A 144,179-nucleotide genomic window follows, 5' to 3' on the forward strand; every position below is an offset into this window, starting at 1 on the left:
ATAATAAAAATAATGAACAACAACCCCAAAACGCTATATACTGTATTATTGGTATTCATCTATAAAAATAGACATATCTTCATTTTTAACTTCTGGACTCAGGTTAACAGAATGTTGGGAAGCCCATTTTTATTTTGTGCAGCTATGAAAAGGTTTATTGTGTTGTCCAATTTGTTTTCTATTTAAGTTTGTCCAAAGGCCAATATTTTTCTTCTCTGCTTTACCATTTTCGTCTGTTGATCTTGGTTCCAGCACCACAAATGAACTTTTTACTGACCCAGTCATTATTTATGATTTGATGGTCACCTCTGAACAATATTATAAGTAGACCAAACTGTGGAAAGCTCTAATTGGGTTTAGATGAGCGCAAACTGGACACAGGTGTTCAGACTTTAGTAGAAGTGGGCAAGCAGAAAAATCAGTTAACGAACAAAACCTCTTGTTTTACAGTCTGGTTTTTTTGTGGGATTTTCCCCTTTATTCTGACTTATGTCAAAACAAAGCATTATCTGGAATTGATAGTACAAGGGGTTAACCGTCTGTTTTTCTGAAGAAGGATTACAGGCACTGAAGTAAAAACTCAGGGATGAAGATGAGCAGTGATGCATGAGTTGCAAACAGGCTTGTTTGCGTTCTCGGGTTGATGCTGTTTGGTATCTTATAGCAACAACTGGGATTCAATCGGGTTGTTAACAAAGGGGAAATTTACCTGAGCTGAACTTCTGAAGAAAACCCACAGCACAGGTTGTGCATCAGAAAGATTAACTTGACCTTGATACACCTTCGATACCCAACACTGTAAAACTAGAGCAACATAGATTTGATAAGTACATATCTCAGCTCTACTTGCATTTTAGTTGAGGTACTTTTAGGAATGAAACTTAATTGCTTTTAAGTAGAGTTACAGGCTAAATCCCAAGCTCAGTAAGCTCATCGTTTCTCAAGCACCACCACTTGTTTTTTGTTAAGCTTATTTCATTAAGTGCAGTGATAATACTAGCTGTGCTAGACAAGCAATAATTTTTCTCTTCCAAAGTATAGTGTGGCCGTTTTAAGAGACGTTAATAAGAAAGTAAACTGGAAACAGTAGAAATTAAGGAACAAACATCGGATTTTGAAAAGCACAAGAACTGAACGGATTTATAGAGCAATACTTTATTTCCATCCTCAATTTTTTTTTAAATTAGATCTTTTATAGACGTTTTACTTCCCTTTCCTTCCTTTCTTGTTTCCTTTAATTCTGCTACTCTCCCACCCCACACCCAACTCCTGACCCCCTTTCTTCTCCCTCTCCGTCTGTGTTATGTCTTCCTGGTTTGTCCTTTTATCCTTCAGAGGACAGAGAAGAGGAGGACGATGAAGTTCCCTTTTGAAGTTGGCGTCTGTCCCAAAAACAGTGGGCACACCTGGAGGCCAAATTGGTGGTGTTGTCCTCTGGTGGCAAAAGTGTACACACACGCGCACACACATGCACGCACACACACAAACACTAATGCACACGCAGTCCCCTACTCGTTTTCTCACAGACACTCTCTCTCACATTCACACACACATTTCCATCCTCACATCAAAGTCCCATGACTACAGGGCTTGGAAAGACTAAATACCGTTTACCTTCAGCTCCACTGACGGATCAGCTTCCTCTCCACTTACACACCACCGGAAACACATGTGTGCACACACATACACGCAGACTGTACACAGAAAACTTGATGACATTGTGTTTTTCAACTAAATAGCTCCTCCAAGCTATTAGAAATGAGTGCATCTTGTGTTTGTGTTTCAGTATGTGCGCGTGTCTGTTTATACTTGTCTCTGTGTCACCCTACACCTATATACGTTTCAGTGCCAGGTGTCCAGTTCTTGTGTCTGGTTGAGAGACCACTGTATGTGTGTCACCATTACCATTATAGCATGTCTACCCTGATAGTGCTCATCTTACATGTGTTTGCAGTGTCTGTGCTTTGGTGATCTTTCACTTGTAAGGTAGTTATTCAACCTGATTACAGAAACACACTTATGACTACAGTATTATATTAAATAATAAAAGTGAGATTTAATATTCTATGGATTTAAAATAACAATAAATGAATAAAATAAACTGTGTAAAATACGCCAAAGTTCTAATCAAAACTAAGAAAGGAAAACATAAAATCTTTTTTTAAACAATTGATTTCTAATTCACTAGACTCTAACAGGTTTACTATAAAAGGATTTAGACACACTGTAGTTAAAGCTGAATCCATATTCATATTTAAATATAAATGTAAATATTTTCTATAACTATTCTTAACATAATTTATTTAGGTAATGTCAAATAGGGACATAAAACATCCTGGCTTCTTCTGCCTGTGCTGACATGATGACAGACAATAGGGAAGCCAAAGAGATAGAGAGTGAGCACAGATTAAAAAGGAGAAGCTCAGCTTGAATAAAATATAGGCAAGAAAGTTACACTGACACATTACATAGTGTTTCATTACATAGTTTTCTAACTTAACTGGCTGGCTGTTGTACTTCATTCTAATGATACTTTTTAAAAAAATGTTCCTGCTAGAGTGAAAATGAGGAGGAGTCTGTTTAACAAAAAGCAGATTAGCCTACACTCTGGAAACACGGTACCTCAGGTAGTGTCTCAGACAGTGCGGTACTAACTGTGATTATTGCTTGAAAAAAAACCCCATCTTTAATTACCTTATAATCTTGTTTTTAAGGAAAATGTAATTTATTTCCAATCATTAAAGTGCTCCATTATTATGTTTTATTATATTTTAGGCATTATTATGTATAGATTGCTATATTATAAATCCATATTTTTTTTCCATGAAATTAAAATGTCTAGTTCCTTATATTTGTATCAGGACAGAAAACTCAGAAGACCCCTCAGATTAAAGAATCTTTGATACTAATTTAATACAGTGCGCTCTTTTGCACTGTTTTAAATAATGTGCTGTAAAGACAGATTCACCTGCCATAGAGGAATAAAGAGAAAGAGTTGATGACAACAGTCTGCTGTATTAAAGTCAAACTTGAATTGCAGAACCTTAAGCCCTCAGATTACTGATTTGCGCTCCAGTAATATGACTCATGTCATACTTGTAATAAATAGATTTCTAATATTTGCAATACACACTTATTAGTATTATATATCTTATTAAGAACATCTGATGAAAGGAGTTGTGCTTCTGTCACACAGGAACAGGATAGGCTGTCTGTAACTATTACGTATTTGTGTTTATGCCTTCTGTCATACAATAAACTCCTGTCAGATCCCAATGTGTAGGAGATATCCTGTCACAGCTCATCCTGCGTCTACTGTGTCAGTTCTCTTTTGTGTAACAGGCTTCAAATGTGTCAACATAAGGTCACGTGACAAGGATCCTCCTGACACGTGACAAGGATCCTCCTGAATATGAAGGCAAGACACTGTGATTCAAAAACTGTAAATAAATAAAGTACGGCAAATGAGTGAAAGGTGAAGCAGACTGGTCAAGTTAGTATCACAAACAGTAAAATGATCTCACGCTATCAATCCCACAGAGCAAATAAAACGAATGCAGCAGGTGCAAGCTCAAGTGACAGCAATCAACAGAAAGCCTCTCACAGGGTTTCACCACAGTATCATAAGCTCAAATCTAACTCATGACATATTTCACAAGTTATGCCTCACCCCATCTCTTTCTCTCCAATTTGAACAATGTGCATGCACCAATAATACACATACAACTAACAATGCATTACCTGATCATGTTCCTTTGTATATCTTTAGTTATTGAACACAAAATTAAGTCTTGACCTGATGCAATCACACTTGTTTTTTCTGCATTTCATAAGTCTCAAACATAATTGTCTCAGAAGTTACCTTTTTTCTGAACAAATAGAAACAAAAAAGTCTGAGATGAACTCAAATATTAAACAATATTAGCCATATCATGTTAATAATTATGTTATTGTTCAATAAATGAGTAATGAGTAATTTGGGCCCGACTGGTTTTCATCACTGGTCAGTAAACTAACAAAGAGCTATCAGATGATGCGGCTCATCGAGATTAGGGACTCAGTTCTACAGTGCTGGCCTGTTTCACTATATCCCATAATCTACTAAGGGATTTCTGTCTAAATTTGATTACAAAATCATATACATAGTTGTGAAATAATGATGAAATAAACATAGGCAGTCAAAGGGAGACAAAGATTTCTCACATGGGTAGGAGACACTGTTACCTAAGCTGAAAGGCAAGTATTAAGTACAAATTTTGCAAGTCACATGTTCAGATTTTAGTTCAAATGTCAGAGTGTGAATTTCCAATGGTGTCATGAGACAGTTGCTCCTGACATGAGATGTTTGTGTCTGCTGCGTGGTTTCACTCGCTCGCTCACACACACACACACACACACACACACACACACACACACACACACACATACACACACACACACACACACACACACACACACACACACAAATTGAAAGCAGACAAGCCTGTAGGAAATGACTGGATGAATGCCTTTTATTTTGTCAACATGCTAATGTTCCACCAACCAATCAGAGTGCAGGTCAATCAAGCACAAAGATAAGGCAAACTTAGACGTACATAATGTACTGATACACAAATGATACACACGCACCTTCATGACCCAGACATAAATGCTTCAAGGGTTTCATGCACACCCACACACCATCAAATCTCTCGCTTCTCTCTTGAAATTAGAAACACATTAAAAACAGTTAGCCACCGGTTGTTTCCAGAAATCACACCCAATCACAGAGCGATGACAGGTGAGGCCCTCGGGACACACAACACACATCTCCTATGAATGCACATAAGCAAAGGGAAAACTACTGGTTTCAGTGATACAGTATAATTCACTTTAAATACATATGCATGTGCCCATTTACTGTATGTGACTTTCTCAAGCTGCTGATTATCATGTTTAATCACGCTATTTTCCTTTTTTCCCCCGTTAAGCAACACTTTAATGTTCAACTCATCCAGAAACATTGAGGGCTAGGAGTGTTTCTAATAACTGCCGGTAACATAAATTCTTACTTCAACACTGGCAGAGATGTAATTAGATATTTAAAAAGAAAAATGAAATAACAAAACAAAGCTGTAGGTGTTCACAAAGCAGGTTATTTTTTTTTCTTGTCACAGGAAATGTTGCAAATATCAGTAATGACTCATGGCTTTGAGGATGGATGTGCCACACACCCACATTTTCCAGAAGTTCCAGATATTCTGTAGTCATCAGTTGTTGCAGTTATAGGTGCAGACAATGAAAGAGCCTGTTCTTTTCATAAAACCTTCAGAAACCCCAAGAAACCCTATTTTGACCCTTCTGTTTGAAAAAGCTTCCAGAGTCAAAACTAAGGGCACCTAAAGGGTGGCTGTTTCTCATGCTTTAAATAATTTACTTAATGATTTTCACTGTCTTCACAGTTTCAATGTTCTGAATTTTGTATTATTGTACTATCACTTTAGATGCCAGCTCACCATGATATAAGTTCAGCCATCGTTATTCACATTAGGAGAGTAATCAGACTTTGTAATGCATCAGAATAACATGTTTTTAACCATTATCAGGATATTTATTTACATCAAAGGCAAACCCACATGTGAAAAACTAAATCATTAATCAATTAATCATATAAAACACATTTCTATCGGCTCCAAAATATCACCAATTTTTTACCTGTTTCAAAGCAAATAATCAAAACCTGGAACAATTTTAAACACAGTAAGCAAAAAGGATTATTGTGTATGCATATGTGGTACATAACAAGATCATATTACTTACCATATTCATGCTATTTAAGTGAGACACATGCACATGCATTGTTTGTGACCATCTCCAGTCAAATAGGTAACTGTACAGAAATGTGTTTCCTCACACTGTAGGACGATAAATAAATAAATAAAACCTCTGACATCCACAATGACAATCAGAACAGGAACTCATATCCTCTGTGTGTGCACACGTGTGTGGGTGTTTGTATGTGTGTGTGTGTATTTGCTGATGAGAAGGGACTGTCCTATTGCACCTGGAAATTACATGGACTGCTATGCGTGCCTGTGATGACAAACAGTTCACTTGTGAGTCATATGACAACATAAAGTATCTATTTAGTGGTTTCACCGTGCTGATTGAAAAGTCATCATAGTCATCATAATCTGATTCCAGTCTGTTCTATTTTTAGATCCTCTTATGATAGCAGAATTTAGATTTCTCTTTTTTCTATTTTGGTTTTACTTAGTGAGGTACTTACATACTGAGGTACATCATCGGTACTGTATATATTTTGACTTTTTAAAAATCATTCCTTCAAAATAACCAAACAATTTTGAGGAGTACTCTAAACTAGGTGGTGGATAGAAATCACAGTCAGATGTTGTAGGTGGGCTGCTGTGCTCAGAGTACAGCTCTTTCTTTTGAACTTTTGGTCAGAGAATTATTTATAAATTGCTCTAAGGTTCATACAGTCCTGATGCTTTACCATAATGAATCAAGCTACATGTCTGTGATATCTAAAAACTTCATTTCTAAGTCTGCATTCTGTATTTATAGTGGTGATTTAACAAAAGTTGCAGACACTGATCGTGACATATGGAAAAAACAAACGGAGAATGTAACATTACTTGTGGAGTGAGATGATAAAATGAATATAACACAAAAAATGGGATTTATAATAAATCTTTAAAAGACATAGAGATATTAATAAATGCTGCATATGTGATGATATATGTAGAATGTTTCTTCAGACTGACCCACCTGTTAAGGAGGGTATGTATCTATCTATCTATCTATCTATCTATCTATCTATCTATCTATCTATCTATCTATCTATCTATCTATCTATCTATCTATCTATCTATCTATCTATCTATCTATCTATCTATCTATATCTATATCTATATATATCTATATATATATATATCTATATATATATATATATATATATATATATATATATATATATATATATGCACGATCTGATATCGTTGTGTTGGTGTTGTTCCCAGATCATCATACTAAATGTTGTTCCAGGATCAACATTGCAAGTGACCAATCATATATATATATATATAAACATACATGGTGAAAACCCCTTTAAAAAACAGAATTAACAGAGAGTGACTGTTGTCTCTTTAAAGGCCAACACAACACACTACATATGTGAAATTAATCCAAATATTTTGTGCATTAAAAATATTTACGTTAAACTTGTTTTGCAGGGCAAGTTTCCTTCATTATTTTTCAGATCAAGCTCAATTTTTCTCATGCAAATAAAGATCTCACCAATCAGACTACTGAATTTAGCAACAAGTGTGTTCATACCTCATAATGCTCCTTCTGCCAATAAAAACTCAGACCTCCCCTCTGACATCCTGAAGATGTACAGATGCGAAATCCTCCCTGCTTCTGCCTTACCTTAAGAATTGGCAGAAAAAAATCCCAGTTTTAGTCAGTTGGTTGGTAGTGCATTTTTTCACAAAATCAGAATGTTTTCAATGTTTATATACGTTACTCAAAAAAATTTACGTCTGAAAATAGTGTCACTTTTTCTCAACGCACTCAGTGTATGAAGGATTTACGTTGGCAGGTGTGTATGCTTTAACTGTGAGTGTGTTCATAATGTCACAGCAATGAATTACGCCTGCCTGTACTGTGTTGTATGTCAGTGTGTGTCCTTGAAGGTAGATGAGTTGTGAGAAAAAGGGGGGTTTTCAGCCCAAACCTGATCAGGGCTGGCAACCTTTAAATCACCCCACACTTTTGGCCCTGGGGTCACGGAAAAATCTGGGATGGCAGATTAGATGAAAACCCACTCTCTCTATCCATCTCTCTTTATCAGTGTCTGATTAGGCACTGACAGAACAGTGAAGGAGATGGATAAATGAGGAGAATAAAACCGTTGGGAGGTGGATGGAAAAATCAGGATAAAAAAGGACAAATCAGTGAGAGTAAGAAAAGATGGAAGGAGAAAATTAAAGGAGAGAGGGATGAGAAGAGAACACTGACATCCTAAGGCAAGAAGGCAGAAAGAAAAGGTGAAAGGAGGATTGAGAAAGAGAAAAGGGAGAAAAGAGTAAATAAAAAAGAGGGATTGTGTAACTATGACAGGAGCTCGGCAAATGAAAAGGATCAAGTTGTTGAGAAAAAAGTGGAAGACTGATTACACCCATAAAATAAATAATAGCTGCTCACTGGCACACACACACACACACACACACACACACACACACACACACACACACACGCACACGGTATGAAATATTGTTTTCAAAAGCCACAAAACCTTAATCATTTAACATGTGACAGGACATGTTATTTCATTCCTATGTGTCAGTATTTGCCAAAATGTATTGCTTTTATTTCTTTGTGCATGCAAATGGATCACACAACCTGATCAAGTGAAAGCAGTGCTGTTGTATCTGCAGCATTTTCCACTGGCTGAAATGTTCCATATTTCCTATGAAAAGGAGAACATTTATATTAAACTTAGATCAAACCACACCAAAAGTTGCATTTGGATCCAAGTTGTCAAGCTTCAATGCCTTGAACCAGATATTTTGTTGGGTACCTGTGTTCCAATCCTTTGGGTAAATTTAGATCAATGGCCAAGATGTGAAACCATTAGGGTATAATTTGTATTCCAGTAGGAATCTCATATTCTTGACTAAAGAAAACAATACCTGTACCATGTCCCTTAAATGGCTCTTTTGAATTAGCTTCCAAGCACAATGAATAAATATAAATGTATGTGTCACTGTTGCATGCGTATATATTCTGTTTATAAACAACTGACTGAGTACAGTGGTAAAATAAGGATATTCAAAATAACAAGGTAAATTAACCATACATGATTTTCTGTACAGTACAGAGATATCTGGACCAGAGTAGTGGACCAAGTAGCATTCAACATATTTATTTTTTTGTTTGCTAAACAAATACATATCAAATATCAAATAATTTCAGACTAACAGCTATGAAATAAAACTCAGTCCTGATTTTTAGCTAGTGGAACATCCAATAGATCTACATTTCCGATACAGAAAAAGATTTTCGGCTTTCTACTTTCTTGTTTTCTCGACTCTCAGTTCTCCTGTTGGTGGCCTGTTTATATCTTTACTCCATTAGTTTCCAGGTGTGGCTATCAGGGAAAGCCCTGTTCATGCCACTAACCTGTGGTTCTCGATATCAGCTGTCAGACTGACTGACTCACTCACTCGATGCATGTCTGGTTATTAATGACTCACATTCAGTATACACATAGCGGCACCCACGCACCGGGAAATTTGCTAACTGCGGTATGGTGAAGGACAGACAAACACACAAACAAACACTCTAATATGCATGAACACATGCACATGCACACTTTCGTGTACACACACACCTTACTAACTTATGCTAATTTCCTAAAGACCTACTTGACTCTCAGCCTTACTTGTCCAAATTTAACCTAGAATACACATTACCATAATGTGACTGTGTAAATGAATTTAGGTCTGCACAACCCAAGTAGTACCTGGACCACACATACACATACACACACACAAATTGAGGACATTCCCGTGTGTAGGTGACTCAGCGTCTGTGAGCGATAGACACAGACTGAGGAATGTAAACAGCAGTGATTGCTGGTTCAAATCCCTTCAGAAAGCAAGAGAACATGTTGTGGCTCTGGCTGCATGAACAAGACTGAAACCAGTTGCTGTTTACACTTTATTTACTCTTGGATGCTTTTGAGCATCATCGCACACTTTGACACCACCCTAATGCATTCTTTTGTAGCTGGGATCAGTGAGTAAGTTTCTAAAAGACAGTTGAGAAATTAAGTCTGGTTCACAAAAACAAGCAATCATGTCTTTGACAACTTCCTTAACAGCTTCCTAGGAAGTTTCATGGTCATAATAAGCACATTATATAGTTTCGGAGGCAGTACTCATATCATGATCCTGTACAAAAAAAAGAGAAAGAAATTATGTAATTTGCCTTAAACATGAAGTAAAATGTGTCAATTTCCCCAAAGGCTTCACTGAAATATATTAAAATTGGACTTGATATGATAATAATGATCCATCTCAATATTTTGGACAACATAAAACTACATATTTCTTACATTAAATGCTTGCGGTGCAGCAGCTGACTCCAACTGTACCAAATAAACACAAAAGTAGAGGTAAAAAGATGAAAGAGTAGTCAACTTACATTGTACATGTGGACTGGCCTTCACATTTCTGTGAATGTAAATCTGCAGCATGTAACTCCAATAAATGGCATTTATTACATTTACATCATTTTACAAACAGCATTTATAAGTGAGCCACAAGTTGGTAAAAAAAATACAATAAAACTAACACTAGCACACAGAAAGAAAGTATTATTGTATATACATATATATACATACTATTTTAAGTGAGGTGACATTAACATACATAACACAGTAGCTGATAGCCTCTCTAGTGAGCTGATAGCCTCTCTGGTGCTCATAACACTGGAAGTAATGGGACTTATCTTAAGTGTTAGAATAGGCTGTTCCTACTGTAGTTGTTGTCATGCATGTGGAGGTGACATTAAAGTTAATTGTTCTTTCCACTTCCTGTGTGTTCATGCACAAACAGTTGTATGGACATGTGTGTGCTCCCGTTCATTCATTCACTTGTTCATTCCCATCTGTACTGCTGCTGCTGCAGGTGCATTATTCAGGTCAGACCTTCATTCATAAAAACAGGCTGGGGGAGGAAGGATGTTGCACTTCAGCGCAGAAAAGAATGGACGCATTGTGTCGTCGCAATGCCACATCCACCACACATTTCTCACACTTTTCATTTTAATGTGGACTTGACGCTCAAGTTCACAATGTTGGGAAACAATGACTCTCTTTATTTCCACACTGCACATAGTTTTTTTTTTTTGGAAGGAGACAAATCCCAGGCCACAGCAGTTTTCACTCTCATTCACTAACCAATCTTTGTTGCAGTTTTGTTTTTAACTGTTAGTCAGCGGTTTTCCACCAGGTGTCCAGAAATACATTTAGGTAATAAACCTATCTATGGTGTGAAAAAGTATATTGTAAAAATAAACTACTAAAATATACTGACTTCACTGCAATTTCCAAAATTTTCAAAGCCATCCGAAAGCGAGATTGGATCCTTTGGTGTTTCAGTTATGGCCTACAGGTTGTATCCTTAACACCAGAGGGTTAAATCTAATTTTTTTTACTGTACTTGTGCCATTTTCTCATTCTAGAGCACAAAATATGTAAAGTACACATTCCCTCCCATCTCAATGGACCTAGTTCTGATAACATCCCCTATTGCTGGTCCTAAAACCCTCACAATGCTCTGTTCATCCACACCCCAACCTACTGAAGAAAGACATATTTATATTGTAGCAAGCCCTCTGAAAGGCTTACAGGTAAACAGCTGGACTTCAGCGCTGAAACATTTTGAAAATGACTCCACATTGAGCCACAGAGAGGCTGTGACTGACTCAGACAAACAAAATTGTAACAGTTACCTAATATCACCAAGTATATTCATTCTTGCCCTTCCTTTCTTTAGATATGACTCAAATATGTCCCAATCAGACTGTTTTCCTGATCCTAATAATTCCAACTCCCTTTCTCCACACCCTATGGACACTCATGACCACATCAGCCACCCTTTAACCCTAGCCTGAGTCACCTTGCCCAGTACCAACCAACGCTCTAGCCCCTGGCTCAGTGGCCTTGGCCTCTAGGATAACCAGTCCCGCAGCCACAGGCACTAGCTTAAGCTATTCTGAGTCAACAATACCCTTAAGGATTACTGTGTGATGAAACATTGGTTTGGAGAAGTATTAGTGTATTTGCCCCCTTTTCATTTTGATCCACAAGGATTGTTTTTTTTGAATAGTTTCAACTTGCTAATGTGAAGGCTGACTGATGTGCGGTCAGACTGCATTGAAAGCAATGCTCGGAATTAGCTAACTTGGGTTTTGTTGTTGCTAGGTTGAGAGCTATGGTGTTATTTCTTCTTAAGTGACTGATGAGCTGTGTCAAACACAAACACATTCACTGACTAACACAAACTCATACACACAAAAATGAAAGAACTCTTGGATAATTACAGGAGCAGTACTTTTGAATCACACATGAGTTGCCGCACTTAAAAATATTTACTGTTGTCTTTTTTTATTCAGAATTTCTAAATTTAGAAATTGTGGGATATTTATACTTAGAGCTTTTTGTATCTATTAGAGCAATTGTGGTATGTTTTGTAAAATATCAAAATTTGTAATTTTATTTTTTAATTTAGTTACTGTTTTTATTGTCTTGGAGCCACTGTGGACACATAATTTCCTCAGGGATTAATAAAATATTCTAATTCTGATGATTCTAAATGACACTGGGTGCTGGTTTAGCTCAGTCAGTGGAGTGAGTGACTGTATGCACAGGTTTGAGCCTGACCAATGGCCCTTTGCTGTGTGTCCCCCCCCCCTCAATCTCTCCACTCAACCTCAACCATGCAATAAAATGATTTAAAAAAGCCCCCAAATTTTTAAAAAAAGAGATAAATATTATATATTAAATACATTTATATAGATATATACTAGATTTATAGATATGCAATAGATTTCTTATTAAGCTTATGTTTTCATAGTAGTCAGGTAATAGTCGTGTTAAATGCTGCTAATGATAGAATGCAAATTTTTAGATTTTTCAAAAATCTAAAAGAATTTAGAAATCAGAGTCACAGTCAATACTTGTTTGCATAGGTATTTGCCTATATAGAGCAGCACACAGCTCTGTGTGGATAACACCAAGCAAATGCTGACCTTTTGGAAAGTGGGCTGAAACAGGGAAGGGAGTGGCAGTGGAGTTTGCTATGACCAGAAGGACAGCCAAAGGACCCAAAAGACATGAAAAAATACAGCGTGAGAATCACAAAGTGGACACTTTCCATTGTTTTTAACATTTAGCATCACTTCAGTTCTTTGTAAGTTATAATTTCACTCTTCATCAACAAGCAACAGTAGTCTACAGAGATGTTATTTGTGAGGCTGCCCTCTGGTTAACATGAACAGCTACAACATGTAGATCACAGTGTGCAAAGCAGTCAGTAGGCTGTGCGTAGGACCACCATATTACCATGTGCAGTGATCAATACTGTAGACCACAATAAGATTAGAGCTAAGATTAGAGCGTGTTGTAGTTGGGGCTTCTTCTTCACATGCTAAGGGTAATTATGGAGCTCCAAAGGGTTCTGTGCTCTATATATGGTTTTGTCCCTTAGGCACCTTAGAAACACGATGTCTAACCAGATACATACTCTGGATGGCATTACCTTGCGCCTTCAGTAACGATGTGAGGAATCTTGGAGTCAATTTTGACCAGGATATGTTCTTCAAAATGCATATTAAACAAATATATTGGACTGCTTTCTAACAATTTTGCAATATTTCTAAAATTAGAAACTTGCTGTCTCAGAGTAATGCTGCAAAACTAGTTCATGCATTTATCACTTCTAGGCTAGACTACTGTAATTAGCCATTATCAGGATTTCCTAAAAGCTCCCCGAAAAGCCTTCATTTTTTATTAAAAATGTTGTATTGAGAGAAATGACTGGGACTACAAAGACAGCAAATTTCGCCCATACTGGCTTCTCTTCATTGGCTGCCTGTTAAAATCGCTGAATCAAATTTAAAATCCTTCTCTTCAAATGCAAGCTCTTGAATAATCAGGCCTCATCTTATCTTTAATACCTTATAGTACCTTATCACCCCAATAGAGCTCTTTAATCTCTGACTGCTGCCTTACTTTGGGGGTCTTACGATATTTAAAACAAGAATGGGAGGCAGAGACTTCAGCCTCTTCATGCCCCTCTTCTGTGGAACCAGCTCCCAGTTGCAATTTGGGAAACAGCCACCCATTTTTTTTTTAAATTAAATTTGCACTTTCCTTTTTGATAAAGCATATATTTATAGCTAGATCGAATGATCCTGAACTCTCCCTTAGTTATGCTGCAGTAGGCGCGCTGGGGGCTTCCCATGATGAATGAATTGTTTCTTCTTTACCCACATCTTCTCACTTTCCTTGTGCTTATACACCACTTTGCATTCAGTCATTAGTTCCACTGGGTTGACACAGATGGCTGCCGCTTTCTGAGCTTGGTTCTGCCAGAGGTCTCTTCCTGTTAAAAGGGAGTTTTTCCTTCCCATTGTCACAGGGGGTCATTTGATTGTTGGGATCTTGAGGTGCTCGATATTGTTGTTTGATTTGACACTATATTAATAAAACTGAAAAGAATTTAACCAAAACGAATGAATGAATTCAATCAAAATAAGTTGATGATGATTAATGACTGAATATATGTGATGACTGTGTAACTTTTTTGGGATCACTCATTTTTTCAACGATTTGGAACAATTTATTTGAATGACAAAAGCATTACAATTGTAAGATTGCTTCTTAAATCGAAATGTAAAAACTTGCAGAAAGAATTAACTAAGAATAGATCAAACAAGAATACAAACCGATGCATTGAAGGATATAAACACACACATGCACACACACACAGCAGATCTGTGGTAATGATATAGCATTTGGTTGACGGTATCCGCTCTGTCCAGCCATCCTCCTCTATTGAGAGCTTTGACTCAGACTCACTGTGTGTGTGTGTGTGTGTGTGTGTGTGTGTGTGTGTGTGTGTGTGTGTGTGTGTGTGTGTGTGTGTGTGTGTGCGCCCTTGCACTGTCTTTCAGAGAACCCGTTAGAACTTCAGATCTTTTGAGTGATGACATTTTTAGAAAGTGATGACATTTCGTCCAGTCCTAACTTCTTCAAAGGGCTGTTTGAGGTTTGGTTGAGAAGACTTGGTTATAGGGTTACGGTTTAGATTTAGGTTTAAGGTTAAGGGCTATGATGTGTTTTGTCAATGAGAGTCTCCACAACTGCAGAGGTACAAATGCGCTGCCAAGTGTATGTGTGTGTGCGTCTGTGTGGGGGTGCAGGATGTCTGAATTTTCCTTTTTCCTTTTTGCTTTGAAGTTTCAGCAAAATCATCCCACTTCTCTGCTGCACCAACACACACAAACACAAACATGCAGATGTTGTGAACATAGTCATTCATCAGGACGATCAAAAGACACAAGCACACACGCTCACACATGTACATCCACACATGCACAAAATTCATCCATCACACTGTAGAAAGCACACACAGACACACAACAAAATCTGCGTGTGTGTCTCTAATACAAAGGCCTATAAATAACATGAGAAGATGAGACACACTACATTTCTGTTGTGGTTTCATGTTTTGTCGCTGGAGGATCCTGCAGACACACAAACATCCCCAAAAGTAATTACTGACTCCATGGACAATGTTGACTGATGAAACCCCCCCCCCCCCCCCCCCCCCCCCCCCCACACACACACACACTTGTGCAAATCGCAGGCCTAAGAGTGGATGAAAAAATTTCTAACGTTGCCTGCCGCAGGTGGGTCTACTATCTGTCAGAGTTTACGTGAATGTCAACTTAAAAAAAATCCTCGAAGTTAGTTAATACTTATAAAGTTAATTTTGGTATCCATCAGTTAAATTACACACAACGCATGCAAGTTTTTCTTGACATGTTATCTTAATCTAACTTTCCCAGGAGAACTGGACATGCTCAAGATGATTATACTTATCACTAATTCACAAAAATCTTTACTATCAATTTCAGAAACATTAATGTAAAAAAAGTAAATCTAACACAATAGCATATACTGTTATGGTGAGAACTTAAACTTCTTCAAGCTTCTTCAGCTTAAACAGTTTCATATTTTGATAATCTGAAGGAACAAGGCCAAAGCTGTGTTAGTCCGCAGAGGTATGAGGGACAGAAATTCATGCAGGTGTACACGTGCAACCTAAAATTTGAGACCACACAGGGAGCACATTAAACACACCAACTGCCGCTTTCACCAAATCATATCGGTCTGCTAACACATCATCACATCAGCCTGGAAGGGGATGACTGATCTTAACGTAGGAGAGAGTGTCGATGGGATACAATGACCTGAGAAAGAGGGGGTTCTTTGTTTATATAGGTAAACAGGAAACACACATGCACTCGCACACAATGAAAGAAAAAATGAATTCCTTTGATTGTTAAGGGCTTGTGAGAAAAGCTGGCTTTAGAGCTTCGAGCTTTACGTGTCTGTGCTGGTATTGTTGCAATTAAGCACCTGCTGCTGTAAGTTATTAAGATGTAGTTTATGTTTTGATAGTTTGATATTTGCGAACACAGACACACATGAGCTACAAAGAGGAATGTATTTATATGTAGGGATGTGCATTTAATGTGTGTGTGTGTGAGGGGGCGAGAGAGAGTGTGTGTGCTCTGAGAATAGCTCCAAGCAGGAAGTCTAAATCTAGCCTGGACCAGGAAGAAAAGTGTGTGAGAGGAACAAACAAATCTGGATACCCTACTCCCCACCCCCCATCTATGCTGCACACACACACACACACACACACACACACACACACACACACACACAGTTATTAGTTTATTACATAAAGTAATATCTAATAACCTAATAATGTAGAATGGAAAGGTTTTTGTGATGAACATTTGTACATGTACGACAACTGTCACCAGATTGGATCTCCACAAAACGGGTAATACCTGGACCATGAATGAAACATAGTGAAACATGAAAAAGTCCAAGACAAGTTCATGGAATTTAGTGCTTGAGATCTTTGTATTTCTCAAGGTCAGTTGGAGATTTTGGGGGACTTTCCCTTTGTCCAACATCTGTGTTTTTTAGAATGATCAAGACAAAGCATATTTGCATAACAAATCAAAAGAAAGTTGCAGTGGAATGGCATGTGAATTTAAACCCAAAATTTCAGGTTCATGTTTGTTCTGGCATTTAAAATAACTGGTGAGTTCTGACATCAGTTACTACAGTGAGTGTGTGTGTTATTAAGTGCGCCAGCCTGATTTAGCCTCGTAGTTGTTTAATATGTAAATAAATTTGGAAAAACACATATCTGTAAAATGGCCTGTATTTGTATAGGGCTTTACTAGTCCCTAAGGACCCCAAAGCACTTTACACATCCAGTCATCCACTCAGTCACACACTGGTGATGGTAAGCTACATGTAGCCACAGCCACCCTGGGGCGCACTGACAGAGGTGAGGCCGCCGGACACTGGCACCACCGGGCCAGTAGGCAACGGGTGAAGTGTCTTGCCCAAGGACACAACGACCGAGCCTGTCCAAGCCGGGGCTTGAACCGGCAACCTTCCAATTACAAGGCGAACTCCCAACTCTTGAGCCACGATCGCCCCATCTGTATCTGTAACACTAGCCTGATATTTTTAAAAATTGTGTATGCAACTAAGCTTAATCCAAACACACACACATTCACACACACACATGCACACACAGGAGGAAGTAGGATTCAATTTTTCCCTGAGGAAGCCTGCATGTGTGTATGAGACAGGTTCTCAGGCTGGCCGGTACTTCCTCCTTCTCCTCCTCCTCCACCTCTTCTTCTTCTTTTGTCGTTTGTTCCACCTCCAGCTGGACCCCAGACAGGAAACAGATGCTGTCCCCCTCTCTTCCTTCTTTCTCCCTTTTCTCTTCCTCCTCTTTTAATCTCTCTTCCTCACTTTTTCTATCGTCCGTTTTTGTTACTTTTTTCCTAGCCATTATTTATTCTCTCTCCATTTCAAAATCCCTACATATTTTTCCCCATTTTTATTATATGTTGTCTCACACTCCTTTCACTCCTTTCCTCCATTTCTTCTATACTGCGTCTTGTTTTTCCTCTTTTCCTCCTCTTTCCCTTCCTCTAACTCTTTCCTTTCCTCATCCATTTCTCCTTTTAGCACTTTTCCCCAATTTTTCTGATCTGTTTGGTCATTTACACTTTTCACGCTAAAAATTGAGATTTAATTCAGTGCTATAAATCTATAGCATTAAATAAATGTACTGAAAATGAACCAATAAAACAAATAAAGTAAATTTAAAATACTTTATGATTTTGTATATGAGTCTTTGTGTGTGTTTGAGTGAGTATTTGTGTATGTGTGAAGTAGGGAGACAATGAGAGGTTTTGTGTTTATAACTGTGTGTCACCACCTAGTGTTCATTCTGTGTCTGCTCTGTTCAAAATATGAATTTTCCCTTTCAGAAATTTTGGATTATTTATAACATACCATCAAAGCAGTATCTTTCCAACAAACCATGCTTGTGAGCCAATATCTGTCATATCAGGACTGTGCAATGATAAAAAAAGAAAGAGATTAATGAATGCAGTTGTTCTTGATGACTTTATTGCAGTGCAATAGTGTAACCAAAAGTGAACATAGTTTAAGAAGATTCTTTCCTGGCCCTCCTTTTCTCTATCTATGTGCTGATCTTGTCATCTAAATGAACACACTTTTATATTTATACACATTTCTGGCAAATCTCGTGATATCACTTGGTTGAGCATGCAAAAAGAATATGATATGAATAGCATGCTTACACAATTCAGTTTTAATTAGTGTAAAATAAGATATTACTTTTTTAAAATTTTAGAAACTACTAATATGCTTGAGTTAGTTTATTCATGCACGCAAATATGTAAAACATTAATCTCTTGTTTCTCTCTTTTAGAGAGTGGATACATACACATACAGTTTCTCTACTTTTGCCTTTAAGACAACATCATTAATAATAAAGATCCAGCTCAACCTTTTTTTCACATCTGTTCAAAAATTTGTTTATTTGAATAAACTCAACTTTCTTATTTTTATAGGCACACAGGTCAGGCTCTCTACTGAGCTACGCTGAGGTCATACAACCTTTGTTTACAGACACAAGTTGCCTGAAGTGAACATAGAACACAGTATTGTGAGATGTGGGGGGTGTCTTCTGGTTTTATGATGCCATGTTACCCTTCCAGTAAAACCAGTCCACTGTAACTGCTGTAACTTCAATCTGAATGAATCAGAGTTTCCAAGCATCCTGCTCAAATGAACCCCTCCCCTTCTCTCAAAAGCACACACAGTCATGCCCTCTTCTTAAGCACCACAGCAGTGAGAGGAAGTAGCCTGTGGCTCATGGCTGTGGTGAATTATCATCTAGTGGTGACCATACTCTGTGGGATATTCTGATGGGATGCTTCTCTGTTGGTACCTTCTTTAACTTTCCTCTACCTTAATTAATTTTCTTCCTGTTCTTCCTGCCTCCTTCCCTTCTTTTTCCAACTAGTTTTTTCCACTGCACAAACACAAAAATGCTGCATGCATCAAACAAACCCTAGTGAATGTTTGTCAGTGGATGTAGTGCAGTCAAATTAGAGTAGAATAGAATAGAATAGCCTTTATTGTCATTGTACAGAGTACAACGAAATTGGAGTGCCACTCCCTTGGTGCAAGTTTCAATAATAAATATAAATTAAAATGGACACTATTATTCCATCAATTGAATTTTTTCAGCTTGTTTTGTTCATTTAAATTTCAGTTTGCTTTCATATTGCCTGCATATATATAATACAATTTTAACTTAAGCGGGGTTATTTTCTTCGTGTATTTCACCTGATCTCATGGGTTAACTGCTGGTCAGGGGCTGATCACAGAACTCATACATCACGTCTTTATTTGGAGGAAGTCATTAGGTTTCTGTGTGGTGTCCCAGCCTTGACCCTGCTGAAGCTGCATTAAAATCCCAGACTTAGAGGTCAGGGCATGGGATCGTCAGACCATGCATCAGCCAATCGCATATGATCTGGAAAGACATCCAGTACTTTCCAAGTTTTTCTGTGCATGTCTATGTGACTTTGTGTCTATACATGTCTTCTAGTGCTGTTGAAGTTTGGCAGCCAAATCTTGCATTTCATCTGGCTTAGATATTCAAGTATTTGCAGTTACCAAAAATTACAGGACAGCCTGCTGAAGCACACTGAGTACATTCATTCAGTGACAGGAAAACCTTCCCAGGAAGCATTTATTCTTTCACTTTCACTGCCACAGTTCTGCTTGAATTGTGGGTAGTTCAATTCTAAGACTTTTAAAATGCTCTGCGTTCAGTTCATGATAACCTTTGATGGAAAGTTTGGCTGGGAACTGCTCAAGTCACATTTAAATCCTGTTCTTTACTAACAAGGAAAATGTCTGTTGAAAAACCTGCTGCACAAACACTGTACAAAAATACTGCAAATGTTTTAAACTGGCCTTTGCCTATTATTCCTTTAAAGGTTCAGATTTCTTTGAGAAAATATTGGCTAGATAAATAACTAAATAACTGTGTGCTGAATGTGCTGAACGGTTTGTGTGTTGACAAGTTGCAAAATATACTCCTGATGATATATTCTGTCTAGACAGTCAACTAAATGTTCAACTTCTAAACTAAGCTGGTATAAAAAGATGGATGTAGCCACCATGACTTCACTCATCGGTTTTGGACATGTTGAAGCTTCAGTGTTAGTGTTTTATCTATACATGACTTTATATGAATGATGCAATGCCCTTTTATCGTCTAACGCTGCCTGGCTACGTTAGCTGCATGGGGGAAACACACACACATGCAAATAGGCTAATTAGTGCTAAATAACTGACTATTAAAATAGCAAAACTGAAGCAAAAACTAATTGGATGGTCTATCACACACAGCAAGTCTTAATATTAGCCATGTAATGGTGAGGAAGTCCAGTTAAGTTTTGCTTGAAGTATTGGATGAAGCCTAGTTGCCTAAATGTTAGGACAACCTGTGAATTAGTGCAGCCACATCCCTAAATCAGTTACATAGGGAATAAGGTACAAACAAAATTGGTCCAATGCAGAGTTGTTATGAAGAAGGAAGCTATCCACATAGGACAAAAGTGCATTTTGTACCCATCTGTAAATATATCTCCACTTATTCTTAATGCTTAACTCGTCAGCTCAAGAAACTGCCCCTTGCTTTTAACATGAATGCATCTATGATCTAATCAAATTTACAATGTAAGAAATGCCTTTGTGGAAATGCTTTTTTTCCTTTTTATTTTATTTTACAATTAGTTTCTACGTGACCTGAAAAAAACATTTCGGGACAGTGACCTTTAAACTCCAGTGTATTTTTTTTAAAGCATCTTTTCTAAGGTTGGTGGTTCTCACTTTCAGTGGATGATCCCTCATGAGTGGGGCAGCAGTGGGTGTCTGTTTGACTGACAGGAGGTATAATGTGGCGCCTGGCGCCCCCTTAGCCTCCATCTCCCCTCTTCACCTCTCCCCTGAACTTCCTCTGTCCGGTTCCCCTTTCTGGTGGTCAAAGGCCATTCATTAGGATGCCCTCCATTTCTGATAATACACACACACACACACACACACACACACACACACACACAAAAAAAAAAAAAAAACACCCAGCACACCCCTGCGGGCGGTTTATCCTTCAAGCTCGGGTCCTCTACCAGAGGCCTGGGAGCTTGAGGGTCCTGCGCAGTATCTTAGCTGTTCCCAGGACTGCGCTCTTCTGGACAGAGATCTCCGATGTTATTCCCGGGATCTGCTGGAGCCACTCGCCTATCTTGGGAGTCACCGCACCTAGTGCTCCGATTACCACGGGGACCACCGTTACCTTCACCCTCCACATCCTCTCGAGCTCTTCTCTGAGCCCTTGGTATTTCTCCAGCTTCTCGTGTTCCTTCTTCCTGATATTGCTGTCATTCGGAACCGCTACATCGATCACTACGGCCGTCTTCTTCTGTTTGTCTACCACCACTATGTCCGGTTGGTTAGCCACCACCATTTTGTCCGTCTGTATCTGGAAGTCTGTCTGTCTGTATACTTTGTCTGTCTGTATACAGACACATATATATATATAAAAACACCCAGCACGCCCCTGCGGGCGGTTTATCCTTCAAGCTCGGGTCCTCTACCAGAGGCCTGGGAGCTTGAGGGTCCTGCGCAGTATCTTAGCTGTTCCCAGGACTGCGCTCTTCTGGACAGAGATCTCCGATGTTATTCCCGGGATCTGCTGGAGCCACTCGCCTAGCTTGGGAGTCACCGCACCTAGTGCTCCGATTACCACGGGGACCACCGTTACCTTCACCCTCCACATCCTCTCGAGCTCTTCTCTGAGCCCTTGGTATTTCTCCAGCTTCTCGTGTTCCTTCTTCCTGATATTGCTGTCATTCGGAACCGCTACATCGATCACTACGGCCGTCTTCTTCTGTTTGTCTACCACCACTATGTCCGGTTGGTTAGCCACCACCATTTTGTCCGTCTGTATCTGGAAGTCCCACAGGATCTTAGCTCGGTCATTCTCCACCACCCTTGGGGGCATCTCCCATTTTGACCTCGGGACTTCTAGGTTATACTCGGCACAGATGTTCCTGTACACTATGCCGGCCACTTGGTTATGGCGTTCCATGTATGCCTTGCCTGCTAGCATCTTGCACCCTGCTGTTATGTGCTGGATTGTCTCTGGGGCATCTTTACACAGCCTGCACCTGGGGTCTTGCCTGGTGTGATAGACCCCAGCCTCTATGGATCTTGTACTCAGAGCTTGTTCTTGTGCTGCCATGATTAGTGCCTCTGTGCTGTCTTTCAGTCCAGCTTTGTCCAGCCACTGGTAGGATTTCTGGATATCAGCCACCTCCTCTATCTGCCGGTGGTACATACCGTGCAGGGGCCTGTCCTTCCATGATGGTTCCTCGTCTCCCTCCTCTTTCTTGGGTTTCTGCTGCCTGAGGTATTCACTGAGCACTCGGTCAGTTGGGGCCATCTTCCCAATGTATTCTTGGATGTTCCTTGTCTCATCCTGGACTGTGGTGCTGACACTCATCAGTCCCCCCCCCCCCCCCCCCCCTGCTCAAGAAACTACCTGGTACCAGACCCACCTGGCCTTTTTGACGGCCACGTCTGGCCCATGTACCTGAAACATAAGAATCAATCACACTTTTCCATTACTGTAGTTGTTGATGCCAATCTTTTTTGTTTGTTTTTTTAAACAGATGGGACTGTAGGTATATATATATATATATATATATATATATATATATATATATATATATATATATATATATATATATTATATATAATAATAATAAAAAATATTCTTTTGTGGTATACATATATATATATGGAGAGAGAGAGAGGAGAGAGAGACAGACACAGCTTGTGTGATAGTTATAACCAGCAGTGGACTCTGCCAGGGGTGGTGAGGGTAGCAAGGGGTGACAGCCACCATCAGTCTTTAAACAACTCTGCAAAACCAACTCTTTAACACACACACACACACACACACACACACACACACACACACACACGGACTTCTCCCTGAGGGGTATTAGTGTCCTCACTTTGCCCTGACCAAGAGTTGTACTGACCGGTCACAACGATGACAGAAAACGTAATGGTCCTTTGGCTTGGTGCTGCTGCTTCAAACTGCAGAACAATTTTAAGCTTAACAGCTGTTTGGTAATGTTCTTCACCTTAAATACACACAATAAATTAAAATTGAGTCCTTTAGTTAACCAAAATTCACATTCAGTTAATTTGTTGCCACAGTTAGATTGGACTCACAGCATTTCAAATTAATAGCCAAAGGGTGACAGAAGCATACTTTGAAACAGGGTGGTGCTGCTGGAAACAAGTTCAGTGTTTGTCCACAGTGAGTCTTTGCTTATTAAACAAAAGTCAGGTATTGTATGTTTACAAAATCACTTTTTTCATTACATTAGAAAAGTTTTTACTGTTTGGTAATGTGTTGCTGTAGTTACTGATTTAGCACCCACTGGTGACTCTTGGTACTGGACAAACTGGAACTCAGTAAAGTCATGGCAATGTATTTATTTATCTGTAATTATTATCCACACAAAGGAGGACACTAAAGATTAGATTTGATATTTGTCAAACAAAAGCAACTTTTCATTTCTTCTCTTTTCTTCTTCTGGTCTCTGCCTTTTTGTTTGTTTGTTTGTTTGCTTGTTTGTTTTGTTTAAGAACTTTATTTTCCTTTGATTGGTTCCACTGATTTGTCCTATCTTTACAGTACTGTGGTGCATGTTCAGCATGTTTAACATTTTCTGTAAACTCTATAAATGAGCAATTTCCTATCACCTATACTTTCCAAACCAAAGGAAAATGACAAAAAAAATCTCCTGAACCCATAAAAAAGATCTTCCTTGTTTATAATCGAGTTTTCAGTTATTTGCAGATGTATTATAATCAACCATACCATACAGTACACAGTAGGTACTAATGTAAAGGAGCTAATAGTGTACATTCATAAGGGACTGCCAGTATTTGCACATGAAACTAACTAACTAACTAACTAACTAACTAACTAACTCCATACATAAATAAATACAAATAAATAATGAATGATGCCCTTCCAGTGACTGATGACTCTTGGATGGTCTGGGAAGGTCTGATAGTCAGGCTGGAAGAACACACTCACTATATAGCTGAAATTTTTCAGTCTTTCCAACTGGGGGAGTTTGAGAAAAGCAGGCTTTAGTGACATATCTCAAGAATATGTTTCTCGAGAAATGTCTCCAGCTGGGCTACATCCTAACACAGATTTGTAATGCAGAAGGCGAGTCTGGCTTAAATGAATCTTAAATAAGACTACACAAACCCTGGTTTGTCTCCATCATCTAGGGAATATTGCCTTTATTATGATGGATATATACAGTAAGTGTGATGTTTGCACATGAAAGTTAAATGATTTGTATTAAGGAAACATTAATTTGGTCCATTGGTTCTCACAATATAAAAGTGTAAACAGATTTATATCCAAACAAACTGATCAACTTCTGCATGTAAATTCATTCTGTTCTTTCTACACAAATGTGTTTGCAATTATGAAAACTGGCCCAGGTAGTGATTCAAGTTCTACAGAGCTTCCAGTTCTATGGAAATCCTACACACAACCTCTGTGGGTACAATTTCCATGAATTATCATGCATAATACTAGTGTAAAAGGTTTTATAAGGACTCAGTAGAGGAGGAACTGCTGCATTGTTAACCTAGAAATTTTTTTTGCATTTTCTTACCTGATTATTTAACAGTTTTACTAAAATCTTCTAACTAATTTGTCGTAAACTACTTCTTTACATGATGTGAGCCCCCAGCCAAGATACTAGTATATTGTTGCAGTCTGTTTATAAGCCGAATAAAGAAGAGAAAGTTCACACTGTTGACCTTAGCTGTTTTGAATACCATCAAATGACAACCTTCATGTCCTGCAGTCAGATATCAGGAGACAAAAAATATACATTCTGTAGTGCTAGTAGAGCTTAAATTACAAAGTATAAGTTAACCAGTCAAAACATTTCAGAGCAGCACATTACTGAGGACATTTCTAAAACGAAAATAGTTTAACATAATTGTAAATGCTAAAAGATATCTTGCTAACGCAAAGCCGGCCATGACCTAAAGGGTTGTGGCCAAGGAGGTGCGACAGTCATAAATGGCTGAAAGACTATTACAAGTACAGAAGCTATTCTTATTCAGGGTTTCATTTCAAAGCTGGAGGCAATTCTCAAAGAATTTACTTAAACTTAATAAACACCTACTAAAATAATAATGTATAAAGTTCACTAGTTGATCTAAGGGGTGGAAAATGTCACCTCGATGGACCTCCTCTACTTGATAGTCACTGTAAATACATTGGATTCAGGTGCACCATCGTTATTCAATTAGAGGAAATTAAAGTATTTATGTATGTAAACTTTCTGCAAACCCAAACGAGGCTAATATCTCTACTGCAAAGAGCTTCCTCTGTTTTTGTTTTGTGCAGTCTATACATTGACACATACAGTCTTACATGTTAATCACTGAGTGAGGGAAGCCTGTACATGCTTTCTCTTTGAGCAATTCTGAGTGACACACATCCGCCAATTTAAGTATAGTCTTCCTTTTGCTTCTGTGTTATCTTATTATTATTCTGGAGTTGGACAGTGCTGCGTGCATTGTCTTGGCTCAGCGTGACAGTTTGATGAGCCATTAGTCGACATAATTTATCTCTGTGTTCTCTCTAGCTGCAGACTCTCTGTCTGCTGTGGGATGGCATGCCTTTGTCCTGACTGCTGCATTGGCGAAGGCCAAGGTTTGTCACGCACACACACGGATCCATACACACAGAGTCACGACTGACGTAAAAAATATATTGCCATTTGGCGTGTCTGTCGACATGGTGACGTTGCAACCTATGAGTACTCAGTAGTCACAGGTATATGATTATCTGAGTACTCATAACTAAAGGGTTTTATGAAACACACCTTTAAACTTGGCCTTAATTTCGATCTTAGCAATGGATCTGTAGAGTTTTATGACTGTATCTCGCATAGTTGTGATACCGGTGTGGTGACAATATCTATCCATAGGGAAAATAAAGCCAGGTAGCCATAAAAAGATCTACTAAAGCTCTACCAAAGAATGGCTGCCTTTGTAGTTATTCCTGCAACCACAGAAGGATCACATTTTACCATCTCTCTCCCTCTCTCTCACACACACACACACACACACACACACACACACACACACACACACACACACACACACACACACACACACACAGTTAGAAAGAATGCCATCTATGCTATTGTTCATTGTAAGAACACAGAGCAAAGACTTTGCAAACACTAAAAGAAGCAAACACTAATAAATTACCAGTCATAGTTAATAGCTACTTTCAGCTCCTCCTTGTCATAGGGGGTCAAAATGGCAGGTCACTCCACATGGTTGATTGGGAAGTCTAATATTCATGTTCATATGGTTCATATGAACATCACAGAACATAGTTTACATTAGAGTAATACATGTTTCTGGCCACCTCATGACTGCAACACACTCATCACAGCATCCTGGCTATTACCCCCAGCAGCTAATAAAAAATATCTAACTCCAGTAATCCCAAATTTGGATCATTTTCTGAGCAGTGGCAAATATGAGTGGTAATAACTGGATGCTGGTGGGCTTTGAGATCAAGCAGTTATCCAATTACAATAAATCTAATCTAAAATAATTTATGAAGTCCTGTCATTTTAGAACAACCTGTTTTCTTTTAGCTGTTTTCTTTTCTTTTGGTTTTCTCAATATATGTATGGATTTCTCTTTTGTACTAAAAAAGATAAGAAGTAAATGTTATGGATTAAGGTTAAACTCCCAGAAAAAGGTTAATAGTTGACAACACAATGCGCAATCTTTCAAGTTCATAATACACATTCTTCCACTGTGCCCTTTAGTCTGTTTTCCACCTGCCGTAGTTAAACATAAAATCACTGATATCTCCTGTTTTTGTGGTTTTGGTTCTCATATGTCTCACTGTGTTAGTGTTCTAATCACACTGTTGCTCAATAGTTGGACATGCAACGAAGAGAAGAGAGGAAAGGCTGAGGGTAGAGTCAAGGAGCTTTAAGCCTGGGTGGAGTGCAAACTTCCAGCCTGATAAGAAAGGTGAGAGGTAAACATTGACCTGAGTCATATCACTGCTTGTCCAAGTCCATCTTTTACTAGAGAAACTATGCAAACAGCAAGGATGCACTGATAATTCTCTTTCACTCCAAATAGTAAACTTTAAGTATGGTCTGATTATGAGAACTAGACCCCCAGAACCTACCTTTTTGTGTGTTTTATTATTAGGCATTCAATCAAAAAAAGTTTTGTTCAGATAAAGTGTTTCTGCTGGTGCTCTTCATGTTTCCATTTATGAATGCACAGGTGAGTAAATGGCTTGGGCTGCCAAGATACCTGAGCAGAATACAAATGTATGGGAATGGATCCTCCTCCTTTTCAATATCAAGTCCTGTGGAGGCATTTAACTGTACATAAGCACTGGAGGTGACACTCAAAGGATCCATAGATCTCTTCAGAAGAGATTTTGCACCAGCCCTGGTAACCTGGAGGAAAAGGGTTTCAGCTTTAACAGTAGTGGAAGCAATGTTCCTTCAGACATCGCAAGTCCAACATGCCAGCAGAGGATTTTGGCAGGGAACAACAGTACCACCTAGCAAAGGGCCACACTAAGTGAACTAGACCATCTGGTGTGTTGATTGGACGAGGCATCAAGATGTGCCACAACAGTTTCTCAAGCCTGACATGGTTGCAGGGGCAAGTGAGAAGGAAAGGAGGCACTTTGATTATGAGTTCCTTTATCAGGGCTGTGTGTTATTTATGTGCAACTCCAAACCGTTTATGGTAGGTAGCAAAATGATTCTAACAGAAAAAAAATGGACCCTGGCTCACCTTGGAAATGGAGAAAGAGCATGCCAAACTCCATCTGAAAGAGGCCTACTGCAGTCAGCCAGAGATTGGGAAATGAGGGGTGATCTCAATAAAAACCTTACCTTTTCACCTGAAATCATAGTTACCAACCTCCACCCACATCTGGTGCTCTGGTTCATTTCCTGCTGGAGGAGGCATACGAAAGGATGAATACTGCAATTATAAGAGGTGAAGTAAGAAGACAGGCGAAAAAGACAGGCAAAGAAAAGTAAAAGTCTGTTCAGTGGAAATGGTCTGCAGGGGCTTTTTAGCCAGCTGTAAGGCTGCTGAAAGAGGTTGGTATCAGAGGGCATGTCCCACTGAAGGAAACAGGGTCAGCAGCTAATTTAACCCATCTAGAAGGCTTCCCCAATCCACTCAAGGCAAGTGCTGTGGTATACTGATAGGGATTGTAACATATAGATCGACTAATAAGCTGAAATAAAGTGAATGTTTCTCCTTAACTAAAAGGCACTAAAGTAAGTTGTGGTTGTTTGAATAATTTGAATAATAACCGCCCCTTTCCCTGACACAGGAAAATAATAGAGATATGGCTATGCTATATATTAAAGAGCTCATTACTGTTACTATAGCATCTATATATTATTATGACTGATTATTATGACTCATTAAAAAAGAGGGCTTCCAGTGTAATTATAAAGTCTTCCAGGTTAGAGCTGCTCCAGTGTGCAGTAAAAGGTAAGCAGCAAGCAGAGAGCACATGCAAACTAAAATGAGAGGTTGAGCAGTAAAACCAGGGGTTTACTTCAAACAAAAGAAGGAAGGTAATACAAGATGACCCAGTGTGTCTGTTAATAGGTAACTGGATCAGTACACACTCTGCCCTTCTTCATGAGCCCAATGCAAACTTGTAAGCAAATAAATGAATGTGCACATAAAAATACATTTGTACACAATTTTATCACCCAAAGAGTAAAACAGCCACAATGTAATTTTCCAATTACATGATTTACAACCAATATGTTAGGATGAATTTAGTGTTTCTCTGAAATCTCACCTTAGTTGATTTTTTTTCAGAGAATTGTGTTCAATCTAAATATTTCATTAGGTTCACTTTAGTAGTATTAGGTTGGACCACCTTTTGCATTCAGCACAGTCTTAAATCTTGTGGCATAGATTCAACAAGGTGCTAGAAACAATCCTCATAGAGTTTGGTCCATATTGACATGAAAGCTTCATGCAATTGCTGCATATTTGACATGGGTGCATATTCATGTTGTTCTATTCCAAGATATTCTAACAGTGCATACCTTGATTTTAATGAATGTTTATTTAAGTTATAAAACCCTTGTTTGCTCACATATACATAGAAATCCATTAGTTTTATGGAACTTTGTATTTATGTGTCTACACTGCTGCTGCACATATACAGCTCCTTAAATATGTTTTATTGCAACCTGATGTCAGAGAGCTAGCATTCATATATGCATGTGCAAACACTTTCTAACAACCATTGCTCCACATATGCAGTCAGGATATTGAATTTTCATTGACTCTTTCTGTTAATAACGCAGCACATTTCCTGTCTTTTTCAGTTGTAAACCTGCTAGTTGTGTATAATTTAATGGCACTTGAAACAAACTGGAAGTGAATAAAAATAGACGATTTACCTAAATGCTCTTACTGTGTGTTATTGTAATATCTCTTGGATTTTGTAAAATTAGAATGCGTCGGACCAATTACACAGCAAAACTGTATTCTGTGAACTTTCAATCAGTGACAATTTGGTAACAGCCCTGTGAGCAGAGCAGATCATCATGAAGTCTTTGTCTCCATCTGCTGGTCCATCTGCAGGCTTTTTGGTTTTCCCCACTCAGTTTAAAAAGTACCCACAAAACAAACAAATTGTATTAAAATATAAGTAAATTAAAGTAAATATAATAAAAACAATATTAATAATATTAATGAATTGTCCACCTATACATTTTCTGCTCATTCAACAACAATACACAACTATATACTGACAGGTACCAATGGTCCAGAGGTTAGATGGTTGATACAAGTGGGTGTTTCAAAGGACAACATAACACCCTCTAAAACTGGTTTTGGTTTAGCTAAAGCAGACTAATGAAAGGTTGGAATAGCCTTCCCAAAGCCCTGACCTCATCTCTACTGAAAATGTGCGTGCTACAGCTAAAGGCCAGGTACAAGTAACCACAAAACAGGAAACCGATTTAAATGAAAACTTCTAATTTTTGCCAAGAACAGTGGTTTAATATCCAGGCAGAATTTTGCCAAAAGTGTCTGGTCAATGTGCAACTTCCCAAGAGACATTTAACCAAATATTAGTGAGGATGTATGTATATATTTGCGCCTGCATCTTTCTGACCCTATGTGGATTTGAAAACATGGTAAATACATTAAACTTCTGCACCCAATGCTTGTTTCTTCTTCTTTCAGTCATTAAAGACTGTGCAGTCATTCATAGAAAAAAAAAGGTAAAAGCCCTAAATGACCATGACATTAATGCCCATGATAAGTATAAACTTCTGACCTAACCTTTGGTTTCATATCTTTGTGGGGACATCTAATTGACACAATGCTTTCCCTAGCTGCTTGCCTTAACCCTAACAATCAAAAATGAATGGCTAAGCCTAACCATAATTGTAACCCCGACACTAAAACCACATTTTGAGTTTCAAAAATGCCTTCAAATTCATGGACAGGCATTTTGTCCACATAAGGACTCTTCGTTCCCACAGGTGTAGTGAAATTCCAATTTTTGGTCCCCACAAAGATATGTAAACATGGCACACACACACACACACACACACGCAAACTTCAGTCCACCAGGCTACCCATATTCTGGGTACTATTACTGACCATAATCTTTGCTGCTGCTTAAAGGTCCCAGTTGGCCTTTATAAAAATGCAACAGTAATCAGACTACTTGCTACAAGTCGTGAGTAGACCTAATCAGAAAAAACTAAGCTATATGGTAACAGATGAACCAGAACTGCTGAACAGAACAATGCTATAAATGATTATGTCACATGTAAAAAATTTACTCCAACAGTCACTAGGTGGTGCTCATGACTATCTTGCAGGGACGTTTTTTGTTTGAAACATTACTAATATTATCAAATTATTTTTTAAAGACTTTTGTCAAATGAACCATTACATTTATTACATATACCAGTATCTTTGGGCCATAAAATGTTAGAGAACAGCTTTAGAAAGAGGATCGCTTTGAGACAATAACTTATTTCCCCTAGAAATAATGGCCCTACCTTTTAGTCAGCCTATTAGCCAGTTATAAGCAGGGCCATGCAGAGATAGTTGAAGGGGCAGGTGCTCAAAGTTAAGGGGCACTTAGAACCAGGCTGAATAACAACAACCCATATTCATCAAGAATCTAATATGTAATCGCATCATGCTATATCGTTGTTATAGGGTGAGGACAATGCAAAGCAAATGGAGCCTATGTTTTACTGATGGGGTGCAATGTTGCTGTTGAGGGGTTGCTGCTGCTCCTGCTGCTGTTAGTGCTGGAGGGCAGGGCTGTGTTGATCTGAGACTGTAGACATTAAAAAGTTCATAGGAGAGATAGTAGCTGATTAAGCAAGTATTATGAGATAATAATAAAATGCAAAGATTGGTAGCAGCGCTTGTAATCACAAGTCAAGCGATCAAATAAACTGACTCACTCTTTGCCTCTCTTCCTCCTTTCATCTCCTCATCTCATCTATTACTCTCCACTTGCTGTCCAACTGAGAACAAGGCACAATTTGCTATTGCATCAACCCCCTAGGACCTGGCGTCCATATATGTGGACATCACATTTTGGGTTATTTAGACCAAAATACTCAATTTTGCTCTACAAGGGCCTGATATCCACTTACGAGGACATTATACTGCTACTGTTCTATCAAAATTTTAAAATTCTGGCCTCACAGGCATGTCTGGCACACACATGCACATACAGTGACATTGTATACCTTCTCCAGAATACTGTATATACTGTGGTGCTGATCCAGAGTCCTTCCCTTATTACTTATTCCTCGTACTATAATAATAAAGTAATGAGAATGAGTAATCCTCTACCAGAGGTCTACTCAGGAACAACATCGGAGAGCTCCGATGTTGTTCCTGGGATCTGCTGGAACCACTCGCCTAGTTTGGGAGTCACCGCACCTAGTGCTCCGATTACCACTGGGACCACTGTTACCTTCACCCTCCACATTTTCTCGAGCTCTTCTCTGAGCCTTCGTGTGTGTGTGTGTGTGTGTGTATGTGTGTATATATATATATATATATATATATATAAAACACCCAGCACGCCCCTGCGGGCGGTTTATCCTTCAAGCTCGGGTCCTCTACCAGAGGCCTGGGAGCTTGAGGGTCCTGCGCAGTATCTTAGCTGTTCCCAGGACTGCGCTCTTCTGGACAGAGATCTCCGATGTTGTTCCTGGGATCTGCTGGAGCCACTCGCCTAGCTTGGGAGTCACGTAATCTTGGTAAGGCTAAGTACCCTCAGAAGGTCTGCTAGATGATGTTAATGCAGCACTACGGGCAATACCTACAACCACGATTACCGACACTAACAAGCTGATCTACAATACGGCAGCAGTGATCAGTGAGATGCTTGGCTACAAGTTGAACAGCGACAAGGGGCAGTACCCTCCATGGAGAAGGAGGCTAGAGGGCAAGATCAAAGTAGCACGGAGGGAGGTTAGCCAACTAACGGAGTTGCAGAAAGGTGCGACAAATAAGGTGCCTAAGAAATACAGCAAGCTGTCCATACCTGAGGCCTTGGAAACTGCCAAGCAAAGACTCACAGCCTTGGCCAGCCGCTTGAGGAGGTACACCAGAGAGATAGAAGGCAGGAGAATAAACCAGCTGTTCTCCACAGAACCAGCAAAGGTGTACTCTCAGTGGCAAGGGAACAATAAGAGAACAGCACCACCAAGGCTGGAGACGGAGCAATACTGGAAGAGCATATGGGAGAAGGATGCAACCCATAACGGCAATGCTCAGTGGCTAGAGGATCTGAGGGCTGACCACAGCGACCTCCCTGAACAGGGTCCAGTAACCATCACAGTGGCAGATATCCAAGAAAGGGTCTCCAGTATGAAGAGTTGGACAGCACCAGGGCCCGACATGGTTCACGCCTACTGGCTGAAGAAGCTGACTGCACTCCACGAGCGTCTGGCAGCACAAATGAACCAGCTGCTAGTTAACGAGAGACACCCGGAATGGCTAACTGAAGGCCGGACGGTCCTGATCCCCAAGGACCCCAAGAAGGGACCGGTCCCCTCCAACTACCGACCAATAACCTGCCTCAGTACTACATGGAAGCTCCTGTCAGGCATCATATCGGCTAAGATGAACAGGCACATGGGTCAATACATGAGCGGGACACAGAAAGGAATTGGCAAGAATACCAGAGGCGCAAAACACCAGCTACTGGTAGACAGAACAATCAGCCGAGACTGCAAGACCAGACTGACCAACCTGTGCACTGCCTGGATTGATTACGAGAAGGCCTATGACTCAATGCCCCACAGCTGGATACTGGAATGCCTAGAATTGTACAAGATCAATGGGACCCTAAGAGCCTTCATCAGGAACTCAATGGGGATGTGGCGTACAACACTAGAGGCCAACTCCAAGCCCATAGCACAAGTCACCATCAAGTGCGGGATCTACCAAGGAGATGCTCTGTCCCCACTGCTGTTCTGCATAGGCCTGAACCCCCTCAGTGAGATCATTAACAAGACTGGCTACGGATACCGACTACGGAACGGAGCAGTTGTCAGCCACCTCCTGTACATGGATGACATCAAGCTGTATGCCAAGAGTGAACGAGACATCGATTCACTGATCCACACTACCAGGCTATACAGCAATGACATTGGAATGTCGTTCGGACTGGAGAAGTGTAGTCGGATGGTATCAAAGAGAGGGAAGGTAGTCAGAACTGAGGGGATTGAACTACCAGAAGGCAACATTGCAGACATAGAGGACAGTTACAAGTACCTGGGGATCCCGCAGGCAAATGGGAACCATGAAGAGGCCGCTAGAAAGGCTGCAACCACCAAGTACCTGCAGAGGGTCAGGCAAGTCCTGAGGAGTCAGCTGAATGGTAAGAACAAGATCCGGGCCATCAACACGTACGCACTGCCCGTGATCAGGTACCCTGCTGGGGTAATAGGCTGGCCAAAGGAGGAGATAGAAGCCACTAACATAAAGACAAGAAAGCTCCTTACCATGCATGGAGGGTTTCACCCCAAGTCCAGCACCCTGAGGCTGTACGCTAAGCGGAAGGAAGGGGGCCGGGGACTGGTGAGTGTCAGCACCACAGTCCAGGATGAGACAAGGAACATCCAAGAATACATTGGATGGCCCCAACTGACCGAGTGCTCAGTGAATACCTCAGGCAGCAGAAACCCAAGAAAGAGGAGGGAAACGAGGAACCATCATGGAAGGACAGGCCCCTGCACGGTATGTACCACCGGCAGATAGAGGAGGTGGCTGATATCCAGAAATCCTACCAGTGGCTGGACAAAGCTGGACTGAAAGACAGCACAGAGGCACTAATCATGGCAGCACAAGAACAAGCTCTGAGCACAAGATCCATAGAGGCTGGGGTCTATCACACCAGGCAAGACCCCAGGTGCAGGCTGTGTAAAGATGCCCCAGAGACAATCCAGCACATAACAGCAGGGTGCAAGATGCTAGCAGGCAAGGCATACATGGAACGCCATAACCAAGTGGCCGGCATAGTGTACAGGAACATCTGTGCCGAGTATAACCTGGAAGTCCCGAGGTCAAAATGTGAGATGCCCCCAAGGGTGGTGGAGAATGACCGAGCTAAGATCCTGTGGGACTTCCAGATACAGACGGATAAAATGGTGGTGGCTAACCAACCGGACATAGTGGTGGTAGACAAACAGAAGAAGACGGCCGTAGTGATCGATGTAGCGGTTCCAAATGACAGCAATATCAGGAAGAAGGAACACGAGTAGCTGGAGAAATACCAAGGGCTCAGAGAAGAGCTCGAGAGGATGTGGAGGGTGAAGGTAATGGTGGTCCCCGTGGTAATCGGAGCACTAGGTGCGGTGACTCCCAAGCTAGGCGAGTGGCTCCAGCAGATCCCGGGAATAACATCGGAGATCTCTGTCCAGAAGAGCGCAGTCCTGGGAACAGCTAAGATACTGCGCAGGACCCTCAAGCTCCCAGGCCTCTGGTAGAGGACCCGAGCTTGAAGGATAAACCGCCCGCAGGGGTGTGCTGGGTGTTTTATATATATATATATATATATATATATATATATATATATATATATATATAGTTATTATTATTATTATTATTTTATTTATATAAAGCGGAAACTGAAATTACAGTTTGGGAATTCTGCTGCATTCACTGTTTCAGAACACTGTATAGAAAGGGTGGGTAGATTGTGTGAAATTATATCTTGACATTTTCCAAAAAATTTGTTTAGCTTCATCAGTTATGAAGCTGCATTTGTAGCTTAATCCACTGCCACCACGTGGCAGCAGGGTGGACCTTGACAGTATAGACAAACCTGCCTTGTCTGCTAGCAGCAGTGTCATGAAACTCGAGCTTGTGCTTCCGAGGAGAATGTCAGTTAACCAACCTGCTCTTACAATATAAATGAAGCTTTACAGCTTTATAAGGAGCTGTATTGAGTTTCTTTAGACTTCATTGTGTGCAGTTTCATTGTGTTTAACCTTAAATGGTTGTCTGACCTACTTGTGTCAGTGTGAACAAAGGAGGCAAAGCTAGCTTTGCTAGGATAGGCAGGGCAAAGCAAAGCTTCTTTTTTGAGGAAAATCAGATTTAATTGTTCAGATTTACCTAAAAACGTAGGTCTATTGATCTGTATACATTTTTGGCTACGTGTCAGGCTAAACAAATCACTCAATTTATTTAAATTGAATAACATAAAAATGAAGCAATCTTGAAAGCAATTTCTTGATTCATGCTTGAAAAGAAATTTCTAGTGGAACACTGCTGTGCTGAGCCAAAGTGAAGCAGTGATTGTTTTTCTATCAAAGGGTATTATGCTAATTCAAACTCTTTTTTCTGTGTGAATTTTTTTTCTACATGTTTAGTGCTTCAGCTGCAGAAGTGAGGACAAAGTCAAATTTTAGGAGTCAAACACCCATTAACCTTGCACCTGTTCAGGGACACACATGCATTCATGGATAGCACACCTTGACTTTTTGCCTAGATGAATGTTTATCAGTTTCACAATCTTCCTCATTTGAAAAGGCATGCAGCCATGTAATGAAAAGCCCCCTGGAATAATGCCATTTACTATCCCTGATCCGGATAATCCTTTCAGAACAAAAAGAGACCAGCGCTTGTAAGCCCATAGTTAAGGGCACTAAACACAAAACGGATTAAATAAACTAGAGTCAGTGTTGAGGCTAAAAACAGCAGTGTTGTTTTACGCTAAATTATCATTGGTAACTAGAGCCGCATTCCTATTGGTTTAAGTACAAGTAAGTCATGGCAGCTATCACGACCTGCCCCCCCATTTACTAAACTGCACAACCTCAACTCCCCATCTCGCGTGTTTGTTGCTCCTATGATGATGAAGCGAAGAAGAGACATGAGAGTATTAAAGTACGAACCAAGATAACCTGTCATTTAGAAGCTATAACAGTTCAGTATGACATGTAACACCACTTCATTCCAAGTAGTGTCTTTATAGTCCACTTTTGGCTCAGGTGTAACAATGCTCTTGGTGTGTTTTATAAGGCCACTTTACATTCACAACATGATACAGCATCTCTTTATTCACAGAAACCTGAGCTGAGGTTACGCACAAATTTCCCCGCTGGGGGATCTATGAAGTCCAAATCAAAGGGCAGAAGATTGATAATCTAACTGAAAGATGTGAATGAGAAGGACATGCTGTTAAGGAGCCCCCCTTCCCTCACAGTTCGTAGGTTTCTTTGTATTGAAGGTAGAAATACTTCTGTGCATCCTCGATAGTGCAGATTTATTTTAGGATGAGACGCACATGAAATGCTTACCCTACTGAGATGGATTCCAGATATCAGAGAGTGGAGGATAGACCCCGCCCAACACTCCAATTTAAAAGATGATAAAGCCCATTGTGGCACAGCCATTATAAGTTTTTAAACCCTGTCATAATTTCTTTCCAGGCTATTTTTTTATTTTTAAATATGGGAGAGATACAAAAGCCAACTTTAAAATTACTTTCTAGGACCAACGCTTTTCCTAGCCAAGATTTAGCCATTAGGTGGTGCTTGAAGTTGCTAGAAAGCTCATGAAGCCAATTAAACCTGTTGAAAGGTTTTATTATACTTAAATTATGTGGGTAAACTTATTGAGCCATTACAAATGCTTCCCAAGGACAACACACACATTTAATTACTTTTATTGGATGGAAGCATTTCCAAGGACAGAACAAAAACATTTATTAGCAGTAGTGGATCTTCTGCAACATTCTAGTGTCCAAAATGATTGAACCCTCCGAACCCCTGACCAACTCTGCCGTAAAAGTTATTTAGTAATAAGCATTTATTTCCCCCCTTTTTAAGAGGAATCACTTTTAAAGAATTCATTGCAGGCGACAGTCAGCGCAGCGACCAGACCAACAAACTCCTGGAAATCCACCACACCATCCTTATTGTCATCCAGTTCACGCATAATCTTCTCCACCACGCAAGCATCATTGGGGCCCTAAAAGGGGAGCAACAAGTTTAGTTTCCCCAAGTGCAAATCTTAATGATGGAGCTGGTCGTCTTTAATTTGCATAGTCTGGAAATAACTTCTACTTTAGACAGAGGCATGTTCTCCTCATTTGCCCAGGTATCAACTTGTTGGCCAACATTATAGAGTTAAAAAAAGCAAATAAAATACTTTTTCCTCAAAATATAGCTGAAACTGAGAAACCATCAGGTTCTTTTGGAAATTACCATGGTGATTTACCTTTGTTAAAACTTAAAATACATTAAAATTATACATTATTCAGGTCAGCTTCAGAAGGAGAAAAAAAAAAAAATTGATTAAGCAACAGATACTTACTTCCAGAAACTCTCCAAGTTCATTCTTCAACAAATTCTTCAGCTCCAATTTAGTGAGCGTGTACTTGTCACCTTCTTTTCCAGAATACTTGTGGAACACATCAATGAGGTCCACCATTGCTCCTTTCAGATTGGCACTCATTTTGCAATTCTAAAAATCAGAAAGGGAAGGATAAATTAACCACAAAAGAGATTTATTCCAAACATGGAATATACCATTTAGAGCAGGGTGACCAGCATCATTTGATATACAGATACAAAGAGGGACTAAAAGTCATTCAGTTTCTATAAAAGCTTAAGAGAAACCTTTCATTACAATTGTTTTAATACACTGGCACACAGATTGGGATGATTCTAGCAAAACCAAATTAGAAAAGGAATGAGGATGCAAAACTGTTTCACACACTTACCATGTAATCATAGAAAAACTCAGGTTACATGACAGTGTTTCACTTCCCTCCCTGCATTTTTATTTCTCAATGACAGAAAGATTGGCGCTGATGGTGGTATGGACAGTTTTTGGCAGAGCATGGCTTACGGTTATTTGTACAGTGGACTATAGCCAGAATCAGATTACATTTTGTAGATTAAAGGGCAAGTACTCACTTTTGCTCACTTTTCTCAAGACATTTAAATAATAATTAAAAACAAAACAAGGTAAAACACACACGATGAGGGACCACTTCTTGGTTAGGCGTGTTGATTCTATATAATATGGCACTGCCGGGGAAGCATGTTGTCTCATGAAACAAATAGATTTCAATTGCTGAAGCCTGCTAATAATGGTGCCAAACAGAATACATAGAGGAGAATGCAGCATGGTAACCAGACAGGTCTAGTGTCTAACCTTATACCAGCCTTTCACTATCAGACACCCGAGAAGCCTATACAAGAGAGCAGTTTCATTTCACACACCCCTCCTCACAAACCAGTAGAAGACAAAAGCCAGACCCCCTCCAGGACAGGTCGCACATACAGTAAGTATAGATTTTGCTCTTTGTTGCATTACATTATATAAATAGCCTTTAACCTCAGATAAATTTTAGAGTATGGTCTTATTTCCATCAAAGCTATTAGATGATAGTTTAGCCTATATGAAGAGCAACATGTATCTAATGATCTATAGTGTATGTGAGAGATTGTGTGAATATCTACAGTTTGCAAAATCACTTCTCCAAATGATGTGGCATCAGATTCCCCTAATTATTCTCAATGATTGCTGTTAATCATTTATTCCCAGCGTGATCAGGGAGCTAATTAAGTCTTTGAATGTCAAATGAGAAGCTGGTGTTAATTAACTGTGACTCCAACTACAGCACAAGTAGTTCTACAAAAAAAAAAAAAAAAAAAAAAAAAAATCCTTCACACTACCACTGCACATCAAAACAATGGAGGGAAAAAGAAAAGCAAAAGATCAGTAACTCACCTGGACAGTGACACCTAACCGGTTCTGTTGAAAGTAGATCAAATTGAGCTCTCACCACAGCTCTCACCTCATTACTTATAGCGACTCTCACCTGTGTGCAAATGAACCTTAATCAGATAGGCACCTCCCTCTGAACGGCATCATCAGCGCTTTCACCATTGAACTGGATTGCCATTAAAGGCAACAACCTCAGCTCTTAGAACTTTGCAGGACAAACACCACTCACTCTTTTTCCTAACCTTATATAGTTATGTTGCAACAGGGATTAGTTACAAATTAAGTAGATACTCAGATGGTTAGTGAGGGTACATGTGTTTATATGTAATTCAGGGTATGCTACATTATATATACCAGTTATGTATTAATGTTGCATTAGAAGCACAAATATTACTCGAGTGCAACTTGAAAAATCTATAGAAAAGGTTTTTCAATTTCCATTTTAAAGTGCCTACAAATATCCCTGATTTCAGCCTAAAAGCTGAAAATTTGTTAATCTGAAACAACCAAAATTAAAATCAGCAACATAAAGAATAAAGCAAATTGGCTGAAGTATTCCTCCTCTTTTCCTCTCCGAGGTCTTGTGTAAGCTTATCAAGCATGACTAATGCTTTTTTAAATATCATTTGCAAGTCAGATATTGATTGTATTTGAATGACAGCTCGACTTTTGCAGAAATACAAATTAAATGCGGGTCAGGTTGTTAAGAGTTGATTTGCATCAGTATCTCCTGGTAGCCTGTGTAATGCCAATGCTTTTTGCATGCTAGTTAAAAATTTACCAAACCGACTTGCATTTGGTATCTACAGCAACAGTTTTTAAAAAAAATGTCCTCTCTGGTCTGAGACAGCAGGTGAGACCAGACTGGCCTTTTATTTTTGGTGTGGGGAACATACTTGGAGATTAAACACTCTGTGTTTCGTGTGGGGGAATAAAACCATCCATTGTCGATTACTCATAAAAGCTGTTCTAAACAATGTGCCTATGGTGATCACTCTTTTGCCAAATGAAACTAAATATGTTTTTATTCATTCATTTCAACATCTGCACAGTATGAATTATGAATGACCAGCATTATACAAGACAATAAAATAAGGCACTGCATTATTTTAGAGAATGTATAATATGACTCTTCATGAAAAACAAACATGTCCTTCATTTGCGGTTTAATACAAAAACACTTGAAGTCTATAGACTGCATGTTAACATTACTTATACACATATGCAGAGGGAAGTAAAATATATGAGCTTACTCCCCTTACTACCAAAAACTGGTAAATGGGTGCACATCACACCTTAGCTGTGTGGTGTCACATTTCTGCCTAAGTTCAAGGGTGTCATCTACTGGCCATTTTCAAACTTTGTTATTGCCCACATATGTAAGTAAGCAAGGCTGCACACTTACCATTAATAGCAAAACCCATATCAGTTAAGTCATTTTTTAAATAAAAGTTAAATTAATTAAAAAAAACAGTTTTAAAAAAGTTAAATTTAAAATGGCCCAACATGAATCAAGTCAGAGCACAGCAAAAAGAAATAACGCTGCTTTTTTTTTTTTTATCAAAGTATTACATTACTGAATCCAAATGATTAAAAATAGTAGTAAGGTAGACATAATGACTCAATATTTAGAACAAAAACCTTCCATCACAAACAATATGTAACAAACGTACATTCACATTTATCAACTGGCAAAACCATTTTTCTTAATCATACAACAGCTTTTATTTTATTTAAAGCATGTGTAAAGACAACTAAATCTAACTTCATTCAGGCACTGGACATGTATCTGCTATCTGTCTGTATAACTCATTCTAATTCCCTTAGTTATATTATACCTGGTGACAATGATAACACTGAAAACTGAACAAATATTTGATAAACATTAACTATTATATGAAACAGTGATTCATAGAGGACCCAGTGAAAGTATGACATGTGTCAAGTGAGCAATCTCTGTGAGTGTGCTTTTGCAATGTATGCCAACAGCAAAGCTAATAGTAACTCATGAGGGATGGCTTTAGGAATAAACAAACAGCAAGCACACAAGTTCAGACTGACATTTGGCAGTAACTTAAATTGGTGACTACCTGTGTGCAGTATTCACTAAAATAGGAATAGTATTCAGCTTGAAACACATTGAATATTGCACCGAAAACTTCAAAATGATTAGTGCTGATACAAACACTGATTGATGGAGCATTACCATTCTCCAGTTTCTAAGCTTTTGCTCTACAACTTGATATCGCTTGTATTGTTACTATATGGTTTCATTTGACTCGGCTTGATCTGAGTTTGAACATTCATGATCTCATACCTCTGAGGGCCAAGAATGTAACAGTGCACAGTCCTTTCACAGTGTGGCACCTGTCACCATGGTTTGCTGGGACCTTGCTTGTTATCCAGAGTGCAACATGGGAGATCTCATGTGAGCCGGCCTTTCAGCGCCTGTCAGCAGGGCACCTGGCCTGAGACACTGAGGGAAAGTGAAGCAGAGGCCATCAGCTCAGCTGTCAGGGATGACATGACAGACTGCCTTGGGCAGACAGATTGTTGGGCAGGGGTTGTTTGTTTTTCTTTGTTATCACAATGAGATGCTGTATTTTGCTCCCTTGTTGGCATAGCCTAAACAAAAAGGTTACTTGAGGGGAGGTCTTTACTGAGAAAATACTGAGAAAGGCATTTGTTTAATAGTTCTTTTTAATTTAATGGCTAAAATGCCACCAGTGGTATCTGATTTAATGGCTCTTCATTTGCTTCGTTTGTGGGTTCTGCTTCTTTTTCCACAGTCATCTTATCTTCTTCTGGCACCCTTTCCTCAATAGGGGGACCAATCACAGATATTCTTCCCGCAGATAGGGTTCTTCTCTTAACACTGTTTGCCCGCTCTTGGGTTGTTGGCTTTCCCAGGACACTCCTCAGCTGTGCCCAGAAAAATGCCTGCTGGTTAACCTGCTGGGGCCACTCCAGGTATGTCTTTGTACTCAGCATCTTCTTGAGCTTGCAATACTTGCTGGGTAAGGAGTTTGGATCAATAGGCTCCTTAACCACTAAGATGACATCACTGAAGGTTTTTCCCATTGCTCTCTGCTGAGCAAAGTACAGCTCATAGTTGCACCACTCACTGTTAACGAAGTGCCGTGAGAGAATAAACATTACCTAGGAATAAAGAAAACAACAGAAAGGAAATTATTATAGGGTCTCTACCTTATGCTTTCCTACCAATTTCCAAACAACAACGATGAGATGCTGAATAACAGGGCAACTATATTCATCAACCATTTAGCATAACTCATATCACCATTACTTACTTTTTTAGACTTTTAAGACTCGGTATTCCAACAGTCAACAAATTGTCAGGCAAGTTTTGAGATGATGTTTTCATCATTTATAATTGCAATGTAGTTTAAAAAATGAGAAGTGCCAAGAAGAAGTGGCATCTACTGAACCAGGTGACTATAAGCTATTTTGTTTTGCCTTTGAATGAACAAAATTATGTGAAAATGACACACACTTCCACTGAGTGACGTTGCTATAGATCAACTGACTAAAACTGTAGCTCCTAAAAAAAAAATGTCCAAAATAATTAGGTTTTGCTGTGTGTTGTTTCTCATTTTGCAAGACTTTAATTTACTGTAACTTTTAATGTGCTGGTGTATAGTGGGGTGCTTTTACTACATAATACATTTTAGTACCTTACGACTGCTTTCAATATTCTCAATGATGTTATCAATGATCCACTTTCCAGGCATGAAGTCCCTCTCATGAATGCATAGACGATAGGGGTTCGTGTTGTTCTCCAAACAGGGTAAGAGCTGGTGCCTCACCCAGTCAGCATCTGAGTGACTGTAGGATATGAAGGCATGGTAGGTAAAAGTTTCCAGATCACCAGCTGCTTTCTCCTTGTGAGCTCTGTATTTAGCCCTGATGATCTGGTATGTTGCTTTAGTGTACCATGGGAGGTCAAAAATATAGCAAATCAGCATAAGTATTAAGATCACTGCTGTGGTGGTTGCAACACAGATAATGATAACCAGTCTGATGTCACATGCTACATGACCCGGAAAGTATTTGGCTATGACTGTGTTGAGCAAAGCCTCTGGGTGGTAACACTTGTAGTTCTCAGGCCAGTTTGTGAGGTTTACCTTTCCTTTTGAAATTGTGTCCTGGATGAAAGCATGAAGCTCACATGTGCAATGATAAGGATTGTTCCCTGCCTGAAGTTGAGACAACTGAGGCATATCTTCAAAGGATTTTTTGCTAATTAGGCCAAATGAATTCCCATCCAAAGCTAGCGATTGCAGTGATGCACTTTCCCATTTAGATGGGATGAATTTAATTTTATTCCCACTCAGTAGAAGGGTTTTGAGATTGGTGGTTTTCTCAAAGTAGTTCATGTCCAGCTGGTCCAGATCACAGTAGGACAGATCCAAGTACTGTACTGTGGTTGGTAGACAACTGAGAGCTTCACCTACAAAGTTATTATGGTGAGCAATAAACTTGGTGATATTTTGTTTCCAGACACAATTTTGGCTATCTTTAGCAGATCCTAATTTGTTGTAGCTGAAATCCAAAACCTTTAGCTCCTGGAATTCTTTTGTGAGGGATGATAAGTCTTTTAAGCTGGTCAACTCATTGTTGCTTGTGTTGAATGTATGAAGATTCGGCATGGTGTTCTTGTAATCGCATCGCTGGTTGAATACAAACTCATTTTTTAGTCGATTATTGGAGACATCTAGTAATTCCACACCGTTCATCTCAACCCATGAATCACAGGGTGCAGAGTTGAAATACACATGTTGAATAGACAGTTGCTTAACTTTCTTGAACCAGGTGAAACGCCAATCAAATCGTAGCACATCAGGATTGCTGATGTACCTACAAGAAACAGAGATATTTAGTTTGCGTATTTTTATATGACCTTAGTAGTGAGCTTCACATTCATGTAATTTCACTTTGTAACAAGGTATTGAATTATAACTATAACAAAATACTTGTCAAACCCACTATTTCATAGCATCATCTTCTTGTGCAGCTCTACCGTATTTAGTGCAGCTGCTGTTTTTGGATCATTAATTTAAAGCCCTGGTATGTTCCTTTATAGTCATGCCCTATGTTGCGCTGCACAACCTTGTGACTAAAATTGCTTGTTTAAGTATAACCATAATTTACAAGATGAAAATCACAAAATCACATTTTACGGTCCATTAGAATAGAATTCAACTTTATTGTCATTGCACATGTCACACGTACAAGGCAACGAAATGCAGTTTGCATTCATCCAGAAAGTGCTTAGTAATAAAATACATATATTACAAAAATGGGTCTATTATGGGTATGTTGCAATGTACACGGTATGAAGGTATGTTATGAATATGCTATAACTATAAGTATGTACAGGCTGTAGACTCAAACACAGCTGTTATCCAACTGCAATAACACATCTGAATACTACAAAAAAATGTCCATCACGCCACTCTTGTGTTAATCTATGCACGGTCTGAAGCATGTGTGTGGGAATGTATGTGAATGTTTTACTGTTATATCTTATTAGTATTTTAAGTATTCTATCTATTTTATTTATTGAATTTTATTGTTTTATTTATATTTTGATATTGCTAGGGATGATGCAATGATCGGGGACCATTCTTAATTTCGTTGTTCTCATGACAATGACAATAAAGTTTCTGATTCTGATTCTGATTAGTGAGTGTACAAGCTATGTACAGGCTACGAACAGGATATAAATATGAAACTATACAGAAATATGAACTATACAAGTTATAAACAGTTGTTAACAGTTGTAGAACTATAGTTATTATTGTACAGAATTATTCAGTAGTGCAGTTTAGATCAGTGAGATGTGTAAACTACTGTTAGAGCAATCTTGTAGGACACCAAAATACTCACCAAAGATCCAGTTTATCCAGTACAAGATCTGTGATGCTGGAACTTGCACCACTATCAACAAATGTTGGCGAACGGGCAAAGTCAATGTACTGAAGTCTTAATCGTTTGATGCTGGTTGCTTGTAAATTGATTAAAGCCATCCTTATAAGGTTCTCATTGAATTTTCCTCTGTGAAAGATGAGTTGCTTGGCTTTAATGTGTTTTAAACCCTGAAAAATGTCCTCCTGTCCCATGTAGTATGTGAATTCAAAGAGGTTACGAAATTGAATGACTGTGAATGTTTTGTTAGCTAGGTCCTGTAGCATATGAACAAGAGCATTTGGGTGTTGGTCTATAGCCATGTCAAAGCCCATCTGACTTGTCTGAATGACTTCTAAACTTCCAGGCTCATAGTAATGGAGGTGGGAGGAACATTTAATAGCAAATCCTTGGAGCTTAAGGTTCTTCAGGGGTTGGAAATCTTTTTTTTTTAGGCCCATCACCAAAGGGCCACCCATGGAGAGAACCTGGAGTCTGGAAAGTTTGGAGAAGCAGTCAGCCAAAGTTGCATTTATATAAAGGTTATTAGACATGTAGAGCTCTTTTAGATTAACGAGAGGTGTCAGAGCTCTGGCAGGAATTTCCTGCAGGGAGTTATTGAAGATGTCAAGATACTCCAAGAGTGTGTTGTTTCTGAAGGCATCATTGTCAATGTATGAAATGTTATTGTACTGAAGCTTGAGGATACGAAGCTTAGGGAGGTGGAAAAGGTCATCAGCATAAACAGCTTGAAGTTTATTATAGGAGAGGTCTATTTCTTCAAGTGTGGGTGGAAATTGTCTCCATGGGATACTGTCAAGCTGTCTTCCCAGACAATCTGCAGATCGGTCAGAGTTGTAGATCTGACAGGGTCTTTCCTCAGTGTTGGTAGTGGGGAGTGAAGATGGAGTTGGGAGTGTGAGAGCTCCAAGAAAGACACCACTGAAATGGATCAACTTCCAAATCATTGTTTTAGACCTGGAAATGAACAAGATCAGGCAAGATTATCAAAACATTTTATTGATTTTCGTAGACAGTAAATGCCAGATACACGTAATAGTTTGATTAACATTTCATTAAACATTAACATTAATGCTCATTCAGATTTTATTCTGTGTTTGAGTGCTCTTTTAGGCTCCCTGCTTTCCCTCAATCCCCTTTCCTGTATTTCTTAGACTTCTTCTGTACTTTAAAAAAAAATCTATTTCATGGCTTCAGATCTCTTTGCAATTTTCCTTGTGTTCACTTAACTGAATTGAGGGCATAAAAAATCCAAGTAAACTGAATCCAAAAATTTTAGATGTGATTGAGTAGTAAGCATAACAAAAATGCCGTCAAACTCGTGGGGACAACCGTTTCTCCCCATAAGTGACTGTTGGTCCCGACAAGTACAGTGGCATGCCAATTTTTCTGTCCTCACAAAGACGTCTAAACATTTACACACACACATGCAAGTATATAAATCAGAGAAAAATGTGTACTTTTGAAATTGCATTATCAATGTTGGGCAAAATTGTGACACGTAACAGTACACCACTTCTACAAAACAGTAAACAAAACCAATGTTTAATTCCTGTAAGATGCATGAATGCAACACTTTTTTCTGATATATTTAATTTCATAATTTCCTGTTGGGTTATAAGTGTGTCTGGTAGTCACTGATTTCTAGCTTCTTTTCAGGTTAAGTTGACCTAGAAACCGCACACATCACCGCATTTATTGAATGCACTCAGGCAGCAAACCTGCATTTAAAAAGACATTAGTTTCATCCATTTACAATATACATTTCCACTGGTCCCTCAGTAAACATCAACAACGGCAACTTTGTCATTACACAGCACTTACCCTGTGAAGTCTACCTTTCTGCTAAGGGCTGGTAATGCAGACACTTTCAAATTCTCCTCCCCTTTTATAGTAGTAGCTCAAGGTTACACATTGTTTGTGCCCTTACGTGAAAGCTTTATAACGCTCATAAAACAATGTTGTTTTATCTATTCCAGAATTGATGTGAGTCGAATAAACAATTCTGCATGGATATGGCTAGAGTAGAAAAACATTGTTGCCCTGTTTATTTTAGATAATTGTAGGTCATTATACTGTATTAGAGCACTGTCTGTTCATTTGTGACAGTCTGGATAGGAAAAAAATATATATATCATCATCCTGTCAAACATAATTTTTGTTTAATTCATTGACTCAGCTACATCTAACAGATTGATGGTACATGATAAACTGATGTGTTAATTTCTGAATTATAATTCAGAAACATAAATAAAAAATACATAAATAGATAAAAAATACAAATATATAATTTATCCACAAATATATTCATTGGGGAAATGTAATTTCTCATAACATTCCACTGACATTTGAGTCAGTTACTCATCATTTCTAATTATTCATGTGAATGAGTGAATTAACGTATTGTTCTAGGGGAAAAAGTGTCACATGACAGATGAGTTCTTTGAATCAATATCTGTGTTTGTTACTTTGGCAATCTTCTTCCTTATTTGTCAGTTAAACATTGTATGGGAAGTAACACAACAGTAATACTGTTTAGCTATATGACTTGGGCCTCAGTGGACAGCTGTTCCTGGAAATTGACAGTAGATTAGAAAAACATCAATAACATTTACTTAGTAAGACACGTCACATAAAGGCACTGTTGTAAAGTAATGTTTTCCATGTAAAGCAGCTGTGGTACTTTGCATTATCAATATTATACTAATATTATAACTAGAGATGGACCGATCCGATATTACGTATCGGTATCGGTCCGATACTGACCTAAATTACTGGATCGGATATCGGAGAAAAATAAAAAATGCAATCCGATCCATTAAATATCAGGAAAGCACCTCACAAAACTTGCAACACGCCTAACTCACCTCAGAACGTTAGCACGTTGGAGCAGTATGCATCACGTGATAGAGCGGCTGTGGCATGCGGGACCTGTCGGTGGTCTAGATAGCATGTGGAGTTTTGCTAGCAACCCGGCATTTCATCTCCGACAAAGTTATCCCGAGAGAAGTAAAGCAAGTGTGTAAGTCCATCTCTGAATGTTTGTAAAGCATTGCTGCGTTAAGCTTAACAAACGACTGCCTCTCGCTCTCCGGCTGCTACTTCAATCATGAAACTGCTTAACGATCAGCTGATCGGCTTTTCTGTCGTGAGTCCGTGTCTCTTGTTTGCTTTTGGCCCACTTTGCACCAGACAGAGGAAACCAGCGGCTGAACAACAGCAGCACGTTTAAGCTTGATCAGCTGTTGTTAGAATGTATTTAATATTACTTTCTACTGGAGGATCTTTTTCTATGTAGCTGACGCTGGTAACTGTGCAGGGGCGGATCTAGCAAAGTTTAGCCAGGGGGGCCGATAGGGCATTAACAGGGAAAAGGGGGCACAAAGACATACTTTTCTTTCTTATTCTCATTTAAAATGTCTAGCTTTTAATTATTTAATATTTATCCGAATCTTACACCCAAAGTTTTAATCTGATGTAAAATGTATAGAAGTCCATTATTGTATATAGTGACTATTAAGTCTAATATATATACCCTAGTAAGCTATAGTACTTTTTCCTTTGGGAAGGTACCATCTGTGCAGTCTGCAATTTTGTTGAAGAAAGATGTTGAATCTATTTAATATTTCTTGAAAAATAATTGATTTCTGTGCATTTATTTTTTCACACTGCATCAAATTAAGGTTGATTACGTCGATTAAGCATCATGAGGTGGAGTGTGAGGGGTGGTTCCCTATTTTTTATTTATTTATTTTTGTTGTTGCTGGGAGTTGGAACCCTATTAGTTAGGTTGCTTAATATTTATGCTAAGTACTCTTTAAAATACCAGAATAGGGAGGATGGTGTAGGTTTAAGTTTATTAGATTGATCAGTATTGCTGAACTATGAAATTTTTTTTGCATATAGGTATAACAGAATAGCTTTAGTGTAGTTGTTGTTTTAAACTTGAGTATGAACATATACAAAATGCAGCAAGATATTTAAAAAAAAACAGTTTTGTTGATTAAAAAACACTATATCGGATTCATATCGGTATCGGCAGATATCCAAATTTATGATATCGGTATCGGTATCGGACATAAAAAAGTGGTATCGTGCCATCTCTAATTATAACAATGCTAATTTTGTCTTAAATGATTTGAAATGCAATTATATTTCAAGCCACGAGACAATGTTTTCATTTTCCATTTATTTTGGTCATTTTAGTGCCAAGTTCAAGTTTAACCCCAAGTTGGCACCAAGTCTTTCAGATCATTTGCCAGATATCACTAAAAAATATTGATAGTGTTAACATTTTCATTTCAATTTTGATCTTAATAGTGTTAAATTGTGAAATACAATTTTTACTTTAAGTGGACATGGTTAATGAATACCCATTCATGGTATGTGAACATGAAAGACCTGCCTGTTGCAGGACTATTAATAGGTAACTGTTTAACCCTGCACGGCACCGCAGACCACGCCACACCACACGGACCATGCAAGATCTTTCTTTGATCCCATGTGTTGTCTTGTGATAACTCCATCAGGGTTCAGAAGCACCTATCTGCATTCCTCTTGCTTTTTCTCTTTACATTTATATTTTGGTTTGTAGGCCTGCCTCTGTGATACATAAGTGGTGAATAGTAATGCTAAAATGTGAAAACAATGCTAATCCAGACAAAACATAAACTCATGTCATTCACCAGCTGCTCTTGTATATAATGGAGCAAAAACAAATTTTGACTGTACATGCAATTTAGTTTAGTTTAGTTACACTGGCCATACTTTATATTGATTGCCTAGATGCAGATATAGAACACAGCAGCAGAAGTCATGAGTAGATCTGATGAATCATTTCTATTGCTTATTGTAAGTTGACCTTTCAAGTTGTGGGACTGATGTTTTGTTGGTGGCAAAAATTTCATTTACACATAGCAGCAATTTAAGTCTGATTGTTACCAAATATAATCTGGCTGGTGTGACTGTGTGCCAAGCATTAGGTTAAGAATTGCCCTTCCTCAGATTACTCATCCGGATACAGATCAGTGCACCAGTTGTAAAAGGGGATAAGTTTGCAAAAACATTAGAGTAGTCAGCAACTCCCACAGTGTAGTCTCAGATAGCTTTATCTTGTGGTTGTTAGGCATAAATCTAAACAACAACAGGTCATTTTGCAGTCAATAGGATGGTTTAATCAAGTTTTTTTTTTAATTAGAAAAACTTAAAGGTCAAGACTTTTTGATCTGTGTGACCTGTTGTACTGTGATCTTCACACATTGCTTTGCATCATTTTCTCCCTCACAAACCTGATAAATTCACTGCTTCTTTAAGCATTTTCTTTTGGTTTCTGTCACTTCCGTAGCTATTCTGCTGTCTCCTACAGAACACTTCTGCTTTGTAAAGTTTTATTTTTTTTCTACTGCTGTTGTGTTTTATTCAGCTTCCTTTGCTTTTTATTCAACATCTATTACATTTTGTGTGCCTTTGCAGCATTTTTCTTTTTGTTAGTGTTTCCTCAAGTTCCACTGCATTTGATCTCTCAGGGCCACCACAGAAAACTAAAACCTTTTACCTCAGGCAAATTCCTCATTAATGTTTCCAACAGAGGTAAGCCAAATTGCCACATTCCTGCAAACACTGAGAGCTTTTAAGTTATGTCTATCAGATTTTATATTAACCAGCAGGTTATGAGCTTCTGTGTTTAACTCCTCTTATGAACCGTACTTTTGTTCTCTGTGACCTCTTGCTGAATTTTTTGTGGTTCTCATGAATGTACAATTCCCACAAGAGAAATGTTTTCTGTTCTGCGGTGTACAGTCTTATCGGTTAAAGGAATCTGCACAAACATGTTGGCAAAGCTGCAGACTTCTCTGTTCAAATTTTTAGTATTATTTTCATTTGTTTAACAAAGTCATGTGGTGTGTCAAAATAGAGTTGTACGTAGTGCAGTCAAAACACCTACACATAATCTCTTTTGTGTACACAGTATACTATACAAAATCTTTTCAGAGTTAATTATTCTCCCCAGGCTGGCTCACTGCCAAATTCATATAAGACAAGCTGGAATCTCCCCAAGCATGTGAGAAAAAAAAAGAAAGATAATTTGTTATCACCGTTTGTGTCACGTTTAAATTTTACAACTATGACACTGTTTGCATTCTAACTATGACCAAGTGGAAGTGCTCAAATTATCATGGATAACCAAATAAGAAATAAGATGAGTGAATGCTTTTTTCTTTTTTTTTCTTTGCTTTTGCTCCATAATTGCTGATAGAGGACACCATGTAGCTGCACTGGCTCATCCGGTATCTAAAACAGGTAACAACAGATAAGAGCATAACAAGGACAAGGTTTCCATTTGTTGTTACAAGAAGAGCAAAATTTGAATGGTCTACTTTTTAAAAGATCTTTTGGAAATACTTTAAAGACTAGGATCCAATTGTGTACTGTTATGACCCAGTGATGTGTTTGGTGGTATTTTCCCTTTTCTTTTTTTTTTCCCTCTCCTAGAAGGTGGACACCTAGGCGTGGCTGCTAAGTATCCGGGTGGAGTCTTTACCTATCCTCGGATTGGATAATTGATGGACCACCTCCAGTACTTAACGTCCGGATGACAGACACCTGGCAGTGTTTTTTTTTGGGAACCCCGTTGACTCGATCACGGAGTTGTGTGTGTGATTATTGTAGTGCAGGCTGGAGTATTCACGTGTACCTCTAGCCTTGCCATGTAAATAATTGTAAATAAGTTAACCAGTGGCGGTCACTTTTTTTGTTCATTTGTTGTATAACTTTCACTGTCGCAGCCTAGTAGGCGTGAGAAGCCGTTTTCTTTTGTTGAACAAGTTTTCTCCTGTTTTTCGTTAGATAGATAGGTAAGTGACTTGTCTTTTGTTTTGGCTTTTTATTTTGGTGTAGGGAAGACTAGGGATTGTTTCATAGGGAGTTTTGTTTATTGTTTTGGCATTGCTCACTGCTGAGGAAAATAAATGGCTGCTTAAATACTTAAAAAAGGTGTCGTTGTTGGGGTTTTTGTGTGGGTGGGAAGTGAGTGGGGCAAACTATTTGTTACGTTTATTTACTTGCCGGGACCAGAACGTAACATATTGGGGGCTCGTCTCTTTTGTGTTCTTTTTTGGCTTGTTTTCTTGGTTGGCGGTTTTTTCTTGTGTGGGGGGGTGTGTGTGTGTTAGGATGGAGTTTAAGTTGGAGGACTTCACTCTGAGCCCGTCTGCGGAGAAGTTGGACAGGTGTAAGAAGGCTGACCTCTTGCTTGTTGCTGAATTCTTTGATGTGACTGTGCCGTTGACTGCGAAGAAGAAAGAGCTTAGGGAGCTCCTGTGTGTCCAGTTAACGGACAGGGGGTTGTTTGGTGAGCCGGGTCCTGCAGGGGGGGTTGAGCTGGGGGCTGTTGCTGGTGTTTCTGCCCCACTGAAAAATCTCCCTGTTCCGCCTAGCTCTTCTGTGGAGGAGCTGCAGTTAACGCTGCGCATTAAGGAGGTGGAGCTAAAGAAACAGCAGTTGGAGGTGGACGCTATGCACTTGAGGATCAGGGCTCTGGAGGTAGAGAGGGGAGCCTCTGTGTCTGCCAGCCCTCCTGTACCTCGGTTAGCCCCGCAGTCACCATCCCCGCAGGTACCCTCCCCGGAGTCATCATCCCCGCAGGTACCCTCCCCGGGGTCATCATCCCCGCAGTCGCCATCTCCGCAGCCACCGGCCCCGATGCCAGGTGGTGGCTTTGATGTGAGTAAACACATCAAAATGGTGCCGGCGTTTCGGGAAACTGAGGTGGATTCGTATTTCACAGTGTTTGAACGTATCGCAGGTGCGCTGCACTGGCCAAAGGATGTGTGGTCTCTTTTACTCCAATGTAGATTGGTGGGGAAAGCTCAAGAGGTATGCACCGCTCTTTCTCTGGAGGACAGTTTTGACTATGATACGGTGAAGGCTGCTGTCCTACGCGCGTACGAGCTTGTGCCAGAGGCTTACAGGCAGAGATTTAGGGATGGGAAAAAATCCGCCAACCAGACCTATGTGGAGTTTGCCAGAGAAAAGAAAACTTTGTTTGATAAGTGGTGTCATGCTACAGAAGTAAAAACCTTGGAAGACCTGCGTGAGTTGGTGACGTTAGAAGAGTTTAAAAATCAACTACCAGACACTGTGGTAACCTACTTAAACGAACAGAAGGTTACGACTCTCGCCGCTGCTGCTATACGGGCTGATGAGTTTGTGTTGACACATAAAGTGATGTTTTCGGCTCCTGCTCACAGTTTTTCGTCTTCCGGTGGCCCGCCCCGATGGTCTCCAAGGGGCACCCGCCGTGCCATCCCCTCATCCGTTGAGAACCGCGTGTGTTTTTTTTGCCATGAGCAGGGACACCTTATTGCGGTTTGCCCTGCTCTGAAAAGAAAAGAAATGACCAGGAAGGGTGCATCTCCTTCCCCAATAAACCTTCTACAGATAAACCCTCCTCCTTTGGGGGAGGTGATGGTACTCGAAAATGATAAGGTAGATGAGGAGTTTAAGCCATTTGTGTCACACGGTTTTGTTTCCTTGATAGGGGAAGATCGGCGGGCTCCTGTCAGTATTTTGCGAGACACTGGTGCGAAACAGTCGCTTATTCGTGAGGGGGTTTTACCGTTTTCAGCTCAATCCTATTGTGGGGCTGATGTGTTAGCCTGGGGAGTTAGGATGTGTGTAATACGGGTTCCTTTACATTTGGTGCAGCTTTCGTCTCAGTTTTTGTCTGGTGAGGTTAAGCTTGGGGTGCGACCCCAGTTACCGGTGGCAGGGATTGACATCATTTTGGGAAACGATCTAGCTGGCGGCACAGTTTTTCCGTCGCCAGAAGTAGTTGATATACCACTTACAGATAATAGTGGTTTCGCTTGTGCTACATCAAATGCTGTTCCTTTGTTTCCCGTGTGTGCTGTGACACGTGCGCAGGCACGCAAACAGGGTGACGTGGTGGGTCTTAGCGACTTTTTCTTAAGCGCTTCAGACACACTGAGCTTGCAACCCGCCTGTGAAGGTACCCCTGTCTCTGTATCACTTCAGCCGGATGAGGAGACTATGACTCTGTCAGTAGATAAAGACAAGCTTATAGAAATTCAAAAAAATGATGAGAGCTTGTCATCTTGTTGGGCGTATGTGACCGAGCCTAAGAGTGGGAGATCTGCGTCCTACCTTATTGAGGATGGGGTGCTGATGCGCTACTGGACTCCCAGTTCTGGCTGCACCCATGAGGGAGTGCAGCAGATTGTTGTTCCGCAGTCGCTTCGTCCCCAAGTCCTAAGCTTGGCACATGACCACATTATGTCCGGTCATTTGGGAATCACAAAAACATATAACCGTGTCCTCCGTTATTTCTTTTGGCCTGGTCTCAAATCTGATGTGGTAAGATTCTGCCGCTCGTGTCACACGTGTCAGCTTGCCGGCAAACCAAATCAGGCGATTCCCGCTGCTCCGCTACAACCCATCCCGGTTGTTGGGGAACCTTTTGAACATGTCATTGTTGACTGTGTGGGTCCTCTTCCTAAAACACAGTCCGGAAATCAATACCTACTTACCATGATGTGTATTACCACTCGTTATCCGGAGGCCATTCCACTACGCTCATTAAAAACCCGTGGGATTGTGAAAGCATTAGTTAAGTTTTTTTCCACCTTCGGGTTGCCTAAACGCATCCAAACTGATCAGGGCACAAACTTTATGTCTAAAATCTTTGCCCAGGTCATGACAGAGCTCGGAGTCACTCATCACACTTCAAGCGCATACCACCCGGAGAGTCAGGGTGCATTAGAAAGGTTCCATCAAACCCTAAAAAACATGCTTCGCAAATTTTGCACGGAGTCTGGCCGTGAGTGGGATGAGGGGGTGCCACTACTGTTGTTTGCCGTCAGGGAGACATGTCAGGAGTCTTTGGGGTTCAGTCCAGCTGATTTGGTTTTTGGCCACACGGTGCGCGGTCCGTTACGTCTCCTGAAAGAGAAATTTCTCTCAGATAGTCATCGGCCGAAAGAAAATATTCTGGACTATGTTAGTTTGTTTAAGGAGAGGCTACATAATGCCTGTGCTTTGGCTCGTGACATGCTGGCAAAGGCTCAGGTTAGAATGAAAACACATTTTGATAAGAAGTCTGTAGTACGGATGTTCCAGCCAGGTGACCGTGTGTTGGCTTTCTTGCCGGTTGTTGGTTCTTCCCTGCAAGCAAAGTTTTCCGGTCCGTATGTCATTGAGTGCAAACTAAGTGAGACGGACTATGTGGTGTTAACCCCTGATCGTAAGAGGAAAAGTCGCGTCTGTCACATCAACATGCTAAAGGAATACATTGATCGTGACCGCTCTAGTTTGGCACCTGTTGTGTCACCTATTGTGTCGGTATCCGTTTCTCCACCCTTGTATAGTCCCGGCGATGACGGGTTGGATGACAGGCACACCTCTGTTTCGGGTGCGCGTCTTGGGAACTCTGAAATCTTGGCTGACTTGGATGCCTATCTGGCGCCCCTGTCTGATCCCGCTAAGTCTGATGTCCGTGAGCTCATTACAAACTACTCTGCTCTTTTCGGTGACATCCCCACTCAAACGCATGTATTAAGTCATGATATTGATGTGGGTGACCATAAGCCCATAAAGCAGCATGCATACCGGGTAAATCCCACTAAGCGGGCCATTATGCAGCAAGAAGTCCAGTATCTTCTTGACCACGGTTTTGTTTTCCCCAGTAATAGCTCTTGGAGCTCACCATCACTTCTCGTTCCAAAATCCGATCAAACTCCCCGTTTCTGTAATGATTTCCGAAAAGTAAATGCTGTTACGAAACCCGATTCGTTTCCTCTCCCACGTATGGATGATCTGGTCGATCGTGTGGGTTCGGCAAACTTTGTAACCAAACTTGACCTCTTAAAAGGGTACTGGCAGGTCCCCTTAACTCAACGCGCATCAGAAATCAGTGCCTTTGTTACACCCGATCATTTTTTGCAATATACCGTCATGCCGTTCGGGTTGAGAAATGCCCCCGCCACATTTCAACGACTGATGAACACTGTGTTACAGGGAGTCGTAAATTGCGAAGTGTATCTGGATGATATAGTGGCCTATTCCTCCACCTGGACTGAACACCTCAAGATTCTCAGGGAAATATTTGACCGGTTGCATGATGCCTCTCTGACACTGAATCTGGCTAAGTGTGAATTTGGAAAGGCGGTTGTAACTTATCTAGGGAAACAAGTAGGACAAGGTAGAGTCCTCCCTGTTGCTGTGAAAGTGCAGGCAATAGTAGACTTTCCAGTTCCACAGACTCGCCGGGAGCTGCGGCGTTTTTTGGGCATGGTAGGTTATTACCGTGGGTTCTGCAAAAACTTCTCTGAGGTAGTAGCCCCGTTAACTAGTCTTGCCAGTCCAAAATCGCCATTTGTGTGGACAGAGAAATGTCAGTTCGCTTTCGAAGCTGCTAAAGCTCTCCTTTGTAGTGCTCCGGTGTTGGCCGCCCCTGATTTTACACATCCGTTCAAGCTTGAGGTGGACGCCAGTGTTTTGGGGGCAGGTGCAGTGCTCGTGCAGGAGGATGACAATGGCATTGACCACCCAGTCTGCTTCTTTTCTAGAAAATTTCTAAAACACCAACTGCATTACAGCACGATTGAAAAGGAAGCCTTAGCCTTGCTATTGGCCTTGCAGCACTTTGAAGTGTACCTGGGATCTAGTCCTGTTCCAACCATTGTGTTCTCTGACCATAACCCTCTCCAGTTTCTATCTCGGATGCAAAACAGTAACCAGCGCCTTATGCGTTGGTCCCTACTCCTTCAGGACTTCAACATTGAGATCCGATATAAAAAGGGCTTAGAGAACGTTATGGCTGATGCCCTCTCTAGGGCTTAAATCAAACATCTTTGTGTGGGGTTGGATGTTTGATTTTTTTTGGGTGGGGGAAACTGTTATGACCCAGTGATGTGTTTGGTGGTATTTTCCCTTTTCTTTTTTTTTTCCCTCTCCTAGAAGGTGGACACCTAGGCGTGGCTGCTAAGTATCCGGGTGGAGTCTTTACCTATCCTCGGATTGGATAATTGATGGACCACCTCCAGTACTTAACGTCCGGATGACAGACACCTGGCAGTGTTTTTTTTTGGGAACCCCGTTGACTCGATCACGGAGTTGTGTGTGTGATTATTGTAGTGCAGGCTGGAGTATTCACGTGTACCTCTAGCCTTGCCATGTAAATAATTGTAAATAAGTTAACCAGTGGCGGTCACTTTTTTTGTTCATTTGTTGTATAACTTTCACTGTCGCAGCCTAGTAGGCGTGAGAAGCCGTTTTCTTTTGTTGAACAAGTTTTCTCCTGTTTTTCGTTAGATAGATAGGTAAGTGACTTGTCTTTTGTTTTGGCTTTTTATTTTGGTGTAGGGAAGACTAGGGATTGTTTCATAGGGAGTTTTGTTTATTGTTTTGGCATTGCTCACTGCTGAGGAAAATAAATGGCTGCTTAAATACTTAAAAAAGGTGTCGTTGTTGGGGTTTTTGTGTGGGTGGGAAGTGAGTGGGGCAAACTATTTGTTACGTTTATTTACTTGCCGGGACCAGAACGTAACAGTACAGTAATTGAAAGGAGAAATGAGGTTAGTATAAAACTCCTGGAAGAATAAAACCAACAGAAAATACACAAAGATGTGCTCACAACACGCCAAACAACTCTATTTAGGACTTGATTGATGATATAGAGGGCCTCACATCAGATGGTTGCTTCAGTGGGGTAAATAAATTTCTGATTATTAAGGTTGAGAAGCAGATCAGATATATATATATATATATATATATATATATATATATATATATATATATATATATATATATATATATATATATATATATATTAGGGGTGCAACGATATTCGTATCGATATTGAACCGTTCGATACAGTGCTTTCGGTTCGGTACGCATATGTATCGAACAATACAACATTTGTAATTTATTTTATCAATTTTCCTTCTGACGATGCTGTCTGTGTTGAGCGCTCAGTGAATCTGTGTTCGACTACTCCGCCTAGGCTGCACTGTCGAGCGCAGATCCACTGAGCGCTCAACACAGACAGCATCGTCAGAAGGAAGAGCGCAGGGCAAGCTAGCGAGACAGAAGTTAAGCTCTCCTTGCAACAGGCAAATTGAACCTCATTCAGATCTGGCGTTTGGAATTATTTTGGTTTTCATGTGACGTATGACCCTGAAGGTAAGCGAGTCATGGACTAAAGTAAAACAGTATGTTGAATGTGCCATGCAATGCTCAATTACATTGGTGTGAACTAGTGTGTTAGCGCAGTTAGCTCGTTAACGTGTTGGCCGTCTAGCCCCATGCACGGAGCGATCGGCGGTAGCTCGTTAACGGAGATTTGCCGTGTTGTGGCGTTAAGGTCATTTCAACGAGATTAACCTGAAAGCACTAGTGGGAACACAACGAATATGACTGCACATTTACGCCGACATCATCCTAGTGCAAAGACAAGTGGAAGCAGACAAAAAAAAGCAAGCATGCTACTAACTTTAGCCGAGTCATTTAGACAGCTGTTAGCACATGATTCTCCTTATATGTTTAATATGCTGCTGAGAATATAGCCCAGAAGAAGCGGATAGTATAGCTTTTATTTTGGAAAGAGCCATTTCTCTGTAATAAACTCTCTTTTCCAAAGATGAGTGATTCCTCAATCAGATACAGGGCTCGCAATATCGCTAGCCCGACGTCCCGGAGCTAGCGATTTTTTCAGTCGGGCTACCAAAATCTCTCTTCCCTGCCCGTCGGGCTATTGTAGGAAAAATATATGTCAATGCTTTTGCATTCTTTCAGAAATGTAGCTGGGTAATTATGTCATTGGCATCGGTGAGCCACTGTCAATATGTGACATATTGAAGTCGCGTTTGAATTCGCGCTTGTTTTTTTGCTTTCACTTTGCAATCATGCGAACTGTGTATAGAGAGCGACAGCACTGATCTGTGAGTGATGATAATTTGCGCACCAATTCCTCTGACATCGTCTTATTAATCGTTAGCTTACTATGCAAACATGACAAGTGAAATCTCCCGCAGCAAGCTTAAACATGTGAGAGGTTGATCGCGCAGAGAATCGCTGAGCTTATGTGAGTGCATGTGTAAAAGCATTTCAGTTCTGCTGAGCCAAATAAGACAGGTCGGGGTGAAGAAGTGACAGCCAAAGAAAAGCTTACCACAAAACGGAGAAGTTATGACAAATCAACCATGGTGACATATTCTGGGCAGATAGCACCCACTCCACTGGTTACTCCACTATAAGGCAAAAAGAAAGTGCAGCTTTATCGTTTATATGGACAAAAGAATTTCTGTGGCTGCAATATGATGAGCTATATAACCAGGGCTGCACATAAGTGGTCCAGAGGTGCGCATTCGCTGTCAAAATAAAAAACACGCACAAGGGTTAGGGTTAAATTTAAAAACTGTACTTTTGAGTTAAAATATATATTTCTAATTTTAATAAATGACAAATTAAAAATGCATGAACATTTTTTTGTATCGAAAAAATATCGAACCGTGACACAAAAGTATCGAACCGAACCGAACTGTGAATTTTGTGTATCGTTGCACCCCTAATATATATGTATATGTATATATATGTATATATATATATACATATATATATACATATATATACATATACATATATATATATGTATGTATATGTATATATATATATGTATGTATATGTATATATATATATGTATATATATATATATATATATATATATATATATATATATATATATATATATACATATACATATATATACATATATATATACATATATATATATATATATACACATATACATATATATATATATATATATATGTATATATATGTATATGTATATATATATATATATATATATATATATATATATATATATATATATATGTATATGTATATATATGTATATATATATGAATATCAACAAGTCAGTCTTCTCCTGGTAATATATAATTTCTACAATACAATGTAAGTTTTTGACAAGGGTAGCTATGCACTAAATTAGTAACCAGGTTGTGAAAGACACAGCAAACAGTTCTATCATTCATTAAGTCGCGATATCTCTCTGATATGCATGGAAAGCGTCATCCAGTAAGTGTAAAGATCTATTACTGCATCTGATATTTACCCAGCAGTCAATAGTTGGTGGCAAACAGTTCTTTCATTGACATGTGTTGGCAGTGCTGGGCCCACTGCCCTGATATGACAAATGTATCTGGCAGCAGACTTTTTTCACTAATGAGTGTTCTTTACTCTGGTTTAATGAGGCTGTTTACATGCTATGCACAAACACAGCTGCACTTGGTTGATGATTCTGTTTAAGTTATCATGTTCATCCTCCGCAGGGACAGATGCTACACATGTTTATGCGCACAGGTTGTTTTTCTATCATATATCAAATGTTCTTTACCAGCACTGTTGCTGTATAGACAAAGAGCAGTAAGATAAATACAGTAAATGAAATTAAGTTGCTGTTATCTAAACTATCATCAAAAGCACTTGCTTATCGTCTTCTCGCTTTGACTCTGACAGTTACTTTTTTAAAGAAACCGCTTACTGTGAAAGTTGTTTTCAAGAATCACGACTTTCCTGTAAGAATTTCCAATAAAAGCCTTCTACCATAAGGGAGACAGATAGGAAAACTTGAACAAATACCAGCAAAAACAGCTTACTAACTAGACACTTCTAGAGGGAGAAATGCCAAAGAAGGGTGAGCTGAAGAACTAAATCACAAATTATACAAACAGTGAAAAACATCCAATCCATTAACAGATGACTGGGTATAAAAATGGCAGGAATGACTCTTTCTGAAGGGAAATGTCAAGTTAAATCACAAAGCCTTTGTATATTCCCATCAGCATCCCTCAAACTAGGAAAAGAAAAGTAATAACAACAATTATTCAAACTTAATACAGCTTTGTTACAACAGACATTTAGATTTAGAAGAACAGAAAAAGCATTCTAGTAAATGTTAAATATTTGATAGTCACAATTTGATAGAAGTAACACCTGTGCTTGATGAGACAAATTCTTTCTATTACCACACGACAAGTAAAGAAAAGAAAGAGTGTGATACTATATTGGGGCGTTAGAGCAAAACAGAACAAAAGTATTCTGGAGAGTCTTGAATAATTACTAAATCATTACAGTCTGCTCTGTTCAAATCAATACTCTGGTCAGGAAAGCATTAAAGAAAACAATACGAACTTTAAATTCTGCTTCCGTGTTTCACTGCTAGTGCTCTCCAGTTGCACATGCTCGCTCAATGTTGTGGTAAAATACTACATTCAAGTGGAACATAACAATTGCAGATGTTATTAGTCACACCCAACAAATCAAAGCATCCACCACGTAAAAGCTCTATTAAACAGGATAGTGTGGGTAGATTTGTGTTTTGTTTAAGTGCTTTGGTTTCAGGCATTTTAAGGAGGAGTTTACAAACAAAGAGCAAGAGGGATTTAAAATGAATTCTGTCTTATTGCAAAACCCAAAAGGAAAAACTACTCAGCAAAGAGAAATGTGTGCTGTCTCAGTGGCACTTGACTCCACCTATAAGCCCTTGTTTTGTGTCCTATTAATGCTGCCAGAGAATGAGTAATCAATGAATGGTCATATTCAGTGACTGACTAAAACCAGGCACTGAATATGACATGAAACATATGAAAAAAATATCAAAGTAATGTCACTAACTAGCAAAGGACTGATGAAAATCTTATTATTTACTAAAGAAGCTTCCTTTTAACTGAAGTAGCCCTAGAGTGATCCAGCACTCTGGGGATTCAGGGGTTCACTTTAGTTCATTGAGCAGCCTCCATTGTTGCTTTCTAAAGCCATAAATGTGTGTATATGTATGTGTGTGACAACAACACACAAGCACAGAAGGCTGCTTTGTAGTAAATGTTCCCTGTTGAGAAACATGATAATTGTGTTCTTGTCAAACATCTTGATCATATCTTTATATAAGTCATAAAATAGGCAATAACATTTTAGATATTGCCATGAAAATTGACATTAATTATAAAGATAAAATAGTAGCTATGTGATAATTTTACTTTCCCCCATAGAGATAAAATCTGATTACAATGAAAAACTAATTAGATACAGTGGGAAAAGGGAGGCAGCTGCAGTAGGGCAGAGCTGCAGCACTCACATGTACTGCATTCATCGTCTCTAAGCTGCTGCAGTATCAGTGGGCACAGGTCCACTACTGCATCAACTATTATATCTGCTCAGGATGAGCTTCTCTGGACATCTTCTCAGTTAAAAGATAAGAAGATTAACTGGGTTGGCTTCTGAGCATTCAGCATTACAGTTAAATAATAACCGAAGGTTCAACATAAGTTGAAGCATTAAAGAACTAAAATAAATCACACAGGGAAAAGTAAAACTGTTTGAAAAACATTTAAGAGGGCAGAGCAGCAGGAGACATCCAGTGAGTTCAGTATACAAACAAATCCCTGAATAATCACCACATCCTGGACACTCCTTCTACTTTCTCTAAATATACCTTAAAACCTGTAATCTCAAAATGACTAAGCCGCTCAGATCTTTAGAGAAGACTTTACATACACCATCAGGCAGGCAACATAGACACCAGCAGCTGTTCAAATCTCCCCAATGTTAGCTTATTTACCACAGGGGCTTCACAGGTGCCAGCAATTAAGGAGGCTGCTTGCCTTAGGAGTGTCTCTAAGCATACAGTAAACCTGAAATCTTTATCTTTTTATAATTATCAACACAACTCATTAAAAGATGAAAAACGGATATAAGCAGAGATACTCCAAGCCATCTTACCTGTAGCCTGTGTAGTGAAAGCTGAAATAGTGAATGCCTCCAGGCCAACATACTCCAGATGTCTCAAAAACTTAATTTTCATTGTGATGAACAATTGTTCCACCCAAGAAAGTCATATTTTAATGCTATTTTGTGATTTAAATATCCTATTTGTTACAAAACAAGATGCTCTGTGTTATATCACTTCCTTCCTAACACAAGAGCTTATACACCTTTCATAGCACTGAAATACCCTTTTCATTCCTTTCTAACACAGCTGAGGTATTGGAAAGAGGGATTTTCAGTGTTTTTCTATGCTCAGTGAATAACTTTAGCCATGCTACCAGCTGTGTGAGGCTGTACATAAAAACAATAGAGGAAGTGAAAAATGCACACCTTCCTGCTTTCCTATACTAAGGAAACCTTAAGCAATGCAACCTTTAAAAAGGAAAGAAAACTCAGTTTCCAACTCCAGCATGTCGGTCTGGGTGAACAACCTGTCACATGACTTAAACAGGCTCTTCCACACTTATCTTATTCATAATGTGGTTTAAAACAATGAACATTACAGCAAACACATGGATTTTCCTGTTTGAATGCAGCTAGCCATCAAACATTAGAGCCAATTATTGCTTGACATAAAACTTATTGTTGCAGCCAGGGGCAGCCCAAAAGTGATCCCTTTAGACTGGTTTTTGGTTTTAGTGTCCTGATTTTCCTCAGAGTTATCCATTCTGTCACTAGCTAGCAAACATAAACATACTGACAGAAGATGGCACTAAACATGTTTAAAAACTTGTTTAAACGTGTTTAAAAAATTCACAGACAGTGTTACATCTATGTCAGTTTGAGTTTCATTTCCTCTTTAACCCCCATTTATCCAGGGAAGCTACTGCATGACCACTGGAAGAGATTGTTTTTGTTAGTTAGTTATTTTTGTTTGATTTATTTATTTATTTTTTGTAGTAAAGTAAAAAGTGTGCGTGTTAGTCCCCATGGGGAAATAGTTCCTCTGCATTTAACCCATTCACCCAGTGAAGCAGTGGGCAGCCACCAATGCAGCGCCCGGGGAGCAGTGTGTAGGGACGGTACCTTGCTCAGGGGTACCTCAGGGTAGCCGTTCAGTGGAGTCGAACCCCCGACCTTCCGATCATGGGGCCACTACTCTACCTACTGAACTATCCCTGAACTAGTGGACAACTACAGCTGTGTCTGGGCTCAAATATTTAAGCCAAGATAGAGTCAATATGTCAAACGACCTACAAAATGTTACTACTGGGCATTGAAACCTGCCACTTTTCCCACTTCCTGTCTAACTGGTGTACTGTTAAATGATAAGTATGGGACGCTATTTTGTCTGGAACAGAGGTGTGGACTCGAGTCACATGACTTGGACTCGAGTCAGACTCGAGTCATTAATTTTATGACTTTAGACTTGACTTGAAAAAATGTTCTAAGACTTGTGACTTGACTTGGACTTTTACACCAATGACTTGGGACTTGAATTGGACTTGAACCGGTTTACTTGAAAAGACTTGATATTTTACCCCAAATATAAAATTTAACATGCATATTATATAGAGATTGAAAATGTGACGTCATTCACGGGTAGAACCGCAAAGGATTCTGGGAACTCGTGGCAAGAGGTACTAGCGCACGCAGGCTTTCAATTAAAATCAGTCACACAGCGATAAAAAGAAACACAAAAATGTCAAGAAGCTGTTGTGTTATTAACTGCAATAGCCGGTCGCATGACAGCCACGGGAAGCCGACGGGTAAAGAGATCGGTTGTTATCGGATTACGTCGTTGAAGAGAAATTGTTCGAGCCGTGTTTCCAAAGTAACAAAGACGCGACTGGATTGCAGCCATTCTAAGATCAAATATAACGTCCCAGAACACTCCAGCTCACAGGTTAGTCTGCTCCAAGCATTTACACGAAGGTCAGTGTTTTTTAGTAGTTAATACGTCATTTTCATAACATAATTGGTGATATAGGTTACAAGCAAGTCTGGCGCTGAACAGAAATTGTGGCGCTATGCTCCTTTATTTATTGTGCATAAATAGTGAATTGTCCTGACACAATATTGCGTTTCGCTTCTGTTATTATGGTACACTGACAAAAACATATACTTTTATTCACAGGATAAAACAGGTTTTTTGTATCACTAATTGCCCAGTACGATTACAGCATACAGTATTATTGTCACTGCTACATTTCTGTGATGGGTACCAGAAATTATTTCCACTACTAATTAATTACCGTTGAGCTCAAAGGTCCTATTAATAAACGGTTAAGGAATGTGTATTTATGACGACAATTTGTGAGACTGGTGAACTTATGATACGTACGATGGTCTTTCGTTCTACACGGTGCATTTCAAGGTCCTGTACCCATCCGTCGGTAAACTACCTGGGCTTGTTGCAGTGACCTGAAGTTACTAAACTTCATGAGTGTATGCACTCACTCCAAGAACCGTATAATTATAAATATGCATATAAATATGCTACGATGAGATAGCTGACTTCATCTAACTAGCAAATGTTGTCCAGGCTACGTTGGTGATGCAGTTTTTTTTAATGTGTATGATATTTTTGTCATGCGATTTTAAAGCTGGTCCTACAACCGCATCCAAGAATAACATGCAGCTTATCTCAGAACTGTCGGTGAAAATTATTCTTGGAGCTAGGTTTAATTGAGCTGCATTTTAAACAGGTGCAATTTCACAATTTGTGTATATTTTCTAAGTTCACTTTTGTCATGTGTTGAGAAAAACACAGATTTAAAATTACATGGTCTAATATTTACATTTAGCATAACTGCAACATTATTTTTTCGTTGTTTTTTTTTTTTTTTAAGACTCGAAAGGACTTGAAATTCAAAGTTTCAGACTTGTGACTTGACTCGGACTTTTACACCAGTGACTTGAGACTCGACTCTGACTTGCCTGACATTACTTGAGACTTGACTTGAGACTTGAGGATAAAGACTTGAGACTTACTTGAGACTTGCAAAACAATGACTTGGTCCCACCTCTGGTCTGGAACACTGTATTGAATTAGAATTACTATCAAGTAGAGGAAGTCCATCAAGTTAACATTTTCCACCCCTTAGATCAACTAGTGAATTTTATGTGCCTCCACAATAAACTACATCTCTTTAGGATCTTGAGCCATGCTACCATTCTAATATATTCTAATTCAAATATAGCAATTAGAATTATTATTCAACATTTAGAATGTGCTGAAAGATTGGAACTACAAGTGATCCAGGTAGATTGTTTTAAATGTTAAGAGACAAAACAAGCTTGAAATAGACATGAAAACAATATGTTTACACTCACCTCATGTTGGACAGGCTCAGGTCTTCCTTAGCTGGACTTTTCATAACACATTCTAACCTGTTCTGTTGTCAGTGCTTAGTGAGAAGTGACTCACCACTGGATCTGTGCTTATGGGCACTCTGTTAGCTCTGCTAGTCTGTATGTGTTTTTGGCCCTCCCTCTCTGTCTGATTCTTTTTCTCTCTCACTCACTCTTCAGTCTTTGTGCATGAGCACGTGTGTGTGTGTGTGTGTGTGTGTGTGTGTGTGTGTGTGTGTGTGTGTGTGTGTCGCTCAGGAATGTGGAAAGTAGTTTTTTTTTTTTGCCTCAGAGGCTCCACATATTTTTAATCATGTTTGCTATTCTGTAACACAAACATTAGAGCCAGAACTGTTGGGAAATATCAGTTTCATCATAGCCATTACTCTGGTCATGCACATACATTTGATTTTATTTTGTTAAAACCTTGAGATATTGTTTTTTTTTTTTTGTTTTTTTTTTTTTTAAATCTAACCCAATAAAACCCACTTAAAAATAAAGGTTGAGTATGTGCTAAGACTATTTTGATAGCAAAAACAAAAAAGTTAAAAATAACAACTGCTGAAAAAAGAAGAAGCATGTCCACGCTGTTCCAAGTTTCAGTGAACACCTCTGCCAAAAACTGCCTGTGTAATTAGACAGGCCCATGAAGATAATCTGTTGGGTGGAGGAATTTCAGTTCATCTCTGCCCTCGGGCCATTTTCACAGTTTGGTTGTCTTATTCATTTGTATATTTTATTAGTTATTATGTCATTTCCTCTGTGGGTTTACATCCCTATAAAACTATGAGTGAGGTTTTGTCTCTAAATACATCAACAAACTGAGAAATATAGGAAATTAGAGCGTGTCCAGAAAGTATTCACAGCACATCACTTATTCCACATCATGTTAAAGCCTTGTTCCAGAATGGAAGTCACCGCACCTAGTGCTCCGATTACCATAGGGACCACCGTCACCTTCACCCTCCACATCTTTTCGAGCTCTCCTCTGAGCCCTTGGTATTTCTCGAGCTTCTCGTGTTCCTTCTTCCTGATGTTGCTGTCATTCGGAACCGCTACATCGATCACTACATCTGTCTTCTCATGTTTGTCTACCACCACTATGTCCGGTTGGTTAGCCACCACCATTTTGTCCGTCTGTATCTGGAAGTCCCACAGGATCTTAGCTCGGTCATTCTCCACCACCACCCACCTCCCATTTTGACCTCGGCACTTCCAGGCCATATTCGGCACAGATGTTTCTGAATACCATGCTGGCCACTTGGTTATGGTGTTCCACGTATGCCCTGCCTGCTAGCATCTTGCACCCTGTTGTTATGTGCTGGATTGTCTCTGGGGCATCTTTACACAGCCTGCACCTGGGGTCTTGCCTGGTGTGATAGACCCCAGCCTCTATGGATCTTGTACTCAGAGCTTGTTCTTGTGCTGCCATGATTAGTGCCTCTGTGCTGTCTTTCAGTCCAGCTTTGTCCAGCCACTGGTAGGATTTCTGGATATCAGCCACCTCCTCTATCTGCCGGTGGTACATACCGTGCAGGGGCCTGTCCTTCCATGATGGTTCCTTGCCTTCCTCCACTTTCTTGGGTTTCTGCTGCCTGAGGTATTCACTGAGCACGCTGTCAGTTAAAGGAGGAATCCAGGCAGTGAAGAAGGAACAGTGAGGATTGAGCAAGTGAGCAGGCTGGCAATGTCACCTGAGAGGAGGAAGAGTGGGGTTGTTATTTTCTTTTCCAGTGGTAAACGATCCAGAGATGGTAAGAGATAGCTGGGCAGAGACCGACTGACTAACAATGAGTAATAATAAAACAAGTGCTAACTCAATCACATGCAGCCACACCTTCCAGGGATCTAGGAAGGTGGTAAGAACCTGCTTACTAAAAATCAGTGGAAAGAACAGGAAGAATAGAGAAGGAAAAGAGAGAAAAAGGTGGACCTCAGAAGGACTGCAGACCATGACAGACTTATGTTTTATTTAATGGCTATTTGTGGCTATTAATGACTATTGGTTTTCCTTGTTTTATGAAATTAGAGCTTTTTATGAAAATAGGTTGTCGATGGAGAAAGATTTGCATAGCGAGTTTCTGGAATAAGACAGCAATTCATATTCAAGATTCTTGATGATAGTGTCTCTTTGTTCTCAAGTGGAAAGTCTAAAAACTAATTGACCTGTGGGAAAAAGAAAGTCCCCTTTTAGCTGTGGAAGATCTCAAGTGGTTTATATTCATTTTAAAAAGAAGACCGAAGCATGAGCCAAATTATTGCTAAAATCAAAGGTGTGCCCTTAAGGCTGCCTTAAAGGGTCTTCGGTTGAGGAGACATATGCTCATTTTACTGCACACTTAGGCCCATTATCTTTTATTATTTCACATAGCTAAGCAAGAAAAATAACTTCAGGTCAAAGGGGGTTCTGCAAAGCTTTACTCCAGCATAGGCATAGACATTATTACAAAGAATTCACCAGGGAATTCCTACAAAATTTGATGGCAATCCATCCAGTAATTGCTGAGATTCACAAAGGAAATGCCACAGTGGAAAGTTAGATAATCAAAGTCAACACCATAATTCCTCCGTGGAAGATAAATGTCTGTACACAATTTTATTGCAGTCCATCCAACATTATTTCTCTCTGGATTACAATAATGAGCTGATTGATCAGCTGATTGATGATGAGTCCTTCTTGAGCCATTCTGCTGCAGGTGTGACTTAATGTGGCACAGCTGGTTTGACAGTATTGTGTTTGGTATTAAAGCTACTTTAAAGGTATTTCCAGTAGATGCCATTTATTATGCTTTTTTAATAGCTTTGTTCATTTACTGTGCTTCCTCTCCTTTTACAAGGTCACTGCTGTATGCTGACTCATTTGCTTTCATTGTAATACCTTCTGTTTTATGGTATGACTCAGACATTGCAGACATTTTCCAGAGGTTTCAGTGAGACTGATTCAGCCCTGCTTTTGCTCTCATCATACACTACCAACTGTAGTACTGTCTGCCTGTTCAGCTCACTGAGGCTGTGCTTAGTCACAGGTTTTCTGAGCCTTTTGTGAGTTTAATGGTTTGAAGTCTGTGATGATGCACATTCCAAAAGTAATCTGGATTTGTTTGTAATGGAAAGCTCAGCTTCTCTACTGACCTAATTTTTGTTTTATAGTTAGTTTTGGCCATGGGAGGGAGTTTACTGCTTATAAAAACCTTAATTTTTGCCTTTATGTACATGCTTTAGTTAGACTTACTGTTCCTTAATGATTGCAGTCTATTAGAGAATGCAGTGTTGGAGACAATTCATCGGTGGCCTTCAGTGAGAAACCTTCGGTGAACATTTTATTTTCATCTTTCAGCACTAGACATTTATTTTTTATCCCCTTTCCCCTCTAATATTTGTAGTAGTTCAAATATGGAGTTTAAAGCTGTATAGTAATGTAAAAGTTATATATAATTACATGTACATTTATTTTTCATAAGTCAGACTCAGAGGTCTTGAAAATTAACAATGAAACGTCATTATTTATGTGTGCCTATCATGCACATGCCAAGGTGTTAATGCAGCGCAACATCGCCTCACTGTTCATTGTTTGTTTACATAATGGCCCACTGTGATGAGGAAATGAAGTTATGAGAAATCAAAACAAAGCCTCTGTGCTCTTTTCCGTCAAATACTTTACTTCCTGACTCACCTAAATACCAGCCCACACAAACAATGAAGCACTTGAGGTTTTTATGGGAGAAATGACCTGTTTCATTGCTGATTACTGCCGAAGTCAGGTTTGACCTGCAGATTATTGTTTTGTTGATTTAAGGATTTTAGCTGAATGCTTTGAAGGTACATGGAAGCAACCTAATAAAATTAAACGGCATGGAAACAAAAAACAAAGAAGGAAATAAATACTATAGACTGGTTTTATGAATCCTTTAGGGCTGTAAAGCCTTTGTAATACTCTTGTCAATATGCCAAATATTGGGCAACAGATGACAAAACCTGCTTGTCTTGACAGGCAAATCCAAATGAGTGGCAACCTCTTGTGAACTGTAAAATGTGGTGTAAACAACAAGTAGATTTTGAATGAACTTGAACAAAATGCAAACATCTATCAAATAAGTAGTAATGGTAGCATAAAACAATTAAGACCTTTGTAAAAGAAATGTATAAAATATATGTAAAAATAATTATTATGCTTCCTACATCAATTATTTATATTTATACTTGTTGCTTTCGAATAAAAACAATACATCATTTATTTATACTTATATTTTATTAATGTTCACCACACATGTTCAGGGAAACACATGTCAAATATGGATTTGTTACATGAATATCTATTGTACTATAGATATCATTTATTTAAAAATACATGTTATGAGATGACGTTATGTAGACTGGCATGGCACCAATATAAATCTCTTTTTTATATAATAGAGTTTGGCATGTTACTTTTAAAATTAGATATATTAAGACACAGAATCATGGGCACACATCATGTACAGTACAGTGTACTCAAAACCCCAGAGCAGACAAAACAGCGACCCGCCTCGCTCATTTACAGCAAACAGCATGATCTAACCAAAAATGGTTTCCTGACGCAAATCAAGTGCTTGATTTGAAGGATATTAGCCTTGATCAAACTGGCTCCAATGACAGTTATGAGTGTGAAATAACCTAATTTCAGCATTTGTATGAGCATCCATATTAAAGCAAGACCTAAAATAAACTGCAGATGTCGTCTCAAGATGCTATTTGGGTTTAAATGCTGTACTACCTTCATTGTGGATATTTGAATAAAGGAAGCCTGAAGAGGGGAATCAGCTCCATTGAACAACAAATCACTAACCATATTTAACACAGCGTAACAAGGTAATCACTCCTGCTAGGTAAGAGAACCCTGTGTCCCAAATCCATACAAAAGCAAAGTTGTGAGCAGTCTAGTATACTCTAGAAAAACTAAAGGCTGAGAATGAGAGACTTAACAACCTCTCAGACTTGAACATAAAAGTGTGGTCAACAATCTCTTGACTTTTTTCTTTTTATCCTATTCTCAGATGCAATGATTATATATACTGAATTCCTATGTAGTCACAATTGTAGTCACCAGTCTATCAGAAGAAGTCATTGGTTAGGTAAGTAACTATTGTGAATGCATCTACTGCAGTACTGTATTTATTTTTGAGTTATTATGCACGTTTAGAAACTGTTGTTACAATTTACCTAGCAAACTATGAGGAAAAATATCACTGCAGGATCAAAAGCTTGTATACAAGGTTTGCACCTGACTACAACAATACGAATAAAAGAAGAATACATTTAACAAAGTAGATTTTAACAGTAAAAGAGCTAGCAGTTACACATAAACCAGTCTTCACTAAGAAGATTAAAAAATTTTCATTCTCATAACGATTTTTCAGAAGTTTAATTTGACACTTTTCATCCACAACTTCCTCTGAAAATGATATCTGCCACCTTAGATCTTCACATTCATCTTAAAATTAACCACTTCTTCGCTCTCACAGTGACATGAACCATATGCCATGCTCTAGTAGCAATGTAATGCTACGTCAGTCTATGCTACTTGTAAAGGAAAGCAATTATCCATAAGGTAAGGTAAATTTGAGAATATAAACTGATTCTTAAGCATCAGAACAAATGACTAAAGCTTTTCTTTATCTGTTGCTTTCAGTAAGTAGATTGTATGGACAAGGGGCGCAGTGATGAAGCTTAAGATATCAGGATCATTTGGCTTGTTAGAACTGGACAGAATAGGCAATTCTTCTTAAAGTGTCCTGCAAAACAACTATCTGGATGAAATTACATCGACCCATACAGTACTTATTAGTCGAAATATAGATAAGGTTATCGAGGAAATTATTTTAACACATCTTTGTATGCCGAGTTAGTTTGATGCCAAAATTCTCTGGCAGGATAAAAGTTGTTAACAGCCTCTACTAACAGTTTACCAGGCTGGTGGCTGGTGTTATATTCCAAACCTGGTGTTAACACAGAGACACAACTAATATGCATGTTAGACCTGCAGTATATCTGTGTATGTTGTTTGGCTGAGAGGAAGACCGATGTTGTACATGTGCTCAGGGTTTGTCTGACAGGAAACATTATGCATGGTATGGAGCACGGGACTTCACAAATAAGCATAAGAGGAAGCGGTAAGTGCCAGGCGGATGAGGCTCAACACAGCTTTGTTTTTTTTCAATTGTTTTTTTTCCTTTTTAGCACAGTCAATAGGCTGCATCAGTGCAAGGCATAAAATAAGCAGATCCCTGAGCAGCAACACACAACCAAGAAAAGTGAGAAATGTAAGTCTGTCTCACAATTTTCACATTTGGGAACATGTCTGCTGGCCCTATCCCTCATGATATAAAATGAGTTCTTTAATACAGGACATGACAAGCCAGCTCTATTGTCTAATTAGCTATTAATGACATTTCTGCCACTGTGGAAAGCTCGGCATGGCTAGATTTATGTACCATTAGTGAATGATAATTCTCAGAGCTCTGGAGGACATGCTAATCCACTGCATAATTCATTACCACACAAGTCTACTTCTTTAGTCAGCTGATCAGTATTCATAAGGTTGGGCATAGTTTTGGGCACTTCAGTACCGCTCAACTGCAGCTACATTGACAAATCATTCATTTTGCATTTGGCTTTAATTTGTTTTCCTTATAATTCCACCCCAATGTTATCAGAAAAAATTAAAAGACGATGCACTAGGTGCATTTCAAGTGAGACGTTTTGTTCTAAGCCCATTGTTCTCACCCCTGGTAGTGGTTGCTGCTGTACATTAGTAAAGAATACTTTTTGAATATGTCCAATAAGCCTTTTGTTTCACAGCATACAAGTGTGGAAAAATAACAGTTGTCTTGTCTGTTTGCTCTGATGTCCCTTGGAAAGAGGTAAAGCAATCAATGGTCACATTTCACATTCTAACTATGGTATAAAAACCCAAACCATCAAGACAAATTATCACATATGTAGGCAGCAATGGTAGAAATCAGCATTTGCAGAACAATAAAATATAGAACATATATCTCACATCTAAGTACAAGCCTTTATTTCTGCTGAAAAACAACTGAATGCAACTCTGTTATGCTTTCCTTTTAGCTTCATCTGCCCCTATGATAATGTAAGTATGTCATTCTTAAAGTTGCAATACTGTAACACCTTGTTCACATCTTTACACATTGCCAGGCTGGAAGATGTTGTATTTAATGTGCAGCACATTAGCTTGACTTTAGAAGAAATAGCTCTGTTTCCAAAAACCTAATGGACACAGGAGACTAATGACCTCCAGACAGCATACCCAAAACCAGCTCAATGATGATTGTTAACATAACTTTCACACAGCTTTTAGTTATTTATGCAGCTTTGCAGAGATTAATGTCTTTACTGAATACTTATATTTAAGATTTAAGATTTTTCGGTTAAAAGCTTGTAAATTGCAGTTTGCTTTGCAGTTCTCACAAAGTAACCCTTGTATGCTAGAAACAATGTTGTGATACTTCTCACATTCTGATGTTTAGGGCATCAAAAGAAAACAAACCAAAAAATGGACAAAGCTGTGAACAAGGCGTAATAATGTCTGATAAAATCTTCTTAAAAGATGCAAGAACTGCTTTGTCAGAAGAGGAGGTGCAGAGACACAGTGATGTTCGAGGGTGAGCTCGTGCTCACCCGCCTACTTCCTGTCAAAAAGCTGACACTTCCTCCCAGCAATGCTGTTAGACTCAGCTGCACTAATTATAGCGCCAAGTCCAACTGAGTCTGCAGTATTCTGCCTCAACTGCAAAATTGTGCTTAGGAGTTATGTCCCAGAAGTGTTAAGGCTTTTGAAATCTCAATACCAGACATTTTTCTAAGTACTAATGAGCTATACCAATGTATAGCTCATTACAAGTATAACAAGATGAATGATTAGATGCAAGAGCAGTATTAAAGGTTTACACATTCACAAATAAGCACAATCAATCAATTTCAAAATAAGTAGATAAATGGTAGAAAGAAGTGGCCTGGTATTGGTGTTTTTTGCCAAACTTATAAGATATGTTTATCTTTATTTGTCAGAGAGGAAAGGTTCGCAAAGCACTTTATGGTTGAATTACGTTTAAACTTGCAAAACATGTGAGTTCATGGACACTAACTCCTAATCACTTTATTTTAAATGGCATTGTATCCGTCTTCTATTTTTGATCTGATTAAGACAGCTAAAGCTGCGGCTATTTTGTTTTATTCTAAAAAATATAGAATAAACCCCGTATTCACTGATATTTTCTGGACCCTCTCTAAAAACCGAAATAGAAAACGGCAAATTGCCGCTGTACAACGCAACTGTGCACTTTAATGCTCTGCGAACCTCATCTCTGAGCAATGGCTCCTTGTCTTTCCTGTCATTGGGAGCCAGTAAGGATGAGGAGTTAGCATTAGTTTTAGCTGCAGTTAATGAAGCCACAGGGTAGCCATGGCGAGCAGGAGTGATGGCCCCAAGGTGAAGGCAAGGGAGGCAGCCAGAAGCCTCCCATCGTTTACCAGCCTGAAGGAAATGACCTCCACCTTGAATCCGTCTTCGGTAGCCATGCAGCGAAAGACACCTTCCTTTAGGGGTGTGTCAACAACTGGCCCCAGGACACAGAAGTCTCCAGAAAAAATGCAGGGGTAGTTCTTAATGCAGTTGTCCTTTTCCCAGCGATAAGTGGCATGGAAGGAGTGCACAGGGCAAGGGAGAAAGACTGATGTGTTAGACTGCACGAATACTTCTCTAGGGGAAGTTCGACGCAGCTTCAGAGCTGTCAAGGAAGAGAGATAAGGAATTTTATACCTGAAATTCACAATTTAACATTACAGCTGTAAATGCTGAGTGAAGATCTCTCCGTGGACACCTGGTAACCGAACCCACGTAACGCTTTTTCATCTTTCATATTTCCAGCTCTGAACCTTTAGCATTGTTTTATAAATTGTTGCTGAGGCAGAATAAAAAAGCAACAACAGTAAAAAAAAATCTGACAATTGTCAAATGTTCAGGCACCCAAAAATCTGAAGTCTGCATATTCATTATGCCTCCTGTTTGTTTATAATTATTTAAAATCAAGTGCAAATTTGATTGGGAACTTTTACACAGCACAATATTATTATAATTTTGGAGCCCAAGGCTAATTCTATATTATTTCCTGTCTCTTCAAGTATTCAAAATGGACCCACAGATCATTTTTGGGCTGAGGCCTCTGGTGAGTTCATCTAATAATAACTTTGCAAAAGTTCAGTTACAGTAAGCAGAATAAAATGCGACTGGTTCAACAGAAGTAAAAACCAAAAGATCTTGAAATACACATCATATTCAAGACCAATAAGTACTGGAAAATACCAAATATAGAACTCACATTACTCACATAACATCATCCAGCTTCTGGTGGTTATCAGATTTCAATATTCACTATTTTCTAATTTTTTCTTGTTGACTTGTATAATTCCATATTCAATATTTCTTACTGTTTTCCACTACACAATTCACAGTTAAAACAATTATAATGTAACCAACTGTCCAAGAAGTCACTGAAAATGATAACAAACCCCCTCATCTGAATTTTTCAACCTACTCATAAAGATGAAGGAAGCAAGGCTGCTTTGTCTTAAGACCAGAAACTAGATCTGCATTTTGAATATTATCACTGTAAACAGCATGCCCTTTGAGGCGAGAAAGCCTGGCAGGCAGTAGCGTGCTATGAGATTTGGCACTGGTTTGCATTACTGCTGTTTCTTAGATTAATCCTGATATGAGTTTAAAGGCGTTTGCTTCTCATAATCTTTGTATACTGTTTTTCAAGAAAATAGATCAACCTCTTACTGTGTTTATAGGAAGGTCATTTGACACCAGTGGCACAACTTGGAATAAATGCAATGCTAAGGTCAGATCACTTGAGTAGATCGCTTTCTCTTGAGAGACTACAAACTGCAATCATTTTATGAGGTCATAACTGGATTTGAACTCTGAAACAGGGCAAGCTATAATATGCTAAAAAAAATCTGTCCCTTTGGGTTTTTGGAATCTGCTCAATTATATGATAATCATCTTTTTTACTGTAGCTGCTCAGAAAGGTTCCTATTTTGGTTTAATTAAGATGGAGAGAAAGTGGGAGAAAGTTGATAAAGGCTCACCAGCAGCTTCCTCACAAACTGAGGAGTTTGAACCGTCCAAATTCTGAATGATTCCCCTGTTGGAAAATAAGACAGAGGACAAATTTCTTATTAGTGCCACAAATGGTTTATGAGCCACTGCATTGTTAAAAATTAAAACATGCAGACAAATGACTCCAAAATGTGGCAGAGGAAGGACAAAGGAGTTAAAGGTTTAAAACTCTATACAATTAACTTGTAATTTTTTTTCTAACTGAAAATAAACAACATGTATTAAACCAAGTGAAAACTTATTAATCATGTCAAACAGTGGAAGTAGCAGTAGCATGTCATGCCCCCCCGAAACTGAAGCTACTTTGTATTTGCAGCCATTTTTACTGTCAATCAAAATATATGAAATGTAATTTTTCTGCTGGAATTGATGCTGTGTTGTTAAGATTGCTAATGAAAGCCTGTTGTCTGCTCAAATAAAAACCAACAATAGCAGTAACATCACATCTAATCATACCCAGTTGAGGAATTGTACGCGGGTGGGATGGCGACGCACTTCCTCCTGGACTTGTCCCAGCCACAGTATGGATCCCGGGAAAGGATGCACTCTCTGCAGGTGTCACCATAGCGACTGCAGTCAGCCAGAGGCAGTCGCTGGACCTCCATCGCTGTAGCAACATACAGGTGTCCCTTTGGAGGATGATGCAATATAGTAGCATCAATATTAAAGCCATAAATAGCAGACAGAGCTATCTTTATACTTAAACCACTGCAAGTAGTCATCTTGATTGACAATGAAACTAATACCCAAATTAACATAATTTCATGGGACAAACTAAGGACAAATGACTATTTAATATTAACAATTTAAGCCTCAATTATATCAAATTACAATAAGATAGCAAATAGAGAATGTATTTGTAGATTAATTATGCTTAGAAAATGAAAAAAAAGGCAATTGACATGTGGGAAACTTATTCAGGGAAGCTGGAACTCCTGCCAGCTTAGAATAGAAAACTGAGGGTACATTTCACATGGACTCGCCAGAATTGGTCAATAGAAGATTGGAAAAAAATTACCTAGTCTGACGAGTCTCAATTTCTTCTGCAACATTTAAAAAGCAGGCTCATAATTTGGCATAAACTTTATGAAAGCATGTTTCCACCCTGGCTTGTAAAAATGGTCCCTGCTGGTTGGGGTTTAATGGTGTGTTGGATATTTCCTTTGCACACGTTGAGTACCTTAGTACTAACTGCATTGTTTGAATGCCACAGGCTACATGTTTATTGTTGCTAACTATGTTCATCCCTGTATGATCATAGCGTACCCATCGTCCGATGGCCATATCCAGAAGGATAATGCACAATTTTAAAAAGTTAAAAAAGTGGTTTATTGAACATGACCATGAGTTCACTGTATTCAAATGGACTCCAAAGTCACCAGATCTCAATTCAGTACAGGACATTTGCAGCTGACAAATCTGCAGCAGCTGTGTGATCATGTCAATATGGACCAAAATCTTTGAAGAATATTTTCAGTTACTTGTTGATCAAGTTAGTTCTGAAGGCAAACAGGATGCCCCGCCCACTACTCATAATGTGTAAAGTATTCACATTTACCATGATTCTCTGAAAAAACAAACAAACAAACAAACAAACAAACAAAAACCCTTAAATGCAATTTCAAAGAGAAACTAGATCCATCTTAACATACTGGGGACTGTAAATCATGTAATTTCTAAATTACTACTAGAGAGGTGTACCTAATGAAGTAGCTTGTGTGCTGTGGCAAGGATAACCAGCTCTAGTACAATTAATTTTCTTTGAATGTTTCACAGGCTGTGGCCGTTCCTAGCATAGCCCAAGCCCTAATGCATATTTATAATGACAAATGTAGCTAAAATCACATTCTACCACACAAATCAACATAATTACTCATACCTTTTGGGTATCAATAGCCATGTTTAGAACAGGGCCTTCATTGTGAAACAGAGAGTATTGAGATATGATGAAGACATCCTCACTGGTATGAAGAACTTTGAGAATTTTGCCTTGTTCTGTATAAGACAAAGGAGAAAAGAGGAAACGATTATATATGAAAAAGCCACACATTCTTTGTGGTATTTTCTTTTTCAATTTCTTTGTTAAAACTGAGTTCCAGCCCCTGTTATGCTTCTGTTGAGGTTTTATGACAGATAGGTGGTCCAAATACAAAATGGCAGATAAGAATTTCAGCTCAAAAATAGCTTTTCTTTAGTTGAACTGTGCAAAATGATTACCTGGAAAAATAACGTAAGACAGGAAGTCATGTTACCAATGGTGATGTAACCTTAAATGTCTGAGTTCTATGGGCAGCAGGGGAAATCAACCCAGAGGTTTGGATTCTGAATGAATTTTGGATCGGTTTCATAACTTAGGCACTTTGTTTTGTTCTTCATAAAAATGTCACAGCTTTTAGTAACCGAGAACATTTAGTATCCCCTCTGGATACTAAATGTTCAAAAGCAAAGGATGCAGTTTCGCATTAAAAGTACATTTCTTGCAAACTGAGCTGAAACATTTTGGCCATAACACAGACTTATGGTAAATCTCAATTTATTGCCCCGGGTTTGCACAAATCAGGTTCCAAATGGTCTGTCCTTATTAATTAAACACATTACATCAACATGCATCAGTAGAACACAATGCCATTTGGCATTAATAAGGTCTTAAAAGGGCCACATGTCAACATTTTGTTTGAAGACTTGCATTATTTCAACTTTATTCTTGCATATCTCATCATGCATATCTCATCCTCTATGAAACTACCACTCAGCAATCCTCATGCCAGATAGTATTCCAACATCAAAAAGAACATGGATTAAAAACAGCCAGTGGCTGTCGGAAGATTAATCCTCCAATATATAATAATAATTACTGCAAGTTTAATGAGTTCAAGAATGAGACAAGAAGTCATACTTTTAAGCAACTTTCAAATTTGAGCTTTTAGTGTGAAAATGCTTCTGCAAGCCTCGATTTATTATTGTTCTATTACTATGAGCCACCGAATTTGCTGCAAAACAACTTACTTCTACTAAACATCTGTTTTTCTCATTACTGCTGCGTACAATAACACAGAGCTCGAGTGAAAATGCACTGAATGTGTTTTTTGTATTTCATTAACTGTATCCTTGCTACTAACTGTTAGCTGCTCTCTCTTCTTTTGGATTGTCTGCATTTGTGTTTCCAACATGGAAAGGGGATTTTTATTGCTGCACAAATGAGCAAAGTCATGTTCACAGCACATCGTCCATGTAAATACTTGATCCAACTGTCACTTAGAGCGAAGGAAGTAAGCCCTATTTGGAGGATTTAGTACACCATTCTTTAGCTTTGCTAATTTATGTTGGTTAATAATGTTGCTTTGCATTCAGCTTGAGTTTGAAAACTGACAAGTCACTATTCTAGCTTTGAGCCACTTTGATTTGTACAATCAGGTTACACTACTAAACAGCCAAGTTTTTCATAATCTCTTCTGCATATTTTCCTTGTTTTTAGTTCTTTTTTTGCTGCAAACTGTTTCATAAAAATTGAAATGTAAATGTTCTACCCTCAGTGCAGTACATGCACTTCGATGGGCCTTTGTTGATGCCAGAAAACAAAACAGTTCAAACTTGTTTTATTCTTTTGTTGCATCTTTTTTTCCTCTCTCAATGTTTTTTCTCCCTACTGTGAAAATGTGATTACTGTGATACCTTATTTTTTTTCTCACATCCTGAATGCTCCTTCTGTGAGGCTCTTTCTCATTTATAATTAGACAGGCAGGTTCTTGCTGCCGCTTGGACTTCCTTTGTCCTCAAACTGCCTCGTCTCTTTTTCATAAACTTCAAATCTTTTATCCCCTGTTGTCAAAGATAACATTTCATATTTTATCTAATTTATTCTTATGTGGTTCTTTAATCCCGTCAAATGCTATTTTCAGCTCCTTTATCTAAACAGTGTATATCAGCACAAAGACAGCCGCAAGATATTCTGAGGGGGAAAAGGGTGACAGTGCTGAACTCAGTGGCATCTGTTGAGTAAATCAGTTTTTTTCTTGTTATATTTAGCTTTTTCAGATGAGGTTTGCTGACACATCATACTCATTTACTGTAAATTCTTATCCCAGTACCCTTTTAAAACTTTGCAGTTATGTGCACCTATTATATAAAAGCTTTCCAGGTATGATAACGATAATTAAAATGGGCCTGTTTTTGGTAACAAGATTGAACTCTCTTCTCTCTAAGTTACAATACATTCAGTACATTCACTTCCCCAGATTGTTTTTCTAGTCAGATAGCTCATTGGTCTGTGTCTTACCTTTAAGTTACTGACACATCGTGTGCCACTGTCTTAACAGAAAATAACATAAAGTCATCTTGAAACAGATGACATTTCTTCCATCCCTCAAGGGAGATTTCTGCTATATCACCTCGATGACTGAAATGGTCCAGGCAGTTCTGCATCTTGTAGTGTTCACTATGTCACTGAGGTAAAGCAGGAAAACAAATCTTTCACTACTGTCCTTTAGCTTTGCTCCATTTCAAGTAGTCCCCTGTAACAAAGGCTAAATGCTCCACTTTTTCCACTGCCTCTCAAAGGTTGCGATCTATTTTTCCTTTGTTGCTTTTTTGGGCTATTGAACTTCAGGGGCCAATTGCAGCTCACTTTTCCTTCTCTCCCCTTTGTATACATGAATAACACTGAGTCTATATGTCTTTATAGATATCAGAATATCTCAGGAATGTTTTTCATATTGAAGAAACTTCTACGGTTTTTAGGCAGGATAAAACAAAGAGAGTTCTTTGTGAACAAATGATTCTTGGGGTAGTAATCACATCCATCATAAGCTTCCCTTGCCATAACTACAGTCTTTCTTAAACATTAACATCTTTGAATTCCCTCATTTAAAACTCATCCAAAACTGCTAACTTTTATTGTCTGCTTACATGAGCAGAAAAGGTACAGAGAGAATACTTTAAAACACTGGGCTTGGAGAGTGAAACCCGTGTTCATTCATCATTTTTCTGAATCAATTATGCAATTCGGGCATCATGGTGGAACAGTAGTTGTTGCCTCACAGCAAGAACATCCTGGGTTCAAAACCACCAACTCTCCACGTGTTTTTGGATTAATTGGTGATTCTAAATTCCCAATAGGTGTGAATATGAGTGTGAATGATCGGGAATGATCTATCTCTCTGTGTTAGCCCTGTGACAGACTGGCAACCTGTTTAGGATGTATCCTACCTCTCGCCCTATTGGAGCTGGAATAGTTTTCAGCCCTCTTTTCCACCCTGAATTGGAGAAGTGGAAGTGTCCATCACAGAGAGAGAGAGAGACAACCATTCATTCTCACATTCACACCTTCAGCTAATTTAGAATCACTATTGGGCAGGGATAGCTCAGTAGGTAAAGTGGTCGCCCCATGATCGGAAGGTCGGCGGTTCGAATCCACTTAACGGCTACCCTGAGGTACCCCTGAGCAAGGTACCGTCCCTACACACTGCTCCCCGGGCGCTGCATTGGTGGCTGCCCACTGCTTCACTGAGTGAATGGGTCAAATGCAGAGAAAAACAAGTAATTTCCCCATGGGGATCAATAAAGTATCCATTATTATTATTATCACCAATTAACCTTACATGCATGTCTGTGGATTATGGGAGGAAGCTGGAGTACCTAGAGAGAACCCAGAAAGGCACAGGGAGAACATCGAACTCTGCACAGAAAGGTCCCAGCTGGCAGCTTAGTTTGAACTGTGAACTTTCCTGCTGTGAGGTGACAGTGATAACTGTCCCAGTGTGTCTTAAAACGGTGCTATTGAATCTTACAGTGGATTCGACAGAATTTCTTTGTGTCAGTTTTCACATTTAAACTCTGGCCTTAATGTGTTTCCTTCTAAGGTGTTAGTGTTCGTGCCTTTATTAGTTTCTTTTGCCTTGTTTTCGGTTCAGAGTGTTAGTTTTCTATCATGTTTTGTTTTAGTTCCGCTTCCTACATTTCTCTGTCTGACTTCGTGTCTATTTTCATATTGACTGAGTATTTTGTTCTTCTGTGTCTTAGATTAAGTTACAATTTTTGGTTTAGTAAACAGCTTTTGCTTGACTCCTCCGCATTCTGCATTCTGTTTTACTCTCCACACAGCTATGTTGAGACAGTTTTTCTGCTGAAGGGGTTATTTGATCTCTCCTTTTACGCCTGATGCCTCAGCAACTTTCAAAGAGTCAGTTTCCCGCCACCTTAGCTTTGTTTCATTCAGATTGGGATCAGGCTGCAGCTGCCCTTGGCCAAGACTTTGACTTTTATCTTAAATGCAGCCCTGGCTCTTGGTTTCTTCTCTACATGTAGCTAAGACTGTGGGATACATTTTTTAAATTCCATCAATTAGGTTACTACTAAAACGGCATCCAAATCCACACACAGGAGCTAGAGACAACATTTTGTCTATTCCAAGTAATTTTCGTCCTTGTGAAAACCCAGCACCTACTGTACATTATCAAACTCAACCCCTGGCTGAGATTTGGGTACATTATCTATACCACTCTAGCACTACAATAACTCTGCTGTATGAAAGCAGATTTGCAGCAGCTTGCAGAAAATATCCTGTTACAGTTATTGAAGTAGCCAGTTATTATATGCATAAATTTTGTTGAAATATTTGTTGGCTAGAGATCAAAAGACTAAGAAACTCACTCTGTCAAAAACTGTTGTGTTTTGTCAGTTTATATCTTATAGTGTAGTCCCACTGAGACTAGTTACATGGGTTTAAAAAGCAAAATATACAGTGCACTATTTAGCTAATTAGGAGTTGGGCACCACCCTGTCAGCTTGTTCTAGGTCTACATGTTAAAGGGAGTTCAATTAGCCTTCAAATACATCACTTTGGCAAAGAGCTGTGACTAGAATAAACAAGAGGTTGGTGCAGAAATTAGATGAGAGGAAGTTGAGTAAGTGATGTTTTCCACTTCCATAGAAACTGCCATCAAATTGGTGTTTTGCATAACAGCAACAAGAGTCTTGTCGTTCTACTTGAGCCTTTAAGTGTGAGTGGGAGTGCTAAATCCCTCCCTCTCTTCACTTTAATTCCCATGGTCTTTTAAACCCTAATTTTTGTTTCTGACCTATTGCCAACAACCTAACTGGTTGTTATTTTGTTGCTGTTGTTGCAATGTTTTCTTTTGATTGCTTCTGTACAATTTCTCTTTGTATAATTAAAAAAAACAAAAAACAAAAACTTTTCATCAGACGATCCTTTTTCTAAATACTTTAGCATATGTCTGTGTTCTCAGTCATGTCATTTTAGATTGAATCAAAGTGGTTGTTTGGTCTGCTTTGGACTTTGAATTGCAGCATTCTTATCAAACTAAATGAATTTGTCCAAACAATAGCAAATACAACATAACAGATTTAAAGCAAACTAACAAAGTGTACAACAAAGTGTAAATGCCAGCTTCAGCTGGTCTTCCGCTCACTCCTTACTGGGAGTAATTATATTGAACATTGCAGCACTCGTGGTGTTTTTTGTCCTGCCTACTAATTATTGCTTTGCTTTTCTTTTTGTTTTTTAAGCTCAGCTTTGTAAGATATTTTTAATTTAAATGATTTTTTCATTTAAGAAGAACTTTGCACATAATTAAATTAAAGCAAGGTAAATGAGGCAGAATAAGTTAAATAAGACTTACCAGGGTTTTTACCAAGAAAGACTAATGTCTGAAGAAAATGCCTCTCTATGATTCCATTGTCTGTGGTTTCGAGGTGGACATGCGCTCATCACTTGTACCCCTTTTATTAAATTAAGACTGTAACAATGCAACTACCCAACTATGCATGAGCTGCCTGTCTTCTTCACTCACTAAAGACTGAATTATTTTAAGAAGGCAGCTTCTCACCATCATTTACACAGATACAAGAGCATTTATGAAATAATTTATGCAGACTGATGAGCTTGACGGGATACACAGAATGAATATTTATCCAGCACTCTGAGGTGGAGGTGATGCAATATTAAACAGAAGGGAAAATGAACGCTCTTAAACGACAATTCAGAAGTGATCACAAAGGGAATCTGAAAATTGTAAAAGCTGAACTGTAACATATAACCTGTGTTGTAATGGATAACACAAGCTCTGTTCTGCATGCCAATTACTGTCCCTGAAAGTAAAAACAAGAAACAGGAAATATTTTGTCAGTACAATGTGTTCCCACAGCCTCAGATACCAGTGTGACTCAAACTGCTCTACTTTCTTTTTAGGCCACCATAGAGACCCATTGCTGCTCATAGCTCACCATCCTTTCCCTCCTATTACTGGCACAGTTTGTAGAGCTCATAGTGAGAGGAAATCAATCTGCCTTTTTTAATACCACCAGAAAAGCTTTATGAATGACAAGCACATATACACTGCAGCAGTCACAATTTGCACTTTGAAAGATGACACTCACTCATCTTTGGTGAACTTGAGTGGTGAGACACTCATGGACACACGAGCATATGACTTGTGATGGTTGCCATAGTGATCTCCCTTAGGCACAACACAATTTTTCCAGTAACTGCTATGGGAAGCAGCAGCTCAGAATTGCTGCTTTGATCAAATAGAAATAGTCTTGTGAAGGCTATGGATTGTTTGACTAGATTTTGAGAAGAAAATATTTTGACAGTTTGTCAGTTTTTCACATTTAATATTCACAGCTTGTATTGAGAATTTAAGAATATCTTAGCGGTAATTTTTTTTAAATCATATTTTAGTCTGTGTTTGTTTTTCGTTTCTAATCTAGTGTTGCATGTTGAACCGGGACAGTAGAGAGTGGCTAATATGCAAATGCTGCTCATCAGAAGCAGTATTTGAAGTGAAGCGCAGAATATTATATTGTAAAGAAAAACAATTCTTAAGGAAAGGACTGCAGAGGTAAATGTAAATACTACTGATGTGGGGACAGTGCAGCTAAAGAACAGAAAATAGCTACTCATTAGTTGCTTTCAGATAGCTAACAAAACCCTTTAGCATGACAAGAGACATTGTAAGCTAACAACACACATAACAACACACAAGCACATGTGCTTGTACATAAACACACACTCAGACACACACCTGTTCCAAGGTAAAGAACGCTGTAGTGTTCATCGTTAACTGCCCGTACGATGTCCGCCACTGTATGTGTGATTTGGTCATCTGAGGGCAGGTCAAGTGGAGCCACACCAACAGGCCGGATCACATCCTCAATTTCTGGGTGGTATCTCATCACCCCAAGAGTTTTCACATTGTTTTGATTCTCCGCTGCTCCGGGGGTTTTGCGGAGACACTAAGGGAAAAAGTGACGAACTCTATTCTGATGGACTCCAAATAATTTATTTTGTATTGAGTCATTCCTTTATAAATAACACCTGAATTATATTTAAAAATATGAATTAACTCATTACATTTTTTGCACTGGGCTTTAATTAAAAAAATAGCAGGATTGATGGTTGTTAGGTTTTACTTACAGTCCCAGGGCGTGTGCCAGTGAGTTGACCGCTGTAGCCCTTCAGCTTAGATGTGGAGAAGGCCTGTTCAGTATCTTCAATGGAGTAGGCACAGATCACTGTTCTGCCCCTGAACAAAAGCAAGGAAGGAGTAATTACAACCACAATAAAGGCATGGAAAATGGCTTTTAAGTAGAAGACAAGAAGTTTGAGTCTGTGTCTGAGGTCAATGTATTATAGATACAACATTTCAAGTAATTATATTAATTGTACAAAGACTTAAAATTGCTACAGTTTATGTTTTCCGACTTTTCTCCTTTGTCTCCTTTGTCTTCAGTGAATCCACATTCACTGAATTTGATAATATTTGTCACTACCACATAGTCAGTAACTGCTCCCCTATAATACCTTCCAACTCTAACTCTTTTGTTTTAAATATTGCTGTAAGTGAGCTTTAATCACGGCTATACAAATATACACACATTCAGCGCAGACTTGGGTTGAGCTTAAACTTAAGTTTGTGTTTGTTACCAAATTATTGTGTTGATGTTGTAATTAAACCTGGAACAAAAGAGGGTATTTGTGTTTGCACCTAGCTCATGGCTGTACAGGGAGTGCAGAATTATTAGGCAAGTTGTATTTTTGAGGAATAATTTTATTATTGAACAACAACCATGTTCTCAATGAACCCAAAAAACTCATTAATATCAAAGCTGAATGTTTTTGAAAGTAGTTTGTAGTTTGTTTTTAGTTTTAGCTATTTTAGGGGGATATCTGTGTGTGCAGGTGACTATTACTGTGCATAATTATTAGGCAACTTAACAAAAAACAAATATATACCCATTTCAATTATTTATTTTTACCAGTGAAACCAATATAACATCTCCACGTTCACAAATATACATTTCTGACATTCAAAAACAAAACAAAAACAAATCAGCGACCAACATAGCCACCTTTCTTTGCAAGGACACTCAAAAGCCTGCCATCCATGGATTCTGTCAGTGTTTTGATCTGTTCACCATCAACATTGCGTGCAGCAGCAACCACAGCCTCCCAGACACTGTTCAGAGAGGTGTACTGTTTTCCCTCCTTGTAAATCTCACATTTGATGATGGACCACAGGTTCTCAATGGGGTTCAGATCAGGTGAACAAGGTGGCCATGTCATTAGTTTTTCTTCTTTTATACCCTTTCTTGCCAGCCACGCTGTGGAGTACTTGGACGCGTGTGATGGAGCATTGTCCTGCATGGAAATCGTGTTTTTCTTGAAGGATCCAGACTTCTTCCTGTACCACTGCTTGAAGAAGGTGTCTTCCAGAAACTGGCAGTAGGACTGGGAGTTGAGCTTGACTCCATCCTCAACCTGAAAAGGCCCCACAAGCTCATCTTTGATGATACCAGCCCAAACCAGTACTCCACCTCCACCTTGCTGGCGTCTGAGTCGGACTGGAGCTCTCTGCCCTTTACCAATCCAGCCACGGGCCCATCCATCTGGCCCATCAAGACTCACTCTCATTTCATCAGTCCATAAAACCTTAGAAAAACCAGTCCTGAGATATTTCTTGGCCCAGTCTTGACGTTTCAGCTTGTGTGTCTTGTTCAGTGGTGGTCGTCTTTCAGCCTTTCTTACCTTGGCCATGTCTCTGAGTATTGCACACCTTGTGCTTTTGGGCACTCCAGTGATGTTGCAGCTCTGAAATATGGCCAAACTGGTGGCAAGTGGCATCTTGGCAGCTGCACGCTTGACTTTTCTCAGTTCATGGGCAGTTATTTTGCGCCTTGGTTTTTCCACACGCTTCTTGCGACCCTGTTGACTATTTTGAATGAAACGCTTGATTGTTCGATGATCACGCTTCAGAAGATTTGCAATTTTGAGACTGCTGCATCCCTCTGCAAGATATCTCACTATTTTTGACTTTTCTGAGCCTGTCAAGTCCTTCTTTTGACCCATTTTGCCAAAGGAAAGGAAGTTGCCTAATAATTATGCACACCTAATATAGGGTGTTGATGTCATTAGACCACACCCCTTCTCATTACAGAGATACACATCACCTAATATGCTTAATTGGTAGTAGGCTTTCGAGCCTATACAGCTTGGAGTAAGACAACATGCATGAAGAGGATGATGTGGACAAAATACTCATTTGCCTAATAATTCTGCACTCCCTGTATAGATCGGTTGTTCAGTATTATAGCCCAATCCTCACAAAGAGCTTTGTATTTCATTAGAGTGTTTAATCTAATACAGGGCATTTGTCAATTAACGATTTGATTAAATGCTTATCACATTTACACTGAGCAAGCCTATACAACTACACTTTTTATAATTAAGGTTGTAAAATGTCTATAATACTTTAAATAAGGGCAGTCACTACATATTGTTCATGTTTAGCTGATATATGGATCCATATACGTTACAGTTTGCAAACTTGTGTGCATTATTTTGGAATTTCCTTTGCACTAAATTTAATATGAGCAACAATTAATGTATGCCTCCAGCGGTTTATGATATTGTTTTGTGTATGGCAACTGATATCTCTGGAATGGAATATGCATTTACCGAAAACTATTTAACGGACTTGGAATCCAACACAAATTTTCTGTTGAAGTTAAAAGGAAAGAAAATGTTCTCTGGCAAGAACATTTCTTGCAAATGTGTGGTATGTGGTGTGTACTGTGTGGGTGGAGAAATGTAGGTTACTTTGTTATGTTATACATCTGCTTCATTTTATTTTCCCTTCATTTTTATTTTATTTTCATTTTTATTTTCCTAAAAGCTTGATCAGTACGTGATCACACGATCTTCCTCTTTTCATGGATGTATGGATGTAATAAAGGAGGACATGCAAAGGAGTGGTGTGACAGAGGATGCTAGGGATGGGTGAGATGGAGGCAGATGATCTGCTGTGGCAAACCCTAAAGAAAGCAGTGAGGAGAAGGAGGCAGAGGAGGAGGAGAAGATGATGAAGACAATCACAAAGATGAAGGAGATGATGATGCTGATGATGATTATGACTGGTCCGATACTGACCAAAAAAGCTGGATCAAATATCGGTGACAATAAGCTGATCCATAAGCTAACATCAGAGCGACAGCAGTTTGGATTACTTCATGCTGCTACACCAGCAGCTTCTATTTGTATGTTTATTTATTTATTTATTTATTACTTAACTGTAAACTGTGGTCAAAGTGAGCTGGCAAGAATAAAAAAGATCCAGTGCTGTCTCTCAAGAGCTCTTTCATTTTCACTCTATGTTCAATCAGCGAGCTTATATAAGAAGCCAGAAGGATGTTGGTTTGATATAACACTTGTTAGTTAAGATTTTAAGTTACATATGCTAACATAGGGTTCTTATCAACACCACGTTATGTAACTATTTCACTTCTGCTATCTCCTTTGATGTTATTCTACAGTGGATTCAATTGTTACATTTTATTTTATAAGATGGGAAAATTGAGCTTAATATTTCTTTGCACTTGAAAGATAAATTCCCATCTCTTCCTCACAGTGAGGGATATGCCAGATCTGGAATGAGAAAAAAGCAGGATCGGGTAATTCATACTTACCATGCATTGGAAAAGAGGCCATACAGAACCCCAGCCCTTTTATCCTGAGCAGTCAGTACTACTGCCTGCTTCAAGTTGTTGTACTGTTGCTGAGTGTTTCCTGCACCGCACATCACCCGTGCCTTCAAGAAGGTGGTCCAAGAGTCTGCCATCAGATTTTTGACACCCCCTTCATCAACCTTGAAATATAAATAAAGACGGTCATAACAATGTCCTGAAGGTGATTTTTTTCCTTTGAATTTTGGTCTGAAACCAGAACAAAATTAAAGTGTCCTCTGCAAAGATATTGTCCTCTAATCCAGGCCACCAGCAATCCTTTTCTCTTCTCTCTGTCAGTTTGGGAAAGAGTAATTTTGCTTGAATATACAGGATGGTCCTGTAACCTATAGTACACAGTACACAGGTGGGCACATCAAATCTAGCTTTTTAAAACTTGCCCTCTAACAGATTTCTTTTAACTGAATTATGTGCATTCGGCAAAGTGGGACACAAGACAGAGCCACTGAACAAGCAGTCAGCAAACACATTAATGCTGTTTATTGTAACTGAACATGCACACCAACTGATGGAGAAGGGTGGACTAGCTCTCCTAAAAGTCACCTCCACAATATTCTAAAGCTGTCTGTGGAAGGATATGACTTAATTATGAATTACTAAGCACTTGGCAGGAGTCTTTGAGCCTTTGAGTTAAAGTTTCTGCTCAGTAAAGAGAGACTGGTCAGGACTTATTATGATGTTCTAGTTTGACACACTTTCCTAACTCCTAATTGCAACGGTAATCAATGAAAGCCTCAATGTTTTTCTTTAACCATCAATAATTTCATTAAGGATTATTTATTTTGAAATTCATTTAACAATCAATTGAGTGAGTCAGTCAGGAATCACATAGGAGAGCAGAAAATTTCCAAAAACGAGCAGGATGTTTACCATGCATATTCGGCCTATGCGAGCCCTGTATGGCTCCTCGTCCACTCTGGCTGTCTTGTTGAATTCACTGAAGAAAAAGTAGATTTCCTCCTTGTATTTTTCTGAGGAGGGGATTATAGATGCTCCAGCAAACTGTGGATCTGATAATGAGGCAGATAAGCAACACTTGATTATTTTACATAATAACATATTTTATTAGTGAAAAAAAAGAATTGGGAGAATCAGTAGCTGTGTAAACGGTTAATCACAGTAGTTAGATTTCTGAGAGTGAATACACCTACATGTTTTTTCCCAAGGGAATAATAGTAGATGATTTACAGACAGAACCACCCACCATCTCCATATGCATTAGTCTAAACCTGTACGGTTTCTGCGTGACTTCCCTCCTCCTACTCACTTAACAGCCAAACGTTCTCTGTCTTCAGGAGTTTCTGGGAGCCAAACGTACGCCGTATCGAGCCGGAATGACCTTCTACCGACGACATAGCAGAATACAGACTCCCATCTAAGATGGCGAGGAAGAAAAATGGACAAGAAAATAGAGGGTGAACAGTGGGTAAAAAAAATAGAAGGCATACTGCGAGCTTGATGGATTTGTACAAGGCTCAAGGGGAGAGGAAGAGAGATTGGAGTGACACAAGAAAAAGAGTGACTGAGAAAGATACAGAGAAGAGAACATTAAACAGAAAGCAGGGGAGTCGAGAAAAAAAAGAGGATCAGGGGACAAAGACAGAATTTTAAAAAAAAACCAGGGGAGAGAAAGAAAAGCCAGAGCAAAGAAGACATCAAGCCAGAATAGCTCACTGCACTGATGAGCAGCTACCAATCACCAAACCCCAGTTAGAGCTCCGTCTCCATAGCAATGCAGAGGGGAGCATTTGAAATCATGGCACTAACATCTTAATTAGGATTGATCTTTATTTGAATGCTGCTCAGCTCAAGCAAAGGGCCGGCTCGTTGCTTCCACAATCGATCCCAATCTGAAAGAGCATCCTGCAGTGCGACCTCTCACTGATTTGAGTGTTTCTTCAAACAACCCCTCTGAAGAGTGCGGTTTAACAAATAGTGTCTCTCATCAGGCAGTATGACCAATAAAATGTTAGTTTAATTAGAAACATCTCTATTATGTTAATGTGATCCCAAATAACCGCACAACCAGGAGCTCTATTTGTTGGGGAATGAAGCGGGGCATTTAGGTCTTGTAAATCAGTCTCATGAAACGGGTGAATTATATCACCGAAATTTGCCTTTGATTTAGGAGAAATACAAATTAAGAGCATTACAGTTCATTAGCAGATCTGCATTTTCACCAAATATGAACTGGGATTGCCACTCAAGAGGGTATGTAGAAATCCATCATCGCTGCTATGAACAGAGATGAGATAATTGGAGAAAAACAATAAATAAATAAATTCACTCACATAACAGACACTCACTGGTCTGTGGATGTTTAATTATGTGCATGATCTATTAAGGCACAGGAATACACATTAAACTCTCCATTTTCAAACAATTTTGAAACCTTTTGAGCATAGTTGGTGGTAGCAAGAAGACATGAGCTTTTCAGGGTGTCAGATGCAGCACTTTACATCAATGCTTTAGTGTTTGTGTCCTCTTTTACGTGCACCTAAATGCTATAGGTATTATTGTGTAAGTAAACTCATTAAGTGATTGATGTGGTGAATGCCATGTTCATTCAACTGCCTTCCACTAAGCGTTACTTTTAACTATATAAAATTGATTGAAATGACTTATGTTGCTCAACTGTGATGGATAAAAACATACAAAAAACATTTAACAGCTTTAAGTGCTGGAGGCATTAAATTAATAAATCATTACTTTCATTACTTCCTTTATTGATTTATCATTAATTCTTTAATTAATGGATGACATATATTCTAAGGCTGGCTAATTAGTTTTACTTTTATAACCTCAAAACCAATATACTGGCCTATGGCTCCTGTCCACATATAGCATTTTATTAATGACTGGCACATGGTGACAATGATAAATTGCACAGTAAGCTTTATATAATACATTATGTGGTTGCACAAGTGGGTCTGTACTTGTTAGATTGGAGTCATTAGAAATGAGTCATGATTTATTTTTGTTCAAAAGTGTTATGCTGAAGAAACTATTTAAAATGTGAACAATAAGGAATTAACCCAGATGGTAATTATTCATTCTTAAAGTACAATAATAGTTTCAAACCTATTTGCATTTACGTCATTTTGATGGCGCAAACTGAACAGAAGACTCAGATTTAATCCAGACACCATGTGCTCTAGAAAAGTAACACATTGGCTTTTAAAATCTGCAAACACATCAGTCCTGTAAAGCACTGACTCTTTAAAACACTGTGAGGTACTTCAGATAAAAGCATTCACTCATTTGCATTACATGAATAGAGGTTGATAATAAGAGACAGATGGCTCCTGGGAGTCAGAGGCACACAAGTGTCACACTGCTGCTCCTGTCGCAAATGAGCAAAGTTAATATAAAGATTTGAAGGTGGCTTTGTTCTAAAATAAGATCTTTGGCAAAGCTGTCACTTTGCCATAGAAAGTAAGAGTCCCTCGTACAAAAATGAACCGAGTGAGATTTGAGAAAAAAAACAAAAAACAATAACATTAATTCATCATTACTACCAGTTTCTTCTTTTATTATCCCAAAAGAATGATCACTGGGGATAAGCAGTGAAGTTGCGCACCCATAGTTGTTTTAACCTTTTATTATGGTTTTTGCTGTTCTGCTCATGTTTTATGCCTTTTATTCATTTTGTTAGTTGAATTTATACCTCATGTGAGCTGGTATGTCATTGTTTTTTTGTTTTTTAAATACATCTTTCATTTATTCTTCTGTACAGCACTTAGTGGTCGTGGTTGTTTTAAAGGCATTTCTAAAATCAGTTGTCAGCCACAGCCACAGCCAGGCTATTCTACGTTTAAAAAACAAAACCAAACCCAAAACAACCCACAATCTCGTTGTACATGTACAATGACAATAAAGGGCTATTCTATTCTATTCTATTCTATTCTCAAAACCAGAAGCCTCAAGATGCCCAAAGGCCAAATAATTAATCCCAAGGTCAACTTGTGATGTAAGCTATATCGAATTTTCATGAATAGCTGCCGGATGTCAATAATTATTAACAGGTCACATTTATTCTTCAGATCTTTATTAAAATTGGATTGTATTATCTTTAGGCCAACCCTCAGTGAAATTATAAGATGGATTCAAGATTTTCAAAGCCATTTGTTTCCTACTGCCAATGAAATTTGGCAGCAAAACTACCAGACAGAAAGTGAGATCAAATTTCAGCAACTGTTTGTTGGTACCAAACTTGGTCCACAGATGCAGCACTGTTCCCTGACATTCGAGATTTCTTGGGAAGCGCTGCAATGAACACAAAAATGCATTTTCTTTCTTATCACGTGCTTGCAGACACACGTTTAACAAGATCACATGAGTTGCCATGGTGACTGAACCCTGTTGAACCCCCTGCCCTCTTATTGCTGCTTGCAGATGAGTTTTTCTGTATTTCACTGTTGGTAACCATCACACCTGTAATCATCATTCAGTCTCATTGTGATTACAGGCTTCGCTGTAGCACAATTAATTTTGAGCTTTGATTGCTTTCATAAGATGCTAGTTTGATGTCCAGTTCTAACATCAATACTGACAGTAAAATGAATTGAACAGGATAGATTTTTTTACATAACTAAACTAAACGCCAGTATATTTGATTGACTGCCTTCAAAATTTGAAGATGTATTTTATTTTACAGCTATATAAATTATTTTTGTTACCTTTGCACCATTCTCAAGTCACATGCTCTTATGGGCTCAGTAATTCACAAATGTCACATGTAGTTTTGCTCTTTAAAATATAGGTGGGATTGTAGTATCATAGTAAGACACATGGAGTATATAACACCTGCGCTTCCTGTAGCCTTTGCCTATATTCTCTATGTTGATGCAGTTGAACCAAGCTCATCATAGTAAACTGTGTTAAGTGAATCCCAAGACTTTACTGTGATTTAACTAAATAAAAGACAGAACGAAATGAAGCAACAAATCCTAATTGAGGGCTAAGTTTGGATTGTGGATTTAGTTGTTAGTGTAGTTAATAGCTACCACCACTGTACTAATATTCTTATAGTTGTAAATTATATTCTTTTTGTTGCTGGTGTGGATGAGGGTCATTCTCTTCAGATCAAACCATCAAAAACTACCACAAACTCTCCTTTGGTTTGAACACTTAAGCCACATTGGACGCCAGTATGCTGTATGTTGCCTATAGCTGAGATCTGTTGGGTCTACTGAGTCTGCTTTGTCAGGCATATTTTATTGCAGTGCCTTCATTTGCTAGTATCAAAACAGTATTCTTTTCTATCATATACACATGAACTTACACTACTGCAGGTCTTTTTTGTGTTACCTGCAGGCAAGCTGATGGCCCTATGGGAAGGGAATTGCGGTGATATGTGAGAGGCTGAAGATATCTGCCCAGCACCCTGTACATCAGTCAGCACTGTGTCATTAACCTGCAGAAAGAAGGCAAAGACAATCAAGCCCAGTGGAGGTGTAGCTTTTAAACTCTATTCATTTCATTTTGTGTCTAAATGTATTACACCCAGCACCCACTTATCTTTCTACTACAACACAGAGTTTAGAACATTTCAACTTAGCCATGGGGTAACATATTCATCACGAAGTGAAAATGCCCTCTGTGGAAAGAAAAACTCCCAGCCCTTATCTAACCAACTAAGGAAATAAGAAAGAAGATAAATAAATTCTAATTACAATTGATCCATGGATTACTTAGACTCTAAGTGAAGCACTCACATCACTACAAAGGGAAGCACACGTACTTAAAGAAATCTCTTACCAGCATCCAGCACCTGGGGTTTCCAGCATTTGTCCCACATACTATGAATGTGTCATTTACTTTCTGAATGACTGTGATGAAATTATCACACTCCAGCTGTTAGAGAAAAAGGCACATGAGTGAGATAAACAGACATAGACAAAGGCAGAAAATGATTCAGAAGCAAGATGAAAATGGGAAGAAGTGCAGATAGGTAGAGGGATTACAGATTAAAATGAGAAAGGGAAAACAGAGGAGAGTATGTGAAAAAGAGATTAGAGAGAAAGGTACAGCACAAAGGGAGAAAGACAACAAAAAAACACACCAAGGGACTGAAAAAGCAAACAGGGAAAGAGCCCAATGTGGAATAGAGGGCTTGAGAGACAAAGCAAGAGCACAACACACGGCAGATTATGAGAGAAAGAGTGGATTACCAAAAGAGATTTAAGAAAAATTGGAAGCCATTCATGCGCCAAACATTTTTGGCAGACAGCACTCAGGAGGCTTAAACCTGCAGTACATCACTGCAATATTCCATATGCATGACTTATTTACTAAGCACAAAAAACAGACTCCTATCCCAAATCCACTGCTAGATGGAAGATGAAAATATATTCCTAGTATCCTCACAATTAATAGATGTTTGTTGGAATGTGCGTTTAATAAAAAATGAGATGTGTATTTTTTTCGTAAGCAATCTATCACAAATCCAAATGGGTCTCTGGAGACAGTGAAGGTGCATCGCAAAATCCAAAGACTGGGGCCAGAGCTTGTGTGAGTGTGAGTAGGTGGATATGTAGGTGGTTGGGTAGGCAATAGTGTGGGCTGACATTTATTTATTTATTTATGTTTGGTTTTCACTGAGCGTATGCAAGTTTCTATTCTTCTGTTCTACTTTCGGCAGTGATTTTCAGTTGTTCAGGCTAAAATGCAGGAGTGAAGTCAAAGTAAGTGAGTTTAAATGTCAAGTTACATGCCTGAAATGCTATAAGCTATCTGGCGGAGGAACAAGCAAATTTTTGTTCCTCAAGAAGCAAGCAAGAGGTACTTTTGAGTAAACTACCAACCATTCTTCACATATCAGAGTCCCCAAGCCATGCTATACTAACTGATGGGAAGTGAGTCATTTCTTCAGAACTAACAAAGCTCCTCCAGAGGCACAAACCACATCATTAAACTACTTTATGGAATGAGTGGCTGTCCTTGGGTTTGGTAGATTCAAGTTTAAAATCAGAACATTTCAACATGCAGAAAATTTCTTTGTAGCTGTCCCATTCAGAACAGTGTCAAAAAAGAGTTTTAGTTTCTTCTTGTTGTGTTCAATATGGTTTGTTTCTGTTGTTGTGTGTATTTATTGTGCATAGCTTTTGTAAAATGACTGTGCTGATGACTGATGTTGAAGTGGACAGACTCTTTAAAACCTTCTCGGATATGCAATCAGTCTGTGAAATTACACTCAGTCTGCTACCTACGGATAACTTTCAACCTTCATCTCACTTGTTTTTCACACACTCAGTGGTTGTGAATTACTGAAAATTTGGCCTCTTGTCCTTCATGGGACAAGGTTTTGCTGCATGACTCAGGGTATTTCATTCTCCACCATCTGTCATTATCAGACTTTCTGTAAGCTTTAGCTCTGGTTGCCCTTTCTTCTGTGCCATAACTTCAGCTACATCTTTTTGTTATCGGTTTTTGCCTTGTGATATGAAGGGTAATTTTTTGCTTTAGTAGAATTCTAGGCTGACTAAATGTTACCATCAGATACATTCAGAAGTGCATTTTTGCACAGAGTAATCACTATAGAATTTGTAATTTACCTTCTATTTATCTCATCTAGGGAAAGAATGTAAGAGGTGCTGAACCAAAGCGCTTGTTGTGATTTCTTTGGTTGTTAGCAGATTGCTGGGGTCACAAATGGTTTGCATGGAAAACACTGACTCGTCTGTAAATATTGGCCATTTATTTTCTGGGCTATAGTGAAGCTTCTTTAAGTTTCACTTACAGCTTCACTACAGAAATCAGAAGTGGAGCACATTTGCCTTCAAACTTAACAGTGTGCCTTGCCACTGCAACCAACACGTTTCAAAAACTTTTTGAAGCCAGTAGATCTCTAGCTTGAGTCACACTTTTCACAGTTTCACTGGAACCTGGTGAGTAATTTGGCAGTGTTTGCAGACATGTAAACTTCTCCCATCTATAGTAAGGGCATCTGCAGCAATCTGCTACTGCACAAAGCTAGTGCAAGGACATTTTTGGTGCAACAATTTATATCTCGTTGTGACAAGTTTTAAACTAGCAACTGCCAGCAACCCCTACCAACCAATCACCAACCACCTATGTAATACACGCTTTTCCCTAGTGATTGCTTAAAGTGGGTCACTGATTGGTTTATAGGCCTGTGTGAATGGGGCTTTAGCAGTTGATTTCACAGAGACTGCCAGTTACCTCCTGCAACCAGTTGCAATGGGTTTTCACCGAGCTGGTGGGTGCCTCTCTCTAGACCTCTTTGACTGGGGCCTTAGTTATGCTACTGTAGGCTTCTGGTGACTTCCAGTGAATACTGAGCATTTCTTTTCTATTCCTCCTTTTCAGCATCTTAACATTTGCACACCACCACTGCATGGCAGCTTACTTCTCACCACTCACAAGTGGTTGCTCATAAGTGGTGTTGTGAATGTATACTTCATAAACACAACTGCATTGAACTGAATTCACAACTTATTTAATTATTGTTCCATAAAATATTGAATTGAGAGACTTCCTCTGTCTGCTCTGGTATTATAGTGCTTCCATGCAGCAGGAATTGAATTATTTCTTTGTACAGCACATGGACTCTTGTGGCATCATAGTCCCAAAACTATACGTTGACCTTTACATTGCCTGCATAATGAAAGCTGGTAGGTGTAGGTGGTGTAAGTATTCAACTTAAGGTTTATAATCCCCTTATTTCCTTTACTTAACAAATGCAGATTTTGACCCTCAGTATTTAATGGAACGTATTGTGTCTTATTCTCAGAGTATTTAAACTCTCAACTGAAGATTTATCTTGCCACTTTTTTGTTTTAATACTGCTTTTCTCTCATTTTCTCTGTGGAGTCACAAATTATTCAATGTAATTATCCACTGCTCACTCAGCTGCACAGTGTTTGTTTATCGAGGTGACAGTGTCTCCTGTGTAATTTTATCTCATCTGCATGGATTATCATTTTCTATGCTGTTGTTTGTTAGTGCATGTTTTTACAATGCTCATTTGAATTATTTGGTGTCTTAAGTTCTTAAGATTTAACATAAGCTTTATGTGAATAATTGAATTGAAAAGTCAGACGTGAACATTCTGACATTGGACACAAACCTTGCTGCGGATGATAATAATGATGATGGTATAAGAAAGAGGATGATATCAATTATGGATGAGGGGTGTTGCTGAAGTGATGGAGGTGCTGACGGTGAAGAGGACTTTCTACCTCGAGTGGTGCAGCCTTTGCCTTGCAGGTATCAATTGCAGTCTGATCCGATACCGCTGGGATCTGTGGGAGGAGTGATTGTTTAGTTTGTGCCAACTTACTTCAATATTCTCTGTTTCAGCATGCACTGAGCTGGCTGGAGCTTCTAAAATACAATACACACAATATTATATGACACTACGGCTTTTCAGTGCCTTCAAGAGTCACTTTATTACTTGACAGCTTCACTTTGGAGTCCTCGTCTTCCTTACCTTGCTTCCACATTTTCACAGAATATCCTTCAACAGCCCTACAGAAATGGCCATGAATTTGAAAGGAACATTCTCAGGGTAAAGTACACTGTTTTACAACAATGAAAATGTTTTAGCTCAATTCTCTGCTTTGAATTGGCAAGTTGTGGACCATCTAAAACGATACCAGTGCATATTTTATATGCATTAATTTAAACAATTTACAATCGCTACACTTACTGTACATTGTAAGTCATACTAACCTTATTGGACAAATGACCAACAGTCAACTCCCGGTATGCATGGTGATTGTTGAATATTCCCTGACTAATTTGGAGTTACGCTCTACAGAAGAATCCAGGAATAGTGCGGAGGTCGACTGTGTAGTGTAATTCCTCCACTCTTACCTGGGACAGTCCTTCCACGAATGAGCAGTGTTAAGTTGCATAGCAAAATTATCCTTTTGAAAAAAATGCTTGTGCATTGTATCTGTCAAACAAGCTTTGGTTCTTCATTGCAAAGTAAATAACTGGGTTTTTTGACCTTTTACCACAAATGTCTGACTCTACAAGTGTTGAATCTCAATAAACAATCCCTCACTGTTTCATTCTGTGTCAGTGATATTAAGATTTGATGTATAATGCTCTTAGGCATTTATTTTCTTCTGTCTATACTCTTTGTCACCATTTAGTTTTCCATCCCTGTTTCCTGTTTTATTGTGTTAGGTTTTTGTCTGTGTGCATTATGTTCATTTCTGCTTCCTGTGTTATTAGTCAGACTTAGTTCAGCTGTGTTCTCACCTGTTTTTTATCATCAGTGTATTTAAGCCCTCAGTTTCCCTCTGTTCATTGTCTTGTCATCGTCAATCTCTTGCGTGCTTCCAGGTCAGCTCATCTCACTCACTCACTCACTCACCACTCACTCACTCACTCAGTGTCTTATGTTCTGTTTTTCTCGTGTTTGTAATAAACACCGTCCGCATCCTTCACCAGCCTGCATTTGGGTCCTCTCTTCTCTCTCTCCACACACTGACATGACAACTCCTCTAAGCTGCACTGCATGTAACTCATCCTGTCAAACTGTCACTTACTGTGAAAATAAACGTAGAAACACACCATTTCACTTGAAAGCATCTCCTAATTGCCAAATACATCACCTCTCTCTGAGTCACAACCACCAAATAAGCCTTCGATCATTCCAAAAAGTAGGACATATTTATTTTTAGCAAACTATTTGAGTTTACAGTCAATTTCAATTTGCTTGGCTAGTCAGTGTTTATGCTGTAGTGCACACAGTGTAATCTCGTGCCTACAGTATCCTCACCTTATTAGCTCAGTGAATTATGTTTTCTATCCTCATAGAAAGAAATGAATGTATGCCTGACCTAACTGCCTTGGTCTTGACTAGATTTGCTTTAATGGGCCAGCAGCAGACTAGTGATCTCTCTCTCTCTCTGCCCTCTTTGGCTCTCTGTGTCGTCCTCACAGCAGGATAGCAGCTATATTTGTTTTCATCCCACAGCTCATATCAAACAGTAAGAGGGTTAGCCATACTTTCAAAAGCAAGAGACTTTTGTGAATTAAAATGCATTTACAGGGTGTCTATTTTCAGCAGGTATAGGAATTCTGGTTACATTTAATTCCCAGTGCCAAATACAGTTCATTTTCCAAGAAACACAATAAACACATCATGTAATGCTTACTAGTACCACAAACAGATTTCTTCAACAAATCTCATATGCTACCTTATAAAATAATACCATGCAATAATGTCCACCTCCTGACAACTTTGGTAAAGCAGTTCATTAATTAGACCTTCATTCATTCCAAAAAATTGAAACCAGGGATTTTAAGAATAAATACACAGTTGTCCATTAAGAATTTATCATAAAAAAGGTCAGACACCCCTGTTTTCCACTTCTTGAGTCTTTATGCAAAGTTAAGCTCACTATCTGCTAGAGTAGATGTGTAAAGAAAATGTTCCAAAGTGACTAAACAAATTTTAATAGCTCACTCCTATTCTATCCAGAGTAGACTGGCAGGTCTGTGCTAACATTGACTTCCCTGTTCACACCTGGAGGCTGCCCACTAACTGGTGCAGAATGTCTCTAATTTTTGGCTGTGGAAAAAAAATGATTCTTCATTTGGCTTAAAGGTCTGGATAGAGGTATTTAGAATCAGTCTCCCTAATTAAATCTCTACTTAGATCAATATTCTGCTGTGAGTCATACAACTTTTAATGACATCACGTCCAAACTCAGTTGCTGAAGTTGCTTATGAAGGTGGTGGACAGGGTCAAGGTTTGGAAGTATTTATGTGGCAGTTTGTCTTATCATTTATATTTACTTTACAGTTCCATATCTAAAATAAAATAGATAAATAAAATATACATAATAATACACCATCCTAAAAGAACCACTTTATTTAATCACCTGGGTATAAGTCAGAAAAATCAGCTAAAAGCAAACAGTACCTGCAGGTCGCGAACCCCTCTGTATGTGAACGTCAACATGTAGAGCATTGCCTTGCCGCCTACATAAAGGGTGTCACTCCCTTCCTGGTGGTACATGCTGATATAGTTCTCTGGTCTGTTGAAATGGAACCTGGAGGGCTCTGAGGGACAAATAAAAGGGATGAGCCAACAAATGAGAGCTTTGTCAGAGTACATTGTTGTTTTTGTTATGAAAATTTATGTTTTAACATGTACAATTAAAATGCTCCCTGTGGTAAAAGATTAAAAAAAAACAAAAAAACAATGACAGCAGCAAACATTTCAGTTTTTAATAAAATCCGTTCCTACTGCTATAAACATATTTGTCAAGCTTTTGAATTCTTATTACTGCTGTCCATCATTTCCTCTCCTTTCTTGCTTGGTTAATGCTTGGTTATTATTCAGTAGTACAGTTTTGTGCACCTCTTGTTTACCCGTTGTATTTCCTTTTACCTTCAAAGGAAGGCCTTAATTCATCATAGCGTATATGGGCACACTGTGGTCATAAAGGGATAGACAATAGTCGGGTAATAGGCAAATTTGAAATAACATCTAATTCTACTGAGCCTGTCAAATTTGTTGCCTCAGTTTTTGGGTTTAGCTGAGAACAGGGAACCCAGTGTCACTCTGCTTTATTGTGTATTTAACTATGTTCGTCTGTATACCTTGGCTGTAACGAGTGGTTACTTGAGTTAATGTTACCTTCCTTTCAGCTTTGAGCAGTCTAACCATTCTCCTCTGACAACAGCAAGACAACACCATAAAACTGCTGCTCACTGGGTATTTTCTCCCTCACACCATTCTCTGTAAACCCCTAGAGAAATAAGGTTCAACTGTATCAGCAGTTTCTGAAAAAGTCAAACCAACCCATCTGGCACAAACACCCACGCCACATTCAAAGTTTCTTCCCCTTTCTGTTTTCTTTGCAGAACTCTTATAAGGTTGATTTCATGTTTTTCTTGGATTTTTGTGTGAAAACATTCAACTTTTAATTCTGGACCTTCCTCCTTATGTGTGTCTTTTTACCTGTGAACTATTAAAATACCACAGCTACTACAAAATAATTAAGAATAAAAAAGAGAAGTAAGGAGATGTAGATTTTTCAAATCATACTTTAAAAGCTGTTTCCAATTCATAAGAAATCAATAGAAAAATGTATTATTGTAAGGTCAAAAACAGCAACAAAAGCTCAAGAAAGTAGTTTAGAAAGTACTGTCTAAGAATGCTTTGATTTATCAAAGCACTTGATCCAGTAGTACTGCCCTTTGTGGTTTTCCATTAAACAGTGAGTCAACCCTGCTTATGTGTCAGAGGAAAAGGGCATCTGGTGGGAGCACAGAAATCTCCAGAATAATCATGTGGGCAAATCCTATCACAGATTGTTGGTTGAATCAAAAGTACATTTGGGCATCTCTGAATCACAGATCCAATCAGACTCACACTTACCTACACTGCAACTGTGCCTGTGTTTAGAAATAGATTAAAACCGCACCCACTAGTTAAAAGACAAATTTAAATAAAGAATGGCACCAAATGATTTTCCGGAGTTCTTAAAAGCTGTGTCTGATAGTGAATGCTATGGAACCAAAATATTAGAGTATAAAACATCTCATGCAGCCATCCTTTTTCATTTTGATTAGTCTTTGCTCCAGGAGATATTTCAACATTTTATTTGCTTAAAAGATACTTCAGAAAAACCTCTGAAAGCTTTACATCAAAAACTATCATGCCCCCATAAATGCTTCTGAGAGACTAGATGTTCTTTTTATCCCTGAAGTGAAAAAGACATCGAGTTTGATAGCAGGAACCAGGATGCAGTAGTGGTGAGTGGTAGCAATACAGGTTGCTGGCAAGTTTCTATGGAAACAGCGGCCGCTTTTATTGGCAGTAATCTACTTGATGAGCCTGGTACTTCACAAGGAAGTGAGAAACATACAAAGAAGTGGGCTATAGAGAAACTAGAGTATAGTTTCACAGTGATAGTCTTAAGGCAGACATAAGAGCGTGCAGATTTGAATAAACACAATAGATTTGTATGAATATTTGCTTTAGCAGTTAACAGAAGCAAAACGGGTTCCTAAGGCTATGTTACTTCACTCTTTTTTCGAAAGAGGAAAAAACAGTTAAGCTTCTTGGATTGGACAACAGCAAACATTTAAAAAAAAAAAATCAGAATAAAATTGAAAGGTGTTCACCCAAATACAGCTTTACCACATGCAGTGGCCCTAATCCTCTTCTCTAATATGGGGACTTCCAAAAATGTAAAATTAGGAACCTTTGGTCCACATCTGAGACACTGTTTCAGTAAACCCAGCTTTCTCTACTCAGCACAACAATTTTATTATTTTATTTTGTTTTTTATGAAAGCCACCAGTCAGATGATGTCATTTCCTATTAGCAGCGTAGCCATTGTTGTTGAAGGTCACTTTGCACCCCACAAGAATAAAGAGTGTAGAAGATCTAAAACAATAATTAATCTCTCAGAGTTGTTTTCCTCCTGATTATTACGTGGCATAATCTGAATATACCATAAAACAGAACAGTAGCTTTATCAGTTTTCAGTTAAGTGTGGTTTTCCTTAGCTAATGGTCTAAAATGTTTCCCCTGAGAGTACAGTGCTAAAACTGTGGGCACGTCTTTGCTTGATTAAAAAAATAAATAAGTAATTGGACCTTATATATAATCATGCATTACAATACATCAGAGCAGTGTTTCTAAGGTTTTTGAAGTGTTTTTTTTTAATACCATATGACAAATAATATTTACACAGGCTGGATCTGTTTTATGGATTTAACCAGTCACAAATCCAGTGACCCTCACAGATCTGAATGTGTTAATCTTCTCTTTGCTGTATTGGATTGATGTACAAAAATATACATATATATTTTAAATATTATCATAAGAATATGCAATATTTATTATTACATGTTATGTTCCATCTAATAACAAGGCTTAAGTCCCAGTTTAAACCACATACTATCCACACTATCTTATTGGGTTCATATTATGTGAAGCGCTAAGAATTATGGTGTTATATTTAAATCTTTCAATATAAAGCGCCTTGAGGTGACTGTTGTTGTGATTTGTGTTGTATAAATAAAATTGAATTGAATTGAATTTAAATGACATCCACCAAGTCCAATCCAATAAAGCACCTTTTGGATGTAGTGGAATTGGATATTTGCATCATGGATGTGGAGATGACAAGTCTGCAGCAATTGTGTAATACCATCATGTCAATATGGTGAACAAATATCTGAGGAATGTTTCCATGTTAAAACTATACTACGAATCATTAAGGCAGTTCTGAAGGAAAAAGGGGGCCCAGCAAGGTACTAGCAAGGTAAACCTAATGAAGTGGCCAGTAAGTGTAGTAGTAATGGCTTGTTTGTAAAAGCCAAAATAAAATATATGATTTAGCCTTGCACATTGTACTTTTTGGGTCTCCAAATGATAATGAAAAAGATTTATTTTTAATCTTAAGTTTTTGTCCGTACAGTTGGGAATCACTTGAGAAAGTTTTGGTCTGCTTTTCTACTAATTGGGGAGATTCTGCAAAAATATGCTGACAGTCAGAGGAAAGATTTGGACATTTAGTCACAAAGTAAAAGACATTTTCCAAGTTGAAAAGAAAAATACTTGTGAATTCCATGGTTGTTCTGAGTGTAAGTATTGTTTATATGCTCAGATGATGCCTATGCTCTCCAAAGTTTGACTGTACGTAACAAAGTATAATTTCCAATAGTAAATGGAGAAAAGTGATTATTACTGTTTTATAGGTAATATATGAAGTCAGTTGAATAGTGAAATTATGCAGAAAATTACTTAAGCAGTAGTTACTTAGGCTGCTATGATATTTAAAATAATTTAAAGTACAATTTGCATCTCTTGTTGAGGATTCTTTTTTTTTCTGAGATAAAAGTGGGAGGTAGTCTCAATTCAGTCTTTAAGTATTTATTTGCCTCAAGCAGATAAATACTTAAACATGTACATGGATTCCCCCTCTGGCAGAAAACCACAGTCTACAAGCAGTTAGCTGTAGCCGACTTCCTGAAAGTGAAAACCTAACTTATCATTACACAGGATTATATATTGAATTGTGGGTTCATCTAATTGGTAAAAACTTTGGGGAGAGGCCGTGGTTAAGACTTGGCCTTCCCTTGTTGGTGGACGGGCTGGTCACAACCTCTTGTCATTCCACTTCCCATGGTCAGACGAGGTCGCATCTGGGATACTAACATCCCTCTCCTATTTCTGTATAATGACTTTTACCCTGGTTACGTGTCTACATCTCTGCACTCAATCTGACCTTCACCTTTTTTTTTCTCCTAATCTAGACAGTCTAAAGATGCATGGCCCTCAGAGATAGGTGTGAAATCTAACTATGTACTTGCAGAATTAAACTAAGAGCAACGGTAACAGCGGCCTGCCCAATTTGGGCTTCATCACTGCCAACCAAGCTGCAGGCAAAATCACAAAAAATGCACATAAAGTAAGATTTATAAAAATGCTCAACCTCACACTCTTTCCCTGTAAAATACCTGGAAATTAGACAAGATTAAGTGACTCCGTAGTAAGGCCTGAACCCCAGAAAATGCATGTTACTTACAGCGTAATTGTATCCTGCAAAAACCTCAATTGTTGCCTGCAAATTACACATAAGTACGTTGTACTAGCGCCTTGTTGCCTGCAAATTTCATGCACCTTAGTCGCTCTCGAACACGTCCCACACCCCAGAAAGAACAGGGTACTTACAGTGTACTTGTTTCATTGTGTCTTGCAAAAACCTGATTTGTGGCCTGCAAATCGCACATAAGTACAGGTTACTTGCACCTTGTTGCTCGCAAATTGCATGCAAGTAGGGTATTTGCGCCTTTATTGTAGGTTTTACAGTGTAATTGTTTCACTGTTTCCTGCAAAAACCTGAGTTTTTGCCTGGAAAATGCATGTAAGTACAGGGTACTTGCACCTTATTCGTGGGTTGTGTTATAACATTTGATGGAGATATTGTCACACAAAAAGTTCTTTGGAAGGCAAATATACAAAGTATATAATAATTGAGAACATGAATTTGCACCATATTCACTACACTTAGCTTCTTTTTTTCTGTTTATTGAATAAAATTGTATTGTACAATTTTTTTAATTACACTAATGATGCAGACGTCTCAAAAGCCCACCAAAACTAATGTATTAAACACGATACACTAGACATTAAGGGGTTAACATAATTATACTACAGGTAGTCTCCTCCCCCACCTATCCTTTATTAGAAAACATTTTTGAATATGAGTGTCTGTGGCCTGCCTCGAGAGCAAAAGCAGAGCGTAGGAACATATTGTGCATTCATATTAACAGCATCTTTTTCCATGTCTCCACAGAATTTTTCAAAGAGCCAGACACATCTGGGTGTAATCTGAGCTCCTAAATGTTCTCTGCTGTTCTGTGTCAGTGTGTATCTTTCCTTTTTCTTTACTCAGACACTTAATCATTACTACTGGTTGGAAGTCGTGAATTTTCAAAAGGTCAGCTTTCCAGGAACTAAGAAAAACAACCTTTTTAGCTGGTTGCTTAAAAAAAGCTTCATTAAACTCAGTGGCTGAAGACTTAACTTCTTGGAGGAGCATGTAATACTTTTTTTTTTCATATTAGTGAGTCACTTTTAAAGAAGCTAAGTTCTATTTGCACTAAAATGTGCACATTAAAGAAGAGTAGAACACAGTTGTTTATTTAACAGCGTCTTAAAATTAGCAAGACAGATAGCAGCAGAGTCAAGGTAAGGGATCTTTTGAAGCTTTTCTGTTTGCTGCTTTTTGTTTGTTTGTTTGTTTGTTTTTACTTGCATAAAAGCTTTTAATTCAGTTTTTTTTAAAAGGTGGATCTCAACGTCTCACATTATTAACATGACAAGAGAATATCCATAAGACTCATAGTTCAAGAGTATTTTGTATTGATGTGTTTAAGTCTCCAAGAGAAAGGTCAACACAAAAGATCGCTGAACTTCTGGGAAATTGTCTGATATTTAAGATGCTGTACATGTCAAATTATATTTGAGAGGAGGAGCTGTTCCTCTCTCTCAGGGTATTTCTTTAAAATTATCTTTCTGTGTTCACTCTCTTTTGCTGCTGGCTGTCTTCCTCTCTCTTGATTTCTCTGTTTGTCCTACTTTGCCAATATATGCATTTTATGTAATTGCCAAATGTGACTGTCACTCATTAGGTATGTACACACAATATAAAGGAAAGCATGGCTTAAGCTTGCTTTAAAAAAAACAACAACTATTGTTAACCTTATTCCAAATCCTTATTATGTTTCAGTCCCTTAAGGAAGTGAGGAGAACAGAACAGTTTTTCCCCAATTAAACAAAAAAGTGCAAACAAAACAGTGGGTGAATATTGATGGTTTCTGCTTTACTGATATGATATTAAAGCTGCTGTTATGACTATTCTACATAAATATCTGGCTTAAATCTCTATGTGTAATGTGCTGTACACTCACTAATGCATTACACACTAATGAGTGGGTACACCTGTTCACTGCTCATAATCCAATCAGCCAATCACATGGCAGTGACTCAATGCACATGGCCACGATGCCTGCTGAAGCTGAGCATCATAATTGGGAAGAACATGGCATTTTTGTTTATCCCAGATGCGCTGGTCTAAATATCTAAGAAAATTCTGATCTACTGGGACTTTCCCACACAACCATCTCTAGGGTTTATAGAGAAAGGTCCAAAAAAGAAGAAAATATCCAGTGAGCTGCAGTTCTCTGGACAAAGATTCCTTTTTAATGTCAGAGGAGGATGGTCAGAATGCAGGAAGGTAACAGGAAGTTAAACTAACAGCTATCATGAAGTGTGGAATTGGGACCCAAATAGTGACATTTGATAAGGTAGTTGAAAAAGTCCAAAAAAAATACAAAATCTGCAAGGGAAAATAGAATCCAGAGTTTACAGGGAGCACACAAGTGCAGGTTAAGTGCAGACAAAAAATGAGCAAAAAGAGAGCAGTTAAGGAAAGTGAACACAGCTGGGTTATGAGACGCAGGTGTTAATAATGAAAGACAATGAGACATGAGGGGAATTAACCCAACAAAAGACACTAGAAACAAGGAACAACCAAAATAAAACAGAAAGTGAGAACCATAACCAAACATAGGGGAGATGACAAGATGTTACAAGAAATACTGAGGACAAAAAATAAACTCTAATATAATTTGGAAATAATGGTTTGAGGCTCAAAAGAACAAAGAAATACACAAGATGGAAACTTCAACAATAAGCAAACTAAGAATGAAACAGAACATATTTATCAATAAACAGAAATGACACAGTAAATTAGTTCAAAATAATAGGCAATGATGCAGGACCATGACAGGGTCAGAATTTGGCATAAACAACATGAAACCTTAAAAGTACCATTACACCACAACCACCATCATCCTGTCTAATATTAACATTTGAGGCTGCTGATGGTGGTGTCACTTTCTTGAGCATATGTTCTTGGTGCACCTTGGACCCCTTACAATCTATTTAGAATCATTTAAAGGCAACAGCCTTCCTATTGTTCCTTTGCATGTCCAGGAATGTTTCCAACACCTTGTTGAATCTATGCTTAGAGAAAACAGTGTCCAACCCTGTACGAGCAAGGTCTACCTAATAAACTGTAGTTTTTATGTACAGCTCACAAAGCATTATCATGCTACTCTGCAATTTCCCTCTGCTTTGTTTTTTGGCATATTTCAGCCAGCTGCTTTGGTTAAATTGGCCTTTAATTTGATCATTTTAACTTGTTAGTAGTTGTTGTTAAAAACAGAGGAAAACATAGAGTGACTCCTCAATTTAGAATCATCAGCTAGTCAGAAAGACCACTCTTAAGTAAAAAAGCAATCCAATTATTTTTCACACAGTTGGCATATTAACATCTTACAGCACTCTGCAAAAAAACATGTAAGTTATACTATAATTGCACTGGATATGATGATTTATTAGTCGTTTAATTCTCTGTATCATCCTTGGTAGTCCACACATCCACACAAAAAAGAGAAAGAGAACAATGGAGAACATATCGACTGACTGATTTTAGTGACTGTTCTAAAGAGGTGTTTCTTAACTTTACTTAAGAGTGTGTGGATGTGTGTGTGAATGGGTGAATGACTGAATGTAGTGTGAAGCGCTTTGGGGTCCTTAGGGACTAGAAAAGCGCTATTCAAATGCAGGCCATTTACCATTTATTTACCATTCTTCGGCCTAAAGATCCTTCTGGGTGCTGTATTTTATTGGGCAGTAGCATTGCTTTGATTCATACTGAGATATGGATATCGAAAATGTGTAGCCAAATTAAATTAATTAGGGTCAAGACTCTAAAAACCACAACTTAAAATTATGACCACCATAAAATTCAAATGTATTGTACCTGCATCCTCTTTGTCATTTGGGGGGGGGGGGGGGGGGGGGGGGGGGGGGAGATATTTACAGTTTGGATGAAAGCTTGCTGTGCTTAGCTTGAATGCACTTATTGTAATGGACTTGGACAAAGGTGTAGTCTATACCAAATGAATGCAAAGTAATTCCAACCCTTGCTTCTATAATATCGTAATCAAAAGCACCAGCTCCTATCTTAACCACTAAAGGAAATACTATTTTAATCTATAAAAAAAAAGAAGAAAAAGAAAGATTATAACCTTCAAACAACTCTGTGAAGGTATGAAACCCTGTTTAATGTCCTCATTTGGCAAACGCCTACAAAATGAGAATATTTTCACCATTAGAGCACCTCGGAGCTGTCCGAGGTGCTGAAGCTTCAGACTGCGCCTTTGATGGATTTCCTCTGACAGTGTTCCATGTGTAATTGTGTGTGTCTCTGGATTTGTGTGTCCTAAGGATAGGCGTTCATTGCTAACCCTGAAATTGCGTAACAATGAATTTGATTGATATGACACGCACGTCCAGGCCGTCATCTTGTGCGTTTTGTACATCCGCGGGGAGGGTTAGAGATACCAATACCTTGACACACAGCACCCATCTCTATTGATTGTTGAATATATTAGAGGACTGTGTGAGGTGTAAAAAGGCGTGAGTGGAATAGATAACAAGGAGGCGGGTTGGAATTTTCCATTCGTTGCTCCACACTCCCTGTCCTCATCTTGGCTTTTCTGTACATGTGTACACATATAGGATATATTTATTTATTTTGTCTGCTACACTAAAGCAGTTCTCTTTTTCACTGAATAGGACCCTTCCTCTGCAGTGTGAAGCAGCTGCCGTGTCCCGCATTGCAGCTCCGCAAGGACGCGGGAGGCACAGTGACTGTGCCAACCTCCAAAGAGTCATATTTCACAGTAATGATGTTTTTCGGCGGCGGCAGACGGGTGTTTAAAGGGTACAGCCTTGACGTGCGTTAGGGGGGGAAAGGCGCCATGTTCCCCCTCTTGGCAGAGTAAAATATTGCTTTTAAGCACTTGTGGTTTTATTCCGCTCTGTGCGTCTGGAAGATGTGAAGATATGGAGGGACAGCCACTACAATAAGAGTCTATGCAAACTAGACACGAACACACCGCTAACTTGTAATGCTCTGAGATAAACGGAACACACAAGTTGGCAAAAAGACGGATAGAAAGGCACGAGTTGCACAAATTATATCCAATTTATACAGATTGGACAGACCGTGCTCACGGAGAAACCTGAAAAAATGGTAACACAAAGAAACTGATTTCAGTAGGCCTACATTAGATTAACAGTTGTTAAAACTGAGATTTATACAGGAAAAAAAATCGCTTTCTTCTTGGTGCTCGTCTTATTATAGCCCGGGGACATGTGTGCAGGGCCTGAACGGCGGAGCGCGTAATTTACTACTTGGACATCGGGGGGGAGGGGGTGTTTTCAGAGATTAATCCAGAGGTAGCCCTGTTTTTATTGGCTTTATGTGTGCAGGGTTTTTTTTTTTTTCAATTAAAGGAAAACAAAAGATAATAGGAAGTACTGAAAAACGGGTGCATTACCCCATGACATAACTCACATCTGCTCATCCCTCCATCCACTCATCCGTCCATCTCTCCAGCAGTGCAAGTATTCACTCATTCATTCCGTACACAAAATAAGAACACAAAACATTCTTGACTCCTAAAAATAATTTGCTGCATGTATTAGAACATCACGATATATGAAGGTTACAGCAGTTACTTACCACGCAGAACAAATTTCAGCCGAGGTGACTTTCCGACGATAACCGTGGCGAAAAGCGACAGCAGTACGAAATAATTCATCTTTCCCGTCACTCTGTAGCGTGAAGTCGATTGTGAAATTAACTAAACCGTACGAAGCGCTCCCCCAAACCCTTCTTCTTCCTTGCAGCCGCCTGACCCCCCAGATATGCCACGTCCCAGAGCCGTGAGAACGACTGCTGGTTCCGGTCCTGTCTTGTCCGTCTGTTTCGCCGGCAATTCAGTTTGGCAAAGTCGGGGTATCAGGCTCCACCTCAGAAACAAAAGGCACAGGGGGGAGCGCAGCCTTTCAGCAGGGGCGCTGGAATGAAAACTCGGAGTGCAAAAACGAGCGCAAACACGTCGCTTTTGCTTTACAGCTGGCGCGTGTAGGCATTACACATTATACCTGTTGCTGATAAAAAATGATTTTCATAGATATTTTGAATCGTACACGGTATCTCTTAAAGGTATAATGCACATTTGTGTCATCGTACAGCCTTGAAAATGTTCTAATGCCAATTAAATATATGGCAAACTAAATTATTCAAACGTCCTTAATCATAAGCAACCTAATTTTAATTCCAGTCTATTATGCACCTATAGGCATTGTAACATGATCATTACATGTCTGCAGAGGATTTCCTTGAGGTTGATAATTCTGCAAAAGAGTCAGCATTTTCACTTAATGAGTTTTCTTTAAAAGCCTAGTGTGGACAAGAGATATTTTATTTTGTATTCTTATGGTGACAGTTTATAGTCAGAACTATCATTAATCAATCATTTAGCATTGTCGAATCAGTTGACAGAATAATCTTTGATTTATATCTATGTTAAACTGAGCAATAATAAGAGGTCTGCAGATACATGCACTACACACTCCCCACACATTCCAATGTAATGCTGTCAAAACTGAGGCCGACTAAAGACAACCCCATATTTGGTTTTGGACAACAATTGAATACACTTACACAGAGTACACACATTTAAGTCCACACTACACGCACCTACATAGTCATGTAGGATACGCACACACTTATGGAGAACTGTGAGGGCGTCTCAGGACATGCTCCCTGTTTGACATACACACACTCACAATCGAAACGAATAGATATACACACCGCACACACTGGTTTTCTCTGAGTTCTGGACTGAGTGGAAACATCTGGAGGCCATATAAGAAGAACTTCTTGAGTTCTGACAACTGACTGATACTTATCATGTGATTTGACGTCATCATTGCAATAAAAGCCTTGTGACATGGTTGTTCGGGGGAGATCAGCTTTGAAAGGTTTATGATGCTCATCTTCCCCACATGTAGATGTGTATAATAAAAACCACTATTTTGACATCTACTGAGGACCATGCAGTCGTTTGTCTCCTCCTCAAAAACTCGAACCTTGACACTATTGATATATTTTACCCAAGATACCCAGAAACCCATAGCAACCATCAGAGAGACCCCAAATGTCTGGGATTGGAAGTTTAACAGAAAAAATATCAAGTTTTACCATCAACCAATGATGATATTTCAGCAACTTCCTCACTGTAATATCTAATCAATATGTCTCCATAAATTGCCTGAGTGCCTGAATAAGAATGAATCAGCAGGTTTACTCTGCTGCGCTTGCATTACGGAAGCTAATTGACTCAAATTTGAAAAACTGAACCACTCTTAATGGTGAATGCCTCTTAGTGTAGGCAACTAAACAGATGCTTCCATTTTCATAAAATCGTTCTCTGTAGGCACTATCTAAACCTTCATCTGGGCTTCTGTGAGAAATTTCTATGAGCAGTGAGCTCCTTGGAGGGAAATCAGCAGGATAGCACATTGAGAAACAAATTAGAGGCATTCCTGTGTTTCCCTCACTGAGAAAGCACGTTATGAGGCACACAGGTGGATCCTGGAAGAAACAAGCCTCTGAAATCCCGCCCACTAGGGGGGCAATTTACCATTTTTAACTTCTTTCAAAGGCCTTTACTGTCTCCTTGTGTAACCCCTTATAATCAAGGCCTTTGAGCTTAGTCAGAGAGTCACCCTCACTTGTTAATGGAAGATCAACTACACACTCATTCATAATTGGCTTTTTTATTGAATTCACACAGGGGCACATGGGGGATATATTCTGATCCATATGTGGATTAGTTACTTATTTATTATTTTTATGTTTATGGTTATTAAAAGCATATGGAGATTTCAGATAGACTGTACACAACATACGTAACTTAGGACACTCAGGCCACAACAGCTTACCATCAAATGGCAACATATTTTGCATTGTACGGTACTGTGTTTGGTCTGTATGTTTACTTATTATTATCCTTAATGGATCCACCAGCAATTTTTGTAAGATTAAGGTTAATAGTTAAGGTTAAATTTGCATGAAATATTTACTAAAGGTAGGGCTTGGCCCAAGCTCAAAGTGATTACTTTATGGAATTGATCCAGATCTCAGTCTTGATCTGGATTCATGGAAGAAGTCTTTAACTAGATAATACAAATTAGGCAACATCATCTTGCTTTGCATGAAAATGCCACAAACCAATTCAAATCTAGACATATTTGCAAATCCAGAGGCTCAATTCATGTATGACATGGAGGGAAAAAAATGTCTGTTTGAGGCATGCGTTCCGCTTTGGTATCAGTAATGCACTGTATCTAGATTACAGTTAGCTAACTGGTTTCCCACTCTTTATGCTTTCACTCCTTACTGATCAAATAGCAATTTAACACAATAAACCCTTATGTGTTTGTTAAACAAATCTCCTCGCTTAACAATGAAATAATGCATGTACTCGTTTATTTGGGTGTATAATGTTCAACCTCCAGATGGCGCCAAAAGCAGGGTTTTTAGTCTTGGTTTCATTAATTCAAACTAATACTGAAGAAGTCACTTGGAAGAGTGAGGAAACGTTTCTCTCATTGAAAACGCTGAACAGAATCAACCTTTTGGGAATTACTTAAAACTAAGGATTACAACAAGGCTGTCCTGTCAGTTTTAAGACCGTCTTTCTGTCAAATTGCAGTTTACAGTTAACACAATTTACAGAAGCAAGATAAATCTGATATTTAATGATAATGAATTAACCTTTAACAGATAGTATGATTAATTTGCTTGCTCATTTTGTTTTCTCCATGGTTGGACAGACAACAAGCCTAAAACTGTCACATAGATATTTCAAACACTGTCATCTGCATCAAAGGGTCCCAGTCCATTAATGTGTGAAGCAACCAGTTAACAACACAGTTTGTAGTCGTGGTAAATAACAATGATTTCTGACTGTGACATTTTAATAACTTATTAATTATTTAAAATCTTTTTTAATTAAAATAAAATGAAAATTATTGAAAGATATTTTATTACCATTAAATAAAACTCACCAACTAAAATGAATCTAGTTAAGCACTTGTTTACATAGGTATAATGATCGGGCTTTAAAAGTAAGCATATTAAAACTTGATCTGAAAAACTTAAAGTTTCATGTAAATTAGTATTAAATTAGCAAATACCTTGTGTGAGTATGTGCATGTGCCTATGTCTTCTTTGTAATTAATTTAATTCTTCCCTTTTAGTTCAAAGATTCTCAAGCTAAATGATGCAAAATGGTTATTTAGAGAGTGTTACGAAACACTTAAAGATTAGTGATGTAAATAACAGTATGCTTGTTATTCTATTCTGCAGTAGGAGTAACTGCAGAATAACAGTGGAAACAGGCAATACTGAATACTTTCAGTCTTGTTTGGTTATTTCATATCACAGTAATAAAGTGACATAAAATTCTGTAATGTATTATTACTGATAGCATTGCTCATTAGTTCTTTGAGCAGGTGAAATAAAAATCCTGCACACCACAGCACAGTAATGTCAGTCAGTCCAGTGTGGCGAGAAATCTAAAATATTGAATGGATTGTGATGAGATTTGGTACAAGTCTTGATGCCCTAAAGAGGATTAGGCCTGAAAGCTTTGGTGATTCCCTCACTTGACTTTATTTTCATAGTGCCACCAACATTTTTCAACTGTGTTGCGCTGGGATAAGACCAGGATAGAACATAAAATAAAAGAACATCTAAGAGTTTAGTGATCAAACAGAGTTAGTAATTGTGACTAAACAGTCAGCACAGTAATTTACTTCAGCAGCATAAAAAAGCTATGAGTTACATGGACAAAACATCAATAAACAGAGCTGATGCCTGCGTTTTGACTGCTACTCACTCAATGTTTTAAAAGTTCTTTAAAGAAACGTGTGTAGAAAGCCTGAAAAAATATTCATATTGAGCATGTCAGTATTACATATAAAGCTTTGTTGTTCATTTTCTAATGAAATAGCAAATCTTGCAGTAAAATATCTGGTTGTGGTAACAGCATTTTGTTATACAATGTAGTTTTACTATTTTTTCTAGTATGCAATCATCATAAGGAGTAATCATATTAGAAATTCATTCATATCAAAAAAGCCTGCTATCTGCCTTAAGCCACCTTTTTCTGTTTGAAAATGTAGCATCATGTTCAATTTAGTTAGAGTAATACTGCCAGCGAGGTCTTTTCTTTCTTTCTCTTTCTTTTCTTTTCTGAGGGTCTTTTATCTAAAGGGCTGCAGAGACCGTTTATGTCCACACTAGGACAATTGAAACTGAGTCACACCTGATAAAACGAGAAAATTACAGCAGTTAAGGGTACAAAGCCAATTTTAAATCAAAACTGAAATAGTTAAGAATATCAGCCCCAACAAAACATCATGATAAAAGTGTTTTCTAAATTAATGGAGCTTGACTTTTCACTCTTTGAAGATAAAAATAAAGAACAATAATAATAAAAAACCAGTACTCTGCTTTGAGACTTTTGTTAGTTGGTTGTAGTTTAGATGGTCTGGGTGTTAAGCCTGTTCCCGTGTCACTAAGGGTAGTGTCAAATAAATACCAACGTCATAAATTTAAAATGCACCTTATGTTGTAAAGAAATGTTTCCATAGTTACATTAAAAATAGAGGAGTCTGAAACGAACTAAGAACGGTGTTCTCAGTGGTGTGAGCATGCCAGTCATGAGGGGAGTGACTTATAAACACCACTTTAATCTGCCTTTTTGGCTTTCTGTCCAATGGGAGCACATAGTTGTATTAAAATAGATAATATGACGGGCCAAGCTGGGCTGGAGGATAGCACCCGCCAGACAGACCTATATAACAGATTGAGACATGCAGAGGTAATCCAAAAGGGTTTAAATCTCTGCTCATACACGTGATTATCATTTTTTGTCCTCCATTTTTCTGGGTTATTCTGGGCAACTGCATTAGACAAACAAAATTATTTTCTGTCCAGTGAATTTACTGCAAGTCTCTGAAGAGTGCTAAGGTGAAACGAGGGTTCATTATTTAACATTTATCTCACACTCAGGGACAATATTGTGTTGTGAACAGAGAGTCAGCATTAAAAATTATGTATGCAGGTAAGGAGGAAGGAAAAAGACAGTAAATGTCTAACTAAATAGATTATTTGTAATTTTGTATGTGGTACACGTGGCTCTGGAAAAAAATGTAAAATAAATAAATAAATAAAAGGCAGTCATACCAGCATTCTTCTGTACACATAATCATTCAACTTCACAGAAAAGAAAAACACAAATGTACATCTGTGTGGCTGAGTGCCAGCTGTAGCTTTGCGGTCTTACAGTGAGGCAACAAGGCTACGTTTTGTATCAAACTGAAACACCCATTTCTCACAATAGACTTACCGCTTTCGTTATGTAAAAAAAGCTAAAAGCTGCCAATTTTTTCAACAATAGAATAATTTCAGGTAAAGATCTGCTGGCAGAGATAAGATGCTTTTTAAACACTCTAATTCAATAACATTGCAAATAAATCATCGTACATGGATACACACCAGAATTAAATGTAGGCTTTTAATGACATATCACTGAAAAGTCATTTTTACAAGATATCAAATAATAGACAAACATGTGGATGCTGCATCCTTAGACCTACATCCTTCTCTCATGGCATAATAAAGCTTTGTGCGTAGTGCATCTACACGGTTCAGTTTACACACAAAAAGAGTGCATTATTTGAGTGACACTAATCTGCAGAACTAGATAAAATGACAGAATGAACAGTGCACACACAAACGCCCTTGACCTAAATATTTACAAGATGAAAATGATCAGGTGAGCATTCTCTCTGTCAATGGTGAGAATGTTACTGAGGCACATGTTTTTTTAGCTTGTGTGTGTGTGTGTCTTTAAGGGGTGAGGGTGGGGTGGGATGGCTACAAAAGAAATATATATATATATATATATATATATATATATATATATAAAAAGCTAAATTTTTTCCTGCTGTATATATTTATATAAAAAGCAAAATCAATGCAATTTTTGATTGAACAAAGATTCATCAAATGCAATCACATGCTAACTACATCTGTAAAAAGACTGACAGACCTGAAAAATGTGTTGTTTGAAAAGGGAAAGGATACATTCCTATGTACATTAGGGTTAGCTATCAATTCCAAAGCAGCAACCTTGAAACGTTCTAAAAAGTTCTAATGTCCAAAATGTAACAATTGAATTAAGAATAAGAAATTATTTGGCTACTCTACTCCAATAATTTATTGCATGTATCAAAAGCTTTATGGCTATATATGTACATGTTAAAGTCTTACAACCAATGCTGAATTGACAGTCTTTTACCTCAATTGTTAAGCAGAATTAACCAGAATTAGCTTGGCTTATATTGTGTTGGCAAAAGAAAACAAAAGTTAGCACATTAGTACAATAAAGATGATTAAACAAGCACCTGGTACTTTTTAAATATGATAGTTGTGAAATTCTAACTGTGGTCTCAGTCACTACATAAACCTATGAGATTTATAACTGTTTAGTAAATACATGCTTCAAAAAAGAAAAAAAGGAATTGCTTTTTCCATGTACAAGTCTTTGAAAATAAATGCACAGCAACCAGCAGACAGCTCCACCTACAATCTGCTAACATTATCCCATCCCTGGATCATAAGATATTCATTAGTTAGATAACACAGCCATGTTGGTGCTGAGATGGAACTTTCAACTCTAAAATTAGAAGAGGACTGGCACAAGTGCATCACACTGGCTCCGATTTGCCTTCTTAGGGGGTGTTTAAATAGTAGTGTTGGTTTTTGAGTGTCTCAGTGGAAATCACCAGTGATACAGAAGGACTCAAATTCTATATAAACGCTCCTTTTAATTCTAACTCAGCTTTAAATGAGTTTCATGGTAAATCTGCCACCATCACCTCCATCCCCTCCCCCTCCACCCATGGAAGACCGAGGAACAAAGTCAATAGTTGCAGTGTGTTTAATTTGACCTTTGCTCTGGCTCCAGAAAAACATGAAGACAAAACAGATGGCAACTGAGCTAAGGAACGACAGGAAGCCCATGGTGGTTGCAATGATCAAGGTCTTTGCATCGAATGGGTATGGCTTAGCCATTTGAGCTGAGGAGTTTGCAGCTTGGGTATTTGAAGGTTCTACCAAGCCCTCCTCTGTGACGAAAGACATGTTTCGGTTGCGTGGGAGCCCCTTCACATACAAGCTGACAGTCAGACTGTCATTGCCAGCTGCATTACTTGCCAGGCACTGATACGTGCCACTATCCTGAACTTGGGCAAAACGCACTTCTAAAGTTCCATTTGGTAAAACTCTGATTCTTCCTGTTGGAGAAATCACATTTTTATGGGATGAGATCCAGGTGATAGATGGTGATGGATCCCCATCAGCCTTGCAGGAAAAGAGAACAGTAGTGCCCTCCTCTACTCTTTCCTCTTGCGGCCTACGGTGCATGATGCGAGCAGGGCGGCAGGTAAAAACCCTTGGAAGTTCCTTCTCTAAGAAGTCTTTGAATTCACGCTGTCTTACTGTATCAGGAGAGGAGCAAGTGGGCTGATGTCCATCGAAGTTCAAGCGCACTCTGCGACGAAACACCCAGAGAAGCCGGCAGTCACATGCTAGGGGATTCCCATCTAACCGCAGCACCTGAAGGTTCCCAACAGAATGGAAGGCGCTCTCTTCCAAAGTAGTGAGCTGATTGGATGTCACATTAAGCATGCGAAAATAGGCTAGTCCCCTGAAGGCTCCCGGCTCTATTCGTAGTAGGCTGCCACCTGCTAAGTGTAACTCCTGAAGTCTCAAGAGATCCCCAAGCAGGTTACCTTGGATAACAGTGATGGGGTTATAGGACAGGTCCAGGAAGCGCAGATACACCAGGTGACGAAGTGCAGAATAAGGAACTGTACTTAGGTTACAGCTACTGATAACAAGCGAGGTCAAATTTAGACCAATTAGGCTGTTGCCAGCTATAGTGTCCAGTGCTGGCCAGTTTGTGATCAGGAGGCTGCGCAGGTGTTGCAGTTTACGGAAAGCATTGTTGGGAAGTGTAGAAATGGTGAGGCGTAGCATTCGTAGACGTGTCAGGCTCTGGAGCTGGGACAATGCCTCAGTGGGAATTGAGGTCAGGTTGCTACGGTCTAAGTTGAGCTCCTGTAGATTCTGCAGACCAAAGAAAGCACGCTGGGAGATGAAGACCAAGTCATTTTCACTAGCTTCCAGTGTCTGCAGATTTACCATTTCTTTAAAGGTATAGTCCAGAAAGACCAAAATCTCATTTTGGCTCAAATCCAGAAATTTTAGACTGGACAGGCCAGAAAACACCCCAACTGGGATGATCTTGAGGCGGTTATTCTTAAGCCGAAGTGTCCTGAGATTCTGTAGGCCCAGGAAAGCCTCTACCTCAATCATGGAGATTATATTATCACTGAGGTCCAACTCTTGAAGTTTCACAAGGCCAGAAAATTGGCGGCGTCCCACAGTCTTAATCCTGTTGCGGGATAAATCCAAACGTCTGGCATCACTGGGCAAGGCCCCTGGCACTGAATTTAAGTGTTTTCCAGAGCAGATCACTTCTTTGGGCTCAGGTCGACACAGACAGCCTGGAGTACAGCCTCCTGCAGATACGCCCAGTCCAAACTGGAGCAGGATGCTCCACAAGCCCCATCGGACGACTGACTCCACAAACATCTTACGCCCGGCCTGAAAAGAGATGCACATAATTACCTTTTTTAAAAACATTTATAAAGATGTTTTTCTCTATAGGAGCTTAATGTTTCTAAGACAGAGTGTAAGCAAAATGTATTTGTATTGAATTCACTGCCCTCACAAGCTTACATTTTAATCAAAACATACCGTTTTAGTTTTGAAGTGCAGATTTTCATAACCAGTGGCAGTCAAGTTGGAGTCAAGCTTAAGTCCACTGATGATTTTCTGTCAACAACATGCCCTTTTGTGTCACCTGAGGATAAAAGAAAATCAGAAAAACCAAGGTTAACTAAGTGAAAAAATGGCAACTCCACAACAGGCTGAGTAAGTTTCAACATTTATTAGTTGTAAGATCTATTAACCCCATCTATTTAATCAGCTTAGTGTTCCTAGCAGGACAAACCAAATGGATTAAAAACCACCACAAACACAGCTTTCTCAGAAGGCAACCCAGTCCTGTGAGTTAAATGATTCATTTTGTAGCATCTGGCAACACACAGAATAGTGTCTGAGGCACCAGTGTGCACCTCACATGAGGGGAAGACAACCATTTGACCAGTGTGTTAAACCAATCACTGCCAAAGTGAAAGAAATCAAGAATTCAAGATTGTGTGAATTTTGAGTCCTGCAATCAGTATATTGCATAATTAATTCTGCTTGTCAGTAGGTGCATTGCAACAGCATTTTTACATAAGGAAGTGAACAACAGAAAGTGCCTATTTTTATAGCCAATCTGTTCTAATTACTCACAACTATGAACAGAATATTAATGCAGTCAGTGTTAGAGCTATTGAATCCATCAAGACTTGTGCACAAATATCTTTTGTTTAAATTGTACCTTAATTTGCTCTACGGTGTTGCTTTAGAGTAAAGCACTATAATGATAAACATATTTTCATATAGATGTTTAGAAGACATGATAACACAAAGCAGCCTCCATTGTTGGTACAAATTAAGTAGGAAAATATTACAGCATAAATCTTGTATGAACATATTCTAAAATAATCAGTGAAGAAACTGAGTGATAAGTAAAAGCAACCTCCAAACTTTAGGGAACAGAGTCAAAAAAGAGCCCTGCTGTCTGTAAAATGCTGCAAAGTGAAATATCAGTAAATTACATAATGCTGCTGTCTGGCTTGCCAGTTGAATTTAAGAAAATGATGAATGTAGAATCTAATATAAATTATGCATCTCTTCTCCAACAACTACCACTAAGACCTGCTAAAATATGAAGAACAAATCTTACCTAACAGACGTTAAAAGAAACAAATCTTAATTCTTAACACTTTTCCACAGCTGCATGAAAACCTCCAAGTCCAGAAGTTGAACTGCTCTCACACAGGATATTTCCTTTCATATAAAAAAAAAGATACAATACAAAAATAATCCTCAAAATACTAAAGCCAAACTGTGTCTGACCTGCAGCAGCTGCAGCTTACTCTTCACCATCAAACAGTTTCCAGAGTGTGGACCCACCCTCGCTGCAGCCTCTCCTCTGAGTGCCTGAGTTGCCAACAGTCCCAGAGCTCTACAGTCTTTGTCTCATCCTTGTTCTTCATGCAAACAGCTCTTATACTGGCAGGCTGGGAGCGCTGACTCACAAACCCAACACTTGTGCTCTTAGACTCACAGGGCTCCTTTTAGACCAATATATTAGAGTGCAGTCACACAAGAAAGATACCAATAAATGTTGGACGTCAGCCAGGCATAGTTGGTGATTTCCCAGTTTTTACTGACCACAGCTAAAGTCAAATCGGCTGTAAAATGCTACGTTTTATTACTGGTGTTTGTGAACTATTATTATTATTATTGTTATTATTACTATTATTATTATTTTGTTTCTGCAGGTTAATTGTTATGCTAATTTTATGTAGTATATGTGATCTCAAGCTCAAGTTCTTCAACTATTAAAAATGGCAAAAAATACATAACATGGTATTAAATTTATATTCTTTAAAAACTGTAAAAAATAAAAAAAATAAAAAAAAAAACCTAAAGAAATGGACCATGAGTAGCAAATATAGTATTTTACAAAACTGCATTGGTTTACTTTGTCCATTGATGGGGTTCACAAGTTAAATATGCTGATACCCCCCCCCCCCCCCGAGCTAAGTTGTGAGAGACAGAGACTGACAGCTGGGAGATATCCCAGGCCTGTACCCTGTCAGTTGCCGAGACCTTCCAGCCAATCAGCAATTGGTTTCACACCTCCCCTGTGTCTATCTGCACACCATAAAGATACAGTCCAGCCAAAGGTCACGACTCCAGAGTTATACCCAGGACTGACCCATCCATCAAATTAGAAAGTGGGAAATAAATGAATTTGTTATTTCTCACCCTGTGTGGATTGTGGTCACATGAGTGTCATGTTACAGTGTTAATTGTTTTAACTATTTTCTATCATACTGAAACACTTGTTGTTTCTATTAATAATACAATTTCTCATTAGAATGAAAAACATACACAAAAAGTGCACTGTCAGTGCATTTGTCAAAGACTGGCACAAATGGAAAACTGAGTACCCCCTTAAATTTTGTAACCTTCACAAATGAAAATAAATCAGACATTATATCTGTATTTCCAGGAGAACTCCCTGCATTTAAATATGTGTTACTCTGTAGTTGCTCACACATGCACAGTAATTGACTACAGCATGGTTTTTATTGGTTTAAGACGCTAAGCTGTCAAGATAAACACAAATACACAAAAATAAAAATACTAAAAGCTTTACTGTTTTTAAAAATTTGAATATATACAGAGGTATCTATTTTTTTAAATATTACCTCAGCATTTCTTAGTGCTGCAACTTTCAATTTTGTTTTTTGTGCAAATGACTTTCCCTGTCAGTGACTGGGCTTCTTTGACAGTACAGCTGCTGCTGCATGCATGGGGGGATATTCTGGTTGTGTTCCAAATCTACCTTGATCCATGTGTGGCTTTACAATATGCCACTAAGAAACAATAGGTCATTACAGTCCAAAAGCTACACAGCTAACTGAATGAGATGAAGATGAAAAGAGTTTAGCAGATCATCATATTTTACTACAGTACTGTTTGCAGTTATGCAGGCAAACGAGGGTCAACACACTGCAGAAGACCTCCTACAGGGGGAATTAGAAAAGAAGACTGAAGATGAGGAGACTATGGGTTAAATTAATCCATTTAATAAAATAAATAAATACAAATCTGTGGTTACCTTTGGGAATACAAAAACAGGTTTAATAGTCTTGCCTACTATAGTTGCAGTTATTTTCATGGATACATTTTTTTCCAAAACAAGCTACCAATTTAAATTAATAGATTTAAAAAATCATTTATTGAAAATCACACTCTGCAAATAACTTATTTTTATTATATTTTGTTTCATTTTTGAATCACAATGAGTTGTTAATAATAAAACGTTTCCTGTATTTCTTTTCAGTCTTTCTAAGTGTTTTATTATTTCTGGTTAATTCAATTATATATGTATATTTGTATTTCTTTATTATATATTTTTCTTAGAAATACCCTGCAGTCATTTCTAAGAAGTCACTTCAGGTTCATTTCAGTTTAATTCTGTTTAGTAAGCATGCTGTTTGATCACTGTGAGAACTTGTTCCATCCAGTTCCTGGGATTTGCTTATGTTGCCAGAGTCTGGCAAGATACTGCAGACTCTGATTGACCAATATGAAGCTGCCATTTGATGACCCTGCAAAAACCTTTTTATGCATGAGTCAAAAATATCCACTCGCCTAAAGCCAAGAAGATGCCAGCTCTTACCTAATAACCCCTCACATTGCCAAAATGCAAACAATATCAGTGATGTAACATCTCATCAGACAATTCTTTGGCAGAGTATTTTGGATGGGCTCCAACTGTCGCATAATTGTTCGACATAATTCACCTTCCATACTCTGTTCAGTTTTCCCTTTCTCTGTTCTTTCATCAGACATAACTCATCAAGCCTCTCAGCTCGGGCTCTTATCACCTTACATCAGTCTGTGGTTAGTTTCCAACCCATGTTAACATTTGGACTTTCTTCTTTGCCCTAGTGTTGCTGCAGGTTCAGTCATTTCTTCACTGTCCGAAGTTGCTGTGTTCGTCCACAGGAATTAAGATTATAATGATTTAAATTAAAAGTAGCATACCATTAATGATTGCTGTGACTACTAAAGTCACTGAGATGGCTTCATGAGTATGGATGTTGTTTGTTTATGCTGATGCCAGAAATGTGAAACACAGCTTAAATGAGAAATTTTTGCTGTTCCTCTTATTCATCAAACCTAACATGATCCATGTATTTACTCACTGAAAAGCAATTTGCATCATTACTTTGCTAAAACACTGCCACGAGGAAGAAAGAGGCAATGACTCTCAATTAACCTGAACTTCTCTTGTAGCCTGCACTGTGGTTTCATTAGCTTTGAGGGACGTCTTTCTGAAACTCAGCCCTTTAAAGTTCCACCTTAGCTGAGTTCTTTAATGTTCGATCGCTTTGTCACCAAAGGACTTCAAGCAAAATGTGAAGAATTGTGACAGACAGAATCCAATTACTGAGATGAAAAGAAAAGTTCTTTTAGCAACAGGTGCATGGAACAGGAACATGAGCTCACATGGGCCACAGGATGACAGTTTGGCAGTATCCACTCCACTGAATTTCGATGCCCCAAGCTTGAATCCCTGCGCCAAGCAGCCCCATCTGACACAGAATGCACAGTCTGAGCCCGGTTGAGTTTTCTGACACTTGTCAAAGGGCTATTTTTAGCTTGTCACAGTGAGAAAGACAAGAGCCTGGCTCAAATCCCCAATTAAAAAGACTGGAACAGAACAACAGTGCAGGGATCACAGAGCATGAATTTGTGTCTTCTCTGTGTGGGTGTGTGCACTCAAGTTGTTAAAAGCATGTTTGATGGGGGAGATGGTGGAGCTGTGCGTTTCCATTTTTTTTTAAGGGTTTCTGGCACCTGCTACAATGTGACGGCCCCTGAGACCTGCATGCAAGCAGCAAATATTAAAGGGTTTACTGGCAGAACAGCTGTTCAGTGCATAGAAAGAAAACACAAGTCTCCTGGTCTTTCCCCTTTGGGTGCATCTTTGTAAACAAGCTCATGTCAGGAGGCACATCTATAAAGAAAATATCTGAAATACAAGTGTAAAAGCTCAGAGAAAAACTGAATCACAATAGGAGCTACAGTTGCAAAAGTACCGACTATAGTTTTACCCCATTGAGAGCAGGGTCACACATTTGGTCACTAACTTATGCTAATAAGTGAAATCTTGTTGAAACCAACAAAAACAAAGATTCAAAATAATTTGAATTTATAAAAAATCTTGATCCCAAGGTTGCCAAAGAGTATGATGGACTAAAAATATTGCAGAGATCTATCGATCTGGTGTTCAGATGTAGAAAATGCAGAATCTTGTAGCCGAAACACATTGCACACTTGATGGAAAAAATGGCCCCAAGTGTGAAAAAACTCAAGATTTATTTTTTTTAAACTTCTGAACTGAGCTAATTTTAAATAATAAACTTGCAAAATCTATCCTGCAAAATATAACGAAAGGCAATTTGGTAAAAAGGCCTAGTTTAAAAGCATTAACATTTGTTGAAGTCCTTTGTGTGCCTTATTGTGCAGTTGTTTAAACCTGCTGATTAGCCTGCTGTACTGAGTTTAGTGTCTCACAGTGATGTAAAGTTTCAGGATGCTATTCTGGAACATGGATGTTCTTTTCTTAATGCTTCTTAGTGAGAAGGAGGAAATTAAAAAGGTTTTTAGCTGGGTGACAGGATTCTTTAGTATTCTAAATACGCCTACACTCTGAGATTTTAGCAATCCTATAAATTAAATGGACACTGTGAGACGTCATACACTACTCCCAGACATCAAGCTTAGTGCACACAAACTGTTGGATGATAAGAAATGAATTGCAGCCCACAATATAGTTCCTCTATTATTTGTTTGTATACTGTCCCACGACTGGAGCATACAAAACACTCTACTTTTAAATGTGCTGTATAAATTTAACTCAGTTTTCTTCTCCAATGAAATCTCTGAGAATTTTTTAACACATAAATATATAACACATAAAAGGCAAAAGACAAGGTGAATTGATCACTTGTATACAAAGAGATGAAAGAAGCAAAACCATAATTTATGCATCATTTATAGTGCTGTACTCAGGGGTTAAAATGCAGAGGGATGATCTGGAACTGTGGTTTTGGATTTTTTTTTTTTTTGGATATTTATAAGTTGTGGTTGTAATACTTCAGCACCTACAGAAGAGAAGCTAGCACAAAGGCAGAAACATTTTTTAAGTGGCAAGCAATTTCAAATGCAATATTTTTATAAGCTCAAAAAATGTCACTAACTGTTTGTGCAGTGTGCAGTTTGTCACACAATGTGTCTGCTATCTGAAGGCACACTAATGCATTTTCCAAGGACAGAAAAGAGTACAGGATAACGTCGTTGAGAAAAATGTAAGAAAGACAAGATGGGGAGAAAGAAGAGCAGTTATACTTAGCAAAGGACTTACATGTAATGCCCTAATTTTTTAAAATTGATATTGGATCTGATATAATGTGAAGTTATGTTTTTTCATGTTGTGAAACATTTTGCGAAACAACCTGAGGTACACTAACTTTGTGTTTTATCTAAAGGTTACATGAAAACACAATGCATTTTAAAATAGGGCAAACAGATTAGCATGCCTTACTGTTCTGAATTTAAAGTAAAGCACTGTGTACTGTACAACACAGTTATGCCATCCAATACTGAACTTTCTTACAGTATAACAGAGCCACAAACACAATATTGACACTATTCTTTTACATTGTCATCATTCATCGAGTACATCACAAAATTGCATAATGTTAACCCAGCATAACGCTCTGAGTTCTTGCATCTAGGCCACGCTATACTATGAATTTGTACGGTATTATTCAAGTACATACATGTTTCATTTTATTACTTTTTTCTCCTTGGTCTTAAAAACAAAAAGTTATAAAAAGGCTTAAAAAATGTTTGATATTAAAAGACTTAAATTTGGTGCTCCATAAAAAAATTCTGTTTAATGTCTTTGTGTATTTATAATGATGCTCGTAAACAAGCTTATAATGGCCATAAAATATATGCCAATGGATGTATTTTACATCAGCTAAACATTAGCAAGCTTGCCTCAGTAGCTTTGTAAATTGTATATAAACTCAACAGCATTGTGTATCTTCTAAAGAAACTAAAGTTGCTGTTGGCCGCACAACTGGTTTATGAATACTGTCCAAATAGGAGAAACCTTACACGATTATTTATTGGCTGCAGTTAGCAGCCTATCGGAGAGTCGAAGAGCAACACGTGGGTTTATAAACAGCTCCAACGGAAATGTTAAAGATATACATAACAGATGCAAAATGAAATATGGTTCATATTTTCTCATAGTTCTTTAGGTTTAAAATTACGATTAATACTACAATCATGTAGCTACTATCTATCTATATATCTATATCTATATCTATATCTATATATATATCTATATATATATATATAATTTGCGGGACTTAAGATATGTTATGCAAATTTTAATGAATGAAACAATAATAGGCAGTTACATATCAGGTGCCAGGTGTTGTTACGTAATCCAGTTTGTGATGGTAGAATCTAATCTTCACATAATTCATGTCTACATTACGCAATCTCTGCATTCATTGCCAACATTTTACAAACTGTGTGGAGCACATGCAAGACATTTCTAATCTGATCACCTTCTAAAATGCTGGGAGGAAAGCAAAGACCTGTGAATATATGAGTATAGCAAAGGAGGATTGTTCTTGCCTGGTTGCATGTTTGAAATTGACACATCCAACTGAGACAAAGAAGAAAATATCTCAGTATGGTTATAAGCTTTTGCTTGGGACAAATAGGACTGTATAAATTGTTTGCCAAAGATCACTGATTGATTTATGAAGCTAATTTTAACATGGTAAAGATTTTTCTCAAGAACAAACTCCATTATCGCCCATCATAACAGTGTCCAAATTTTAAAAGCTCTTGGTTATAAATAATTAGCGTGTGTCTCTGTGCCTCTGTCTTCAAGAGTTGTGTATTTTTTCTGTTTCTATTATCTCTTGGTGTATGCATGTCACTATCATTGATTTTGCCAAGAGAAAAAAAGACGGAACAAAGAACAGACACATTAAGTATGGTGTGATTGAATATTGGTGTGATTACCAATTTAATGTGTGGTGGAACTGGGTCACAGTGACAGATTCACTCACATCAGCCTTGTTCCAGACTGTGTGTTGGGTAAAGCACTTTGCTGTAATTCCTCATTCCGACAAGGAGAGAGTTAAGACTCTGTGCAACGTCATGCAAAGTGCACCGTCTGCAATATTAATAATAGCACAAATAAATGAGGGAAGGGAATTAGATTCAGCGCAGCACCCTATGTGATGTGACAAATGAGGTCATCTCAGCTAACTGATATGATGCACTGGATCCATCATTATACAACAAAGAGATAATGGGAGGTCACACATTAATAGGGAGCTGAGGGCTCTTAACCTGCAACAGATCATAGATGAAAAACTCAATAATTCAGGACAACTTACATACCGAGTGCAGAATATAGCTGCAATCAGAACAGCAGAATGGGTCTTAAACTGCTTATTGATAAATTATGTTTCTATAGTGATGAAAGACAAAAGACAGGAGAACTACCTGGATCCTACACAATTCCAATGAATTAAAGATTACCAGCAAAAGTAACGTGCAAAGAAAATTATAAAAAAAAATACACTTTAACACATTAAACATTAAAGAGAAAACTAATGTGTGAGGTAAAAAGAAGAAATATAAAGTATGAAATAAAGAAATACTGAAAAGTACGGTGAAAAGAACCAAAGGGAAGAGAAAATAGTAGAAATAAGTAACAGTAGGAGAAAAGAATGATCTGGAGGAATCTGGGAAAGGAAAACAATTAAGAGGTAAAATAGCTAAAAGGCCTAAATTGAGAAAATTGAGAACTGAAAACTAGAAAACAAATGAAATTTAAAAGTCCTTAAAAAATGTCTTAAAAAGACATTTCTGATCACATTTCCCGATATATATATATATTTTTTAATCTAAAATAAGCCAAATTATAAAATCACTACAAACACCAAAGACAGAATGAACTTTTACTTCACAGAAATCCACCAACTCCATAATCTTCCCTTTTATGCAGGTTGAGCTTTTCTTTTTTAGAAGACCTAATGCTAATGCTAATCTGATAGCAGCCAAGGCTACTACCACAAGCCTGCCTAGACAGTCTTAGCAACACAAAAGCAAACGGAAACAAATCAATGCTATTCAGAAAGTGACTTAGTCCCATCTCACCAGAAAAAAGGGAAAGAAAAAAAAACTTGGTCAAGTCCCCTTTCTTATTAATTTCATAAAATGGGGGTTTATTATCAGTGCCTTGAGTGGGACTCTTCGTCATCGTCAATGACGAATTGGACATAATGAATATTTATGAACATGGTAGAATTTTGCCATCCAACTTCTGCATAATTTTTGTCCTAAATCTGTCCAAAGAGAACAAAAGTAAGAAAAAATACAAATTGACTGAGAAGAAAAAACTTTGGACCATAACATTTTTATGCAAATTGGAGATGGTCGAGTAGAAGACCCGCATAGATTTGAGATGGAATGACCCAAATTGTCTGATAAAGTTCTGATAAGAACTGCACTGCTAAATTCGAGACAGTATTCTTTTAAAGAGCTTGGTGATTTGAACAGCGTACAACACGCTCTGTCATTAGATCTTCCACCAAAACACAGTGAAGACGTCTTGATGGAGTAACAGCATTAAACAATACGGCTTTTTCTTTTTCTGAAAGAGGGAAATTTTAGGTCTAATATACATAGTTTTGTATTTTTACATTGAGAAGCAATCAATTACACCAATGTGAGGCCCAGCAGTAGCCATGAATGTGACAAGAAGGACATAAGCTTTTGACTACTCCAGTTCACAATACTGTATTAATTACTTTTAATTATTTCTTTGAAAATTTCTGATTGGCCACTCCATCTAGTTCTCTATTTGTTTATTTTTTGACCTAGAGCAAATATTGTCCAGCCTTTATGACTATGGCTAAATGGGGTCAGAAAAAGGACCCGGTTAATGGCCTGAAGACGTTTGCTTTTTTAAATCTTCCTAGCGGACAGGAAGTGATATTTTCAATAGCGGATAAAGCGAATAAAGATAGGGTAGGTTACTAAGAAGTTGAGTTTGCTTCAGAAAAACTAGTTCATGTTTAATGTAGCCCAAATTCTAAAGCCTAAACCCTTTATACGTGTTCACAATGTCTGCACTAAAAGGGGGAGCAAAAGCCCTGAGGTCACAGCCTTATTTATACTAACTGCATCAAACTGGATTCTCTTTATCTCTTCACAGACTGTTTTCTGTGTGCCTTTGTAGACTTGATTCAATGAATAATACAAATGAGGAAGTGCTTTTGAACAGCATGTCCTTGTAGACATTCATGAAATTGCACGCAGTTATACATACAAAAACTGATGAAAGTAGTTGTGTGAATGACAACAAAACAGCTTGATCGAGAAGCTTGAGACCTACTGTGGTTTCAATCTGTATATGACATATCGAGCTTCCAGTAACCACAACAATGGTTTGAAGCATGCTAACTTTCAGCTCTGCATGTTTGATTTGGCAGAGTTTTAGGTTGGATGACCTTCCTGCTGCAACACCCAAAGGGGATTTATGTCCTTGTCTGGAATTAAACTAGCAACTGTGTTACCACCACACTATACATTATTTTTTCTGAAGTGAGGTGCTTTGAATGGCCCCAGTGTATGACTCAACAACTACTTGATGATAAAATTAAGCACACTCACTGACTGACAACCAGTAGAATTAAGTAGATCAAAAAAACATCAGAGTCATAAAAATACACAAACAGAATAAGAGTAACATACTGTAACATGCCCCTTTTGATTTTCTCTTTCCTTGCCCTCACAATATCTTACCCTGAAGGAAACAATCCGGGACGCTTACCATAGAAAAGCTTAGGAAGTGCCTATGCTTTACTCTTTGTTGGACGTTGGGTTAGTCTTCGCATGTGAAATGGGTTAATGGCTTACAGATGAATAAAATAATAGAATAAACCGGAAAGGACGCATGCATCATGAAAATGGAAACACAACCTAGAAAAACATGTAGCATGAAAGAAATCCTCTATTACATATTTTTTTCTTTTTCATGGCCAAACAACACAAGACTGCTGCTAACACAAGCAATGGGCCAGTGGCTTTCAAGTCTTTACTCAAGCCCTGACTACATTCCTCCAGTGGCAGTAAACATCTGATGTTTCTGTTCATCTACAAAAGGACTTCAAATGACTATGTGGCCTGAATAGTGAGTGTTGTGTACTGTGAGTTCAAATGTGCTGTGCAGATTCTGCCCTGGATACAGTACACGAGTCGTTTTCATGTGCAATCCCTCCAAAACCAGGATAAGTTAAGACTGATGAAAAGGCAAACCGCACATGGCCTTATGTGAAAATTAAGAGATTTAGCTTTTGCACAAAAAGGAAAGGGGGGGGCAGAAGTACTAAATGGAACTGTGATGTTAATCTCATAGCTGTTAAGATTGAAACTGCGGCTGGGGAAATGTGGATGCATTGTTCCAGGCTAAAATATACCTTCTCCCAGACAGCTCTTTGGCGGAGCCTGGTATTAAGAAGCTGCTGTTGGAAAGAAGTCAAAGCTGCAGTGAAGTAATCTCCCACCTACATGTCTCTTTTTTTCCTCATGTGATGGGTTTATATGGAAATGTGTGTCATTTTGAAGTATTGTAAAGTATTCTTTTTAAGCTGTCTTCACGGATGCTGAACAAAAAAGTTTGCTTGTAATTAACCATACAAGTTAGGAAAACACAAGTTCCATAAATACATGAGCAAAAGTTGTGCTATATAATAAATCAAATCAAAATTTACAAAAGTGCCCAATTTAATCTGTGCCTTTACAGTATGTAAAGCCAAGGATTCCCTCATAATACGTGCGTAAAAGAGTTTTTGAACTACAGATTAGTTTTAATGTGTAAATAGTCTGTCTGTCTGTCTATCTATTCCAGATCTCATGTCAAGGCACCATGTCTCAAATCACCCTCTGACCTCTGTATGATTTCTGTTCCTATATATGTTGTTTTACTGTTTCACTGTTTTTCAGATTACCCCATGATCAGTCAGTGCCTGTCTCTGTGCGATATGTGAGGAAATAATAAAGGGCTATAGGTGATGTGATGCTCTTGTTACAGTGTAAAGGTCTCTCTTGTCCTCTGTCACCAATGTCGCATAACAATATACAGTGTTACAGTTTCAAAGATCCCCTAAAACCATCATTTATTCGATTTGACCCACACTGATAGATCTAAAATCCATCTAAAAAGATATGGGTCAAATCTGCTCAAAAACAAGGAAAATGTAGAAAAAATGTATAAGAGCAATACAACAGTAAACAATTAGACTATTTTTTGACTATGTCAAAATGTGTCAAATTTGACCCAAACAGTGTGTTAGGATTAATACAAACCTAATATTATACAACAGCTTGCTTTTTCTTTGTAAAGATTTTTTCTCTTTCTACAGAATATTTATTTCCACAAATGTTTTAGGTTCATGCTGCCAAATAACAGCTAAACATGTTTTTTTAATCGTGTAGACAGCACACTCTAATTAAGCAAAACGTTGTCTAAAATCTCTACCTCAGAAAACAAGTGGGATGGTTGACAGTGTTGACAGTTGAAGAGAAAGTATGTTTTAATTTAAATTTATAATAATTTCAGTCTTCATGTGAGTCACATATATATATATATATAACTGAAGGGGTGATGATATTTCTTTCCACCAAAGAGCCAACTACACTATTTATCTGGCCAAGCTCTTCAAGATCATTTCTTTGGCAGGTATAAAATGAATGTCTGGATTCTACCTGGGAGCATATAGAAAGCAGACCAAAGCTGATTATACTCCACTTAATTTTACCTACTTTGACCTAAAGTGGGATCTGAAATTTAAATTCAAAGGTTCTGAGTTTCCCGCAGTACAAAAAAGCCCTTAATATTCATCATCAAAGTTTTTTTAACATTAAAACAAAGGAGAAAAATTTCATTCTTTATGATATCATGCAAGCAATAATACAGATAAATGTATAAACTCACCACAACATTAGCATGCAAAGTCACTGTCTAACCAACATACCTCAAGACCCAGCTGCATATATCTGCCACTGAAGCTGTGCAATAAAAGTGAAAAACAATTAAAAACTTGTCTTGTACTTCTTTGCCTAAGGCTCCAATCAACTGAGGTCTGGAGTGGCTGCCCAATATAACAGTCCAGATAAATCAGTTTCTAACAAGGAGACTGACATACTTCCTGTGCATAAAATGCCCTCTGATTAAATTGCCATTTGGCAGAATCCCAAGTGTCAAATCCTTGGTTCTCCCTTGATGGTGATCTGCTCCTCCTGAGCCACAACCGATATGATGTGTGTCCTCATTATGACAGGAGGGGGGGACAAAGAGTTGGCTGCTGGTCTGAGTTCATATCTGTACCTTCACTGAAATGTGGATCCTGACTACAGGTGAGGTGATGATCATATCTTTAATAATAGCAAACTGACAAACATATCTTTCAGCGACAGTACTGAAAATACTGTGGCGTATACTACAAAGTAGTATAGAGTATAAAGACAAACGGAGGGACTTGCACTGCCCCAGGGGAAATGAGGCTGCAGTTACAGCTGTCAGTAATCCTGCCTAAACGCTGTTAAAACAAAGTCTGCTGTGGCCCTTTTTTAGGTTTATGGAACAAACTATCCTGAGGATTACTGTTCCCATGGACACTCTAACTCCACAACACAAACAACAACAACAAGAAACAAGCAGACCTCTAGAAAAAACTTGGCTGAACATTAAAGTGACATTAAAGGTATGTTTATCTTTGTGGTTTCAAGTAATAAAATAAATAAACGCATACAGGAAAAAAAGGAATAATAGCATGAATATAGGTCAGTGTTTAAACTCAGCCCTGGCAATCTCCAGACAACTCACAATAAATGGCACAAAAGTTCTTCACATTATAACTGTTATGATATTTTTACTATCTGTTTTGCAATTCTACAGACTTGGTTTGGACTAAATGTTATAGAAACACGGTGTAGGCTACAAATACATAAATAATATAAATGTTTGGTTCATTTTTTTTTTTTCAATTTTGTTTAAGTTCTCACAGAACTGCGACTAGTGGTAAGAATGCGAACTTTAGCGATTCCACATAAAAATAAAATATAAAGTAAACACTGGCTCGTTTTAGAGTCACCTACCCTAAGATGAAGACCAAACCTAAGCTCAACTCGTGCTTTAAATAAATATAGTGTGGCCTATTTCTGTTATGACTGGTTCATGGAACCCTACAAAGTAGTTTGTAGGAAAATAAAGAAACTCACCTGAATCATCGCATTAAAGCCTTCAGCGCTTAAACTCTCACTGCCCATCTCCCACAGAAAGGCGTACTCATCTCTGTTAAGGACGGTTTCCCTCTCCCTCCTCTCCCTTTTCGGTTGGTCTACATTCAGCCAGACTTTTCCAACATCTGTCACGCTAGAGTCGCGCAATTTACTTCGCCCTCCTTCTTCATTAATTTCCTTTTCCAACTGCCGAATACCTCCGGGAGTTTTCCAATAATTGCGCTACTAAAGTAATTTAGGTCGGCTGTGTCTCTGTCTGTGTTGTTGTGAGTGGTTGATTCTGTGGAGAAGCACCTGCGCTCAAACCGCGGTGCTACTGATGCTGCGCTCTCCGCATCTCCATCCCTCTGCTCAGCTCACGGAGCAAAAGTCACACAGATTTAAGGCTGGAGCGGTGCCATGCGTCGGAGCTGCAAATCCGCACGTAACGAAGAATGAGTCTATTGGTCCTCAACCTTTACGTGCGCTACTGCTCCCTGTCTATAACAACGACTCAAAAATACATCTATAAATAGAAATTAATATATCACTATAATGATATATTTTGTATATGAGGTCATCTGATTCAGATTGAAACTCAATGTAATGACGAAATAAGTTAAGTCTTGAAACCAAGAGTACTACATTTACCCTAAACTTGTACCTGCTCATATCTACATGGTCAAAGTTTTGTCATGAGTCTGAAGTGCTAAAAAGAACATAAAAAACAAGATAGGAAAACCGAAAATGCAGTCACATTTCTGTAATAGAGAAATTTTAGCCTTCTGAGAGTGTCATGGGTTAAAATTGATTATCAGAATGTTTTTATTAAGTTAGGGTGTTCTGCTGGGTTATACTTAGACCCTTTTTAGTCTCAACATTACAGACAAATCAACAAAATATCCCCGAGGACCTGGCAGAGTGAAGTTACTATGCATGCATACTGAACTACTTCAAAGTGTTTTCTTAATTAAATAATTTGGGTGTAACACAATGCAAAGCTGATATCTATATTTCAGTGCTACCATGGTACATGGATATTGATGCACATTACCTATATAAGCATATACCTCTCTCTGTACAGTTTAACCTATATCTGTATTTATTGTTGGCTTGGAGGACAAATTGGATTTGGAATTTTGGCTAATGTAAACACTTTTCATTTCAAGGAGATTTGTTTAGGTTCAGTTATTTGAAAAAGTGGTCAAGGAAAGTTTTATGGTCTATTTGATCATCTGACAGTTCTTGTCTCCAGTCCTGTCAGGCTCTTCACTAACAGTGTTGCAGTGTATTAAGTTTTTATGCACCATACAATTAGTTATACCTACTTTATCCTCTGTAGGGTTTCAAGTGGGGAGTGGAGCCTATTAAAATACCTGCCTGACTCTCTTTGCATCAGAACCTGGGACCTTGACAGCTCAACAGTATTAGTTATTCATTTATTTGGTGTTTCTGCTTTTAACCAGTTAAAATACATGGAAATACAATTTAAGACTTCTTACTTTCATTGAAATTAAAAAAAGAAAAAAACAATACAGTGCTTTACTAAGACCACAGCTGTACTCACAACAGGTTGATGTGAATAAAACTAGCTTTCTGTCACAAAAGTAACTGTTAGAACACATCCAGCGTGATAGAGATGTGCAAATAATAATAATATGGGTGGAAAAATCCCCAAGCTGTCAGCTCTGAGGGGATTTGTGATTTTTTTTTTCCTTTTTTTTATCCTCTACTCTGAGTGAGGCCTGGCACGCTTCCAGGACAGTACATTACTATCAAAGCTTGTAGGGAGAAATGTGCAGATATGTATGGGACAGCTAAATCTTCAGATTAAAGAAACAGCTGGATATTAAAGACAAGGAAAGCCCCTACTGTCTCTCCCACAAACACCAGTATACATGACAGCTACCATAAACACTTATTAATGATGTTTTCAAGTGTAATCTGAGAAAAAAAAAAAGGTTTTAATGGCCTTAATGACATCCTTTTAACTTCTCACTTCAGTTCACTTCAGTTCAGTTTTCCTGTGAGGTCATAATCTTTCAAAACCTAGATTATCATAATTATACAGATGTATTTTTCAAGCTCACACAGAGAAGTCAGTGGACTGACTGTGTGCAGTTCTTGTTTATTAGCATGAGGCAGACTGACCTTCCCTCTCCGTTCAGAACAGAGATGCTCCATACCGCAGGCTAAAAACCTGTTTAATAGGGACCTCACATTCTAAACACATACACACACATCATGCACTCACACACACTTATACTTACTGTGAGACCTGGTGGTATGCAACCAATTCAAGGAGCAAGTATTTAAAGCTGTTCTTAATGGAAGCCTTCTGTCATAAAGAGATACAACATAAAAGGACTGTACAAAATAAAGTTAATGGATTCCCCACTCCCCACAAATGCACACATATGCATACACATACACACATATTTCCCATGTGTAACAAATTTCCCACTGGGAAACAGACGTCAAATTAAAAGCCAAGAATTATTTTTTCAATTGTAAGATATAGAGAAACACACAATAATAACGCGGTAGGTTGGAAATCTTATCAAAATACATCTTCAATTAAGTTTCGTCTATAAATTACCTAATAATTATTAAGAAATTTGGTGCTGAAAAATGAAGATGAGAATTTTCTCAAGTGGCCAACCTTCAAATACAAACCAGTTCCAAAGACTGCCACGATAAAATGTGCAGCGAAATTCTAGTTTTTTACTTTGATGTTACTCAGTACTCATAAGCAGGTATCTGCAACAGTGCAGTGCACATATATCTCTACAATTCATGGATACATCTTTATAATCAAGCTTGCTAATCTTAGATGATAACTTAATATGCCACCCCCTTATAGTGAGTACTCAGGGGTACGGTTTTGGTCACTTCAGTATCTGTGATACTTTGCATAAAAGGAACATGCAGGACTGAGAGCTTCTTCTAAATGGATTTATTTGCAAGGATCTATATACAACAGGAACAAGAAAGCATTAAATAAAGATGTGACCAGATGTTACCAGGATCAGAACTGATGAACGGAAGAATAGCACATGAAATGCTAAAGATAAAAGGACAGATCTGGGTTTAACTATCGAGTTACCAATGAACAGTGAAAAGCTAATTAAACTTCTTTAAGATTTAATGAAAAATTCATTCATTCTAAATGTGTATTTCATGGAACAACCTCTCCGCTGTGTTGCAGACTGACCATGAGCACCTAGTCAGGGGCTGATGGTTTCAAGCTGTAGCATCCTTTCGCACAGTTTTAAGAGTTCCTAAAAAAATCATATAGCAGGTGAACAGCACTTGAACATCACTGGATTGCAGATTCTGTTTAACAGCCTTACGCCTGAGTTTTTGTTTGTGACATGAAGCTGTTTTGGCCTTTAATGCTACATCCTCACCCTCACATAGTGCTTTATTCCACTGTGTAATTGTGCCAGGTGCACACTAAACTCTAAGCCAGACTCATGGCAGTTCATGAACTCAGATCATGACTGTATCACAAACTGCCATGAGACCAGGTCAACAGATGCGGTCTCCTCTGGTTCCAAAAAAAAGGAAAGAAAACAAAATGTTAACACTGAGGCTTCAAAAAGGAGATAAAAAGCAGTGGGTGATATTGCAGTGGCTATTTCAACTTCTTAGTCTATGACTACAGTCCATCATAGTCTCCGTGTAGTTTACTATTCAAATAACAGCATTGTCAGATGATAGACATGAAAGATCTAATGCTGTGTTTGAGAATTTTTTTGGCTCAACCATAGCCAGAAGGCATTTTTTTAAATTCTTTTTATTCTTTATTCTTTCATAATGCTAAAGTACCAACTCCAAGTCAAGCTCAAATATGGAAACATTTCAGTGATTTTGTAAGTGTGACATAAACTTTGACAGACTGAAGTGGTTTCTACAGAATAGATACACTTGTGTTTGCCCTCTTGCAAAAAAAAGAAAAAAAAGAAGAAGATAATAATTGAACATTTAAATCAATTTTCAATAAAACTGTTTAAATGTTTCATTTTCATTTGGTACACTGTGTTTTCAAACATGACTGATTCTTTGGGTGTTTGTCGCAGCTGCAGTGGTTTTCAGTCTCAAAGCACCCATCAAATGGGAGCAAACATTTCTCAAAGGCCGTTGCTAAACTATTCAAGCATTCAGCTGTTGCAAACAGGTGCAGAAAAATTTTCACAGTTAATGCATCCCAGGCTGAAATGGAAAGTCACCCATCCAAAGGGACCTTCCCTCTGGATTTTACCATGTGTGCCTGTCAGAGCTCCCTTCGGGAGCAATAGAAACAGACGAGGAAACCCACTAAAAGCAAATGGAATCCGAGAGACCAAGAGAGCTGAGACTGTCTTCAGAAATGGACAGAATTTATAAAAGATTTCATTTTTAAAAAGTTTCGCTTTGAAACACTCGATTTTTCTAAAGTAAACATTGCCAGGAGAAGACTGACCAGGAATGAAACTGGGAGTGGGGAGCTAATTTTCACTGATATGATATGCAACCATAAGGTCATCTGGGCAGTTAAACTTTTGTGTGAAATGTAGTAAATGTAGTAATTCTGCAACTAATCACTCTTGTGTGTGTGTGTGTGTGTGTGTGTGTGTGTGTGTGTGTGTACCTAAATAAAAAAATACAGTTAGCTCATATACTTTATGAACTCAATATAACTTTTATTTGATTTTTCATTATAAAGTCATTTAAAGGCCACTATAAACTGTACATTTTACACTTTTTCTTATTTATAACAGTAGACTTTCATTTGTTGACAGTAAAGAACACAAGACAAACAGCTGAAGTTTGATTTAATAGTCTTTGGGCTTTTAATTTAGTGCCATAAACGTTGCTTTTATGTAAGCATAAAAAAACAAAAATACAGAAACAGATGCCTTTAACTTTTAAGGTATACTTGGTGTCATTGTGTAGACACTTTATCATACTGATTAAGACATATCAAGAAATAATCTGACCAATTTATGTAGCAGATTATTAGCAATAGAACAGCTGTATCAAAGTTTTGAATAAAGTCTGTGCTTTAGTTTCCTCGAAGCACTAAAATTGTTTTTTCAGACAGTAAGCAGATTTTCAGGAAGCTTGAAGATCTCAGTTTTAGCTCCCAAAAGGAGTCTGACTGGGGCTTAACCTCACTTTCCATTTTAATTAATCCTCATCCATTGGCCTCCGGCTCAGTGATTAGAGCAGGGCATCCTTCCTCAGTTCCCTGCAGCAGAAGACAGACCATCTGCCAGACAGGTGGCTGCTCTTGATGGACAAGTCAGCAGTTCATATCCAGGTAGGTTTAAGAGAAGTCTTACAACACTCAGCATACAGGAATGTTTGATATGTGCTGTTGAAATAATCGAAGGGAGCTTGTAGACGCAAGCAATCTAGAGAGGATGTGGACAAAACAATGAGAGCATCATTGCCGGAGCGCTCAGCTAACTATTATTCTAGAGATTGTTTTGGACGCCGTAATCCAAGAAGACAGCTCATCAATAATGGTATATTGAAGGGACAGTGTTGCCTGAAGGTGAACTCGCATTCTACAAATGAAGACACATCCATCTGTGTTTTCGAATGGCGGTGGTATTCTGTTCACCGGGGTTTAATTTGAATAAAACCCCCAAGAAGGCTCAACATCAGATGAGATGAGCAATGGAAAGTAGAGCTAATTAGGAGAGAGGAATCATGAAGCCTGACCTTTGGCCCCTCGGGGCAAACTTCTGTGGAAATCCTGCAAATAACAGCAACACTAATAAAGAAAGGCATGTGACTGTTCAATAGATACACACATTCCTCTTTAGACAGTCAATTCTAAATGCACGTTATTATAAATATCAACAGAAAATTGTACATCAGTTCCTTGGCGCCGAATTGTACCTATAAACCCAATTTGCTCTCACCCCTAGTCCTCTATATTAGGGTAATTTGTCAAGAGCAGGTTCTGGATGATTAAGCAGAAACGTGACCAGATTCTCAACAGCATGTGGTTTACCAGACAAAAACAAATAGCTGACGTCCATCGTGTCCATTTGCATGTGAGGAGAATAATTTGTAGGGCTGGTTACCCCTGATTGCCCTTCTCTGTTTTCCTTTCTGTTGCGAGCTTGTTTGTGTATGAGAGCAGTCATCTCAGTTTGATTTGTTGGTACACACTGGATTGGAAGATCAATGAAGTAACTAATAACATTAAAAATCCTTAGGAGGGTGACCCATGTGCTTATTAAAGCTTCATCCACAGTGCTGACTGGCTGATATGATGCTTAATTAAATGCCTCAGCACAGTTAGCCAACAGGAACCTCTATCAGGTTGTTGAAGAGGAAGCAAGGCTTCTCAAGTGATTATCCTTTTTATAATGGCTGCCAGCGACATCTGGTCTCCCTGCTGCCATCCACAGACTGCGTCTCATCTTATAACCATGGATACTATGTGAGGATCATTTATTTATTCCTTAATGGGTCATCTTTATAATAAATGGGTCTTTTTTTGAAAAAGGCTAAGGCAAATGCAGCGTATTTCTTATCACTACCCTTACACATGTTCACGATCTACATTCAAAACCTTCAACAAGCAAACTGTTTATTTTTCCAGACGGTCTCTGACAAAGGGTGGCGTTTTAAATGGAGTTTTAAATCCCCTTTTTCTGATATTCAATGAAACCTTTTCAAAAATGCATCTTTTTGAAGTCTTGATGCTTTTTTTTCATTAACCTCTCTAAACCTTTCATTTAAATCTGTCTTTAAATTAAAGCTGTGATGAACTAGCAACTGATTTCAAAGGTGACACTTATGCTGTTTCACAGACCAAAGTAAACAAGCACAAATAGATCTTTTAGTATTTTAATCCATGTTGAGGCATCAGCTGAGAGTCCGACTAATGCTGAGTGCTCAAACATTCTTCAGGGTTAACATATTGGCACTACTATAAAGAGGGTGTCACTTAAGCTAGACGCTTTGAACACATTTAATTTCTGCACATTAGCAATTTTTGCCTAACCCTACCCTAAAAATATAAATTAAAGGACAGAAGTGTAAGCCACTGCAGCACTTTAAAGCCTCGTGTGGGCTGCTAATCCCTGAAGAGCGAACTTGGAGATGGATTGGCACGTGACAGATCAACCATTGGAAAAATTATGAATGTGTGCTGGCAGGTTGTTTGTGAAATGGGCTTTCAATTCCGTGTGTGTGATATGGGGGGGTTTCTCTGCTTAGAATAAATACTAATCCTTTAAACATCAGAGCACATGTGTGCATCAACGGACTGCACAGATGCACAGCAACCAGGCCATGTAAAGAGATTAGATGCCAGGAATCGTGAATGACTTTGTTTTTCTGCCAGCTTATGGTGAGATTCGTTGATAATTTACTCATGGGTATATGATGAAGATGCAGAAAGGAAAGCTTCAAAGCGAGGTGATGCTTTAACAATAAAGCAAACACTGTTCTGCAATTTATTTTATTAATTTTTTTATTGAATTTTATATGGATTTCAAATTTGTAAAAGGGGAATGAATAAATTAAGACAGTCAAAGTTTTCTAGAAGTTGACATAAGATGAAATCTTTTTGTTTATATTTTATTACAAGTTTTTGGCAAAATGTAACTTCCCTTAAATTTAGCTGTTATCCTTGACATTTCTTATTATAATTGGCTCTTTCACCACTTAGTGTTGTTTATAAGCTCAAATGATGGCATTAGGAAATAAATCCATGATCTTTTGTTCTTTGTTTTTGGGTTAATGGTCCATACAGGTATAAAGCTGCCATTATTTATCAAACCTATCACCACATTGCCCCATGATTTGCAGTCTTTACTGAGTTGTGCTTATTGATGATGCTTTAAAATGCCAACCATTAACATGAAAAATTAGTCTAGAAGTGCAAAACTGCAATTTCTTATTTCAAGGCAATGGGGAAGTGCAATGTAGCCCTTCCCCATAGACTCTAATCTCAAAGTGCCTAACTCTAGAGCACAAATTAAGCCTTACACAATAAACTGTTTGCCTGGTTGCTTTGAGTAACTGGTAGCTACAGCTGCTAGCTACCTGCTTGTCACATTAATTGGAATCACTGACCCAATTAAAGTGCTCTTGTTCTTGCATCTTTACTGCAATAGTTAACTATTAATATGTATTTTGTGTGCATCCAGTAAGTGGGTAGTGACTAAAACTCTTGTATTAGCAGAATTTGTTTGTTTTTGTGTGTGTGAAATGCACCATGTGGACAGTGGTAGTGACTTTCTAACCAATATCAGGCGAGCAAAGTTGGCTAAATCCATTCACCTGTCATGAAACAAAGTTGTGGATTTCATCAGTTTATACAATTCTACCTCAGCCACAGTAACTTCACAACAGTTTTATGAAGACCATTTTTTTTAAGACATGGCCAAAAACCACCCCCGGGGAATCTATCTGTGATTCAGTGAATCGTGTAGTTCTACTGTGTGTTTTTGTCTGTTTTCTGTTGTTTGTTCTGTTTTCTTTTCCA

General features: G+C 38.5%; 4 protein-coding genes across 11 annotated transcripts; all 4 read right to left on the bottom strand.

Moving 5' to 3' along the window:
* Nucleotides 1–37,603: 37,603 nt before the first annotated feature.
* Nucleotides 37,604–39,823, bottom strand: LOC146564593 (protein S100-A1-like). The gene is made up of 3 exons (XM_085292498.1): nt 39,695–39,823; nt 38,270–38,419; nt 37,604–37,924 (listed from the first exon to the last, which is right to left on the bottom strand). Exons 2-3 carry the CDS (start codon nt 38,408–38,410, stop codon nt 37,778–37,780), a joined length of 288 nt encoding a protein of 95 aa, XP_085148624.1. The 5' UTR covers nt 38,411–38,419; nt 39,695–39,823; the 3' UTR covers nt 37,604–37,777.
* Nucleotides 39,824–40,566: 743 nt separating this feature from the next.
* tlr18 (toll-like receptor 18) lies at nt 40,567–67,005 on the bottom strand. 2 transcript variants are annotated; one of them, XM_085292487.1, is made up of 5 exons: nt 66,782–67,005; nt 59,829–59,907; nt 45,602–46,597; nt 43,387–44,569; nt 40,567–42,850 (listed from the first exon to the last, which is right to left on the bottom strand). In XM_085292487.1, exons 2-5 carry the CDS (start codon nt 59,867–59,869, stop codon nt 42,404–42,406), a joined length of 2,667 nt encoding a protein of 888 aa, XP_085148613.1. In that variant the 5' UTR covers nt 59,870–59,907; nt 66,782–67,005; the 3' UTR covers nt 40,567–42,403. The 2 variants fall into 2 exon arrangements, with proteins under 2 accessions (XP_085148613.1, XP_085148612.1); XM_085292486.1 differs by lacking the exon at nt 59,829–59,907.
* A 4,024-nt stretch (nt 67,006–71,029) lies between these two features.
* LOC146564595 (semaphorin-7A) lies at nt 71,030–112,494 on the bottom strand. The gene is made up of 14 exons (XM_085292488.1): nt 112,130–112,494; nt 101,926–102,065; nt 99,224–99,286; nt 95,781–95,876; nt 95,331–95,436; nt 91,288–91,395; nt 90,891–91,030; nt 89,964–90,142; nt 86,416–86,524; nt 86,024–86,234; nt 78,862–78,977; nt 77,439–77,611; nt 76,952–77,007; nt 71,030–75,585 (listed from the first exon to the last, which is right to left on the bottom strand). The coding sequence occupies exons 1-14, from the start codon at nt 112,206–112,208 to the stop codon at nt 75,239–75,241; spliced, it is 1,923 nt and encodes a 640-aa protein (XP_085148614.1). The 5' UTR covers nt 112,209–112,494; the 3' UTR covers nt 71,030–75,238.
* A 5,981-nt stretch (nt 112,495–118,475) lies between these two features.
* Nucleotides 118,476–136,038, bottom strand: lingo4b (leucine rich repeat and Ig domain containing 4b). Of its 7 annotated transcripts, XM_085292492.1 has the most exons (5): nt 135,683–136,038; nt 134,437–134,470; nt 129,457–129,563; nt 121,355–121,460; nt 118,476–121,201 (listed from the first exon to the last, which is right to left on the bottom strand). In XM_085292492.1, exon 5 carries the CDS (start codon nt 121,187–121,189, stop codon nt 119,375–119,377), a length of 1,815 nt encoding a protein of 604 aa, XP_085148618.1. In that variant the 5' UTR covers nt 121,190–121,201; nt 121,355–121,460; nt 129,457–129,563; nt 134,437–134,470; nt 135,683–136,038; the 3' UTR covers nt 118,476–119,374. The 7 variants fall into 7 exon arrangements, with proteins under 7 accessions (XP_085148618.1, XP_085148619.1, XP_085148617.1 ...); XM_085292493.1 differs by lacking the exon at nt 134,437–134,470; XM_085292491.1 differs by lacking the exon at nt 129,457–129,563.
* Between the last annotated feature and the right edge of the window lie 8,141 nt (nt 136,039–144,179).

This window comes from Mchenga conophoros, linkage group LG11 (assembly GCF_057382185.1).
Source record: "Mchenga conophoros isolate Kocher_MC1m ecotype Shallow Benthic linkage group LG11, M_conophoros_male_GT1.1, whole genome shotgun sequence".
NCBI lineage: Eukaryota > Metazoa > Chordata > Actinopteri > Cichliformes > Cichlidae > Mchenga > Mchenga conophoros.

Coding starts and splice junctions, on each gene's coding strand:
- LOC146564595 (XM_085292488.1), bottom strand. CDS start 112,208: ATGAATTATTTCGTACTGCTGTCGCTTTTCGCCACGGTTATCGTCGGA. Junction 91,031..91,287: donor AGAGAACGTTTGGCTGTTAA/GTGAGTAGGAGG, acceptor CCTCATTATCAG/ATCCACAGTTTGCTGGAGCA. Junction 90,143..90,890: donor GCATAGGCCGAATATGCATG/GTAAACATCCTG, acceptor TTATATTTCAAG/GTTGATGAAGGGGGTGTCAA.
- LOC146564593 (XM_085292498.1), bottom strand. CDS start 38,410: ATGAGTGCCAATCTGAAAGGAGCAATGGTGGACCTCATTGATGTGTTC. Junction 37,925..38,269: donor AACTTGGAGAGTTTCTGGAA/GTAAGTATCTGT, acceptor CTCCCCTTTTAG/GGCCCCAATGATGCTTGCGT.
- lingo4b (XM_085292489.1), bottom strand. CDS start 121,189: ATGTTTGTGGAGTCAGTCGTCCGATGGGGCTTGTGGAGCATCCTGCTC.
- tlr18 (XM_085292486.1), bottom strand. CDS start 66,825: ATGAAAAGTCCAGCTAAGGAAGACCTGAGCCTGTCCAACATGAG. Junction 46,598..66,781: donor CTGAGCCTGTCCAACATGAG/GTGAGTGTAAAC, acceptor GTTCATTTCCAG/GTCTAAAACAATGATTTGGA. Junction 44,570..45,601: donor CTGGATAAACTGGATCTTTG/GTGAGTATTTTG, acceptor TGTTTCTTGTAG/GTACATCAGCAATCCTGATG.